The sequence below is a fragment of the Malania oleifera genome, chromosome 5, assembly GCF_029873635.1.
Source record: "Malania oleifera isolate guangnan ecotype guangnan chromosome 5, ASM2987363v1, whole genome shotgun sequence".
NCBI lineage: Eukaryota > Viridiplantae > Streptophyta > Magnoliopsida > Santalales > Ximeniaceae > Malania > Malania oleifera.
The window spans coordinates 66440648-66584826 of NC_080421.1; the positions used below are offsets into that span (position 1 = coordinate 66440648).

Below are 144179 nucleotides of genomic sequence, written 5' to 3' on the forward strand. Positions count from 1 at the left end.
CCCTAAAACTATAAATTCACTAAATTAAAAAAAAAAAAAGAAGTATGGAAATTCTAGTCTACTTAAGGAAATACCTAAACATGCATTATTAAATATGGCAACTACAAATAAGGAATTAAAACATACAATGGAAACTCAATCAAACACACACACGCGCAATAAAAACCAAACCTTTAACAAAACTACGAAATTGAAGCAAGGACCATAATTTGAATGCAAACACGAAATCAACAAGAATTTAAAATACGCAAACAATAATGGAACACGATAAAAACACAAACTTTAATGTTACTAAAATAAGACAAGGATGAATGCAATTTAAATTAAATAATAACAACCAAGAGAGGGAATTAAAAACTAATGCTTTAATTAAAATTCACAAAACAAAGTTTAACAATTATTCAATGCTAAAAAAAAACTGGAAAGAAAAGAAAACTAAACAAATAAAAGGAACAAAATAAGAGAGAGAGAGAGAGAGAGAGAGAGAGAGAGAGAGAGAGAGAGAGAGAGAGAGAGAGATAGATAGAAGCAGGGGCCTGTTCTGGTGTTCTTAGAGAAGCAGAGAGCCTCTCGGGTAGCCAAGTATTGCTGCTGAAGTTGCTGGCTACATATTGCAGCAGCTGGAGCTCTTCTCGGGTGTTCTGATGCTGGCAGCAATAAGGGGATGGCCTCGGGTTCTGCTCTGCCGGAGGGTTGCTGCTGTGTTTGCTGGAGTTGCAGCTAGAATAGCTGGTGTGCTGGTTTGCTGCCGTGCTGGAACAAGGAAGCCAAGGAGTTGGTGTTGTTGCAGCTGCCGGAAACAGAGGGAGTTGAGGGAAAGGGCTGAGACAAGAAGGAAGAGAAGGGAATAAGGGAAGGAGAAGGAGGGTTGCCAGAAGAAAACAAAGAGGAGAGGAAGGAGAAACAGAGTGAGAGAGGAAGAAAAAAATACAAAAGCCAAAAGAGAGAGAGATGAGATGCTAAGAGGAAGAGGGTATGGCTGGGGCAACGCCCAATAGGGGAAAAGAAGGAGAATGGGAAATTTAAATAAAGGAGAGGGGAGGCTTGCCCTAACCCACGAACCGAATGGCTCAACCTGGCCCAATTGGAGCTGACCTGGCAACTTGACCCAAGCCAAATTGTTATATTTTTTTTTTCATTTTTTTCATTCTCTGTTCATTGCAAATCAGACTCTTTTGGAGCCTGTTTATCACAAAACTCAAAACATTAAAGTTGTAGATAATCCTTTCTTATTTCTCTAGAAATTTGAATCGTCTCGATCAAAGCTCAGACGGAAAAGTTATGCATGAAATATGAATAGGTGTCGATTTTGGTTTCTGAGATTTTTCCTGCAAAAAAAAATTACCAAAACTTCATAAATAGTGCAATAAAATTCAAGAATGATGATTTTGGCACTTTATTAAAATATTGGACAATTTTGGACATTTAATTAAAAATATAAATTGTAAAACCCGGGTTAAGATGCCCAATTACGCAGTTTTGACACGTAATCAGCCGCCCCTAGCTGTTACGGCGTACGGTAGTTAGCCGCCCCTAGCCGATTTTCACAAAACCTGGAATCACTTTGGAACTCACGTCCCTATACATTTCAGCGTACGGTAATAAGCCACCACATAGCTATTTTTCTCAAGTACTTGGAACATTTATATACACATACACACCTACCACACTTATTTGGTTTACGGCAAATCATATCGTTTACAATTTCAAGTATACAGTTTATGAAAATATGGATTATGGTCACCTCAATAATACAGTTTAAATAACATAAACGATTTTCCAATCAAATTAGAGATGATACCTGAAATCCCCAATTTCCCCGAAAACTATAACCCAAAAATCCCGTGTTTTCACCCGATATATTTCCCCAAATAAGTAGTCAAAACATACATACGATCATAGCCTATAGGCTTACCGATCCTAATTTCAAAAATGAACTGATATACACAGAATCCCCTTACCTTAACTCGAAACCAAATCACGAACTCTACGGCCCTCAAAACTACGAACCGAGACTCTGAAATCTACAAACCACAATACTAAACATGTTTATAATCCATACTACTACACATATACTAAATCAAAAATGAAAACCGAGCCTTACCTCAATTTTGGCCCAAAACCCGAAAATGCTCGAATCGAGATTCCGATCCACAGAAGTTGTAGAGAATCCCTCCACAATCCTCGTGGTAACCTCAGATTTCCGATTCTATTAACGACCAGCGAGGAAATCTAGAGAGAGAGAGAGAGATTTAGAAAGAGAGAGTAGAGAGAGATGTAAGGAAACTTAATGAAGAAGAAATGAGAAAATCCCTTTTATACCCCTTTTGACCTGCCCGGTTTTCGTCGACGAAAAGTACCTTCGTCGATGAAAAGTCAAGGATTTCGTTACGGATGTCGGTAGCCTAGTCGACGAAGTCTGATATTTAAACTTTTCCAGACCTCTCGGCTTCTCTTCATCGATGAACCTCTAAATTTCATCAACGAAAAGTCTACTGCCTTCGTCGACGAAATCTGGCTTCGTCGACAAAATCTGCAGAAATTCCTTTTATATTTTCCGAGTTCTTACAATTTACCACCTAGACTTTGAGTTGGATTAGGACTAAATAAATCTAAGTGCAACATTTGAAGTGGCCTAGTGGTGGAGATAACTTTCTTCTTCTTAAAGCTAGATTTTACTTGTTTCCCTAGTTGATGAGCATCACATATTTTATCTTTCACAAATTTTGTCTTAAGTAATCCCTTAACTAATTCTCCTTTAACTAGTTTAGATAATAAGTCCATGTTTGCATGTCCTAATCTCCTATGCCAAAGTCAACTAGTTTCATTTAAAGCAGAAAAGCAAATTACATGTTGAGAAGCAAGACTATCAAAGTTAGTGGTGTAGACATTTTCATGACAATCAGCAATAACAATATTTTGTTTTCAGATTTATTCTCTACAGTACCTTTGTCATGTTCAAATGAAACTCTATAACCTTTATCACACAATTGACTTATACTGAATAGGTTATGTTTTAAATCATCTACTAATATCACATTATCAATCACAAGGGAAGGTTCCTTACCAACCTTACCAACTCCAATGATTCTACCTTTTGCGTTGTTGTTGAATGTGACAAATCCTCCATCCTTAGGTGTGATGAATGCGAATTTTGCTTTATCTCCTATCATATGTTAAGAACATTCACTATCATTATACCATCTATCCTTTGAAGAGGATGATCTCAAGTACACCTGCAATGGACATTCAATTGACTAATTTTGGTACCCATATTTTCTTGGGTCCATGGGGGTTAGTGCTAGACTCTCCTTTGACTTTTCAGACTTTCTTAATTTTAACATCTTTGTTCTTAACAGGACAGTCAAATTTTATGTAACCTAACCTCTTACATTTAAAACATGTAGTATATCTATAAGACTCTTTAGTTAGAACATAAGATTTTGATTCTCTCACAAAGTATCCCATGAAAAGATGTTTCTTTTTGAAGTTTTCTTTTCCATTGAAACCATGACATTCCTCATCTAGGGAATTTCTTTGAGTTACAAGAAGTTTTTCAAAATTATTTTGATCCTCTGTGAATTTATAAATAAGTTTAGATTTATCTTCCAAATTTCTTTCTAACTACTCAATTTTCAAATCATTGTCTTTTATTAAAGATGCATAAGATTAACTTTGTCTTTTCCAACAATTTTGAAAATTCCTTTAATTTTAATTTCAAATAAGAATTTTTCTTAGTCATTTTCTTAAGCATTTAAAGAGTATACAGACATTCCTGTTGCAATTCATCATATGAAATCATGCTATCATCATTATTAGAATCACTAGAATAATATGATGAAGCTAAACAAAAAGATTGTACCTTGTGTTCATGAGCCATTAGACACAGATTTACAATCTGGTCGTCACTAGATTCAAAGTCTGAACTACTGGTAGTGTGAGTGTCCTAGCCGGATGGGGTTACATTGATGTATGCCATTGTGATCTTTTACAAACAAAAAAAAAAGGAAAAAAAATGTATAAGTCTAGTACAACCTGGCTTTGATGCCAAATATTAATTTAGGTATAATCCCAAGAGGGGGGGTGAATTGGATATTTCAAAATCTAAGTCACTCAAGTCCTAATTTTGAAAACTTACAACCATACACGTACAACCTAGATGACAAACAATTCAGTATTTCTCAACTTATCAATTTAATGTGTGACTTAATTAAGCAAACTGAATTACCCAATTACTTAACATACACAAAAAATAGATAAATTAGTGTAGGCAGAAATTAAAAGAGCTAAGGGAAAGAGAGATGCAAACACCGGATTTTTACAAGGTTTGGCCTACCTCGGCCTACGTCCTCGCCTTGAGCAAAACGCTCAAGTATTCCACTAAACCTGCTCCTTTAACTAGGATGAAGCTTCCCATTACAGTCCGCTGCTTACAAGAGGTGTAGCTTTCTCCTCACCCCGGTTCACAACCCAAACCGTCAATACAATAATATGATTACAATGCTCTGCAAACTTAAATGCTCCTCAACAAGCTAATGAGTACAATAAATTTCTAAAACACACTCACAGGATATAGTATGAAACTCAATGAGTGTACGAGATGTTTTCAAAAATGTTTTGCAATAACAAATATATGACCTTCGTGTGAAATGAATATATGATAGGCTTGCTACAAATATATGATCTTTTTATATAAAAATTTATATGATAACCTTGCTCCAAAGATCTAAACTTTATTTTAAAAAAATTTCTCCACAAAAATATATCAAAATTATGTATTTTGGAGATTTTAGGATTCTGCTCTCAAACAATTTTTGCAATGATAAAATACGATGAAATCTATGAATAAATTATAAATGTGAATGCTTTCAAAGATTTGAGCTTTAGCAACAACTTTTTCAAAATAAACTTTTCAAGTAATAGATAAATGAAGAACAAGAGTTTTTTTCTTCTCAATGAAATATTAGATATAAGAATATGAGAGAAGAAAAACTTTTGATATAAAGATTGAATACGCAAAGAAACTACTTATGTATCAAACCTCAATATGCAAGGATTGCTTGCAAGATGTGTATATGGATGCCTTTTGAAAACTGATGTGATTGCGTTAGAATCCAGGCAAAAGTTTTAACAATTAGTTCAAAGCTCTCAAGAAGTATGCAAAAAGTGATGACCTAGGGTTTAGAGTTTGTATTTATAAGTGTTCTAACCATCTGGAGGATTTCTGGCTGTTGGATCATTTAAAATAAAGAATTTCCATCTGTGTCCATGCTAAAGTGTTGTTCTGCGCAACGTACTCATCGACGAGTGGATACATTCGTCGATGAGTGTCCAACACTCGTTCATCGATGAGAACATGGGTTCATTGCCTATTGGATTGTCTAAGATTTTTGAGTTCTCGGTATTTTCTCATCAACGAGAGCAAAGCATTCATCGCTGAGTGGCCTTCAGTCATTCGTCGACGAGACTAAGGGAATCGTTGAGGAGCTGCTTGTTGTTCAGCCTGATCCAACCTAGGTTAGTGCATATGAATATGTCATGAAAAACATGCATCCTAAGGTCAATGTATATGTCACTTTGAGCTTTCATCTATATCATATGAGATATGTAAATACAAGCAATATTAAATACCCATTACAATTTAAAACTTAAAGCTTCTTCATCCTTTTACTCTTCTAATTCCATGGAGTGTGCCAGGTTGTATATGCTTTAAGTTCCTTATGATTTCCGTGACATCCTTACCTCCTGTGCATGCTAAGTAATGATCCTATTCACAATCTCAATGCATAGGTAAGATACCAAGTGATTTGTTATTATCAAAACATGATTGGACTCATAGAGTCAACAAAACTTCAAATACATAACATGCCCATTGAACAAAACTAAACTTAAATTTTCTACTTGAAAATTTTCGAAGTCTTCATATTGATCATGTTTTAACTATATTGAATATCTTTTTGAAATTATGCACATTGTTAGGGGGAGCCTTGTAAGGCATACCTCATTTTGCTCTGTGTTTGTCATCATAAAAAATGAGGAGATTGTTGGCTTTTTGAGTCCAATTCCATTTTGATTATGACCAAGCACAACATCTCACTTGTGTGCTAAGTGTGTATACATGTTTATCTCTCTATTAGCATAAGTAACAAATGCAAAATGGAAGCCATGTAGCACCTAGACAAACACATCTTCTTTTCATATTCCATGGTCATCAGAAGAGCAAAAGTTTGAAGACTTACGATTGTTTTTCAGTTGTAATATTTATTAGGTTTCAAGTTGTGCATGCATGTCTCATGATTTAAATTTGAAGCTCTCTAAATCTCTCAAAATGACCATGACCTTAGAATGACCCTAAGAACTCCAACATTTCAAAGAAAATCTTTGATTTACAAAGTTAATCTTACCAAAAGGTTTTAAATTTGTTTTGAAATCAAAGCAAGGGCAAAAATCATTTTTGAAATGAAAAACTCCATATCAAAATTTTCAAAATCCCTCTCTTGTTTCTTCCATTGAATTGATGAACACTTTTCTCGATCAATCCGTTCTCATCTTAAACAATGTTCAACATAAAAGTTGTGGGATTTTCTCTTAACTTTCTTTTGATGCCAAGAAAGTCTCATTTTGAGGTTTCTATAAAAAGTAATGCACAAACTACTGAAAGATGTTTGCAGTAAAAAATTCCCTTCATGTTTCTTTCGTCTCATTGATGAGCTTTTTTCTCAATTCATAACTTCTTATCTTAAAAAATGTTCAACATGAAAGTTGTGAAATTTTCTCTTAGATTTCTGCTAATATCAAGAATGTCCAATTTTTAATTCTATATAAAAAGTTATGGTAAAAAAACTAATAGGTGTCTGCAGTAAAAATCCAAGTCCAGTCGACCAGAACTTGTGAATTTGAAGCCCCATTTGACCGGACCTCTCGGGAAAGCATACCAACAGCCGAAAAATAGGTAGTTTTTCAAAATAAACAATTTTTTCTTCCCCAACAACCATATAATGGCTAGTTTTGGGTTTTGACTATAAATACAAGCCTAAACAATTTGGAAAATGTTAGAAAAACTCCTGGGAGCATACTTACTTATATTTTGATTCTTGCTTTTATTTCCTACTCCATTTTTGAAAATTAAAGTTCTACTTCTCCTACTCTTTCATTTTGAAAAATCTTTTTGGAGAAAATCTTGGTTATACAAGTAAACTTTGAGCATATATTAAATTTATATATCTTACTTGAAGAGCTTCTTGTTCTCGAGATTTCTAAGGTCAATTTTATTTGAAAAAAATCATTTTCCATATTTCTCCTCCTCTCTCTTTTTGAAAATCTTCTTGGGAAAAATATTTTTAAGTTTGTTCTTGAAGAGGCTTGAGCTTATATCCACTAGCACATATATTGCTTGAGTTTTTCTTTTTGTAATATTTTTCAAAGATCAATTTCTCTCATATTCTTTATTTTGAAAAACCTTTTTGGAGAAATTCTTTGAGTTATTCAAGAGCTTTGAACATATATTTAATTGATATATACTTGCTTGAAAAGCTGCTTAAGAAATGCTTGAGTACATATACACTTTCATATATATATTTTCTTGAATGACCTATTGATTTTACAAAAAGGTCATATTTGAGGAAAATCATTTTCCAATCTCTCATTGTTTATTTGAAAAAATATTTTTGAGAGAAGACCTTTAGTCTACCGAACTTCAAGTTTCATATCTTGCGAGAGTGCATATAGGATTTAATTTGTTTATCTCTGCTTATTTAAGAAGCATTATCTTGTACGAAATTATTTTTTTTCATATCTTTGTATCCCTGCAGTTTGGGTGGTGAACCATGTTCCAAGTGTGGGGTATCACTTGATGAGGAGGACTCCATCATGTAAGAAGTGTGTCAGGCGTGTGGTATCGCCTGAAGAGGGGGACTCCACCTTGTAAGGAGATTTGTAAACGACTTTGCTCCGTTCGGTTAAGTGAGTAGGATAGTAGAATCCTCAAGTGGGTTGACTTGAGGCGAGAATGTAGGCAAGATTTGTCGAATCTCGTAAAAATACCGTGTTTGCGCTCTCTCTCCCTACTCTCTTAAATTTCCAGCACTCGTATGTTTTTATTTAATTTGTTGTGATTACTCTATGTGCTCTAAATATTTTTGTGCTCGAATATTTGTGGGATTTGAGATTGTATAAAAAAATCTTAGGTTGCGATATACTGACTGTGGTTTTGAAATTAGGGAAAAAACTACCTAAATTTTTAAATGTCAAATTCACCCCCTCCCTTTTGGAATTACACCTTAACTATCACCTTGGTTTGTCATTATCAAAATGAGATTAAACCTTGTTAGGCTAACAATAATTATTTTAAAATTTTACGAGAATATTTATTTCTTTTTATTACAATGTAATAAAAAGAAAATATATATAAAAAAGTAGTTATTTTCTCTACACTTAAATTTTTTATTATATTTTATTTTTTAACTTAAAAGTAAATATTTCACAAATCATCTTTAGTTATTTTTTAAAGAGCATACACAATGGACAATTCTTGCAAGGGTTAAAACTTAAAAAGAATAAAAAATATATAATAATTATGTTGACAATTTAAAAAATTAGAAAAAATTGCATGTTAAATCATCTAAAAATGTCACATTTTATACAACCAACTGCATTCTTAAATTTTGAATTTAAAATTATAGGTTTAAGTCAAATTATTTTAAAACAGCTCATCTTACGTTTGGTAGCATAAAATTGAGACCTTGAAATTGGATTTTAGTGTCTTTATAAGATAAAACACAATATAGATTTATATTAAATTTCTTTCAAATACACACGAAGCCAAATTAAAATCTTAAAATTTATATTTTCAAATACTATTAAAACTTGATATACATTATTGACCTACAACCTAAAAGTTTAAACTTTTAGGTAAAGTGTTAAACTAACATGGTATCAGAGCGGGTTATTAAGAGATCTCGAGTTCTAACCTTGTTGTCTGCGCTTATTATGGTAGTATTTTAAAACACAAAATTTATTGTATTACCTAGCATGGGTGCTAGACGATCTGTACATACGGGGAGTGTTAAAACTTGATATATATTAAAAAAATATCAATTAAAAATAAATTACCTTGGATTGTGTACTCAAAAATATTTTGGTAAATCCAGAAAAGTATATGGTTCATTGAAAATCATTGTGAGGAGAATGAAAATGGCCTTGATGATTGTAGGCAATATAAAATTTTAATTAAAAATAAAATCCATTTGAAGTAATTTAGAATGGCATGATGTTAGGTCATAATTTGCTGGACTTTTGGGTCTTGCTTGGTCCATTGAATAAATAGAGATGTTTATGGCTAATTATTATTTGGGTTGTGTAGTCAATGTTTATATTTAAATAATTAAATTGAAATTGGCAAGTCAGATGCTGATTTGACTCCAAATCAAATATGTATTTTAAAAATTAAAAAGATCAAAATCTAGTCAAACCTATAAAAAAAAAAAAAAACAGCCAATTTAATAAATTGGTTGGGAAAAAAATATTTTTATAATAAAAATTAGGGCATATTTAGTGATATTTTAAAAAATGTTATTTTTCTAATAATTACAAAAATTCAGTTTTTCATATATAAAAAAGTTAGCTATTTTTAATTTAAAATTTTTAAAAATAATACAAACATGTCAATTTTTTCCTATATTTTCCATTTTTTATTTGATTTCGTAAAATTTAAAATTACCGTGTGATTCTTAATTATTTTGGAAAAAAATACATAAATTATATATATTAAATTTGAACAAATCATTTACATTGAATTTATATTTTGGTAGATTTGGATAAAATTTAATATAATTCTATATTACCTTTTTCTTTTTCAAATCCATACAAATTTAAATCTGAAACGTAAATATAAGATAAGGATATTTTTCAAATTTATACAAATTAAAATCTAAAATTCAAAATTTATACTTTCAAAAATAAAGAAAAGAATGAGTTTTTTTATATAAGAATTTAAGTGTGCCAATTGACAAAATATTATATTAATTTAATTAAATTTATAATACATCATTCACGTCACATTTAGGCTTCGTTTAGATATATGAAAATTTAAATAACTCTAATTTTTCATATTTGATTATCAAAAAAATATAAAAGTAAAAAAATAAAAAATATATCACATTGATGAACACATGGTTTTATAAACCATCAACGTTTATTTTTAAAAAAAATTATTAATCAAATTAAATCAAGCTTTCATTTTTAGTAGTCTTTATAATAGGGAGAAAAATACAATGAAAATATTTATTTATTTATTTATTGCTAAAATTCTTCATCCAAACAAAAAGGTTAGTCATGGTTGAATTGGTGAGGTGTCATTTTCTAATTGGTGGATTTCAAACGGAAGTGTACAAATATAAATAATTTACTGTGGTTGGGCATAGCTGGCACATGTACATGGGATCTGAATTTAAATTCAAAAGGAGCTCGTGACTCCAGCTCACTTGATTACGCACCAACCGTCATGATATTTTTGCACCATGAGATCCAACGGTCCAAAATCAATCTGCCGACGATAACTTGCATAAACAAATGGCGCTGACTTATTATTAAAAACGCTGCACCAATGGCGCGTGACATGCACTCACTAATATTACCCAGACATGTGGCGGCAACACTCGCATGCAGCCCACAGGCGCGTGCGCAGTGTCGGCGGTCACGACCACGGCTAACCTCTTTTTATTTTTCTTTTTAAAAAAATTAAAATTTATATTATTAGGATTTGTGTTAAATTATATTTTTGATTGGTGAATTTAAAATGTTAGATATAAAATTAGTCCCTTTAAAATATTCTTTTATTTAGGTACAAATGATAAATTACATATTATTAATAGGTTAGGTTGGTTAGAAATGAAAGGTCTTTTTCTTTAATATTTAAAAAATTGGAATGGCAGAAACGTAAATTATGATGAACAGCGAGGGTATTCTGAGCAGCCTGCCATATATAAATATTGAAATGCGTGCCTTCACTCCAAAGCGGCTCGCGGCCTAGGCGAAAAAGGTGCTTCCTCTCTCCCTGTCTCTCGTCCCCAAATCTAGGGTTCGTTTAGTTGTTTTATCAGATCCAGCGCGAATTCTCGTCTTTTTTTACTGTAATTCTAGATTTTATATGTTTGTTTCACGTTCTATGTGGCGTTAATCCACTTGATTTTGCTGTTTTTCTTTTCCCTCCCACATCTTAATGTTGTGCTGCAAGTGTTCCAGAGGAAAATGTTGAAGATGCTTGAGAAAGGAAGCTGCTTTCTAGCATTTTCTCTTTCGCTGTTGTTTTTTGTATTGAGAATCTTAATTATATTTTAGACTAATTTGACAGGGGAGCTGTTTCTACAAGGGGTTTTGTTGGAGGATGAATTCAATCATTTCTTGAGTGAAAGAGTTCAAATTTTCATTTTTATTTGATTAATGAAATGCCCATGTTTCTTTAAATCTGGTTTTTTTTTTTTTTTTTTTTTTATGCACGAAAAAGTTGGGTAATGACTGAGTTGATACCTATTTACAGTAAGGCGAGACATGATCTTCTAACTCTTCGTGTTAAGTAGTTTAGAATCTATTTGGTTGTTAAAAACAAGTTTTATTTTCTACTAGGCCTTAAAAAAAAATTGGAAAAATACCAGTTTGTTTTCCAATTTTTCCAAATTGTAATTTTTTGGAAATTAAAAATAGAAAATAACAATCATTTTCACAACTAAACATGCTTTGTGTATTTTTTTTCAAGGTTTATTGAGGAGATTAGTTCATGCTGGCTTAATCTGAAGTAATGCTGACCTCTTATTAGTAAAGTGAGATTAAAGGAATACTAAATGATCTTCTTTAAACCATGACTTTGAGGTGCTTACCAATTATTGTTTTCCTCTCATGTGTGTTAACAATATATACAATATATTTCACATGCCATAAATATTTTTTTAAGCCTATCTGCTTGACTATAGCCATTTGGTTTCCCCCCCCCCCCCCCCACCCCAAGGTTTCTCTGTGCATGTTTATGTTCCACTCATGTAGCCATAAAACTCAATTCCATTTTATTTTTAGTTTTAACATTTTTTTTTTCAACTATAATTGTTGCATAACTACTACTTATTCAATGATCAAACCTTAAAGTGCTTTCTCTCATACATGCTCTTGGAATGATAACCAAACTTGTTGAAATGGTGAAATCCTTGTCTTGAATCTGAATAGTTAATGCTGTGTCATAGAAACAACAGCAAGAAGCCTTAAGTCCCACTAGGTGGGGTTAGCTACATAAATCATTTCCTGCCAATTCACCCAATCCAGAGCGTTTTCCTCTATTAGATTAAGGGCTATTAAATCCTTTCTCACTATCTTATTTTAAGTTAGTTTAGGCTTTCATGTAAAAAATAATAACTAACTCATTCCTCCTCATAGGTGCTTTACTAGGTATGCGTTTCAAATGCCGAAACCATCTTAGTCGCCCCTCTCTTATCTTGTTTTCAGCCGGTACTATACCTAAATTATTGCGTATATGCTCATTTATTACTTTATCTTTTACTGTTAAACCACTCATCCACGTTAACATACTCATCTCAGCAACTTTTATTTTTTGCACATGTTTTTTCAGTTGCTCAACATTCTGAATCATAAAGCATAGCTGGTCTTATAGCCATTTGATAAAACTTTCCCTTTAGTTTTAAGGGTCTTCTGCGATCATACAACACACTTTACGCACTCCTCCATTTTAATCAACCCATCCTAATTCTATGTACTAAATATTCTTTAATTTTCCGTTCAGCTTGCATAATAGATCAAAGATATTTAAATCTATCAATGCTATTAATCTCTTGATTATCCAATTTAATCTTCTCTCTATTACTGCTACTTACATTACTGAAATTACACATATTTTGTCTTATTCCTAATTATTTTAAACCCTTTAGACTTTAATGTGGCTCTCTAAAGTTCTTGCTTAGACTCCACTTTGCTTCTACTATCATCAATCGACACGATATCATCTACAAACAACATACAAGGGATCTCATTTTGGATATTCTTGGTTAGTTTATCAATTACTACAGTAAAAAGATTAGGACTCAAAGTAGAACCTTGATGTACACCTGTTGTGATTGGACACTCTCTAGAATCGTCTCCTACAGTCCTAACGCTAGTCGCTACTCTATCATACATATCCTTAATGGCCTCTGTATATATACTGCAAACTCCCTTCTTTTCTAATACTCACTTAAGAACTTCACTAGGTACTTTATCATAAGCTTTCTCTAGGTCATAGGTAAGTAAATATGTGCCAATAAACCATGTTAGCATTTCGATGATACTTCCCCAACATCAACCACCAAACCCCCTCCCCCTCTTCCTCTTGGCTGGGGTTAAAATTTGGCATGCTTTTTGCTGTGTAGCTGCATCCACCAAAATGACTTTTCTTATCCCTGTTTACCTTCCAGAAATAACTTTGTACTGTTTTCATTATACATTTTGTTGTGTTTGTCATCCCATTAGGTTTTCCAAGATGGAAAACATGCATAGCTTTTGGCAATTGGGCGATGAACTTCGAGGGCAAACCCAAGTCTTAGAGGATCACAAGTGGTTATTGGCTGCATCTAAACTGGCTGAGCAGACAAGGTCAAAGGGCGAACGGATGAATAATCTCGATCTTTCAAAGGGACAGGTTGAATCAAGGCCAAGGGACAAAACTGGATTTCAAGAAGATAACAAATTTGAAAGCCTCAACTTCAATTTTTTGAGCTTGGACTCTAAAATGAACGAGAATGTAAGCAAAAGTTCTTTCAAGAATGGAATGTACAATGTGAATGCAGTTTACCTAAAAAGCAATGGAAATGGCTTGGGAAATTTGGTTGGTAACAAGTATAGCGGCAATAATCACAACAACAACAAAGAGCCCAACAACAACAGCAATAACAACAACAATGAAAACTCCAATACCATCAATGCAGTTGACAAAAGGTTCAAGACTTTGCCTGCTGCAGAGACACTCCCAAGGAATGAGGTGCTGGGAGGCTACATCTTTGTGTGCAACAATGACACAATGCAGGAAGATCTGAAACGACAACTATTTGGTAATTTTTTCTGCTCTGATTTTGTCCCAAATAATACTTGAGGTGCTTGAGTGAGCATTTTCCATGTGTAATTCATTGTGGGTGCATGACAGTATAGGATCAGTTTAACATTCGATATTATTTTTCAGCCTAAAATTGATTAGGGATAGCGTACCTTTTCCAGAATGTGGAGTAACAGAGTCTATGATGTTTGTACTGCTTGTCAACATCACTATAGTTAGCATGTGTGTGTTTGTGCTGTGTCATTATCTTTCTATCTACTGTTTTCAGTGTTGGGCAAAAATTATTTTTATGGAATGTGTTATTTTAATATTATAATTATTTGGCAGGCCTGCCACCGAGGTATAGAGATTCTGTTCGGGCAATAACACCAGGATTACCTCTCTTTCTCTACAACTATACTACACACCAGTTGCATGGTATTTTTGAGGTTTGTTCGACTCCTTGTTTATTTTCTCAATCACTTGGTTTCCTTCTCATTTCTTGTAGTGCTATTATAAGTATTCCTACATCTTCTTGCTGTATCTTTTTTTGAGTTATAGGTTTAATAGGAGGGTATGTAGTTCTGCCAAATTAAGATCTTCTGATCATTGAATTGAGTGAATATATCCTTAAACAGGGTTTCTCTGAGATTATGTTTTACCCTATTATTTCTTATTGCAGATGAGACTAATTGCATGTTTGGTACATAGGAAAAGGATGGAATCAGAGGGAATGAAATCAAATTTATGACTTGATTTGGTCACTCCATTTAAATTTTCATTCCCTTCCTTTCCTATCCCATTCCATTCCACAAAACAAACACGTAAGGGGAGAGTTGTTTTCTTGAAAGTAATCAACTGATAGCCTATATTTGGAAATATGTGTTAAATTAAGAAATATATTTTTCTTTATATGCAGCTGTTATCATCAATTAGCAGTATTCATTTTTTCTAGTTTACTTTTTATCTTTAGTTGAATAAATGTGGTGCTTAATTCCCAAATGTGCTGTTTCATTTGAGATGGGGGTAAACTTGCTAGCATTTTGTTGGCATTTATCTAGTTACGCTAATATTTTTTTAATTTTAACAATATATATATATATATTTATATATTCAAATTGTTTTGTGCAGGCAGCCAGTTTTGGGGGTTCTAACATTGACCCAACTGCCTGGGAAGATAAAAAATGTAAAGGTGAATCAAGGTTTCCTGCACAGGTAAAATGGATTTGAACATTTTCTGTACCATTTTTGTTGTTCCTTTTTTATCCTTCTGGAAAAAATCCCAATTTATGAATTTCTTTCTTTTCTAATTTTATTCATGAATAGGTAAGGATCCGTGTGAGGAAACTCTGCAAGGCATTGGAAGAAGATGCTTTTAGGCCAGTGTTGCACCACTATGATGGTCCAAAATTTCGTCTTGAGCTCTCGGTCCCAGAGGTATGGCAAATTATTCTTCTTCCTAAGGCTACAAAAGAGCCAAGTTGTTTGCTAGGTACTTGGTGCCTGTATTGGGCTCACTTAGGCTCATTCTCTAAGATAATAAATCAGTCAAAAGCATGAGGTTATTTTTAAAACTTGAAAACTAAACGAGTCAAGCTCGAACTGGTTCATACTTGGATTGCTGAACTTGCAAGCTAGCTTATTTATTGAGCCTACAAATCAGTTCATTATAAGCTTAACATTAGATTTTCTTCTCAAGTAAGCTATCAGTTAACTTGTAAGTCGTAATTCAAATTTTGGTTTTTATATAGGCTCAAACTTGACTCATCTATTGGCTCATTAAGAGGTTCTTTTATAAACTTGTTTTAGAGTGTACTTTAGATTGATGTTATGTTGCATATACATATTTTGCCCGTATTCTATTTATTCAACTGTAATCACATCTTTTTTGTTAACTTTTAAAATTCTTCACAACATAAGACGGTAGAACACAAATTAAAAGCATTGGGCCTAGGGTTCATTCGTTTGTCTACAGTAATGGTCAATTTTTTACATTAATGACTTAGGTTTAAATTTAAAGCTCATGAATAAACGACTGAAATTTAAAATTAGACCTTCTCTTTTAGGCTTTTTTAATAAATGAGCGGAACATGAGCAAGACTAAGCTCAATTCTTTAATTAATGCAACCAGTTTGGAAATGTTAAAACTTGGCTTGATTCAGTTGCAGCCCTACTTTTTCTAGTGTATACCTATGTTTTGCTCCTGCTATTCTATTCTTTTCCATCTCTCCTTATTCTTAAGGCTGCTGTTTGGAACTTTGAAAACATGTTGAAAATAAATAATATGAAGGAATTGTCCTTTTTTATGTGTGGTTATTAAAGGAAAATGTAAAAGAAAAAATAGTAAAGTGACTAACGAAAATTTTAGATCTTAATTTTTAATCATATTTGTTCAAATTTTCATTCTTAAATCATGTATTTTGATATAAAGAGAGAATGCAACAAAAAATTGATATCTTCCATAATTACTTTTCCATTCCTTTCACAAAACTCTTAATCCTAAGCGTAAATTTATAATTTACCCTACATATCCATCATATATTTTTATTTTTGGCTTATTTTCGAAACCAATGGTTGTGAATTCAATTTGGTGGTTGTGCAGACCCTGGACCTGCTAGACCTGTGTGAGCAGGCAGGCGTATGAAGCCCAGTCACTGGAAGCATCAGCTAGCTGTTTCTATCCAAAGAAGTAAATGTTAGCAATGGTAAGCTGATGTGGTCCTGTGGTGCGTTATCAGCTGTGCGCTTTGAATAGATTCTCCGCTCAGAGGATGCAAGTCCTGGCTGGGCACGAAAAGTTTGAAATGTGCATGAGCCAAGCTGAATAAATATGTTGTTATCTTTCTTAAGATATATATATATATATACTTGTAATGTGTAATCTGCTTTTGAGCGTTATAATCTCTGTAGCCAAAGCCTGTGAGCCTTGGTGGAGAGAGAGGATGACAAAAATATAATGGTAAAAAGTCCTCACAGCTCGAGTCTTTGATGCGTTGCTCTGTTTGTGCATGTACTGTGTTACTCTCTGCATTTCTCTGTGTTGATTGAGATTGAAGCTGATCTCCAGACCTTGCCTCTTGTTTCATGCAAATTATGAACTAGCAGGTTGAATGAAAAATTAGTTTGATAAATTACTTTCATTCCCAGGTCTGGGCGTTGGCAGCATTTTAGTTGGTTTTCTGCGGCCACATTTTTTGGGCTTAGTATGTGGTTGGGTATGGTTAATTCAGTTAGAGAAATCAGTTCGACCGAATCCAACTAAACTGAATTGCGTTGCCATATTTTAACCAAATTGTAAATAACTGAATTGTTGGTTAATTCCGTTAATATTAACTGAACCTTTTTGTCTTGTTATACTTTTTGGAGTTCAAAATATATTAAGAAAAAGAAAGAAAATATAAAGTGATCCCTATTTTCATGTTTGTCATCAAGGAAAATGAGAAATAAAATAAAAAATATATATTTAATTTATAAATAAAAATTTAATTTTACATATTATTAATATGTTATTTTTTAAAAAAAGATTTTAGTTATGTGAAAATAAATTTTTATTTTTGATAGCATTTATTAAATGAGGAAGATATAAATGAAAATGAGTTTCATCCTTATTTTCTTTTTTCTTTTTTTTTTACCTAAAATTTTTGTGGATCCTTTAAAAATATAAAATTTGTAGTTTTTTTTTTTCTTACTTTTCAGTGGATTAGATTAATACATGTAAATTATTAATATTTATAACTGGTTAATTAGTTTAACCAAATATATAAATTTGGTGTACTAACTTGATCAATAAAATTGATATCTCATGAAAACAATACCAAACTAAGTTTGTAAATTGTATGTAGTTGGCTCTAAAAATTATGGAGGAGACTAGTTGCTTCTTGTGTTTCAATACCTATTTTTTAAATTATAAAAATGTTAAAAATGAGTATCTCTTTTTTATATGTTCGATATTAATGAATATAGAATCGATATCACATTTAAAATTTTAAATAGAAGCTTATGGTTACATGGAGAGAAATTTTTCGTATAATTTCTCCTAGTTTCTAGGTAAAATCTCAGTTGAAAAAGCGTGGTACTGATTGATATATTGTACTGGAGAAGCATTTCATCCCAATGAGATGAATTCAATATTAAAGTTATTTGAAATAATCACTGAAGCAGGTTTTGGGCTATATTTATTTTAATACACGTTGAGTCTATGTTTTGATCGAATATATAATGAATAGCTGAGAAAAGGTGGATCCATTTGTGTGTTGGAATAAGAATAACCTAAGATCATTATTCATATTGTTGACGTGGAATTAAAATTTTAAGGTTTTTAGAATGATACGTGAAATTATTCTAGGTCTTGGATTTGGATAAAATTTAATATGAAATTACATTGATTTAATTCACATATTTAAATTTAAGACTTGAAATTCATATATTTAAACACTATCTTGAGTTAATAATAAGCTTGTTTCATTATGATGGATTAGTCACATGTTCGAGTCCAAAAAAGAGCCTCTCTGCCTAAAAGCAAAAGTAAGACTGCATAAATTATAATGAGGCTCTTCTTACCCCCTAAATTAGGGAAGCCTGGATAAGCTAGAGAATAAATGAAGGGTGTCTATCCATTGCAAACAAACGCATATACCATAGGATTAGGTAGCATTTATATATATATATATATATATATTGCCACAAGGAACGACTAGCTACTATGGACCATCCATTTTTGCTCCAATCCAATTTTAATCAATTTAGTTAAGTCATGCAAGGCCCAATTTGCAAAATCACATTATACTTGAGCCTAATTGTTAAATATTGAGAAAATCAATACATGATATCACAATCTTGCATCAAACGATTTTGATCATATAAGGACACATTATCCCTCCATCTTGTAAGGTGGCGTCGTTCATAGAGTATACCATGAAGTGAAATGAAGCAAAACAAATAATATCACATCGGAGTTAAAACCTTCTTAGCATCTTATATATGCACTACGACAAAATGTTCAGAGTATACCATGAATATCATTGCCACAAAAGACAGTCTCAACCTATTGACATGCCTATGAATCAAAACGTTGACAATTAAGAAAATTTTCAAATATTAAAATGGTATGGTGGGTAGTAGAGGAATGAATATCCGTGCCATAGGTTAGACAAAGCACCTACAAAATATAATATATAGGAGGTCAAATAATGCACGAGAAGGATAGAACTAGTTATTATTAATGCCAAAATAAAAAAGATTTAATAGCCCTTCAAGTTGTTGAAAGGAATTACCAACATTGGGCAAATTGACTGAACAAAATTTATGTCACCAGTCCTGACTAGCAAGATATAAATTATAGTTTCTTCTTGTTAAGATCGGGGCAGAACATCTGCACAATGGGAGGTTTCAGCTCCTCGAAGGTTACAGTGCCTGATGGGAGGGAAAGAAACAAAAAAAATGAGAAGGAAAAAGCAGGTGAAGACACCTTTTTCCCTTTATTTGGAATGGAGAACTGAAGAAGGAAGCGGGATGGAACCAAATTCAATCGAGAGGGAGGCATTAGAGCAGGGAAGAAGGACATAGTGTGAAGTTCTTTAACCTTGTTGGAAGGGTAGAGTAATTCGGCGAAAGATTGGGCCAAAGGAGGACTTGACTTTCCATTCAAACCTAATTCATCCAAATTTAGAAGAAAACGGAATAAAAGAGGGTCCGCCCATCAAATTAACTTTTCATTTTCCTTCATTCAACCAAACAGTAGAAATAAAAATTAATAACGCTTTTTTCCTATCCTTTTTGCTCGTATCTTTTTCTTTTCCTCCATTTTCCTTCCTACCAAACATAGTGTCATCCATGATCCAAAATCTACATTTAAAATTGGAAGTACACATGAACTACACATGAATGACCAAAACATATTGAAATTAGCACTCACTCGTTCTACTTACTAAGCATACACCAGTACTGACCCATAATATTATGAAATGGGAAGAGATTAGAGATCCAAATAGGTACAGAGGATGAGTAACAGTAAAATGTTGAGCATACAATAGGGTCTTCAAACCTTTATACAGCTGCAAAAAAGAGCTGAAAGATTCTCAGCTTGTAACAAGCAACACACCATTCGTCAGGAAGATGTTGCTTTTCCAGTAATCAGAAGCTTTCAGCCTTCAAGAATCAATTGAAGTGAACTGATGGACAAGTCTTTCGAACAATTCTTCCAACAATGGATTACGATTCTTGTTAAATCCATACACAGGCAATAAGGTGCCAGTGTTTCAAAGAGCAGCTGAAACGAGAAAAGTTCGGATTCTTTGCAACAACTCAGCCTTTACAGAATCGGGAATGGATGCTGCATATACAAAATGTCTGGAAATTATGAACTAGGAAAAAAAAAACATTAGAAAGAACAGGAAGTTCATCAACTAAATTGAGTAGAACAGGAATTCATCGGAGATGCAAATGTTGGCATAGTCAAATAGCCCAAGAAATCCTATAAGATACCTCAAAACAAAGTACCTCTTACAAAGGGAGAAGAATTTTTTTTTAGTTTTTTAAACAAATTTTTATTTACCTAATTGTACAAACATCCTTGCTCCTTTTTCCTTTTATTGGATAATCTATGCCTTTTTTGGTGGTGTTGGGCCTATAGGCCATGTGTCCACACCATTTTCATCAACTTTATTTGTTCCTCTTCATTGATTTATGCTGCTATCCATGTTAACTGCATTGTCCATGCAATGAGAATAACTTCAAAAGTACATGCCAATTGTTTTACTATTAATGGAAAAAATTCCCTGACAATTGGTTTGGTAAAAGCCTGAATTTAGATTCACTTATTCTCTGTGTGGTCCTGTAAAATGCTGGTTTTAGATGCATTTATTATTTATAAAGTGTTTCCTTTCATAAAAGCTTACATTTTGAATAAGTGTAAGAAACTTTATTCGGACTGGCCCAAGAGGTGGAACGTGGTTATTCCTCCAAAAAGAATCCAGGCAATTGGTTAGCTTAAGTTCTAACCAAGAAAAAGAAAATGCCACAAGTACAAATATTCAACAAACTTGTTTTTTTTTTTTGTTTTTTTTTATTTTGGCCACATGGTTACTTATTAATATTACAATTATCCCAAAAGTAAAGTCAGATAAAGGGAAGCAAATGAGATGGAAAATTGATGAATCTACAACAGCCTTCCGCAAAATCATTTATTACCCAAAAATATCCTTAAAAGAAAGAATCACTGCTTGGAGTAAAGAGTGGACATTTGCAAATTTCATTGGGAAAACGTTAAGGTTAATAAAAGAATGGCACACACAAAAAGCCAATACCTGAGAAGAAGATATATTTTGACAATAACAGGAAAAGGGTGAACAGGGCAGATACTAGAAGCCAACCCCCCCCCCCCCCCCCCTGGCCCCCCTTTTAATGCTGTTCAGTGTATCCTAATCTTGACATGCTTATAATACTAATAAAACCTAATCCAGTTCACATTACTTATATTGCAATTGTAATAGAATCTAATCAATGCCAAGATATCCTCCACCATGCCACAACCACTATAAGCAGAGAAAAAATATCCACGCACCACCTGCAATAACTGTTCCCTACCAAGCCACTGCATTAAAACACCAGTTGCTAGTAATCCAAAGTGACATTATGGATAACTAGGTGGAAGATCTAATTCACTCACCTCTTCCTTTTGGGGTGATAACATGTACAAGGTCATCCACAGTGACATTATTCCTCCCTTTCTTCTTCACAAATGCCCTGACATGTAACGAAGTCATGATAGAAATGTACATTGAAAATACATGAAACTTAACCCAAGTAACCGAACTGTAATGAAGAAAAAAGGGATCCTTTACCAAAATTCATTCCCACCGCAAATATATGCACACACGTGCTCTCTGCCTCTCTCATGCACAAGCACACATACAGAGAGAGAGGGAAGAAGAAGAAGAAAAAGAAGAAGAAGAAGAAAATGATTTCAAAGATAGGGAAATAAAACAAAATAATCATTATGAGATAGTCACAAGCAATAATGTTCCAGTATCATAGATGACATATGCAGTCCTAAGTGCAAGAAAGGTTGCCTAATCTTAATCACTTTGAAACAGAGTCATAAAGGAGCAAGACAAAAATGCAGGGATGAATAAATGGAAGGATTACAACATAAAAGACCAGCATCTTGTGGAAGACTAAAATTAGAACCACTATGGTATATATTGAAGGTATGAGAGAGGGGCGGGGGATGTATCTCAAAAAATACATCAAACAAGATGGTGATTAGCTGGTAGCAGTTCAAAAACCTATGCTTCAACACCTGAAATCAGAGCCATAGCAGCAGAGACTTAATTTTGTCCTGTCAATTGTTCTCATCCATACAGACATCTTTGCACAATTATAGTACATGTCATTAACAACATTCTTTCAATGCAATTAATATACTTCTGAGTTCTAAGTACAAAATTATTAATAAGCACCTTACACAACACCTAAAATCAAAACCGTACACTGTGCTATGATGCTATCCCATATCTTTGCAGTATAGCCAGCAAAGATTGAATTTTGTCCTATCAATTTTTCTGATCCACACAAACTTCTCTGCGCAATTATAGTAAGTCAATATGTACTTAGGTAGTTATCAACATTCCTTCGATGCAACTAAGATAATTCTGAGTTTTAAGTACAACCATTAATAAGCACCATAGACAGCTTTATTAACAACTTGAGTTCAAGAAATTATGCCATGTCCTGTCAAGTAATATATGTGATTTTTGAGAAGATCTCTAGATTTTAGCTGAAGTTTGCGTTCGCATACAACTCGTGATTTATCTATATTTACATTACCCAACCTCGAAAATTAACTACAATGAGAAGTGCACTGATATGAGAGAGAAGAACAATGATGATGCATAGGCGACCACAGGAACACAGTATACAGATCATGCAGAACCAAAAATACCTGCAAAGTGCTTTCATGTCATCCTTCCAACCACACTCTATTAGCCTTTCCCTAAGAAGCTCCATCAGCCGTTCCTTCTCCCCACTCTCAATCAGCTGTACAAGAAACCAAGCAATAAAATAATGTTGCATTAGGGAGCATAGATTTCACACCTTGCATTTGGATTTGGTAGAAAAATCAATACAATTTTATAGTGTTTTGTCCAAATTCATATTGAAGGTTTAAACTCCAATTTCCCAAACACAACATGAGAAAGAATTTCTTAAAAAGAAATTATGTACAAGTTAAAACACGCTTTCAACAGAAGCCCTCAAAATCCCAAAGTACTTTCAAATACAATAGCCATCAAAACTTTTATCATCCAAAATATGTTTTTAATGTTCATACTAAATAAACATAATATTGTAGTCCACCAAGGGTGACCAGTGAGGAAAGAAATGGAGTTACAGAACGCGGATAACAAAAACTCGAGTCGAAGAAGTGCTAATAATTCCAAAAATTACATTTAGTGGAAATAAACCTGAATAGTGATAAATTCATGGAGCAATTGAAGAAAAAAACAAACCTTGACGTTAATAATTTCTTGAAGCGTGGGTTCTTTTTCTTGATCCTCCCGTGCATCGGGCGTCGGCGGACGATTCACGGAATGCCTCCTTCCCATTCAACACAATAAGTAAACATAAGAACTCCAAAAAGTAACGGAATCCATAACAGGGAATGAAAAACTTCTCTCGAGGAATTACTAAAAAAATTTCAATCAGAACAAACAGAATCGTTGCTTTAATTAGGTCAATAATAAAAGAGAGAACTTACATGTGCTAATCTCTGGAAAAAGCAAGAAACTTGCAGGAATCCGATGAGGCGTACAATCTCACCTCTCTCTCTCTCTCTCTCTCTCTCTCAGCAGAGGACACTGCAGACCGAACCGTATTTCCCGACCATCTACGAGTTTTCTGCGTGGAGGATTAGTTCGTCTTTCCGTATGTTACTCGTTTATTAAATTATTTTCTTCAAACGGCGTCGTTTTGAAGCTTTGCTAAGATATAGAGGTCTTGAAGAGTTTTTTTTTTTTTTTATTGGAACAATTGACTAGATTAGAAGATGACAACTATTCCGTTTGTTAATTATATGTGAAAAATTTATCTAATTTTTAAGTGATTGAGATTATGTACAATTTTTCAGATCACCTAATTTGATTTTAAGTGATTATTAAAATTAATATTTGTTAGAAAATCTATTTTTAAAAGTATAAATGATTGATTGTATATATTAAACCGTTCATAAAAGGCAAAACCATATTGTATGACAGTCCTTTGAAAAATTTTATAACAACAAAAATATCTTTGCATTTATATTCACTTAAAATTTATTTTTAATAATGTCCTAATAATATTGAAGTCTTTATTTATTTATTTATTTATTTGCCTATCACAGCACACTTTTTGTATTAGACTTCAACAACCATAAACTTTCATTTCCAGATTGCATTTTTTTTTTTTTTTGGCCTCTATTAACATTCATTTCATATTAGAATATTCATTTCCTATTTTAATTCAATTCCATTTCCTTTCATTTTCCTAATTGATTTTTTCTCTATAAATTACATTAATTTTCTATTAATTTCAACTACCATACCCCCTTCATTTTCCTAATAACATTTTTTTGCAAATAATAATATTTTTATAAGATTTTAGGGCGAAAGACATTGACTTTTCCTAAGATGTGGCAAATAGAAAAACTTTCACTGAAATTTCAAAAAATAACATAAACCTCCCCTGAGATTTATTAAAAAGATACAAACTTTCTCTTAAAAGACTTTTTTTTTTTTTTTTTTTGTAAAATATGAGAGAAGGTTTGTGTCTTTTTGAAAAACCTTAAGGGAGGTCCCTAAAATTTTTGAAACTTTAGGGGATGTGCCTGGGATTTTTGAAATATTAGAAAGATCCTTGTCTTTTTACCAAACCTCAGGGAAAGTCGGTGTCTTTTGCCTTGAATTTTAACCATAATATCCTTTCGTCTTTCTAATGACATTTTATTCCTCTCCTTAGTTGAGTCCTTAAGCTACTTTATGACTATCATTATCTTTTTATTTTCTTAGTGTTTCACTAAATCACTGGTTGAGATTTCACATAAAATCAAACCTAATCACTAATGCATTGGATAGTCATGCGCTATTCATTCCCCTCTTTCCTCTCGAGCTATACTTTGCTCTATCTTGTCATGATGATATGAACCTTAACACATTGTAATTGTCTCCATGCTCTAAGTGATTGTCTTACATGGTTAGCGCTTCTCATATTTTCTATTTTACCAAGGTGCTTAGTTAAACGTAATTAGGTTGCTCAAAAGGTTACCGGTTTTGGTACCTTTTGCCCATGACAAAGCAAGTTCAATATTAAGATATTGTAATGAATTGGGCCCAATAGCATTTATATGTACAATAATCAATGTACAAATCCTATTCTTGAACCGAATGTGTAAAAACCCTCAAAAAGAGATATAAATATTAGTGGATTGATTTTCCAAAAAAAAAAATTAATTAATTAATTAATCGGATTTAAAAAAAAAAGAAAAAAAAAGAAAAAAAATTTATTAATTATAATTTATTTTTATTTTTATTAATAAAATATATTATTATTAATATTAATTAAATATGTATTTATTTATTATTATTATTATTATTATTATAATAATATATATATATATATATATATATATATATATATATAGATATTAAATCACCTGAAGCTTCAAAGAAGCTTCAGGTGACTTTTGATATAAGTGATTCACGCCCCCTTTTATATTCTATCTTCTTCTTCTTCTTCTTCTTCTTCTTCTTCTTTATTCATTTATTTATTTATTGTTTACCTGCAACTCTCAGAACTCTCTCTCTCTCTCTCCTCACGTTCTCTCTCCCTCTCTCCTCGATTTCGTGATAGATTTTTGTCCGATCGAAAATCCGAAGATACCACTGGACTCCATTCGCCACTGCCATCATTTCTACTGGAGCGGATCGGTGGTAGGAGCGGCGTAGGCGTATTCCCTGGGGTAAGCCATTTTCTCCTTTTTCTTTAATTTCTTGCAAAATATAAGCCCAATTGACGAACGGACACCACCACGAGAATCTAGGGATGATTCTCTACAAGTCTAGTGGAACGGAATTCTCGTGGGGTGTCGGACCAAAATCCCAAATTTGAGGTGCAGCGATTATTAAGGGGCTTATTTTTAATTAATTAGCATTAATTTAGAAATGCTAAAATATTAAGTATCTGAGACTGAAGTAGGATTTCTGAAATTTAGGGCTCGGGTGAGCGCCGCGGGTATAATTTTGGGACCCGCAGGCAAAATTTAGAAAATTAAGTAGGGATATTAAATAATAGTTAAAATATTAATTTGAGATATTTGGAGCCTAAGGAAGGCTAGATGAGTATTATTTTGGAGAAATAGATTAATTAATCTGGGAAAAAAATGTAAAGTTCAGGAGTTGAATTTCGGGCGCTAAGGGCGTAGGATTTGGGTCCTAAGGAATTTATCAATAGTTAGGTAAGGGAATAAACTAAAGCAGTAATTTTCCATACAAATTATTATTGATTATGAGTAAGATTATTTTCAGAAAAGCATATGTTATATTGTGTATTACGAATGAAATGTACGATTGGAAAAATACTGCTATGATGATTAAAATGTATATGTATGTATGAGATGTAAGGAATTCACGATTTTAGAATATGAAGTATGACTTTTAACAGCATATGTGTGGCATGAATATTATTTTATGTGAAATGTATTATGATGTGAAAGATTTTACGAACCAAGCATGATTTCAGGTATTATGAAAATATGAGTTATGTTGTGATGGTTTTGACGATTATGTAATAAATGATGTATTTTCAGTATATATATACCTGAAACAATTTTGGCGCGAGGCCATATATTTATGTTATCGGCACGAGGCCGTATCTATGTTTTTGGCGCGAGGCCATATATTTATGTTATCGGCAGGAGGCCGTATTTATGTTATTGGCGCGAGGCCATATTTACTATGATTTTGGCGTGAGGCCATATGTATGATTTCGGCGCGAAGCCGTATCTATGTTTTCGGCACGAGGCCGTAATGATGTTACGTGTGATCATGTATTATATGTTTTCACAACTAGGATGTTAGTTTAGTTCAGACCAGGAGCTCGGTACCGTAGCTATGGGTTCATTTTGGCACGAGGCCTTATTAGTGCTACCGTCCCACGAGGGGATGAGAGATGGATAGTCGATGTGGCTTTCAGTAGAGTGTGGACGTCCACCTGGCAGTTCGGACTAGGGTGTGGCGGGCTCATCATACTTACAGACATATTTGATTCGGCAATGGTCGGCCAGCCATTGTCGGGTCCAGCCTTCGGGCTGCACAACCCGTCATGGGGGGTAATACATGACACCAACTAGTTATTCATCCTGGGTTTGTTTTCAGTACTACAGTTATAACAGATGATTTTATGTATGATATGATTTATTAACAGATGTGAAAATATATGTTTACCTAGTACGATATGATTATGTTTATAGAATTATGAAATGTACTGTATACGTACAAATGCATTAAATATTCATGTTGCCACACAGTTGTATTTAGTTTATTTTCCCTTACTGAGAAGTGTCTCACCCCCAAACTTAATTAATTTTTCAGGAGCCCCTGAGAGACCGGCAGGTCAGGGCCGCCGTTGAGCTAGTGAGGTTACCCTGTGAGAAGGGTAAGATTTTGTAATAGGGTCAGAATTATTTTGTGGTTGACCCTAGAGATATTTTGATGTATGTGAGGATGTATAGAATGCTCTGGTATTATGTTTTATGATTGGATGTTTGAGATTTTATGTTTACTGCTGCTAGGTTTTCTGCTGTGTTTGACAGGTGTCCCCGCTACCCACGGGTTCGGGTTGACCATTTTATTTATTATGTGATATTTTATGTTAAGAAATTGAGGAACGTTACAGAATGCTACAATTTTCATAAATCTATGAAATCCATAAAAATCATAAATTTTTACCTTGTCTAATGTATCCCTATTACATTGCATATATATATTTTTTGAAATCAACAAAATAAAAAAATAAACCGTTTTTGTGGAATGTAGGATTTCAAATGTTTGCTTTATTTTTAATTGCTTAATTGTCCACGTAATTGAATGAATCATTTGTATAAAAAAAGTGCAATAATGCTTAAATTATCTTATAGGTGCCAATCATTTTTATATTTGGGACATTTGCTATTTAATGGAATCTATCTAATGACCTTGATTATAAGAAATGTAATGTAAATCTCAAGATTGGCATTCAATAAATGATTATTAACGTATTATACCTAACTTTCGATTTAACAAAATTATGTCCACCACTAGTTAAGCCTATGATTTATATTTTTGTTTTTATTTATTTTTCATGTAATAGTTAGAGCATATAAGGTGTCTTCCTTTGCATGCACTTGACCATGTGGTGGCAACGTACGCATGTTCTAGGACATAATAGGTGTGCATGAACATCCTATGGCGTCATTATGCATTGCATGCTTTAAGCCAAGTGATAAGCATGAGGGTGAGCAACCTCTATTTTAGAAATCTAGCACTTTATGAAAAGCTAGAGGACAACATGCCATCCAGTGCAGCAGCTCACTCGTGCATCAGATCTACCCAGACAGGTCAGCCAAGCTTCAAGTAGAAATCCAGAGTAGCTGAAAATCTGTTGTAAAGATACAACATGTATTTTTAGTTAGTTTAATTAGTTCTTACCAGATTCATGTATGAGTTTTTTATGGTTGTTAAGTTGAGAGTGTATATATACAGTTGTATAGTCACTGAATTAAAAAAATGAAATCAGTTCTTTTATCAAGATTGATTTCTCATATGGTATCAGAGCTTTCTCGTATTCTCCATTATCATCTTCTTCTTCGAATTTTTCTCAAGTTTTTCTCATCCACCATTGTTGTGTTCTACAAACTTCTCAAGCTTCCTCAATGACAGAAACAGTAGCAGCTAATGCTTCCACCACAAAGGCTTCATCTTCTTTACAAGATTCGTATAATCTTAGTGATCCTCTGTTCTTACATCCTGGAGAAAATCCAAGAGCAATTCTCACTTTTCAACCATTGATTAGGGGAGAAAATTATCTTGCTTGAGTAAGATCAGTAAGGAGATCTCTAATTGCAAAAAACAAGTTAGGATTTATTAATGGATCTTTAACCATATCTTCACCATTGGTGAATTCTCCAAATGCTGTTCAAGCATGGGTTCTTGCTGACAATATGGTAGGTACCTGGATCATCAATTCTATATCACCAAAGCTCCTAGGAAGCATTATCTATAGAGATACTGCTTTAGAAATTTGGACTAATCTTTGAGACACTTTTAGTCAAGGAAATGGAACCAAGATCTTCAATATTTAGAAGTAAATTGCTGAGATTCATCAGGGAGAGTAATCACTCACTGATTATTTCACTCAGCTTAAGATTTTGTGGGATCAATTGCAAAATTTGACTTCATTTCCTGTACTTGTGGTCAGTGTGTGTGGGATTAATCAAAGGTTGCGGATCTTCAAGCCAAGGAGCCCACTGTCGCGGGCGAGGCACAGTCCCCCGTGAGTCCATGCGTACCCATGGATGGATGTGCCACCCTTTACAGAGCCACCCACTGTGTCAGCCAATACTCCAAGATCTCCTGTTGCAGCCCCAGTACCCCCGAAGGACACCCCTACCCAACCAGATCCCTCCATGACGACATCCCTCATTTTTCCGGTGGATGTCCCTTGGTCTTTAGTGCCTCTCCAAATGGTTACACCACCCACCCCTGTCTTCCTGTCCTGCGCTGCATAGTGGCGGAATGGACTCGTTCTATGGCTGCCAGCAGGGCAACCACCTCATCTGCTCCATAGCCACCTATTCCCCCGCGTGCATCAGCTACACTTGAGGCTCCTTCCTCATGCACCCCACCTCCTGCACCTGTGTCAGAACCATAGGCTTCAACTGCTCATGTGCCACCTCCCATTCCTGCTTCGCCTGAGTCGCCAACTGTGTTAGGCAGTTTTTTTAACGACGATGCTTTGAGCACGCCCTCTACTGCGGCTCTCCAGTTTGATGTGAGCACTCAATCCTATGCTTCCAGCGATCTGGTGGGGCAGAGACTGTGATTATAATGCCGATGGTTCTACTAAGGAGGATTAGGGCTAGCCATTTAGGATCGTGATGAGCGCTCTCCTTTGCATTTGTACAGTGCTTATGCACACAATTTTTTTTCTTTTCTTCTTTTATTTGTATTTCTTGTTTCTTTTGTATCACTATGCTTTTGGTTAACTGTACTTGTGCTTATAATGTCTCTATTTTCAGCTGTACTGCCTCTTTAATTAATGTTAATACGGTGATTTGGTTCCATCTTTCTTTTGTGCTTAGTGTACCTATAGAAACCCGAACCCATAAAAAATAAAGGAAATTTTAGAAAGGGATTTTCAGTGAGCTTCATTGATGAATCCCCTGTTTTCGTTGATGAAAGTTCTCCCGTGGTTCATCAACGAAGTTCAGAGCGTCATTGATGAAGAGATCTCGAATGACTGAAATTTCAGGTTTATGGTTCGTTGAAGAAACCCATCTTTCGACAACGAACGCCCTTCTGCAATTCGTTGATGAAGGAGCCAACTTGTCGACGAAGTTAGTTGGGTTAACAGCCTATAAATACATTTTTAAGCTGCTTAAGGGTTAAGAAAACTTATTTTCTCACTCTTTCTCTCTCTAGTCGGCGCCTCACTCTCTCTCTCTCTCTCTCTCTCTCTCTCTCTCTCTCTCTTCGGTTTCTTCGCCATTCATTGTCAGAATCGACGATCGAAAGTTACCGCAAGGATCAGGGGGAAATTCTCTACAAGTCTAGCGGAGTAGATTCTTAAACGGGGTCTTTTCAGGCGCCACTCCAAAACGAGGGTAAGTAGTTATTTTGGAGTTTCATGGTTGTTTTGGAGTATAAGAGGCCTAAGGAGTGTTTAATGTAAAGTATTATGTGGGTTGGGATGATTAATTTTGGGGAAAATGTGTTTCAAGGTTTTGAGCTTTAAACGCCATAAGGTGTAGATTAAGGGTGTTAGAAGGCTTTACTGTAAGTCAAGTAAGGAGATTAAGTTAAGTCAAAAGTTTATGTAAAGTAAAACCTAATAAATATTATATATGTATATTTATGTTTTCAGTTGTTATTTCGAAAACCTCCTATTCAAATGGTCTTTTCAAACCTAGGATATATGAAATGATATTTTCAGTAAATATGAACGGTGGGAAGTATAGTTTGACATTATATATAGGATATACTGTATAAGGAAAATTGTGTGGCAAATGGATAAATTGGTTGTGAAATTCTGATGTAATGACCCGAAGAATAATGGTATTTTAAATAATAAAGAAAAAAGAGGAAAATGGAAATCGAACAGAAGGAGGCAGTACAGCCTTCGTCGATGAACGCTTCGCATTCATCGACGACGTGGCAGTATAGGCTCGTCGACAAGAAGATACCGAGAGGTTGTTTTGGGTGACTTTGAATTTCGTTGATGAAGGGGAGAGTTCATCGACGAATTTTCTCTTAACCTCGTCGACGAGGTGACGTAGCTCGTCGACGAAGCCCCTCGTATAAATAGCCTAAAATACGCTAAAAAATCAGAAAAATCACTCCCTCTCTCTCTCTCTCTCTCTCTCTCTCTCTCTCCTTACAGTTTCTCTCTCCTCTCTCTTCAATTTCAGCTCCTTCGTTTGCCGGATCGACGATCTGAGGCCACCACAACGCTCCAGGGGAAGTTCTCTCTAAATCTGCTAAAGCGAATTGTTGGTGGAAGCGAGTTGAAATTCATCCCTGAGTTGAGGTAAGACTTTTCATGCGAAATTTGGTTTTATCGCAGTTATAGGAAATGATATTCACGGAAAAATATTGAAGTTTAGTTTTGAGAGTTATTATTTTCAGGGAGTTGAACGGGGAACCCTGCAAGTGTAGGACTAAAATTTGTAGGGGGTTTCTTTCCAGTACTAGGTAAGGGTATAAACTAAAGCAGATGTTTTTCCATGCAAATTAGTATTATTTATCAACAAATTAATTTTCAGGGAAGCATGTGTTATATTTGAATATTATTGGAAAAATGCATATTTGGGAAAATTCTGCTGTTATATAGGAAATGTAATTTTAAAATGAAATGTATGATTTTACTTAGCATTGTGTGGCATGAACATTATTTTACGTGACAAGTATTATGTTATAGCAATTTTACGAGTAAAGCATGTTTTTAGGAATTATGAAATAATACAGTACATTATGATTTTGAAAATACATGATAATTGATTTATTTATTCAGAATGGTATTTATGAAATGTTCGGCGCGTGGTCGTAGTTATGAAATGTTCAACCCGAGGCTAAATTTACAAAATGATCGACGCGAGGCCATATTTATGAAATGTTCAGCCCGAGGCCGTATTTATGATATTATAGAAAATGCTATCAAATCCTTTATGTTAAGCGCTATATTATCATGTATTATATGTTATTAGAACCCGGATGTTAGCTTAGTTCAGTTTCAGGAGCACGGTACCGTAGCTATATAGATCAGATATCTATGTTCAGATTGGTGCTAACCACCCCACGAGGGGGTGGGAGATGGATAGTCGATGTGACTTTTAGTTTGAGTTGTAGATGTCCACCTGGCAGTCTGGACTAGAGTGTGGCGGGCCCATTGTACTTGCAGACATTTTTGACTCGGTAGTGGTCGGCCAATCATTGTCTGGTCCCGTGTTCAGGCTACACAACCATCATGAGGGGTAATACATGACATCAGTTAGCTATTCATCCTGGGTATGTTTTCAGTATTATTAGCTATAGGAGACATTTTATGAACGGAATGATTTATTAGAAAACACGAAAGTATATGATTATTCAGTATGTTATGATGAATGTTTACAGATATGTGACATATACTGTATATGTAAAATTGCATTAAATGTTCATGTTGCCACACAACTGTATTTAGTTTATTTTTCCTTACTGAGAAGTGTCTCACCCTCAACCTTAAATAATTTTCAGGAAACCCAGGAGGACCGGCGGATCAAGGTTACCGTTGAGATAGTGTAGTTCTACCCTGCTAGGAGGGTAAGTTTTTTATCTATAAGCCATAGATTGGTGTGGTGGGTTCCTAGATATGAATATATTTTGTATTTTGGGAGATTGTATATAAACACAGATATTTAGGAATATAGTTAACTCTGTGTTGACCTGATAGGTCACACCCGGTTTTGATAATGACAAATACTTGTGGTATTTGATGGTTTTCAAGTGTTTGTACAGGCTTAGATGAACATCCCAAGGAAGGACACTTGAAGCAACTAGAAGACCTTGAAGACCTTTCATATTTGTAATCGTAAATTCAATATTTGTAATATGGGTCTGTAATAGTAACTTAGGATGTGGTCTTTATTTACCTTACCTGCACATCATGCATAATGGATATACGGTAAGCTCAAAATGACAGTAGAATGACCATAGGGGCTGAATGACCTTAGGGCAGTTGACCGACGCCAAATTTTTGGGACTATCTCAAAACGGCCCTCGAAAAGACCCTAGCAAGACTTTAGGTCCCAACACTCATGCACATATCGTATAATATATAGGAGTGTTTAATCTATGCGCAACCGAACCAGTAACATATTGACTTGGTCTTCGGGCACCCGAACCTATTTTGAATGTATCTTCCTTGGGCACCCGAAAGCTTGTTAGAGCACTTTTCAACTACTCGGGTGACTGAACGTTTATGTTCAAAAGTGGGGTTGGGCAACTGAATTGCCTAGTTTGGTTAACTGAATTGTTAACCGATCACCCAAAGTCACGAATAAAGGCTACTGACTTTGATTCGGGCTGCCAAAGTATGACACGGGCGACTGAACTATTTTTAATAACTTTTATTTACTGTGTCTGTTTGGGCGACCGAACTTAGGTTCAACCACCTGAACTCCAGCTGGTTAAAATTAATTTAACCACGGTAAAACAGGGTTACCTCGGACTAATTGAATTTTAATCATTTGGGACTTTTTTCATTATTTCCATTATATCCCAAACGGTTATATTTTTTCACCTGACTATAAATATGCCTTCATTTGCATGATTAGCCAAGAGATTAGCAAATTGATTAGCCAAAATATTCTCTTTTTTCAAAATACTCTTTTTGGCTAAATACTCTCAAAATCTCCACTTCCTTGATATATTCTGAGATTGTGAGAACATTTTTAAAGTGTTTGTGATTGCTATAGATTGCTAGAAACTCCCATTTAATTGATTGATTGTTATATTTTTATTGGGGAGTTTTAGGTTAGGCTTGTCCCATAGATTTGCTCATTATAAATCTTGTGTGGGGATAAACCAAGTAAGCTTAGGATATTTGCATCTTTGTTGCAAGTATCTAATAGTTAGATTTTTGTTGTGCAAAGATTTCTCAAACAAGCAAGTATTTTCAAACTAGTATTGTGCATTTTTCATTTATTGAACTATTTTGATTATCTGATTAGTATACTTGGAGTATTGTTGTGCTATTGAAATACCTTGTTTAGATTCCAAGATATTGCTTGTGTTGAACACTTTTGAGCATCATACTGATTATATTGTGATTGAGTGTTGTTTGCACAAAACTAGCATCACTGAACTTACACTATATCCATATCATTGATGTGTATGTGAATGTGCATATTTGGGTACATATCTGCTTTACGTGAAAGCACTATTTCTATACCATCTATTTGAGCGAATATTGTTGTATTTCCAAGCGTGGCCTGAGGGGGCGGTAATCCAGCCCGGTAAGGATTGTGTAGGTTGAGGCCAGCCCTATGTTAATTGACCTGGTTGTAAAGGTTGAGGCCAGCTCTATGCTAATTGACCTGATTTGTATAGGTGTCGCTCCACCTGTTTAAGTGAGCAAGTTATAGTGGTAATCCTTGTGCTTGTTAGCCAAGACGGGGATGTAGGCACAGTTGGCCAAACCCCGATAACATATCGTGCGTGTTCTTTACATTTCTGCAATTTATTTACTGCACGTGTATGTCATATTGTGAATGATTGAGTTTACATTTGTATAAACTGGCCCTAAGTTAAGTAATATTGTTAATCTGGTTCAACCTAGGCGATAACTTTTACATGCCCAATTCACCCCCCCTATTGGGATTGCACCAATGCTAACAATTGGTATTAGAGTCTCGTAACTTAGACTTAGATGTCATTTAGTTAAAAGATCATGATGGCTCGTATTAGTGCATCCCCTTCATGTGAGGGAAGATTGATCACACACCCACCTGTATTCTGTTGTAATGATTATGCTATATGAAAATTTAGAATGACTGTATATGTTAAAGCTTTAAATTGGAAAATTTGGAATATCATTGATCAAGGTGATAGTGTGCCTATTAAATTCATTGGTTGTACTAGTGTTCCTAATCTGAGTATGAATTGAATGATCATGATAGGAACTTAGTGCAAATAAATTTTGATGCCTTAAACACCTTGCTGCATGCTTTAGATTCTAATGTTCTTTTTGAGGTTATGACATATAACAATGCTAAGGAGATATGGAGCAACTACGCAGGAAAAGGCGATCACTCCTTGTGATTCAAGATTTACGGATCTTGAAGGAGGTAAATCATGCTTCATAGCTCTAACCGATGATGAGGTAAACCCGTCTCCTTCTTTGTTATTAGATAATACTAGAAATGATTCATGTGATGAATTGAATGATGCATCTGATTCTGAATCATGTGATAGTAGTGATAGTAAGAGAATGCCTACTTATGAAGAACTGCAAATTGAATATGTTAGAATTCACAAGTCACTTGTTAAAGCTAACAAAAGATATACCGCTTTAAAGAACAAGTATGAGACATGTGAGAAAGAATGTGAATCAAAAGTTCCCGTTGAAAGGGAAAATGATTTTTAAAATCAAAGAGTTAGTAAATAAGAATGCAAAATTAGAAAAAGAATTGAAAGCAGTAAGATCTCAAATTTCAAATGATAATAATAAAGATCTTCTTATTGCAGAACTTGAATGCAAAGAAAATAACATGTCTAAGGAAATTATTAAATTACAAAGTGTTTACAAAGACTTGAAAGATTCAAAAATGATAGATCTAGAAAAGAAAGTAGAAGATCAATCTAAGATCATCCATACATTCATTAGAGGTAATGAAAATTTTGACAAACTTTTAGGTTCACAAAGGATGACCTTAGATAAAGAAGGTATAGGTTTTAATGGAATTGAAAATAAGAAAAAGAAGAACCTATACATGGGGTACTTTGTAAAAGAATTGAAACACTATGCTAGTACCTCCTCTAGTCCATACACTCACACCACATGCATCCTATGTAAACAGAAGGTGCACATAAAACTTGATTGCCCATTTAAAAGAAAAGGTGTGAAACCCAAACGAGTATGGAGAGTCAAAGTACCACCTACTCCTAACCCATTGAGAATAAAAGATAGAAGAATGGTATGGGTGGTTAAGAAATCAAACCCCTTGAAATTCAAGGAAAAAATTATTCAAACAGGAATTACATGATCACATTATCCTCCTTAGTAGTTAGGATTAGCTATAGGGGGAAGTGTTGACTAAAGGCTTAGGAAGTGGCTCGGGTTGAAGAAAGTAAAATCTTAGTATATGTGCACTATTTAAAATTTTCCATACTAAGTATTTTGAAAAATCAAGCCAATTCTGAAATTCAAATAAAATAATCAATCTGAACTTAATGCACATATTCATTAGTTAAAATATAAAATCATTGGCTATAGCTTGATTAAAATCTACTTCCAAATGGACAAAAGCATCCTTGCTGAGTATAGAATTCTTAATGCTTAACCCATGCTAACATGAAAATCACAAAGTTAAGCAACCATTGTCCATTGCACAAAATTGAGTGTTAGGGTTCTATCTTATATCATATATCACTATACCCTAAACTCATTTTTGAATATAAAAAGTCCAAATCAAAATCAAGTCATCACTCTAGGCTTAAAGCACTATTGATCATAAATGACTAATATATATTGAGTACTTCTCACAGCTATAACCAAATTAGAGGTATCCACTAGGGATTTGGTCCCTTTGAGTTTAAATTGCAAAACCTCTAATTTTGGTTCATCTCATCTATAGGAAATCTTTACCACACCACGATCATATCAGGTAGAGATTTTGTTTATTCCTTGGTTCGTATCCTTGCTCCTCTATGTGATCATATCTATAGGATACTTTCCATTCTCTGAAGAGCATTGTTCAAGAAAATTCAAATACTCATAAATGTTCTTTGTCTAAGCGGGTGGACATATCCCTTTCCATGAAAATATCTTGAATCATGTCCACTTATATTGAATACTCTTCGAACATAACAAGAATTATAATCTTTAAGAGTATTTGATCTACGTCACACGCATAGCTCTCAAAACGTTAAGTCATATCCTTTAGAGCTTTATGTCCTTAGAAATAAGATAAATGGCTAATATGATGGCCATAGGTTTCAACATATATGGAAATGCAATAACTAAGAAACCTATGCATGAATGTCAAGAAAGAAAAGCCATTTGAACTTGGGCCTCTATCATATATTGAAATTCATAAGTAAAGAAGCATACATTGGCTTATGACCTTGAAGAAGTATTGCATGTGAATCTTTGGTCCTCTAAGCCTAAGCATGTTTAGGCATAAATTGAATAAGTACATAACTCAGGGGGAGCATTTTTCTTCATGAATATATTTATACATGAAATGCTCTCATGATTGTTATCTTTTATACCCATATGCCTTCATATGAAAAGCACTGAATTCCTACTATTCATTATGCGTTAAATGAGTATATCTTCTAATGGATAGTTTATCTTTTGTTGATTGCTACCTGATTGCATGCTTAGTTTAGAATGCCTCCTACATGGCGGATGCAATTGATGAGAATTGCATGCTGGTAGTAGATATAGGTTCTCATGTGCCTTGAAATGAATCATATATTGCTTATTTGAACCTATTAGATACAGGTTTTATGGGAAAATGTCCGATTTACAGACGACGTGCTGCTGAAATTTCAATAGGAATTTTCCCAAATAAAATTTTGTGCTAAAAGATGATTATGATAAAATTAATGTTAAAACATTTTTGAAAAATGAGTGAAACCAAATAGAAAATTAAAATTCATCCTTGCATAATCATTAAATAATTAGGGGAGCCCAGCTCCATCCCTATGGAAAGAACTTAAAGAATCCATATGCATCACTTTCATCCACTGAAATATCGAGGCTCTTGAGAATACCCTAAAACATTATATCTAGTACTTAAAGGTTTATGATTTGATATGGAATGTTCTTGAGTCATGAACATTATTTCATGACTTAAATATACACTCTTTTGATGCATCCACGGTCTATAGGGACAACTATACTAATCAAGTGATAATATGTAATTGACAAATACTCAGTATAGTTGATTTCAAAGTATCAAAATGAATGACTTGTACTACTAAGAAAAATGAAATTAATCTTTGGATGGTATAAGTAGTTAAAAGAATCTAAGCACATACTCAAACTGATAGGGGGAACATCTAAAATTAAAATGTCTATCATGTTATGCTCACCAACATTTTTTTGGCTTAGATGTGCTTTAATTTGTATTATGGCATATGCTTAAATGAAATAATATTATTGAAAATCTTAATTTAAAGCATGATGTTTATTGTTGCCACAATCATCTGTTTTGCTATATGATCCTTGTTTTGAATGTGCTATCTTCTTAGGATTTACATGGTTGTATTTTTCTGGTTATATTATGAATTGTACTTAAATGCTAAAACCAGAAAAATGTTGCTTGCTTGCATGATCTTAAAATTTTTTTTGTTTGGCAAGCAACCCCCAGTACTTTAAGCAAACATCATAAGGGGATATATATTTATATACATACGTATATATACTTATTGTAATACTATACATATATAGTTTTCAAGTAGCATAACTGGTTCAGTAAACTACACATAAAAATGCATGCGAACTAGTTAGACTGTTTTTATGCTCATACCTTCCATTTGGTATGATATGCCGTGTGCTTTTAACTTAAATCTTTCACGGGTCTTATGATCTGATTTAAACTGCTAGGTTTTTTTGATAATTCTAGTCTAATTACGTTTGTTATGTCATTTAAATCATTTAAATGACCAGTTATTTAGTTTGTGTACTTAATTGCTAAACCTGTCAATGCTTTATACTCCATGAATTCGTTTGTGCCATGAAATGCATAGCTATCATATCTCTTACATGTTGATAGTTATATTTATGTTTTGAGAATATTGAACTGTTTGAGTTGATTGTTGTGAATATATTGTAAATTTAAAACTCAATTAGGCCATTTCTATACAGGTATTTTTTAGAAAATACTCTATTTTCAAATGGCATTCTACTGATATTTCTAAAATTTTCCCAATCTTATTGTGTATTTGAATGATTCATGCTCAAATGTCTTGCTTACATGCTTTATATTTATATCCCTTTTTGCTGTTGCCAAAAGGGGGAGAAAAGACAAAACTGAGTACTTTACTAAAATCTAAATTTAATTACCCACTGATAAATCATTTAATTTGAGCTTAAATTGTCTTTATGCATAAAGTCAGGGGGAGCCTTTCTTGGCCTTACCCACTTTTGCATAAAGTATTTGTCATCATCAAAAAGGGAGAGATTGTTGGCCTGATAGGTCACACCTGGTTTTGATAATGACAAATACTTATGGTATTTGATGTTTTTCAAGTGTTTGTGCAGACTTAGATAAACATCCCAAGGAAGGACACTTGAAGCAACTAGAAGACCCTGAAGACCTTTCATATTTGTAATCATAAATTCAATATTTGTAACATGGGTCTGTAGTAGTAACTTAGGATGTGTCTTTATTTACCTTACCTGCACATCATGCATAATGGATATACGGTAAGCTCAAAATGATCGTAGAATGACCATAAGGGCTGAATGACCTTAGGGCAATTGATCGATGCCGGATTTTTGGGACTATCTCAAAAAGGCCCTCGAAAAGACCCTAGCAAGACTTTAGGTCCCAACACTCACACACATATAATATAATATATAGGAGTGTTTAATCTATGCTGAAACTGAACATTATTAAGAAAATTGAGAGGGTTTGGGCGACTGACCCTATGCCGTGTAAAGAGGCTCGGGCAACCGAACCAGTCAACATATTGACTTGGTCTTTGGGCACCCGAACCTATTTTGAATGTATCTTCCTCGGACACCCGAAAGCTTGTCAGAGCACTTTTCAACTACTTAGGCGACCGAACGTTTACGTTCAAAAGTGGGATTGGGCGACCGAATTGCCTAGTTCGGTTAACCGAATTGTGAACCGGGCACCCGAAGTCACAAACAAAAGCTACTGACTTTGATTTGGTCTGCCGAAGTATGACATATGTGACCAAACTGTTTTTAATAACTTTTATTTATTGTGTCTATTTGGGCGACCGAACCTAGGTTCAGCCACCCGAACCCCAACCGGTTAAAATTAATTTAACCATGGTAAAATAGGGTTAACTCGGACTAATTGAATTTTAATCATTTGGAAATTTTTTTAATTATTCCCATTGTATCCCAAACGGTTATATTTTTTCACCTGGCTATAAATATGTCTTCATTTGCATGATTGGCCAAGAGATTAGCAAATTGATTAGCCAAAATATTCTCTCTTTTCAAAATACTCTTTTTGGCTAAATACTCTCAAAATCTCCACTTCCTTGATATATTCTGAGATTGTGAGAACATTTTTAGAGTGTTTGTGATTGCTATAGATTGCTAGAAACTGTCATTTAATTGATTGATTATTATATTTTTATTGAGGAGTTTTAGCTTAGGCTTATCTCACAGATTTGCTCATTATAAATCTTGTGTGGGGATAAACCAAGTAAGCTTAGGATATTTGCATCTTTGTTGCAAGTGTCTAATAGTTAGATTTTTGTTGTGTAAAGATTTCTCAAACAAGCAAGTATTTTCAAACTAGTATTGTGCATCTTTCATTGACGAAAATCTTATTGAACTAGTTTGATTATTTGATTAGTATACTTGGAGTATTGTTGTGCTATTGAAATACCTTGTTAGATTCCAAGATATTGCTTGTGTTGAACACTTTTGAGCATTGTACTGATTATATTGTGATTAAGTGTTGTTTGCACAAAACTAGCATCACTGAGCTTACACTATATCCATATCATTGATGTGTATGTGAATGTGCATATTTGGGTACATATCTGATTTACGTGAAAGCACTATTTCTATATCATTTATTTGAGCGAATATTGTTGTATTTCTAGGCGTGGTCCGAGGGGGTGGTAATCCAGCCTGGTAAGGATTGTGTAGGTTGAGGTCAGTCCTGTGTTAATTGACCTAGTTGTAAAGGTTGAGGTTAACCCTATGCTAATTAACTTGATTTGTATAGGTGCCGCTCCACCTGTTTAAGTGAGCAAGTTATAGTGGTAATCCTTGTGCTTGTTAGCCAAGGCAGGGACGTAGGCATAGTTGGCCGAATCCCGATAACATATCATGCAAGTTCATTTCTGCAATTTATTTACTACACTTGTATGTCATATTATGAATGATTGAGTTTACATTTGTATAGACTGACCCTAGGTTAAGTAATACTGTTAATCTGGTTCAACCTAGGTGATAATTTTTAAATACCCAATTCACCCCCCCTCTTGGGATTGCACCAAAGCTAACACTCTGGTATTTGAATTTTATGGTTACGGAAATGTGATTTAAATTTACTGTTGCGTAGGTTTCCGTTGTGTATGACAAGTGTCCCCGATATCCACGGGTTCGGGTAGACTTTGTTATTAATTATGTTTTATTATATGAATTTTTAAGCAGGTCGTTACACTGGAATTGTTTGTGAAATATTGGAATTTTATTGAAAATGTAGGAAACTTTATATGATGGCCACGAGAGCCTAGTTTTATATGATGGCCACGAGGGCCTAGTTTTTATATGATGGCCGCGAGGGCCTAGTTTATATTATGACAGGTTTTATATGAGATGAATTGTAATACAATTTTATTACTTAAATTGCATGATATGCTTTAGGACCCCTAAGGACCAGTTATGTTATGTGCACAGTACCATTGCTAGAGTTTCAGTATTAGACCGTGTGCGCCCACACTGATCGCGAGGAGGTGTTGGGTGGTCTCAGGTGAATAGCCTCAGTAGGAGGTACCTTCCCTAGAAGTCTGGACTTTTAGGATGTGGTAGGGCAATCGGATTCCCGCAAGCAAGTTGCGGATGTCTTCATAGTCGGAGATTAGATGCGTCTATGTTTTGACTTGGTTTGGGTTGATATCCCCTAGGGCATAAGTCCAGCCTTCAGGGCTACACAGCCCATGCCATGGGGGAAGTAAATGGCGTTAGTCACAGGGAGTGTCTTTTATGCATATCTATAGATTTATGTAAATGATATTATATGATTACTAACTTGTTTATACCATGGAAACGAGATGATTATTTTTTGCAATATAGAGTGAATATAATGTTTATATATATATATATATATATATATATATATATATGCTATTTTCAGTTAAATGAAAGATGAATGTTTTCTATAAACACCGTAGCATGTTGACCACACACTAATGTTAACTTAATCTTCCTTACTGAGAGGTGTCTCACCCCATTATAAAAATTATCTTTTTAGGACCATCTCGAGGTTGAGGTTACTGAACTACGGGGTGGTTGATAGCCGGTTAGATTTTTGTGAGTGTTAGTAGGAATACTTTTGTAATTAAGTTGGGTTGAAGCCTGGAGTATGTATTATGAGTTAGAAGGACTTTGATGCATACTAATAGTATAGAACTCTGGTAAAAGATTGTGGAGACTATTTCATTTATTTCTGGTGCAGTTGTATAATGATTATGGTATTAGGTACACAGATGTCACTTAAGTGGCACCTCGAGCCCATGTGGCGGGTCGGGGCGATACAGGTGGTATAAAAGCCTAGGTTTGCTAAGTTCTATAGACTTTGATAGTCGTTAATTACCAAAGTATCAATTGAGATAAGTTAAGGATAAGAACTGGTAGGTTAGGTTGGATTTTAGTCTACAAGCTTAGAGAAGGTGATCTTTCGACGGTTTTCTGTATTTTTCTTGGAGTGATGATTTCAGGAAAACCATGGTAAATCCATCGATAGTTTCGTTTCTGGGTAGAGAGACTTGAGCTCAAAAATTTAGGTTGGGAGTGTTGGGTTGGAGGAGTATGTACATAGTGTTAGTGTTATGAGTAGGGGTCGGTGCTCTGCCAGTTTTGTAGCAGAAGTGTATAAATGTTCTTTTAACTGCAAACTTGAGTGCTTTAATTATTAGTTATTACATACTTGCATCAACCTTGATAAATGTGAAATTTATAAATAGGTTTCTATCCTATGTTTAGGATGGAACCCAGGGGAAAGGAAGTTATTATTGGAGGGGACAATCATGTGAATACCTCTAGCGAGGATGACGTCAATGCCTTGGCTGCGCTGTGCAGTATAGCATGTTAGGCTAGGAAGAAAGTCCGGAGGGAATCTTGAGAGCAGGATCAGCGAGTGGCTAATAGAAGCTGCACGTTCCAACAGTTTACTCGGGGCGAGTCTGCCGGCGTTTTCAGGATGAGCGGACCCAATTGCAGCTTAGAATTGGGTTTAGGAGATGGAAAAACTGTTAGGTGTGCTAGAGTGCACAGAGGAACAAAATGTTTGGTTCGCCACGTTTGAATTGGTGGGGGAAGCAAAGAGATGGTGGAGGTCGACCAAGTTGGTGGAAGAGTAGTGCCCAGGGTATACATCTATTACCTGGAGTCACTTTAGAGAGGTTTTTTTTCAGCAGATACTTTCCTATTGCCACCCTAGAGGCCAAGGTAGAGGAGTTTCTTTATCTGAACTAGGGGCCTATGACTGTGCAGCAGTATGCGGCTGGGTTTGTGGGGCTGTCCCATTTCGCTCCGCATATGGTCCTAGATGAGCCAAAGAAGGCTCGAATGTTTGAGAAGGGTTTGAGGCAGGGTATACGCGCTCAGGTAGTGGCGTTATTGACATAGAATTTTACTAAGCTGGTGGATAAAGCTATAGCAGTCGAAGCCAGTATTTAGGAGGGAGGGAGGGAGAGAGAGAGAGAGAGAGAGAGAGCAGTAAACTAGAAGAGGAGGCCCCTGCCTTAGGGTTTTCAGTTGGGCACCAGTTAGAGTTCATGGAGGCAGCCTAGTAATTTTATGGGTCAGCGACAAGAGATAGGGTTTCGAGGCTCTTAGGGGAGTTCCCAGTATCCTACCTGTCCCAGGTGCCATAAGAAACACCAGGGTAAGTGTAGGGTTGGATCGGTGGGCTGTTATCGGGGTGGTGGGGTAGGACATTAGATGAGGGACTGCCCAATGACATTAAACTACGCACCTCCACAACATTTGTATGGGAGAGGTACTTAGGCACCCTGAGGTGGTCACCAGAGGGGCACCGCCCAGGCACTGGTGTATTCTATGACTCCGAGTAATGCCGAGCACACAAGAGATATAGTTACAAGTAACATTTATGTGCTTTCATATAAAGCTATTGTGCTTTTTTATTCAAGTGTGACACACTCTTTTGTGTCTCGGGGGTTCATTAAATTGTGCAGGGTAGAAACACAGTCGTTAGATGCTGTGTTGGGTGTGGCCATGCCGACATGGTTAGTGGTAGTGTGTAACAAGGTATTAAAAGATTACCTAGTGGAAATTTAGGGAAAAAATCTACCTGCTAGTCTAATTGTATTTGATATGCATGGATTCGACATTATTATGGGGATGGATTGGCTAGCATCCAGCTACGCAAGCATTGACTGCCGCTGAAGGGAGGAAGTGTTCATACCTCCAAGGGAATAGGAATTTAAATTTGTTGGGTCGTGTGTGTGCTCTGCACCACAGATCCTTTCAGTGATTCAGACAAAGAGGTTGCTTCGAGATGGCTGCCAGGGGTATTTTGCCTTTGTGAAAGAAGCACCAAAGTAGGAGCTGAAACAAGAGGATATTCCGATGATAAGGGAGTTCTCCGACGTCTTTCCAAAGGACGTACTGGGATTGCCACCAGATCGTGAGGTAGAATTCACCATTGAATTAAGTCCAGGGACAACTCTAATTTCCAAGGCCCCATACCGAATGGCTCCGGAGAAATTGAAAGAACTAAAGGAGCAACTATAGGAACTTCTTGATAAGGGGTTCATCAGACCTGAGCGTATCACCCTGGGGAGCGCCGGTGTTGTTCGTAAATAAGAAGGATGGGTCGATGAGGATGTGCATCGACTATAGGGAAATTAATAAGATGATAATGAAACAATTCGACAACCACCATTTCGAAGCCTTTTTTCTAATTTAGGTGTAAAATTGATCTTCATACCAGTAGCACATCTGTAGAGCAATGAACAAGTGGAGAACATGAACCATATAATCCTGAACGGGTTGAAGACCCATTTAGATTCCCCATAGGGTTGGTGGGTAGAGGACCTCCCTTTAATACTTTGGGTGTATCACAACACTCGAAGAACAGCCACCGGGGAGACTCCTTTCCTACTCACTTTTAGGACATAATCGGTTATCCCGACAGAAGTTGGAGTTCCTTTATGGCAAAGATGGTACTTTGATGAAGAAGGGAACAATGAAGGTTTTGATGGCACAATTAGATTTAGTGGAAGAAAGATGAGACCAGGCTCAGATCAAGATGGTAGTATACTAGCATAAAGTGGCCAAATATTACAACGCTTGAGTAAAAGTTTGAGTATTCAAATGAGGTGATTTGGTACTAAGGAAGGTCTAAATTAACCCCAACGAACCAAGGCCAAAAAAACTCAAACCTAGTTGCAGTAGAAATCAAGCTAGGATATACAAATTAAAGGACTTAGTAGGAAAGGAAATTCAAAACACGTGGAACTCAGAAATTTTTTTTAAAAAAAAATACTATCAATGATTATATGTTTTATTTAATAAGAAATAAAAGTCCATCATACAGATGTAGTCACTTGATAGTTTAAAAAAAATGGTTCTACGGTTCAAAGTCTTGCTCCTCAGAGCTGCCCTCATCTCCTACCTCATATTCTTCATCTTCTTCCCCTTCAAGGCCCACATTGTTGTATCCACTAGAACTGATACTAGAGATATTGATACCAGGATACTTCATTTTAAATTGCTCCCGACATCTTTCAAATCCCCCTCGATAGGATTTGATTCCAAACTTCCTTTTTTTCCTTCTAGTGCGTTTTGAAATTTGAGTGTTCTTGGATAATAGAATCGACAGTAGCTAAGAGTTCAACATTACGGATCAGGGCAAACTCTTCTTGAAGGGCCTTCTCCCGAGCAAAACTGGCATTCAGTTGCATTTGTAAGTCCACCGTCTGCTTCCCAAACTCTAAAGTTTCCTGATACATCTCACGAACTTTGTCCTCCAAAGTAAGATTGATTACCACAAGCATATATATAAGAAAAGTATATGTACAAAACGTATACATATAAACATGACATATCCGATAAGCAGCATGGCGAGCGGCAGAGCTCATATTCTTGGGAAGCATCATCTTTAGCTCATAAGAATCTTCTAGGAGAATTGCACGTCGGAGAGTTGTGCCGAAAACAAATGAATCATGCAAGCCCGATCATTTGGACACAACAATAGAGGGTGAGGGTAGAGGAGCCTCCCCCTAAGCCTCAAAAGTATCATGCACATGGGATGATTCTCCTTGAGAAGAATTCTTTTTAAAACCACTCTTCCTTTTCTTTTTCTTTTTTTAACAATCATCTACACAAATTTCTCCCAATTCATACCTATATATATATATATATATATATATATGTAGGCATGAATTAGGAGTCAGATACATGAAAATATGTGTATATATATATATATACATAGGTATGAATTAGGAGTTAGATACATGAAAATATGTTATATCCCAATTTATGTAAATTAAAATGTAAGACTAGAGGGAATTTGGATTAATCCGTAGTAGATAAGAATTTGTTCCTTTTTTAGCTCAGTACAAGGAATAATTCTTTGGCGAGCCCAGTGACAGAGTTCCCTGATGATAGCCTACTCCATTGGTGACAAGCTGGAGAGCAGGTGAGTTGGCGGGCTACATAGGTTGGTGGATGGAACATTAACACAGAAGAACAAAATATAAGAAAAGTGAAGCATAGAAAAGAGGGAAGGGGAATATCACCATTGAGAGGTGTTGACCAGGTCCGAGGCCAACAAAAATTCAACTCCCCAAAAGCAAAAAAAAACTTGGACTTTCATTGATGAATGGAAGAAGCACAAGGGGTAAAGAATTTGTAGTCAAGAAGGCAATTGAAATTAAAAAAAAAAGCTTCCTTCTTTTAAGAATGGTTCCTTATTTGATAACACGATTAAAACAACTTGACTATGGGTTGGTAACCCCTCTAGATGAGCAAAGTAGCAAAACACACTAAGGTAAGGTAAAAGTTGGGAGTCAGCTGGCTAGGAGATAGGTTATAAAATCGAAGGGTATGGATATAAAAGGGTGCAAGGGAAGCCTTGAGTCTAGTGTCAAAGTAATTGACATATAAGCAAATCTCATTTGGACTGGCTAAAGAGCCAATTTCGAACTGGAGGGGAATGGTGCTTGGAATAAAATATAGGGTATGCAAACATTAAAGATCATCTGGAATCAAACAAGACTTGGCATTCCTCAGACTAATTATGGTTGAAGATTGAGCCTCAGAGGTTTCCATTACGAAAGGAAATAGGCTACTAGAGAGAGAGAGAGGGAGGAACAAAAGAATCAACATCTCCATCCATTAAGAAGATTAAATAGATGATTTTTTGAAAAATTTTGAAGAAAACATGAAGACCATTTAAGAATGTTCTAGAAAATTCGAAGGATAACCAAAAACATTGAGATAAATACTCAAAAACATGCAACCAATAAATCCAAGAACAATCAAATGAAGATTCAAACATATTACAAAGGAAAGAAGAAAACGAGGGAAGAGGAAAACAAACATACCTCCAAAGAAGCTTCTTTCTTCTAAATGTCAAGAGTGGGAGGGTGAAGGAAACTACTTATAGAGAAAATGGCACAAATTGCAATGCCTTTTGAAGACATCTGATGAGCAAAGCTTATGAGGCAGCCCAAAAGTGAGCACGACTTGCCAAGAATGGCTAATCTAATGAGCATCGCTCATGAGGCTCGAAGACATGCCCACTTGATGATCATAGCTCATGATACAAACCATGAGTGAGCACAACTCACCAAGAATGACCGATTTGATGAGCACTACTTATGAGGCCTAAAGTGTAACAACCCCAAAAATATAGATACAAGATTAGTGGAATGATAAAAAAAAATTAATTAATTAATTATGTAATTATTTAATTATTATTAAAGTGAATTAAATAAATAAACAATATATATATATAATATGAATATGTAAGTATATAAAGTAAATGGAAAATATATACAATAATATTATATCTTATCAAAAACTTAAGATTGAAGCTTTCTAAAATTTCTTTTCCAATCCAGAGAACCCCTTCCCCCTTACATTCACAACCTTCTCTCTCTCTCTCTCTCTCTCTCTCTCTCTCTCTCTCTCTCTCTCTCTCTCTCTCTCTCTTTAATTCCGTCGGCCAAATGGGCGCCGATCGAAAAATGGAAGATACCATTGGGTTCCATTATTCGCCACCGACATTTTAACTAGAGAGGATTTGTTGTAAAAGCGATGTAGGAACCACTCCTAGGATAAAGTAAACCCTTTTCCTTTCCTTAGTTTTTCCTTAACTCTTTAGCCAAATCAATGACCAGACACCACCATAGGGTCTTAGCCTCGATCGTCATCATTTTAATTAAAGTGGATTTTCAATTTGGGTTTCCTAGGCACCACTCCAAAGCTAGGGCAAGGTTTAGGGAATTAAACAAATTTGCTGTTTTTGGGAATTTAATTATTTATTTGGAGTTTATAGGCTTAGGAAATATTAAAATAATTATTGGGAATTTTGCGAGTTTAGGAATATTAAGGAAATTATAATATTGGGGTTGAGCTAATGGAACTAGGAAAATGTGATTTCAGGATTTTGAACTCCGTATCGCTGTAGGGTGGGCTTATGGAGCGTTGTAGGAACTCTCTCAGCAAACAGGTAAGGGGATTAAGTTAAGTCAGAATTTTTATTAAATATGAAATGATTAAACTGCTATATATTTATTTATTTATGAGTTTAAAGATTATTTTGAAAACCAACCGTTCAATAGGGATTTTACAAACCTAGGATATATGATAGGGTATTTTGAATAATATGAACGGTGGAAAATCTGATTTATCTTACAAACTAAAAATACAGTGTTTTCTTGGTTGTCTCCTGTATCGTATCTGAATATTGAAATTGTGTGGAAGGTGAATAAATTTATATGGTTTATTGTGTAACCAAATTTGGGAATGATTGTGAAATATACTGAAATTGTTGGTGAAACATACTGGAATTGCTTTTGAATAATACATGGATTTCAAATGACGATTGTGAGCCAGGTTTTATGTAATGACCCTAAAAAAATTTAAAATTAAAATTTAAAATAAAATTAAAAAATAATAATAAATAAATTAATTAAATATTCGGCCAATCAAGAAATCGAAGATACCACTAAGTTTTTTTCTCCGCCACCGACATTCCTACTGGAGCGGATTTGTCGTGGGAGCGACATAGGCATATCTCTTGTGGTAAGGTAAAATTCTCACTTTTACCTCATTTTTTCTTAAATCTTAAGCCCAATTGATGAAGGGAAACTGCCAGGAGATTTGTGAGGAGATTCTCTACAATCTAACCGGAGCAAGTTTTCGAGTGGGAGCTCTGGGGTATCAACCCTAAATCGAGGTAAGTTTAATAATTTAGGCTTTTATAGGCTATTTAGGGTATTCAGAACCTAGGGTGATTTTAGTGAAAGTTACTCTGGGGATTGTGATGAATAATATGATAAAGTTTGAATTTCAGGGTTTCAGGGGTTTTGAACACCGTGGGGCGTAGGTCGGGGTTTTATCAGGCTTTTCAAGATTCAAGTAAGGGGATAAAGTTAAGTCAATAATTTTATGGAATTTGAATCAATTTAATTGTTATGTTTATATATATAATTTGTTTTGTGAATTAGGAAGTTATTTTCGAAAACCCCCGTTCGGATTAATTCATTTTACAAAATTAGGATATATGATATGTAATTTTGTATAAAATGAACGGTGGATAGTTGAATATATATGAGTGCATTTAAATGTGAAATTGCGTGGTAGATGATTGGAATGGGTTGGAAATTATAAAATACTGAATTGTTTAAGAAATACTGGAAATGCTTGCGAAAATATTAGAACTGTTTATGAAATGCAGAAGTTTGAAATAACGGCCAGTGGTCGGGTGTTGTTTGATTGGCCATGGGCCAGGATTGTTATTTGACGATGTAGGGCTGAGTTTTAATTGACAGCTATACGTCAGGTTGTATTTTGTGGTCGGGGGCTAGATTTTTGGAATAAAAAGAAATATATGTGAATTGATGTTTTAAATAGTGATTTCTATGATCTAAATTACATGATATGCTTTAGGAACCATGGGGACCAGTGTATTGTGAGCATGGTACCGTTGCTAGGGATTTGTTATGTGGTTATGTGTGCCCACACCTGTGCTGAGAGTTGTAGGGTGACCTTGTACAATTTTCCTGTGTGAGGTGAATGTACCCCCTAGGTAAGAGCAATCGGACCAGCAGCTAGAGCTGCATATACCTATGGAGTATGTTAGCAGAGAGTACAAATGACTATTGTCTGGGTGGATCCCCTAGGACGATAGTCCAGCCTTCGTGCCACAGAACCCATGCCATGGGGGAAGTAAATGGCGTGCTTGTCACAAGAGTGTCTTATTTGCATATTTGTTAATTTATGTGAATATGGATAATTAATAAGACAACTTCGAGGGCTTGCTGAGAAATGTAAGTGCCCTAGTAGCAGTAATGGTATTAGAGCAAAAGGAAGCTACTTGTATAGGCGGGTGATCTTTCCTATCCTTAGCTAATTGTGTGTGTGAGTGTAAAATAAGAATGATTTCATAAATGTGTTTATTTACATAGTGAACTGATTATTTTCTCTACACTAAATGCATGCTAGTCACACACTGACATTAACTTAGTCTTTCCCTTACTGAGATGTACCCCACTCCTACTTTACAAGCTATCTTTTCACGAAATCCTAGGGATTGGGTCTAGCAAGCTATAGGAGCTGGGCTAGTGTTTTAAATTTATGTAGGTGGTATGTATGGACAGAGATTTTATTTTTATATAATTTTATGGGATGTAATTATGTGAAAATGGAGATATTTGTGTATAAAAATAGTTAGAACTTTAGTAATGTAATTTTTGTAATTTGAGGATTTTGTATTTTATTTTCGTTGTGTATATGTGTTTCATATATGATGAATAAGGTATCAGGTACACAGACATCACTAAAGTAGCACCCTGGGCCCATGTGGCAGGTCAGGTCATTACAGGTGGTATCATAGCCTAAGTTTGCTAGGTTTTGCAGACTTTGATGGTTGATAATTTCCAGAATATAGGTTGAGATAGGATAAGGATGAGAGTGGGTAGATTAGGTTGGGTTTTGGTTTGGCAGCTTGGAGGCAGAGATCCTTAATGATTTTTTGTGCTTTTCCTGTAATGACAATTTCAGGAAAACTATCGTGAATCCATCGATGGTTTCTTTTTTGGGTTGAGAGACTGGAGCACAAAAATTTAGGTTGGGACGTTAGGGCAATCGAGTACGTGTGTGGAGTTAGTGTTATGTTGGAGACTAATATCTTGTCGGTTTTGTGACAAAACTAGGGGAGTGAATCTTTAAACTGAGAATTCATACGTATTAGTAGTTTCTTCATTTCATACTTGCTTCAATTATGATAAATAAGGAGTTTCAAAATTGGTTTCTATCCTATCTTCAGGATGGATTCTAAGGGAAATGACATCCTAGCTAGAGGGGATAATCACGTGGATACTTCCAATGAGGATGATGTCGATGCTTCGGTAGTGCTGCGAAATATAGTGCGGAAGGCTAGGAAGGAGAACCAGAGGGACTCTATAGAGTAGGACCGGCCACCAATTGGTCAGGGCTGCACTTTTCAACAGTTTACCCAGACGAGTCCATCGATTTTGTAGGAGGAGCGAACCTAGTCGCAACCGAAGATTGGGTTTAGGAAATAGAGGAACTGTTGGGTGTGCTGGAGTGCACAGAGGAGCAAAAGGTGCGGTATGCCACCTTTAAATTGGTAAAGGAAGCGAAGAGGTGGTGGAAATCAACAGAGATGGTTGAGGAACAGCGTCCAGGGCATACATCTATCACCGGGAGCCATTTTAAGGAGGTTTTCTTTGACAGATACTTCTCTGCTGCCACTCGAGAGGTGAAGGCTTAAGAGTTCCTGCATTTGACCTATGGACCCATGACTGTACAATAGTGTTCGGCCAGGTTCATAGAACTATTCCGTTTCGCTCCTCATATGGTCCTAGATGAGCCGAGGAAAGCTCGGATGTTCGAGAGAGGTCTAAGGCAGGGAATACGCGCACAGGTGGTGGCGTTGTTGACTTAGAGTTTCTCTGAGTTGGTGGACAGGTCCATGGTTGTTGAGGCCAGTATTCAGGAGGAAGAGAGAGCAGCAAACCAGAATAATAAGCCCTTGTCTCAGGGGTTTCAGACCAACACTAGTCAGGGATCATGGAGGCAACCTGTTAATTTCTTAGACTAGAGACAGGATACGGGATCTCAACCCTGTTAAGGGAGTTTGCAATGTCCTATCTGTTTAAGATGCCATCAGAGGCATTGGGGCGAGTGCAGGGGATGACCAACTGTCTGCTATCGGTGCGGTGGGGCTAGATATATGGTGCGGGACTGCCGTGTGACATTGAACTATCCACGTCCACAACATTAGTACCAAGGAGGTAATCAGGCACCCTGAGGGGGTCACTAGAAGGGGAGTTGAGATTAGAGGATATCCTGGTAGTGAGGGATTTTCCTGATGTATTTCCCGAGGATTTGTCAGGACCATCTCTTGATCGTGAGGTAGAGGTTACTATTGATCTAGTCCTAGGGACAGCACCGATTTCTAAAGCGACAGTATTATTTGTGAAAAAGAAAGATGGGTCGATGAGAATGTGCATCGACTACATATTTTCATAAGTTGACCAAAATAGTGGGGACAGTTTAATCATAAAATTAAGATGGCCATAAGAATGTAAGATACTAAGAGGGCAACAACTGGACTCCTATGTTTTGGGAAAATTCTTTATTTCCTGTAAAGTGATGTAATCACCATAATCTGGAAACAAACATAAGAATAAGATGTCATGGGCATCACATTGCCAAGTATTCTGAAGGATCCTATGAACCAAATAACACCTAACAGAATCATCTTTAGTAACTTACCTAGAAGAAAAATCATAATGATACTCGGATCTTTAGCAAACTGCTATCCAGAAGGAAAACCATACATGCTAGGACCTGAAGCTTTATCTTTTTGCTCTATCTTGTGCGAATCCTACTTGGCAGTTGGACATTAATTTAACCGCTTAGGCATCAACTCGGTTGGGATTTGATTCGTATACAGCTTAATGTGAAATCTTTTGTGGTGATCTGCAATTGATTGTGGCTTTTGAAGCCATCTTCATAATCTAATCCTTCTACCATTAGCAACTTTCTAGAACAAGTGAATATCACCCTTTCCTTCTTGGTCCTTCTCACACATGATCTATGCTGACAGACAATGTCCAATCATTGATCACAACTGACTAAACAACTTCATTAGTATTTTATTCTATACCAAAAACCAACGCATGTGTTTATTGCATATTTTTCCAGTCAATGGAGCAAGATCAGGGTTGGCTTGAATCAGTATACCAGGACTTAGACTTACCATAATTGCAATCTATGTTTTTCATTGAGGATATTTTCTAACTATGTTTTGATATTCAACGTGTGCCACCATAGGTTAGAAGTTGAATCTTAAAAACTATTTGAAGCAAGAAAAAAAAAATAGAAACCAATTTGGTAAGAAAATGATAGTTTACCCTGATTTGAAAGTATAAGCTTGTACAGTAGTTTGGCATTGAAAAGGAATTGGGCAATTAGAATTCCAAGAAATGTTTAGAAGCTCATATAATTTTTACTCAAATGAATTACAGAGCTATGATAAGAGTTCTAAAGTGCCTTTTATACAATTGATTTAACATGAAAATGATTACACATTCTGGTATGAGATGTCCCAGCAGGTATGATGGTTGATGAGTATGAGTCATCATTGTAAGTTCTCTGTTTAAAGATGAGGCTAACTATTGGTGGTTATTTATTAATCATACACTTGGTTGTTTGTTTTCAAAAGAAAATAGTACTCAGAGATTCAAATGGAGTGATGGTTTCCTTCCAACTAACAAACTCTCATATTTGACTTCTTGAGTACTTGTGAAAGGATAGAATTTGGGCATAGGTCTGGGATTGTAACAATAATGAAATAAATATACGAGTTAATGAATCCCAAACTTATTCCCAGATAATTTATGGGGGCTACCTCCAAGAAAAGATTGAATTTAATATTGATTTGGTGCTAGGAACGGAGCCTATGTCAACTGCTTCATATAAAATGACATTAATTGAAATAAGGCAACCTAGGGTGCAACTAGAAGATTTTCTCGACAAGGAATTTGTTCGATCTAGTATATCATCATAGGTTGCACTTGTGTTATTCCTAAGAAACATAATGGGGCCTTGAGGTTATGCATTAATCATTGGAAGTTGATTTACATTACAGTAAGAATTGGTATCGACTGCCAGTGATTGGTGGATTATTAGATTAATTGGTAAATCCCAAAATTTTTGAAGACTGATTTGCAATTAAATTATCACTAATTAAGAATTGGAAATTACACACCCTAAAGATAGAATTGAGTACACCAATAAGGTCGCTATAAGTTTCTGGTGTTACCAATTGGGGTTACCAATGCACCTTACATTTGCATGGATATAGTGAATCAAGTTATTCAACCATACTTGGATCAATTCATTATAATTTTTATGGATGATTTTTGGGGTATTCAAAGACTTAAGAAGCATGAATAACACTTATGATTAATTTTACAAACATTATGAGAGCATCAGTTATATGCTAAACAAGAAATGTGGGTTCTGGACAACTAATGTGAAATTTTTGGATCATGTCATAATCCAAGGATAGTTATCTATTGATTCTTCTAAGGTTATGTTGGTGTTAAATCTTTGGAAGACTGGAGATGAAAATTTAAGTTGTTGAGTGTTAGTGCTGAAGTAAGGTGTGTTAGGGCAGGATGCATAATCCATCAATTTATGTTAGTTATCAGTTCTAATAGACTTGTTTAAAAGGTTAACTCAAAACTTGTTAGGTTAACAATGGATTTTACGTGGGTTATATTCAACAAATTTTGAGGACGAATTTTTTGTGAAAAGGGGAGAATATATTGACCCAAAATTTTTTTTTAAATTAAAATTAAAAAAAAAAAATAAATAAATTATTATTAATTAAATTATATAATATAATTTATTAATATAATATATTATATTATATTATAAGTAAAGGATATATACATATATACATTTCATCCTAAAGATTCTCTAACCTTTAGGAACTGAATTCACGCAGGCAAGCAGAACGCCCCTTGGCTTCTTAGCGTCTCTCCTTGTCTCCTCTCTCCCACTCTCCTCAATTTCTTCTCCAATATTTGGCCAATCGGGAAATTGAAGATATCGTCGGGTTCCTATCTCCGCCACCGACATTCCTATTGGAGCAGATTTATCATGGGAGCGACGTAGGTATATCTCCTAAGGTAAGGTAAATTATCACTTTTACCTCAATTTTTCTTAAATCTTAAACCCAATTGATGAATGAAAACTGCCAATAGATTCATGGGGAGATTCTCTACAATCTAGCCGGAGCGGGTTTTGGAGTGGGAGCTTTGGGGCATCAACCCTAAATCGAGGTAAGTTTAATAATTTAGGCTTTTATAGGCTATTTAGGGTATTCAGAACCTAGAGTGATTTTAGTGAAAGTTACTCTGGGGATTGTGATGAATAATATGGTAAAGTTTGAATTTCAAGGTTTCAGGGGTTTTAAACGCCGTGGGGCGTAGGTCGGGGTTTTATCGGGTTTTTAAAGAATCAAGTAAGGGGATTAAGTTAAGTCAGTAATTTTATGAAATTTGAATCAATTTAATTATTATGTTTATATATATAATTTGATTTGAGAATTAGGAAGTTCATTTTGAAAACCCCCGTTCGAATTAATTATATATATATATATATATATATAAGTGCATTTAAATGTGAAATTGTGTGGCAAATGATCTGAATGGGTTGAAAATTATAAAATACTGAATTGTTTGAGAAATACTGGATATGCTTGCTAAAATACTGGAATTGTTTATGAAATGTAGGAGTTTGAAATAATGGCTAGTGGCCGAGTATGGTTTGATTGGCCAAGGGCCAGGATTGTTATTTGACGACCGAGGATGGAGTTTTAATTGACGGCTATATGTTGGGTTATATTTTGTGGCCAAGGGCCAGGTTTTCGGAATAACAGCAAATATATGTGAATTGATGTTTTAAATGGTGATTTCTATGATATAAATTGCATGATATGCTTTAAGAACCCTGAGGACCAGTGTATTGTGAGCACGGTACCGTTGCCAGGGATTTGTTATGTGGCCGTGTGTGCCCACACCTGTGCTGAGAGGTGTAGGGTGGCCTTATCTGATTTGCCTATGTAAGGTGAATCCACTCCCTGAGTAAGGGCAATTGGACCAGCAGCTAGAGCTGCATATACTTGCAGAGTATGTTAGTAAAGAGTACAAATGACTATTGTCTGGGTGGATCCCCCAAGACAATAGTCCAGCCTTCGGGCTGCACAACTTGTGCAATAGGGGAAGTAAATGCGTGTTAGTCACAAGAAGTGTCTTATATGCATATCTGTTAATTTATGTGAATACGGATAATTAATAAGATAACTTTGAGGGTTTGCTGAGAAAGGTGAGTGCCCTGGTAGTAGTAATGGTATTAGAGTAAAGGGGAGCGACTTGTATGGGCGGGTAATCTTTCCTATCCTCAGTTAATTGTGTGTGTGAATGCAAAATAAGAATGATTTCATAAATGTGTTTATCTACTTGGTGAACTGGTTTTTTTTTGTATATTAAATGCATGCTAGTCACACACTGACATTAACTTAGTCTTTCCCTTATTAAGTTGTATCTCACCCCTACTTTACAAACTATCTTTTTAGGAAATCTTAGGGATCGGGTCTAGTAGGCTTGAGGAGTCGGGTTAGTGGTTTAAATTTATGTAGGTGGTACGTATGGACAAAGATTTTATTTTTGTATAGTTTTATGGGATGTAATTATGTGAAAATGGAGATATTTGTATATAAAGATAGTTAGAACTCTGGTAATGTAATTTGAGGATTTTGTATTTTATTTTCGCTGCGTATATGTGTTTCGTGTATGATGAATAAGGTATCAGGTACATAGATGTCACTAAAGTAGCACCCAGGGCCCACGTGATGGGTCGGGTCGTTAAATTTTATATGATGGCTGGGGCTAGGTTTTATTTGATGGTTGTGAGCCAGGTTTTATATGATGGTTGGGGGCCAAGTTTTATTTGACTGCTGTGAGTCGAGTTATCTCATGGCCAGGGGCCAAGTTTTTATTTAATAGCAGTTTGAAATGAAATGATTTAAACTACAACTTTTAATTACTTAAATTGCATGATATGCTTTAGGAACCCTGGGGACCAGTTGGTTTGTGAGCACGGTACCGTTGCTAGTGATTGATTATTAGACCATGTGCGCTCACACTGTTTTAGCTTTGCTGTGGATGCCTGCAGACAGACTTGTAGAGGGATATTTTGACTTTGTTTTGAGCTGATTACCCAGGCTTAGTTCAGCCTTCAGGCCGCACAACTCGTACCATGGGGGAAGTAAATGGTGTTAGTCACAGGGAGTGTCTTTTATGCATTTCTATTAACTTATGTAAATGGTGTTAAATATTTACTGAACTGGTTTATACTATAGGAGGGAAAAAGGGCATTTTTTTAACGGTGTATACTGAATATATATTTACATACTATTTTCGGTTAAATGGAAAACTGGTTATTTTCTGTATACACTAAAATTTTTGAGAGCCACACACTGATTTTAACTTAGTCTTCCTTACCAAGAAGTGTCTCAGCCTAATATACAAATTATCTTTTTAGGAAATACCAGGGATTGTGTTTAGCAGGGTTAGAGGGGCCGAACTAATCGTAAAGTCTATGAATGTAGTGTGCATGGATTGAGTTTTCTTTTTGTACAATATTATGGGTTGTAATATGGATATTTGGAGATTTTTATGTATAATAGTAATTAGAACTCTAGTAATGTGTTTGGAGAATGTATTACTTATTTTCGCTACATTTATATTGAATATAGTATCAGGAACACGGACGTCACTTAAGTAGCACCCTAGACCACATGTGGTGGGTTGGGGCGTTATAGTTGGTATCAGAACCTAGGTTTGCTAGGTTTTGTAGATTTTGATGGTTGATAATTACGAAAGTATAGGTTAAGATACGATAAGGATGAGAGTGGGTAGATTAGGTTGGGTTTTGGTCTAGAAGCTTAAGGTGGAGTTCCTTTGACCATTATCTGTGTTTTTCCTGGAATGACAATTTCAGAAAAACCATGGTAAATCTATCGATGGTTTGGTTTTAGGGTTGAGAGACTAGAGCTTGAAAATTTAGGTTGGGACATTAGGGCGGTCGAGTACGTGTGTAGAGTCAGTGTTATGTTGGAGACTAATACCTTGTCGATTTTGTGACAAAACTAGGGGAATGAATCTTTAAACTGAGAATTCATACGTATAGTAGTTTCTTCATTTCATACTTCAATTATGATAAATGAGGAGTTTCTAAGTCTGTTTCTATCCTATCTTCAGGATGGATCCTAGGGGAAAGGATTTCATGGCTGGAGGGGATAATCATGTGGATACCTCCAGTGAGGACAATGTTGATGCCTTGGCTGTGCTGTGACGTATAGCATGGCAGGTTAGGAAGGAAACTCAGAGGGACTCTAGGAAGTAGGATCAGCCACTGACTAATAGGGGTTGCACTTTTCATCAGTTTGCTCGGATGAATCCACCGGCATTTTCAAGAGGAACGAACCCGATTACAGCTGAAGATTGGGTTCAAGAGATAGAGGAGCTGTTGGGTGTGCTAGAGTACACAAAGGAGCAGAAGGTGCGGTTTGCCACTTTAAAACTGGTAGGGGAAGTGAAGAGGAGGTGGAAATCGAAAAAGATGGTAGAGGAACAGCATCCAAGGCATACATCTATTACTTGGACCCATTTTAAGGAGGTCTTCTTTGACAGATACTTCCCTATTGCCACCTGAGAGGCTAAGGTAGAGGAGTTCTTACATCTAACCCAGGGGCCCATGACTGTACAATAGTATGCGGCCAAATTTGTGTAGCTATCCTGTTTCACTCCGCATATGGTCCTGGATGAGCCGAAGAAGGCTCAGATGTTTAAGAGAGGTCTAAGGCAAGGAATATGCACTTAGGTGGTGGCGTTGTTGACTCAGAGTTTCTCTGAGCTGGTGGATAGGGTCATGGCAGTTGAGGCCAGTATTTAGGAGGGGGAGAAAGCAGCAAACCAGAAGAAGAGGCCCTTGCCTCAGGGGTTTCAGACCAGCACTAGCTAGGGCTCATGGAAGCAGCCTAGTAATTTCTCGAGCCAGCGATAGGAGATGGCGTACCGAGGCCATTAGGGGGGTTCGCAGCATCCTATCTATTCTAGATGCCATCAGAGGCATTGGGGCGAGTGTAGGGGAGGACCAGCTGTCTGCTATTGATGTGATAGGGCAAGACATCTGGCGTGGGGCTGCTGCGCGACATTGAACTACGCACCTCCATAGCCTCAGTATCAAGGAGGTAACCAGACACCATGCGGGAACTACCAAAGAAGTACGACCTAGGCGCGGGTGTATTCTATGACATCAGGTGACGCCGAGCACACAGGAGTTGTGGTTACAAGTAACATTTATATGCTTTCAAATAAAGCTATTGTGCTCATTGATTCAAGTGCGACACACTCTTTTGTGTATCGGGGATTTATTAAACTGTGTAAGGTAGAAACACAACTGTTAAATGATGAGTTAGTAGTGGTCACACCGATAAGGTCAATAGTAGTGTGTAACAAGGCAATCAGGGATCACCCAGTGGACATTCAGGGAAGAAGGCTGCCTACTAGTCTAATTATTTTTTACATGCGTAGGTTCGATATTATTTTGGGGATGGATTGGCTAGCATCCAGTTATGCGAGCATTGACTACCATAAGAAAGAGGTAGTGTTCAGACCTCCAGGGGAGCAAGAGTTCAAATTTTTTGGGTCATGTGTGCACTCTACACCACAGATCCTTTCAGCGATTTAGGCAAAGAGGTTGCTTCGAGATGGCTCCCAAGGGTATCTTGCATTTGTGAAAGAAACACCGAAGGAGGAACTTAAGCTAGAGGATATCACAGTGATAAGTGAGTTCTCAGACGTCTTTCCAAAGGACTTACCAGGATTGCCTCCTGATCGTGAGGTAGAGTTTTCCATCGAGTTGAATTCAGGGATAGCATCAATTTCTAAGGCTCCATACAGAATGACTCCTACTGAATTAAAGGAGTTAAAGGAGCAGTTACAGGAACATCTGGATAAGGGTTTTATCGAGCTGAGCATATCACCCTGGGGAGCATCGGTGTTGTTTGTAAAGAAGAAAGATGGGTCAATGAGAATGTGCATCGACTACAGGGAAATTAATAAGGTGACGGTGAAGAACAAGTACCTGTTACCCCATATAGATGATCTGTTTGACCAGCTAAAGGGCACACAAGTTTTCTCTAAGATCGATCTACGATCCGGGTATCATTAGTTGAAGGTGAAATCATAGGATGTACCAAAGATAGCTTTCCGTACCAGATATGGCCATTATGAATTCTTGGTTATGCCGTTCGGTTTGACAAATGCTCTGTTGGCGCTTCAGGTACTCAGAGAGAAGAAGTTATTCACTAAATTTAAAAAATGCGAGTTCAGGCTAAAACAAGTTGCATTTATAGGACATGTAGTGTCTAGGGAGGGAATTTTACTGGACCCAGGCAAAGTGGAGGTGGTAGTTGTTTGGGTGAGACCGAAGAATGTGCACGAGGTTAGGAGTTTCTTGGTTCTGGTTGGATACTATAGCCAGTTCATTGAGGGGTTTTCAAGGATATCAGGTCCTCTGACGCAGCTTACAAGAAAGAACAGGAAGTTTGAGTGGACTGGTGAATGCGAGCAGAGTTCTCAAGAATTAAAGCAACGACTAGTCACCGCCCGATGTTGACCATTCTGTAAGGAGAGGGTGCATTTGTGATCTATAGTGACTCATCTTAGAAAAGACTCGGGTGTGTTTTGATGCAGCAAGGGAAGGTGTATGCTTCTCGCCAACTCAAGGAGTACGAGAAGAATTGTCGACACATGACTTGGAGGTTGCAGTTGTAGTTTTTTGCATTAAAGATTGGGAGGCATTACCTATATGGTGAAAAGTGTGAGATCTTTACTGATCATAAGAGCTTTAAATACTTTTTCACCCAAAAGAAATTAAACATGAGGTAGAGAAGATGGCTTGAGTTGATAAAAGACTACGATTGTACCATTAGTTACCACTTAGGAAAGGCTAATGTGGTAGCTAATGTTTTGAGTTGGAAGTCGGTGTGTAACAACCTGCTTAAATTCCCATATAATTAATCACATATAATATATAGTCAAACCTGAACCCGTGGGTAACGGGAACGCACCTATCATACACAGCAGAAATCTAAGCAGCAGTAAATATAAATTACATTCTCCAAACCAAAAGGTACATAATACCAGAGTAAACTACAATACATCATAATAGTGTATTATATACAATCTCCAAAACATCCAAAAATATATCTAGGATCCCACAACAAAAATCTCCTGATCCTAGAACAAATCTTACCCTCCTAACGGGGTAGCACCAAACTAACTCAACGGTGGCCTCGATCCACCGGTCTTTCTGGGTTTCCTAAAAATTTATTTAATCTGGGGGTGAGACATCTCTTCGTAAGGAAATATAAACTAAATACAACTGTGTGGCAACATGAATATTTAATGCTATAATAGATATATAGTACATTTCACATGCTAGAAAATACTAAACATAACATGGTTGAGTAAACATATAATTTCATAATTCTAATAAATCATACTGTTCATAGAATGTCTAATATAACTAATAATATTGTAATTTACCCAAGATGAATAGTTAGCTGATGTCATGTATTACCCTCATGACGGGTTGTGCAGCCCGTAGACGGGACCCGACAATGGCTGGCCGACCACTATTGAGTCAAAAATGTTTGTAAATATGATGGGCCCGCCACACCCTGGTTCGGACTACTAGGTGGATGTCTACAACTCTACACTCAAAGTCACATCGACTATCCATCTCCCACCCCCTCTACTAGCAGGGGCGGTTAGCACAAGTTTGAATTGTAAAATCTGATTTGTATAGCTATGGTACCGTGCTCCTGAAACTGAACTGAACTATCATTCAGGTTCTGATAACATATAATACATGATAATATAGTGTTTAACATAAATGGATTGATAGCATTCTTTATAATATTATAAATACATACGACCTTGCGCCGTTTACTTTCATAACTGTGCCCTTACGCCGAAATCATACATATATATGGCCTTACACCGAAATCATACATCATACACGGCCTTGCGCTAGTTATCAATCACGGCCTTTCGCCGAACATTTCATACATATCAATCTGAATAAATAATTTATTTATCATGTATTTTAAAATCATAATGTACTACATTATTTCATAATCTCTGAAAATTACTAAAATATACTTTATTTGAAAAATTACCTTGACATCATAGAGTCTACGTAAAAATAATATTCATGCCACACAATGTTGAATAAAATCATACTTTCTATTCTAGAATCATCTTTTCTGGCATTTTATACTAAAAATATACATTTGAGTGTAACAGCAGTATTTTCCCAAATATACATTTTCTCAGTAATACTCACATATAATACATGCTTTTTGAATATAAATCTACTAATAATTTCATATTAATTTTCATGGAAAAATTACTGTTTTAGTTTATTCCCTTACCTGATTTCTCAAATGAAACTCCCAAAAATGTACTGGTCCTGCACCCGCAGGGTTCACTGTTCAATACCCTGAAATCAATATCTCTCAGAACTAAACTTCAGTATTTCTTCGTGTACAACACTTCCTAACTACGGAAAGACCAAATTTTGAGTAAAAAGCCTTACCTTGAATTTGGAATGAATTTCAAGGTAGCCCCACCGACGATCCACTCTAGTAGATTTGTAGAGAACTTTCCCAAGAGTGTCGTGGTGGCTTCAGATCGTCGAACGGGTGAGAATCAGGCCCGAAATCTTACAAAGAAAGGAGGAAAACCGAAGAGGAGTGAGAGAGGGAAGTTTTTTCGTGATTTTCTGCTGTAAAACCTAAGTTTAGGCTATTTATACACTGACCTTCATCGACGAGACACATCACTTCATCGTCAAGGTCATGAAGGAAATTCGTCGACGAAACTATTCCTTGTCGACGAAATTCAGAGCTGAAGAAAATAGCCTTTCGGTATCTTCTCATTGATGATACATATGTCCCCATCTACGAGCCCAATAAGCCACTTCCCTGCTGTGACCCCCTTTACAATTTCCTTTTCTCTCCTCCTCTTATTATTAAATTACGATAATTATTCGGGTCTCTACATGGTGGGTGTGTCAGTTTCAATGATTGTTGTACAGCATTAGATCAGGATGGACTTGGAGAGGTTGGGTGTAGAGTTAGTGGACAGGGATCCACAGGTGATCATGGCTAGTTTGATCATTCAGCCAACCTTACAGGAGAAGATTAAAGCCGCTCAGATGAAAGACACATAGTTAATATAAATCATGGAGAAAGTACGGAGTGAGCAACAGATGTACTTTAATGTCTCTGAGGAGGGAGTTCTCTGATTTCATACTAGGTTGTGTGTACCTAACGACGTGGAGGTTAAAAAGACGATTTTGGAGCAGGCTTATTGCTCTCTCTATCCTGTTCATCCGAGAAGCACAAAGATGTATAGAGATCTACGAGAATCCTTCTTATGGAGTAATATGAAGAAGGAGATTGCCAGATTTGTGAAACAGTGTCTGACATGTCAACAGGTAAAAGCAGAACACCAGAGGCCAGCGAGACCACTTCAGCCACTTGATATCCCTAAGTGGAAGTGGGAGTATATCTCGATGGACTTCGTATTGGGGTTGCCTTCAGCGGTGCATGGATAGAATGTTATCTAGGTTATAGTGGATCAGCTGACAAAGATTGCGCACTTTGTTTCAATCAGACACAGTTATTCTATGAATAGGCTAGTACAGCTTTATGTGCAAGAGATTGTACGATTTCATGGCGTTCCGATTTTTATTATTTCATATCGAGATTCATGATTCACCCCTCGATTCTGGAAGAGTTTGCAGGATGCCTTGGGATCTCAACTCACTTTTAGTACTGCGTTTCACCCGTAGATGGATGGGCAGTCCGAGAGGACCATTCAGATTCTAGAGGATATGCTATGGGCATGTGTATAGGATTTTGGGGATAGTTAGATTCGGTATCTACTGCTTGTTGAGTTTGCATACAATAATAGTTATTAGGCCAATATCGAAGATGGCACCAAATGAGGCTTTGTATGGTCGCCCATTCCGATCTCCGCTATACTGGGATAAGGTAGGCAAGCGGCAGATTTTGGGGCCATAACTAGTTTAGCAGACCTCTACAAAGGTCAAGCTTATTAGGGAGAAGATTAAAGCAGCACAGAGTCGGCATAAGAGCTATGCGGATACTCGCCAACAAAAGCTAGAGTTTGAGATTAGTGATATGGTATTTTTGAGAATTACTCTGATGAAAGGAATGATGAAGTTTGGGAAGCAAGGCAAGTGTAGTCCTGGGTACATTGGGCCCTTCGAGATTCTGGAAAGGATTGGTCTAGTTGCCTATCGAGTGGCGTTACCCCTAGCATTGTCTAGGGTTCATAATGTTTTCCACGTATTAGTGCTGAGGAAGTGCGTGCCAGATCCTTCCCACATGATAAGTTATGGGCCTTTAGAGATTTGGGATGCTCTGACATATGGGAGGTACCAGTTCAGATTCTGGATCGAAAAATACAGGAACTGCGTACTAAGGATATACTGTTAGTGAAGGTGCTGTGGTGTAATCATGCAGTTGAGGAGACTTCTTGGGAATTAGAGACTTCTATATGCTAGAAGTACCCACAGCTTTTCAGAGAAGTTTAGTGCTAGACAGATTAGTACGGTGGCATAGGTAAGTGTTGGTTTGGTTTGCAGGTTAGGTAAGGTAGATTTGGTTAGTTTTATCAGTTAGTTATGGTTTAGTATATGAATGTTCTTTGGGAGAGTTTTGTTTGATATTGTAATCTCCTAAGATATTATATGTAACCACAGTATTCTTCCTCCATAAGTAAGGGTATTTAATAAACTTGGGACGGGGCTGCTATATGGGTGGCTATCGACTCTTCTGTAGAGATGGATCGTGAGTTAAGGATGTGATCGGTAACAGTTTGCAAATTTCGAGGATGAAATTTCTATAAGCAAGGAAGAATGTAACAACCCCAAAAATATAGATACAAGATTAGTGGAATGATTGAAAAATAATAATTAATTAGTTAATTATTATTAAAGTGAATTAAATAAATAAATAATATTATATATATATATATATAATATGAATATGATATAATGATAGGTATATATGTACGTATATAAAGTAAATGGAAAATATATACAATAATATTATATTTTATCAAAGCTTAAGATTGAAGTTTTCTAAAATTTCTTTTCCAATCCAGAGAATCCCTTCCTCCCTGCATTCACAACCTTCTCTCTCTCTACTTTCTCTCTTCTTAACCACTCTCTCTCTCTCTTCGATTTTGTCAGCCAAACGGGCACCGATAAAAAAACCATAGATACTACTGGGTTCCATTCTCCATCAACGATATTCTAACTAGAGTGGATTTGTCGTAGGAGCGACGTAGGCACCACTCTTGGGGTAAGGTAAATCCTCTTCCTTTCCTTAGTTTTTCCTTAAATCTTTAGCCAAATTTACGATCGGATACCACCATAGGGTCCTAATCTCGATCGTCGTCATTTTAATCGGAGTGGATTTTCAATTTGGGTTTCCTAAGCACCACTCCAAAGCTAGGGTAAGGTTTAGGGAATTACACAAATTTGTTGTTTTGGGGAATTTAATCATTTATTTGGAGTTTATAGGCTTAGGAAATGTTAAAATAGTTATTGGGAATTTTGTGAGTTTAGGAATATTAAGGAAATTATAAATTTGGGTTTGAGCTGATGGAACTAGGAAAATGTGATTTTAGGATTTTGAGCTCCGTATCGCCATAGGGTGGGCTTTAGGAGCGTTGTAGGAACTCTCTGAGTAAACAGGTAAAGGGATTAAGTTAAGTCAAGATTTTTATTAAATATGAACTAATTAAACTTTTATATATTTATTTATTTATGAGTTCAAAGATTATTTTGAAAACCAACCGTTCAATAGGGATTTTACAAACTTAAGATATATGGTACGGTATTTTGAATAATATGAACGGTGGAAAATCTTATTTATCTTATGAACTAAAAATATAGTGTTTTCTTGGCTATCTCATGGATCGTGTTTGAATATTGAAATTGTGTGGCAGGTGAATAAATTTATATGGTTTATCATGTAACCGAATTTGGGAATGATTGTGAAATATACTGGAACTGTTGGTGAAACATACTGGAATTGCTTGTGAATAATACAGGGATTTGATATGACAGTTGTGAGCCGGGTTTTGTATGATGGTAATGGGCTAGGTTTTATTTGATGGCTGTGAACTAGGTTTTATATGATGGTCGGGGGCCAGATTTTATTTAACAACTGTGAGCCGGGTTTATTTGACGGTCGGGGGTCGGGTTTTTATTTAAAGGCAGTTTGAAACGAAATGATTTAAACTACAGTTTTTAATTACTTAAATTGCATAATATGCTTCAGGAACCCTAGGGACCAGTTGTTTTGTGAGCATGGTATTGTTGCTAGTGATTGATTATTAGACCATGTGCCCCCATACTGTTCTGGATGGAAGTGTAGGTGGTCTTAGCTGATAGCCTACGTGAGGATGAAGTAAAGGCATCGGGCCTGCAGCTTGGCTGTGGATGCCTGCAGACAGACTTGTAGAGGGATATTTTGACTTTGTTTTGGGATAATCACCCAGGCTTAGTCTAGCCTTTGAGCCGCATAACCAGTACCAAAGGGGAAGTAAATGGTGTTAGTCACATGGAGTGTCTTTTATGCATATCTGTTGGTTTATGTAAATGGTGTTAAATATTTACTGAACTGGTTTATACTGTGGGAGGGAAAAAGGGTATTTTTTTTAACGGTGTATAATGAATATATATTTACATACTATTTTTGGTTAAATGGAAAACTGGTTATTTTCTATATACACTAAAATTCATGCGGGTCACACACTAATTTTAACTTACTCTTCCTTATTGAGAAGTGTCTCACCCCATTATACAAATTATCTTTTCAGGAAATACTAGGGATCGTGTTTAGCAGGGCTCGAGGGGCCAAGCTAGTCGTAAAGTCTGTGTATGTAGTGTGTATGGACTGAGTTTTCTTTTTGTACAATATTATGGGTTGTAATATGGATATTTGGAGACTTTTATGTATAATAGCAATTAGAACTCTAGTAATGTGTTTGGAGAATGTATCACTTATTTTAACTGCATTTATATTGAATATGGTATCAGGAACACAGAAATCACTTAAGTAGCACCTCGGGCTCCATGTGGTGGGTCGGGGCATTATATAAAGACATGCCCATTTGATAAGCACAACTTATGAGACAACCCAAGAGTCAGAACAACTCACCAAGAATGGCCCATTTGATTAGCACTGTTCATCAGGCAAGAAGACATGTCCACTTGATGAGCACAACTCATAAGGCGACCCGGGAGTGAGCACAACTCACCAAGAATGGCTCATCTTATAAGCACCACTCATGAGGTCCAAAGATATGCCCACTTGATAAGCATAGCTCATAATACAACCCAGATGTGAGCACAACACACCAAAAATGGCCCATATGATGAGCACCGCTCATAAGACCTAAAGACATGTCCACTTGATGAGCGCATCTTATGAGGTAACATAGGAGTGAGCAAGACTCATCAAGAATGATTCATCTTATAAGCACTACTCATGAAGCCTAAAGATATTCCCATTTGATGAGCATACCTCATGAGGCAATCCAAGAGTGGGCATAGCTCGCCAAAACTAGCTTATCTAATGAGCAATACTCATTTGATTAAAAAAATACAAGTACCTGCTCAATAAAAGGCTTCTTTACAACCACTAAGGCTTTTTTCCAAAAAATGTTCAGCGGGTTGCTTGTCAAGAAAAATTAACGGCCAAACTGAAAAGATGGCTTGACTAAAAACTGATTGAAAAAAAAAAACAAGAGCTTTGGCCAAAGTTGAATACTTGAGAAATGACTTGAAGAGGCCAAAGGAAGAGGGCAGCTCAAGTTGGAGTCAAAATGTAGCAAAAACAACTTGAAAAAGCTTATTATTCTTGAAGTGAAAGGAAGGGCAGCTTGGAACTTTGTTGAAATAGCTAGGAGGTGCCGATCCATATTAATGGCTTGGGTGAGCCAGTCTCCCACTCAAGTAGCTCGGATTGAGCCAAAAATCTGCTTGATGACTCGGAAAATTAGAGGATGGCTTGGAGAAGCCGACGTCACCCTCACGCGGCTTGATTGAGCCAGATTTCGCTTGCAACTTTACGAATAAGTGAATGACTTGGATAAGTCAATGTCACCTTCACATGACTCAATTGAGCAGGAATTCGCCTATGGCTCGGAGAGTCATAGAACAACTCGGATGAGCTGGAGTCACACGACTTGAATTGATCCAGAACTCACCTAGCATTTTAGAGCATTGGAAAACGTCTCAGATGAGTTGACCTCCCCCTCACGCACCTCCTATTGAGTTGGAATTCCGCTCAACAGCTTCGAGCATTAGCAAACATCTCAAATGAGTCGATCTTCCCCTCATGCGGCTCAAATTAAGTTGGAGTTCCAAAAATTTAGCTCGAATAAGCTAATCAAACCCCAAAAAGTTTGAACTTAGCTGAAGCCCCTTTAATCAACTCGGATTGAGCCACGAACCCTTCAAAGTAGCATGAATTGAGCCCAACTTAGTAGCTCATATTTAGTTGGGGTCCTCAAGGTTCAAAGTAACACACATGGTTTGGGTAAAGATGACTAAGACTTGTTTTCTCAATAATACACAAAACACTTAGATTAAACCAAAACCATTGGCATAAAGCAGAATCTCATGTTTTCAAACTAACATTCTTTTACTCAAGAGTAAAGGTGGGGGACAACTGATATGACATAAAAACAAGATTGGTAAAACAAATTAATGAAATGCAAAAATCAATGTTTTGCAATTAACCTCCAATTATTACCATTAAACCAAGATGAAACCTCCTACTATCAAAATAATTAGAAAATAAATGCTAAATTTAATAGGGGCATGCCATCCCTAACTATAAAAGGGATATCTAGAGAGAAGGTAAGCATTTCATTCTCATCCACTCTTTCTCACTATTACAATTTTATCGTCCCACAATCCCTGACTTAGACATCGAAGCGATCCCTTGGAGTACACCTAGGTCCTCTAAGCCTCTTTTGTTCAATCTCTTGCATGTGGTTGCAGTCAAAGATTAGTTTACATCAACCAACCAGTTTTTGACACCAACACTTTCGTACATGTTATAATATGTAATCTATATAATGTTTATATATCTCACACCCAAAGATGCCATTGAAAATCATGAAAATAGTTGGAAAAAATAGAGCAATTATGGGATAAAGGGAAGAATGTACCTGCAAATCTAGTCAGTAGTTAAAGTGGTGAAGTTGTTGGGAAGAACCAACCGAACTCTTAGAATAACTAGGAAATAGATTATAAGAAGAAAGGAGTACCTAAAGGTAGATGAAGTGCACAAGTGAATTAATGAACTAAGTCCCAAATGAAATGGGACGATTAGAGAAGCAGCCTCAAGTGCACAATTAAGAAGTTAGGGCAACCAGGAATCCGATCGGAATAGTAAAGAAAAAAGTTCAATAAATGGGCAATGTTGGTTCTGCTTTTTCCTACGAAAAAAATAAGAAAAAAGAGATCATCGATGAGTCTGGAGTAGGAAAAATCAAAGGTATTCGCCCATTGACTGGATTATTTAAGTTGACATCAAGGTTATATAGCTTCGGAGTACTAGTAAAGTCATCTTCGAAGTACTAGTAAAGTCATCTCCTGCTAAGCAAGTGCAGAAATCATGCAAATAGATAGGTTTTAGAATTTCACCCTTATCCCTAATCAACATTCTTGAGACTAGCAAGTCAAGCTAAAAACTTGGGTGTAGCACGATCCCAAGTGGCTTGCACAGATTTAATACCAAGTTAAGATATAGTTGTAAAGGCCAAAGGCCAAAGGCAGTTAAATTAGACAAAGCTGGTAAAATCTTCTACCCAAGAGCCTAGTTTCCCTGAAATATGTTAATAGGGGCATCATTGACAAGGCATAAACCTTGCGCTCCATTGTTTGGAATTTAAGGACTGTTGAGGTGAAATTGAAATATATACAAAACTTGGTTCAGAATCTCACCAGAGAATTGATTTTATGAACATTTGATTCACAAGCATTCTTGAAGTGGAGATGTGTGCATCTTCATGCATAACATGCATGTCATCATTAGTGACAAGAAGCATTTCATGTTTATCCTATGTGAAGTTTTATCATTGCATGAGTAGAGGTAGGATGTGTCCTCATTTCATGCATCATAATGTTCATATCATACGAATTTATTTCATGCATTTTATGAGTAGTGTTCAGTGTGCTTCTCGCACCCTCAATTCATCTCTTTTTGTAGACTAGAATGGTTTGCATCCTATCTCAGAGGCATATGGAATTAGTTCCCAAATATAAGTATATTTTTACCGCGGTTAATAATTTTTTAAACAGGGTTAAATTATTTTAAGAGTCATTAGACTTTTCCAATAATCCCTAATAAGTCCCCAACGGTCAAAATTTTCAGTATGTCTATATATACTCCTTCATTTGATGGATTAAGCACTGATTAGCAAAAAGATTAAGAAAATCTCTCTCAAGCCAAAATACTTATTTTTGCTTCTCATTACTTATACTCCTTTTGAAACCTACTCAAGCTTACCTTCTTCATCTATCTAAATCATTTGTAAGTGCATTGAGTATTATTGCTTAGAGGTTTGCTCTCATTGTTTAGAGTGATTGAATCGATTTTTCTCTCAAGAGCATAACCTAAGTTTTCTTAGGAGGCTTTGCTAATAAACCTATTCTAAGAAGACTTGTGGTAAACTTCTGAGTGTTGCATTATCATTGCAATATCTTTGGAAGTTTGTATTTGTTTTGATTTGCAAAAACATATTTCAAGCTTACTCAAATATCTTGTGGAATTTATTGAACAATTTGTGAAAAGATATTTGTGCTTGTTACACTAATCTTTGTGGTATTATTTATACAAGTATATATATATATATATATATATATATATATATATATATATATCATTTGCCGAAAACAAAGATTATCTATTTTGCAATCCAAGCATATACACATTCGTATGATTGACACATTCTATTGATTGACAATGTTGAGGCTTGTTTGATACTCTGTGTGAACATGCTTGACTGAATATTTTGAAGTACACAGATTATTATTATTGACACGCTCACGTACTTGCTACACTGATAGAAAACATTGTTGAGAGTTGACATATTTAGACCACACAGAGCTTACATTATCAAATCATCTATGGTGTTTTGTGGTTGTGCGCATTTCTGGTACAAATCCGCTTTACATGAAAGCACTCTTGTATTGTACCTTTGATTGTATATCTGAGAGATTCCAAGCATGGCCTGAGGGGGCGATAATCCAGCCCGGTAAGGATTGGTGTAAAGGTTGAGGTCAGCCCTGTGGTAATTTGACCTGGTTTGTATAGGTGCTGCTCCACCCGTTTAAGTGAGCAAGGTATTGTGATAATCCTTGTGCTGGTTAGCCAAGGCGGGGACGTAGGCAGTTGGCTGAACCTCGATAACATATCTGCGTGTCATCTTCTTTTTACTGATTTCTAGTGCTTGTATGATTGTTTAAACTGCTTTATTTAATTTCTGGTATATTTACATTATGTGCACTAGATTGACCCTAGGCTTGTGAACATACTGCTGCTAAGAGGGATACCTAGGAGACAAAATTTAAAAATACCAATTCACCCCCCCTCTTGGGATCACGGTAAAGCTAATAGCCCCTATACCCTAAGTAGGACACATACCATACCAATCTATAGAAGGAAAAACTATTGAGGATTAGGAGAATCAGCCCTTATACCCTTAGCAAGAGGTCCGGTCGACTAGAATTGGTTCGGTCGACCAGGACTCAAATGGCTCGGTCAACCAGAGGTATTTTAAACTGAGTGGTCGGTCGACCGAGGAAAGGCGATTTTGCAAATTTCTGAGGTTCAGTCGACCGGGCCTTTTTGAACTGTGTGGTTCGGTCGACCAGACCGCTGGGAATTCTCCCGAGACCCTTCGGTCGACCAGGTTGTTGGAGTACAAAGTTGGTCGGTCGACTAGGAGGTCAAAATGTTGACTCCTTGGTGGTTCGGTCGACCGGGGTCAAATGAACCATAAGGTCTCAGTCAACCGGGCCTTGGTCAAACTGTTGACCCAGGGCTGGTTCGGTCGACTAGGGCCTTTTGAACTACAGGTTTCGGTTGACCGAAACCTGTAGTTCAAAAGGCCCTGGACCGAAAGTGCACCAAGTGTGCATTTCGGTCCCGTATTGAGCCAAACAAGTCCTATTCAAGTGCCTAACAAATTTATGTGAATATGTGTGTGTCCTACGGTCACTTGGGGTCCAATTTGGAAACACCGAAAAAGTCCGGTGTCGGTCGACTGAACCCTGAGGTCTTTCTAAGGTCCTGTCTCATTCATGGTTCGGTGTGAGCTTACAAAATAAATCATGCATATGATGTGTGTGCTTATTACAAACCGAATACCCTAATTACTATTATAGACAAATTTCACTTAGAGATATTACAATATGGAATATGAAATTGTCTTCAAGCTTTTGATTTGTGAAGTGCCGTTAATGATCTGCTAATATGGACCTGCACATGAACTAGATATTTATTAAATACAAGAGTATTTGTCATTATCAAAACCAGGGCGTGACCTATAAGGTCAACATTCTCCCCCTTTTTGATGGTGAGAAATACGATTGGCAAAACTATAGGGTTAAGCCTAAGAAGGCTCCCCCTCACAATATGCATCCAATGTATTTCCACCCCTCACAATATGCATCCAATGTATTTCCATTATTTTGCCTCTTTCCATCTCCCCCTTTTGGCAACAGCAAAAAGGGCCATTGGAATTAAAATGCTAGGCAATGGGTGTTTAATACATTTATGCAAGAATAATTTTGGAAAGAGATTTTGAAAAATTTCGGCAGAGTGCCGTTTGTAAATAGGACTTTCCAAAAGTAAACCTGTATAAATGTAACCTATTTTGAGTGTAAGTTTCCTAACAGTTTATCCACAACTACTCAAACAGTTCAGTATGGTCCATTACAATAAATAAACTCTCAAAGTGAATATGAATTGGACAAATGGTGCAATCATAGATGATAATTAATATGATCATACAATAGATGTACGTATAACATATGCACACAATCAACAACCAACTTTCACAATGTCTCAAGAAAGAAAATAAGTCAACAATTAGATCAGTTGCTAAGACTTGAAAAGTTTGCATAAGAGAGCTCCCCCTAAAATTATGCAAGTTATGAGGCATTTTAGTTTATGAAGCTTCTCTACCATGCATTAAGCCTAACTCACGTCTAATTTATATGAATCTATCCTCAGGTAGTGGCTTAGTGAATATATCGGCCCACTGTTCATTTGTGCATACAAAGTCAAGAGCCACATCTCCTTTTTGCACATGATCACGAAGAAAATGATGTCTAATCTCAATGTGTTTAGTTCGCGAATGTGAGATAGGATTTTTAGAGATTTTGATTGCACTAGTATTATCACATTTAATCAGTATTGTTTCATAGTGCAATCCAAAATCCACAAGTTGTTGTTTCATATAAAGAGTTTGGGCACAACAACTTCCAGCTGCAATATATTCAGTTTCGGCGGTGGATAAGGCAACTGAGTTTTGTTTCTTAGAGAACCAAGAAACAAGAGATTGTCCTAATTAATGACAAGTGCCGCTAGTGCTCTTTCTATCAACCTTACTACCGGCAAAGTCAGCATCAGTGTAACTAGCAATCTCAAAGGTAGTATGCTTAGGGTACCAGAGTCCTAACTCTATAGTTCCAACTAGATACTTAAGGATTCGTTTAACAGCTTTCAGATGAGATTCCTTAGGGTCAGCCTGAAATCTAGCACACATGCACACACTAAACATAATATCAGGCCTACTTGCAGTGAGATATAGGAGACTTCCAATCATGCCACGATATAATTTTACATCAATAGGGATCCCTTGCTCATCTTTATCAAGCTTTATGGAAGAATTTATAGGTGTGCCAAGAATTTTACAATCTTCCATATTAAATTTCTTTAGCAAGTCCCTAATGTATTTAGATTGGCATATGAAAGTTCCATGATTAGCTTGCTTAATTTGTAGACCTAAGAAGAAACTAAGTTCACCCATCATGCTCATTTCAAACTCACTTTGCATGCATTTGGCAAACTCATTGCACAACTCATCATTGGTTGCTCCAAAAATGATATCGTCCACATAAATTTGAACAAGGAGCATATCATCATTTTTGGACTTGATGAAGAGTGTAGTGTCAATTTTGCCACGGGTAAACCCATTTTCTAGTAGAAAGCCACTAAGCCTCTCATACCAAGCTCTAGGAGCTTGTTTCAATCCATACAAGGCTTTAGACAATCGGTAAACATGATCGGGATATTTATGACTCTCAAAACGGGGTGGTTGTTCTACATATACTTCTTCATTAATATAGCCATTTAGAAAAGCGCTTTTAACATCCATTTGAAACAATTTAAAATTTTTAAAAGCGGCAAAGGCAAGTAGCATACGTATGGCTTCTAATCTAGCAACAGAAGCATATGTTTTATCAAAGTCAATCCCTTCCTATTGGTTATACCCTTGGGCAACTAATCTAGCTTTATTCCTAGTTACTATCCCATTTTCATCTTTCTTATTTCTATATACCCATTTAGTTCCAATGATAGTGTGCTCATTTGGCCTAGGAACTAAGGTCCATACTTTGCTTTTTTCAAATTGATTGAGTTCTTCTTGCATGGACATTACCCAAGATTCATCTTCTATGGCTTCTTTAATATTTTTAGGTTCTTCTTGGGATAAGAAAGCGGAGTGATTTATTATATTTCTCAATGATGATCTTGTGGCTACTCCACGGGATGGTTCGCCTATGATTTGATCTTTAGGATGACTTCTAATGTATTTCCAATCTCTAGGCAACTCTTGATTTCCATTTTCATTATCTTCAAGTAATTTTTCGTTTGCTTCTTGATTTTCACTTGCATTATTTTCAATGGACATTTTATCTAAGCATTTTCTAATATCAATATCATCTTCATCATCTTTATTAGAAAATGGATTAGACTCATCAAACACAACATGAATGGATTCAATCACAGTTAAAGTTCTTTTATTGAAAACCCTATATGCTTTACTATTAAGTGCATAACCTAGGAAGATGCCTTCATCAGATTTAGAGTCAAATTTTCCTAGATGCTCATTATCTCTAAGCACAAAGCATTTACAACCAAACACATGAAAATAGGAAATATTAGGCTTATGATTGTTCCACAATTCATAAGGGGTTTTATTAATTGATGGTCTAATTAACACCCTATTCATAACATAACATGCAGTATTAATAGCCTCGGCCCAAAAATATTTAGGTAAATTATGCTCATTCAACATAGTTCTTCCCATTTCTTGTAGTGACCTATTCTTTCTTTCAACTACACCATTTTGTTGAGGTGTCCTATGTGCAGAAAAATTATGTGATATGCCCTCTAAGTCACAATATTTTTCTATGCTTTCATTTTTGAATTCTGTGCCTCTATCACTTCTTATGTGAGTGATTTTATATCCTTTTTCATTCTGAATTCTCCTGCAAAGTTTGGTGAAATGTTCACATGATTCATTTTTATGTGCAAGAAATAACACCCATGTGAATCTAGAAAAATCATCCACAATTACAAAAACATAAGATTTACCACCAAGACTTTGCACAGAATTAGGCCCAAATAAATCTAGGTGAAGCATCTCCAAGGGTCTAGTAGTAGATATGAATTTCTTTTTCTTAAAACTAGATTTTGTTTGCTTACCCATTTGACATGCATCACAAATTTTGTCCTTTACAAAAGACATTTTAGGAAAACCTTTAACTAATTCTTTTCTAACAAGTTTAGACAGTAAATCCATGCTAGCATGCCCCAAATGCCTATGCCACAACCAACTAGCTTCGTTTATGGTAGAAAAACATGTTACTTGTTGTGAAGCTAAATTATCAAGAGATGTAGTATAAACATTTTCATGTCTCTCAGCAGTAAAAAGCACTTTGTGGTCCGTTTTATTTTCTACTATACATTTGTCATTTTCAAATGATACTTTATATCCTATATCACACAATTGACTTATGCTAAGTAGATTATGTTTCAGTCCATCGGCCAAAAGAACATTGTCAATAGTAGGAGAGGAATCCTTACCAACCTTACCTACCCCGATGATGCGTCCTTTGGCATTGTCACCAAATGTCACATAGCCTCCATCCTTGGGAACAATTGAAGTGAATTTTCCCTTGTCGTCGTTCATGTGCCGTGAGCACCCACTATCTAAGTAGCACCGGTCCTTGGATGAGGATGATCTTAGGCATACCTGCAAAATAAGCTAAGTGACTGATGCTGGTCCCCAAATTTTATTGGGTCCATGGAGGTTAGTGGCAGGATCTCCCTTAACTACCCATACCTTCCTAATTTTAGCATGCTTATTCCTAAGTGGACAATCAAATTGAATGTGACCAATCTATTTGCATTTAAAACATTTCAATCTACACTTAGGTTCTTTAGGAGGGATATGAGATTTTGACTCACGTGTAAAATGTCCTAAGTAAAGATTAGGTCATCTAACATTTTCGATGCCATTAAAACCAAGACCCTCTTTACTTAAGGAATTTCTTTGAGCACCAAGTAATTTTTCAAAATTTTCTTTGCCCTTTGTGAATTTAAAAATGATTTTGGAGCTATCCTCCAATTTACTCTCAAGCTCAGCAATAGTGGTATCTTTTTCTTTTAAAATAGATGCATGAGAGGTTTTTGCCATGTTAAACAATTTTGACCAATTTCACATTTCTTTTTCAAATCATTTTTCTCTTTGGTCATTTTGCCTAGCAATTTTGAGACACGAATATATTCAAATTGCAATTCTCTAAATGTAGGCATGCTGTCAGAATCACAATTATCAGATGAATAATAAGAAGATGATGAACTAGAAGACGATACCTCATCCCCGTGTGCCATTAAGCACAGATTAGCGACCTCCGTGTCACTATGATTTGAATCCGAGTCGCTGCTGCTAAATTGGTCCCCTGAAGCTCCGGCTTTCATGGCTCTCTTCTTTTTCTTAGCCTCCTTTTTCAGTAGTGGGCAGTTAGGTTTGATGTGCCCCACTTTGTTGCAGTTGTAGCATGTAGGAGCATTTGATTTTTCCTTTCTTTTACTGGACTCTCCCTTTTCATTAGTGGAGTCTCTATATTTTTTAACGGCTTCCTGTTCTTCCTGAAAAATTTACTAAACCTTTTGGTTAGCATGGCCATTTCCTCATCAGTGTCAGATTCACTATACTCACTAGATGTGTCATTAGATGCTTTTAGTGCAGTCACCTTCTTAGCCCTGTTATGCTCATTAAGTCTTTCATTTATGGACAGTTCATAAGTAATCAAGGAGCCTATCAGTTCGTCTAAGCTCATGGCCTTAAGATCTCTACCCTCAGCAATGGCCGTAGCCTTAGCTTCCTAAACAGGAGGTAAGCCTCTAAGAATCTTCCTGATCATCTCATATGTAGGATAGGTCTTTCCTAATGCATGGAGTGAGTTTATGATGTGTGTGAATCTAGTGTACATGCTCTGAATGGACTCACCTACATTCATCCTAAAGGCCTCATACTCACCGGTCAACATATTTATCCTACTGTCTTTCACATCTCTAGTACCCTCATGTGTGACCTCTAACTTATCCCATATTTCTTTTGCAGTTAAACATGCCATAATCCTGTTAAATTCATTTATATCAAGACTACAATATAAAATATTCATGGCAGTGACATTAAGACTAACAGCTTTCATATCATCATCATCATATTCATCCTTAGTCTTAGGAACCCTAGCTGCACCCTCAATTCTCATAGGGACATAGTTTCCCTTGGAGACAATCCTCCACACCTTCCAATCAGTATTCTAAAGGTAGATGCGCATCCTCTGTTTCCAGAAGGTGTAATTAACACCGCTGAAAACAGGAGGTCGTGTGGAAGATGGTCCCTCAGGGAAAGGGGTCACGGAGCTATGAGCCATATGTGATCTTTGTGCAAAATAACAATTAGTCTATGCTACGTGGCTCTGATACCAATTGTTAGCTTTACCGTGATCCCAAGAGGGGGGGTGAATTGGTATTTTTAAATTTTATCTCCTAGGTATTCCTCCTAGCAGCAGTATGTTCACAAGCCTAGGGTCAATCTAGTGCACATAATGTAAATATACCAGAAATTAAATAAAGCAGTTTAAACAATCATACAAGCACCAGAAATCAGTAAAGAGAAGATGACACGCAGATATGTTATCGAGGTTCGGCCAACTGCCTACGTCCCCGCCTTGGCTAACCAACACAAGGATTATCACAATACCTTGCTCACTTAAACGGGTGGAGCGGCACCTATACAAACCAGGTCAAATTACCACAGGGCTGACCTCAACCTTTACACTAATCCTTACCGGGCTAGATTACTGCCCCCTCAGGCCACGCCTAGAATCTCTCAGATATACAATCAAAGGTACAATACAAGAGTGCTTTCACGTAAAGCGGATTTGTACCACAAATGCGCACAACCACAAAACACCATAGATGATTTGATAATGTAAGCTCTGTGTGGTCTAAATATGTCAACTCTCAACAATGTTTTCTATCAGTGTAGCAAGTACGTAAGAGTGTCAATAATAATAATCTGTGTACTTCAAAATATTCAGTCAAGCGTGTTCACACAGAGTATCAAACAAGCCTCAACATTGTCAATCAATAGAATGTGTCAATCATACGAATGTGTATATGCTTGGATTGCAAAATAGATAATCTTTGTTTTCAGCAAATGATATATATATATATATATATATATATATATATATATATACTTGTATAAATAATACCACAAAGATTAGTGTAACAAGAACAAATATCTTTTCACAAATTGTTTAATAAATTCCACAAGATATTTGAGTAAGCTTGAAATATGTTTTTGCAAATCAAAACAAATACAAACTTCCAAAGATATTGCAATGATAATGCAACACTCAGAAATTTACCACAAATCTTCTTAGAATAGGCTTATTAGCAAAGCCTCCTAAGAAAACTTAGGTTATGCTCTCGAGAGAAAAATCGATTCAATCACTCTAAACAATGAGAGCAAACCTCTAAGCAATAATACTCAATACACTTACAAATGATTTAGATAGATGAAGTAGGTAAGCTTGAGTAGGTTTCAAAAGGAGTATGAGTAATGAGAAGCAAAAATAAGTAATTTGACTTGAGAGAGATTTTCTTAATCTTTTTGCTAATCAGTGCTTAATCCATCAAATGAAGGAGTATATATAGACATACTGAAAATTTTGACCGTTGGGGACTTATTAGGGATTATTGGAAAAGTCTAATGACTCTTAAAACAATTTAACCTTGTTTAAAAAATTATTAACCGAGGTCAAAATGGGAGCAACCCGAGATGTCCGGTCGACCAAAATTGGTTCGGTCGACCAGGACTCAAATGGCTCGGTCAACTAGGGGTATTTTGAACTAAGTGGTCGGTCGACCAGGGAAAGGCGATTTGGCAAATTTTCGAGGTTCGGTCGATCGGGCCTTTTTGAACTGTGTGGTTTGGTCAACCAGACCGCTAGGAATTCTCCCGAGACCCTTTGGTCGACCAGGTTGTTGGAGTACAAAGTTGGTCGGTCGACCGGGAGGTCAAAATGTTGACTCCTTGGTGGTTCGGTCGACCGGGGTCAAATGAACTATAAGGTCTCGGTCAACCGGGCCTTGGTCAAATTATTGACCCAGGGCTGGTTCGGTCGACCAGGGCCTTTTGAACTACAGGTTTCGGTCAACCGAAAGTGCACCAAGTGTGCATTTCGGTCCCGTATTGAGCCAAACAAGTCCTATTCAAGTGCCTAACAAATTTATGTGAATATGTGTGTGTCCTACGGTCACTTAGGGTCCAATTTGGAAACACCAAAAAAGTCCGGTGTCGGTCGACCGAACCCTAAGGTCTTTCTAATGTCCTGTCTCATTCATGGTTCGGTGTGAGCTTGCAAAATAAATCATGCATGTGATGTGTGTGCTTATTACAAACCAAATACCCTAATTACTATTACAAACAAATTTCACTTAGAGATATTTTAATTTGGAATATGAAATTGTCTTCAAGCTTTTGATCTGTTAAGTGCCGTTAATGATCTGCTAATATAGACCTGCACATGAACTAGATATTTATTAAATACAAGAGTATTTGTCATTATCAAAACTAGGGCGTGACCTATAAGGTCAACACAGGCCAATTCTCCCCAATATGAGTAATATTCTTACAAACAGTGCTGGTTTGTCTATCTTAGGGCATAGGGGCTTATTCTCCCCAATCCTCGATAGTTTTTCTTTCCGTAAACTGATATAGTCTACATCCTACTTAGGGTATAGGGGTTGATTCTCCCTAATCAAAATAGTCTTCTTACAAACCGTGATGGTTTATCTATCTTAGGATATAAAGGTCGATTTTCCCCAATCTTTGATAGTTTTTCCTTCCATAGACTAGTATGGTCTGCATCCTACTTAAGGTATATGGGTCAATTCTTCCCAATCCAGGTAGTTTTCTTTACAAATCATGTGGATTTGCCTATCTTAAGGTATAGGGGTCGATTCTCCCCAATCCTTCATAGTTTTTCCTTCCATAGATTAGTATGGTCTGCATCCTACTTATGGTATAAGCGCCAATTCTCCCCAATCTAAGTAGTCTTCTTACAATTGTGTGGATTTATCTATCTTAGGGTTTAGGGGCCGATTCTCCCCAATCCTTGATAGTTTTTCCTTCTATAGACCAATACGGTATGGATCCTACTTTAAAGGCAAATGGCAAAATTTCCATGCCTAAGTAGTCATCCTCTCAAATCTTGTTGGTTCATTTACCTCTAAGGTATGTCGCATTAGTTCCCAATTTCAAGTAGTCATTTTCTCAAATCTTGTTGGTTCATCTATCTCAAAGGCATATGGCATTAGTTCCCAAATTCAAGTAGTCATCTTCTCAAATCTTATTAGTTCGTCTACATTGGAGGCATGTGGCAATAGTTCCTAAATCTGAGTTCTCGTCTTCTCATATCGTGTTGAATTGTCTACCCTAGGAGGCACGAGGCATAGTTCTCAAATCCTAGGTAGTGATCTCTTCATAAACTATTCAGTTTAAGCATTACTCTATAAGTTTGTTGAATGGACCTAGATTCCAGTTGAAAAAAACAAAGGAACAAAACAAAACAAAAAGTCACACATATGCATTTTCGTAAACCCACACATTCTCTCTTTCCAAGTATTGCTATATAATGCACAACCAAAAACACATATCTCTTGTCATTATAGATTTTTTACTATAGGATGCTAGGAGACATGTCTTCTCATCATCCTAGGTAACAAACCTATAAAGAATGCAGTTATAGGCACTTTATTTTGTCTGAGACCTTATATAGCAAAACCTTAGGGTTACTTTTTGTAATTTTTAGTTATTCTTAGTTTAATTTGGATGTCATTAAGGCCTTTTCCTAAGCACGATTTTCATTTCACCTATCCTTACCGTCTGGTTCAAGTCTGCATGCGTTAGAATATTTTACAATAATTCATTTTTTTGTTAACATAATAATATATATATATATATATATATATATATATATATATGCATTCTAAAAAAAGCTTCAATAGCCTTGGATTCATTGGGCCAGCCTCCCACAGTACTACACCTGTGCACACAAAAGAAAGAAAAGGTTAGTTAGTTACAACCCAATCTTGGGCCCAACGTTGTACTTGGGCCCATAGTGAGTTTGATTCCTTTTAAGGCCCAAATTGGGCATGTTTTTCATTTTGAGGTCCACTATGGGCCTATGCCAACATCAAGGCCATGTTGGGCTAGTTTTGTGAATAGAGGCCCATAGTGGACCTAGCTTGGTTTAAGGCCTAACTTAGTAGGAGGCCAGTTTAAAAATAATATATAATTATTCAATAAATAAATAAATAAATAAAGGAGATTCCTTTTTGGGAAAGCAAACCCTAGCATAGGCCCTTATTCTCCTCTTTTTCAAGTAAAACAATGAACCTTTCCCACCTCACTCCCCTCAGCAGTCGTAAAGGGAGTAGGCTTCCCAAAGCTTTCTTCCTTAATTGGCCATTACCCCTCTCCCTCAATAAATAAAGGGTCAATCAAGGACCTTCCCTAGTGTTTTCCTTGTCTATAAATAGGGGTCTCTAAAGAAAGAAAGAGGACTGGAGTTGGATTCTAGGAAAGAGAAACATGAGAGTGAGTTAGAGGGATTGAAAGAAAAAGGCAGAACTCTGCCAAGAAGAGAAAAAGAAAAAGCAAAAGCTTCTCAGAATGAAGAAGTAGCGAGGAGTTACTAAGAGATAGCAAAGAAAGAGTAGCTAAAGAAAGTTAAAAACAAAGAAGAGAAGAACAAAGCATAAGAGTTTAAGGGGGTTAGAAGGTAAGTACCTACCCTTTGTTTCTCTAAGTCCTAATGAGCACTTGATTCAATTAATTAGGGCATTGTTTTTTTTTTTTTTTGAAAATTCTTTAACATGCTACCCCGATTTCTAATTTAAGCCTAACTAGTATCCTAATAAAAAAAATTAGAACTCAAAAATACTCTTTAGACCCTCCCAAACAAAGCTCAATCAAAGTCCCATAAAGCATTCAATTAGAAACTTAAACCCCTATAAAGACCTCCTTATCAAAATCTAGCAAGTTTTTGAATCAAAAACCCTTAAAATCCCAAAATCTAAATCTAAAATCTCATGAAAAAACTTGCGTTTTTGACCCAGATAAAAAAAAATTAACTAAAAAACATGGGTCAAACTACCCAAACCTGCTTCAAAATACCTAGATCCAGTAACCCATACCCAGACTAGGGACTTGGGTCAACTTAAGCTGAGTCTAAGTCAATCAAGACCCGAGTCAATTAACTCATTTACCCCTGAGTTAAACCCACCTAGGACCCCAAATGCCCTAGCTCAATTGGCCTAGCCCAAAAATTAGCCTAATCTAAAGCCCAGATTGCCCCAAACCCAACTAGGCCTAGCCTAATTGGGCTAGCCCAACCTAACCTGAACCCAACTCGCCCAAACCTAAAGACTTGAACCCTAGCCCAACCTAAAACTTAACCTAACCTAACTTAACCTAACCTAAACCTTAAGCCCACACTTACCCAAGCCCAATCCCCTTGACCCAAGCCTAATTGGGCCTAAACCAAGCCTAACTCAGCCCAACTAACTAGACCCACCTCCTAGCCCAACCAACCTTAACTCAATTAGGCCTAACTCACCCCAGATCATCCTAAGACTAACCTAAAACTTAAGCCCAGACCTAGCTCAAACAAACCCAAACTCAAGTCCACTTAGGCCTAGGTAAACCCATATCTAAACTAGGACCCAGACACTATTTAGCTTGGCACAACCCTAATTAACCTTGACTTGATCTAGCCCCCATTGGTCCTACCAGCCTAGTCCCTAACTTAACCCATCCCAAAAACACCATGGATCAACTTAAGCTAAGCCCAACTAACCCATGATCCAATTAGGTTTGGCCTAACCTAACTAAACCCTAGGCCTAAACTAGACCCAACCTAAACCTAACCCTCACCCTAACTTGAGCATAAGCCTAACCTTAACCAGGGTTAGAATCGAGGTCAACTAGCCCCCCAACCCCTCATTTGGATCTTATGAAAATCAAAACACTGCCCAGAAAATTCAAGAAAATAAGGAAAAAAATGAAAAGAGGTGAGGGAGAAAGGTATACCTGAGAGGAGATCCTTTGGAACCGACCATGGATTTGGTGACAAGGAGGGTAGGTAGAGAGCTTGGAGCTTTCTACCTTCACTAGTTTTAGATCAAACTTACAAGACAAGGAAAGAAGAGAGGGTTAGAAAAAAAAGAACTAAGAGATAGAGATGAGGGGTCAAGAGATTGAGTAGAGAGATGAGATAGAAAGGAAAGAGAGATGGGAGATACATGGGATGAGGGTCGATGTGGGGGTGACCAAGGCAACCATGGAAAAGAGTGGCGGTGGCCTCGCAAGATGAGACAACAGAGAGGGCTAAGAGCTAGTAAGAGAAAGAGGGAGATCATATAGAGATCGAGAGATAGCTGAGAGAGAGAGAAAGGGCTAAGAGTCAAGGAAAGATCAAAAGAGGACTTAGAGTTGATAGATGAGAGAGAAATGAGAGTGAGAGAGAGAACACAGATGAGAGAGGCGATAAAGATAAGAGAGGGCTGAGAAAGAGAAGGACAGAAGAAAAGATAGAGATAGAGATAGATAGAGAGAGAGAGAGAGAGAGAGAGAGAGAGAGAGAGAGAGAGAGATAAATTATCAAACACAAATTATCAAATCTTTGGGTGTTACCAAAAACAGATGCATGGATTGGCCTTGCATCTATATCCTAATTTGATGAGTGCTCTAGAGATAAATCCATCTTTAATAGGAAGCGGCACCACTTCCGACTCATATAGGTAGGTTTATCAAAGGTACCCCTGTAATTAAAGTACTTCATAGAACTTGTTATAATGTTATTAAGAGTTTAAGCTCAACCTTCACCTTTTTCACATTACAAGTATAAAACACTATTTTCCTTAGGATGGATTATGTGACACATATACATTTTAGTGCTTCCAGCCACTACATATGATGTAATTTGCTCATTGAACTCAAGAGCTTGAAAATTTCAAGTGTTGAGTCGAGTTTCCATCATTGGTGACTATGTGTTATGAATTTAAGTCCCATTGTAACAACCAGCCTATTTTACCATAACATTTTTTTCCTCACATACATAAAATATTATTCTTAATAATAACCCTGATACCAATATAGTAAAATCAACCCGAATCCGTGGGTGTCGGGGATACACCTATCATACATAGTGGACACCTAAGCAGTGAAAAATATAAATTATATCCATAACAAATAGTACCAAAGTTTTATTACAATCTATAACATTTCTGTAAATATAAATATACAATCCTCCAAAAGACCAAAAGGAAAAACTAGGATCATAATCCAAAAACCATCTGACCTTAGCTTAGTAACTCACCCTCCTACCAAGGATAGTATGAACTGCCTCTACCGACACGGAGTTCGGTCTGCCTCTCTATTCGGATTCCCTGAAATGTTTTGTAAGCTGGGGTGAGACACCTCTTAGTAAGGGATATAAACTAATATCAGTTGTATGGCACTAAAAGTATATTCGTGCTATAATAGATAAACAATACATAACACATGTTTGGATAAAAACTAGTGATATAATACTGGATAAAACATACATAATCATGATCATGTTAAATCATACTGAATTTCAGTTATTATAAAATCATCTTCTATAACTAATAGTACTGAAACATTACCCAAGATGGATAGCTAGCTGATGTCATGTATTACCCTCCATAACTAGGTTGTGTAGCCCAAAAGCGGGACCTGACAATGGTTGGCCAACCACTACCAAGTCAAATGTGTCTGTAAGTACAATAGGCCTGCCTCACCCTGGTCTGGACTGCTAGGGGGATGTCTACAACACTATACTGAAGCCACATCGACTATCCATCTCCCACACTCTCTACGGGTAAGTGTGGTAGCACTAGTCTGAACTGAACTGAATAGCTACGGTACCAAGCCCTAAATACTGATCTAAACTAAACCATCCGGGTTCTGATAACATATAGTACATTTATATATACTAATTTATCATGAAACTATATTGATAGCATTTTTTTGAATTCTGACATATCATACATAATCACGGCCTTGCAATGAATAACATATATAATTGCGGCCTTGCGCCGGCTATCAATCACGACCTTGTGCCGAGCACACTACAACATACTGAACTGAAAATTTGTACTATTTATCATAAAATTCTGAAACCATAATTTCCTGTATTATTTATAGTTTTCCGGAAAAACTGTTCTAAACATGTTTTTACTGAAAATCTGACATAACATAATATTTGTAAAATGATACTCATGCCACACAGTTTTAAATAGTATTAAAATTGAATACCTATACTGAATATATCTCTGATTAAATATTTTAAAACCGTTTTCCTATTCAACAACAGTATTCCCAAATATTCAGATATAACATACATAATTACTGTAAATACATGCTATTTTAAAATAATAAATTTTCATAAAAATAAATTGACTTAATTTATTCCCTTACCTGACTACTAAGAAACCCATAAATTCAACTAAATTTACTCTTGTGGTGTTCCCAGCTCAATACCCTGAAATCAACATTTTCCCCAGCAAAACGTTTGTATTATTTCATCTACTACACCTCCTCGGTCCATAAATACCAAATACCTTATAAAATTTAAAATAATTAACTTACCCAAATTTTGGGATGGTGCTCAAATTGGCCCAACAAACGATCTACTCCAACAGATATGAAGAGAATCTTCCTAGGAGTAGCGTGGCGGTTTCGAATCATTAAATCAATGTGAAATGAAGTCAGATTTCTAGAGAGAAGGAGAGAGAAATGAAGTTAGAGAGAGAAAGATGATTTCTGCATGTTCCTCTCACCAAAAATAAGTTCTTGGCCTTTCATAGAAATGCTCATCCACGTGGCCTCGTTGACGAGCCACATCTCCTTGTCGACGAGTCCAAGAAAGAGTTTCATCGACGAAAGTTTATCCCTTGTTGACGAAATTCTGGTCCTAGAAAACAGTCTCTCGGTAAGTTCTCGTTGACAAGACGCATGTCCACGTCGATGAGCCCAAGAAGCCTATTCATCGACGAATGCACTGTGTTTGTCAACGGGACCTTGCTGAATTCCCCCTTTAAAATTTCCTTTCTTTCCTCTCCTTTTATTATTTAATTGATATAATTCACCATGTCTCTACACCCATCCCCTTTGAAGTTTTCCAAACCATGTCTCTTGCAAGTCCTTTTGTTAATGGATCGGCCAAATTTTGACTTGATCTTATAAAATCTTTGGTAATTACACCATCAGTAATTAACTGTCTCACATAACTATGTCTTAGGCTAATACGTCAGGATTTACTATTATATATATATTACTATATGCTTGATACAAAGTTGCCTCCTTGTCACAATGTAAATATATATGTGGCATAGACTTTGGCCCAATTGGAATTTCTAGTAGCAAATTCCTAAGTCATTCTGCCTCTTTACTACAAGAAGCTAAAGTCACAAATTTTGATGCCATAGTGGAATCTATTATAAGGCTTTGCTTCTTTGAACCCCAGGAGATAGCTCTTCCACCAAGGGTGAATATCCACCTACTTGTTGATGTATGATCATTATGATCAGTTATCCAACTAGCATTTGTGAATCCTTCTAAAACAATAGGATATCCTTCATAATCTATGGCATTGACCATTTCAACCAATGTTCAGTTTTTCCTTTCTACCACACCATTTTGTTGTGGAATATATGTTGCAGAAATTTCATGTATCACACCTATTGATTCATAATAGGCGAGAAAGTGATATTCACATCCTCTATCCAATCTAAGACATTTTATTTTAGTGTCTCATTGGTTTTCAACTTCTGCCTTATAAACCTAAAATTTATCAATTACTTCATCTTTAGTAAGCATAAGATAAATATAACAAAATCTAGAAAAATTATCTATAAATGTTACAAAATATTTTTTGCCTCCTATGGCATTTACATATCTAGGAATTAATTCCATATTAGCCATATCATGCAGTTTTGTAGTATTAATATGTCCTAAACGATTATGCCATAAAGGAAGTGAATCAACAATCTAAACAAAAACATTCACTTTATTAATATTAAGCTTAAACATACCCTCATACATATAGCCCTTTCCCACAAAGACTCCACCCTTGGAGAATACAAATTTGTCATATTCAAAGACTAAGTTAAAGCCAAACTTATTAAGTAGGCTTCCAAAAACTAGATTCTTCCTAATTTCCGATACATGGTATACATCAGTGAGAAAAAAACTTTTTCCAGAAGAAAATTCAAAAGTGACATCTCCATTGCCTTTGACTACAGCAGTGGACGAATTTCCCATATAGAGAACATTGTCATCTTCCACCGGTTCATACTTTGAGAATGAACTATTGTCTTTGCAAACATGCCTTGTTGCACTTGAGTCAATCCACCATGCATGAAGGAAGTGAATCAACAATCTAAACAGAAACATTCACTTTATTGATATTAAGCTTAAACATATCCTCATACATATAGCCCTTTCCCACAGACTCCATCCTTGGAGAAAACAAATTTTTCATATTCACAGACTAACTTAAAGCCAAACTTATTAAGTAGGCTTCCAAAAACTAGATTCTTCCTAATTTCTGGTACATGGTATACATTAGTGAGAATCAAAAGTTTTCTAGAAGTAAATTCAGAAGTGACATCTCCTTTGCCTTTGACTACAGCAGTGGACAAATTTTCCATGTAGAGAACATTGCCATCTTCCACCCATTCATACTTTGAGAATGAACTATTATCTTTGCAAACATGCCTTGTTGCACCTAAGTCAATCCACCATGCACAGTCATCTTCAATAGCATTGATTTCAGAAATCATAGCTACAAACTTGTTAGAATTTGTTTCATCGTACTTTTTCTTGAGAAGACAACACTCATTTTTGTAGTGTCCAAGTTTTCCACTTCTTTTTCTTATTTTGATTCTTGATAGAATTGAACTTCCTTTTCAGATTCCATTTCTTAGGATGTTGGGGTTGTTTAGAAATGCCTCCTTCTTCCATCATATGCACTTTGGAAGTATGCTCTTCTGCACTTTTCTGATTCTGCCTAAATACTTCCTTAATTTGGAAATGTTGGCTCAGTTGTTCAAGACACATATCATCCTTCCTATGTTTCAAAATTTTTTTAACATCTTTCCAGGATGGAGGTAACTTATCAATAATAGACAAAAAAAAAATGCATTCAACCATTTTCATATTATGTTGATTAAACTGATTAAGGAAATGCATAATTTCATGAAACTGCTCTACAACAGGCCTACTATCAATCATGGTATAATTGAAAAATTTTCCAGTCAAAAATTTCTTACTAGTTCCATCAGCTATGAAATACTTACTCAAGTGTATCCTACAATTCTTTTGTAGTAGCCATATTCTGATACAGATCGAACAGATTGTCTGACATTGAATTGCATATATGACCTTTGCATATATAGTTATCTTGTTCCCATTTTAGCCTTGCACCTCCTCAGCCAAAGTCTTATTCTCGTTCACAGCAGGATTGGGGGTGGTCAGAACATACACCACTTTGAGACCCACAAGAAGAAAGTGCATCTTTTTCTACCAGCATCTGAAATGCTTCTATCAAATCGTTCAAGTTTGACAAAGTCTACAACGAATTCCCTCAAGGTTGAAGAACTAGCCATTTCAAAATAACGTTTTAAGATTATAGGAATAAGATAGGAAAATACTACAGATTAGAAATTGCTTTAAGACACGTTACAATTTTGTTTTCCTTAAAAAGTTATTTGCCCCCACCAGATCGGTGTGTATTGAGTCAAAAAATACGTTCCTAGGATACAATGAAGCCTAGAATATAATCTTATATCAGTTTGCATTATACACAAAAGAAAACTGATCACAAACACCCTTAGAATAACTTGAACAAATTTTCTAGAATTCTATTTTTGCAGATAATAGAATCCAAATTCAAAAAGATATAATTTGTGGAAGGTTTGTGTAAGAAAGAGAAGGAGAGAATGATGAATTTTTGGCATATTTGGTGGAGTTAATTATGTCTATTTATAGACAAAATTATGCCTTTTCTGAAAGGTTGCATCTGTTCAAATCGCGAAACAGATTTGACCTGATCGCACCCAACGTCAGCCTAGTGGAGCCTGGTTGCGCCCCTGGTCGAGACTCTCAGAAATTTATGTTCAGTAGATGGTAGCGTCGACCAGGTCACACCTGGTCTCCTTGTCACGCCACTTGATCTTTAAAAATATAAGATTAATTTTAAGTCGTTCGATCATAATCAACGGCCACAATCTTGCAACGATGCAAGCATGCAAAGTGCTAAGTGTTTGTGTGCCAACTAAATGTGCCACTAGCTCCCTACAGCCCATGCCACGTGTGAGCACGCGCGGGTGCGTATACGTGTGCGGACGGTGTGAAGCACTGTCCTTGGGTGCACTAGAGTACACGCTAGCACTTTCTCCTAACTAATTTTAAGAGATTATTCCACCTTGCCATTTATTAATGACCTTTCCTTTTCCACTTTTTCCAATGTGGGACAAACCCACATTACATTAAATACTCCTCATGGATGCTTTAGAAAATTAATAAATGGAAGACTTTGAAAACCCACAAAATCGTATATTTTAGAAAATATTTCAACATTCCCCCACCATTTTCAAAATATAGATTAAAAACAATTTATTCATATAACACATAATTTATGCATAAATGAAAGTGTTTTTAGAACTTGAACCTTCACTTAGTGAATATATAGCAAAGTTAATCAGGATTACATAGTAAACGAACTTTGAACTAGCAATCCTCTTTTGATTAACCGGATACATATCACACACAAATTATCAGATCTCTGGGTGTTACCAAAAATCGACATGTGGATTGGCCTTGCGTAGTGCTCTAGAGATAAATCCATTTCTCATAGGAAATGACACCACTTCCGACACTCATATAGGTAAGTTTATCAAATTAAGGTACCCTATAATTAAAGTACCTCACATAACTTGTTATAATCCTATTAAGAGCTTAAGCTCAACCTTCCCCTTTTTCACATTACACATACAAAGCTCTATTTTCCTTGGGATGGATTATGTGACACATATACATTTTAGTGCTTCCAGTCACTACATATGATGTATTTTACTCATTGAACTCAAGAACTTGAAAATTTCAAGTGTTGAGTCGAGTTTCCATCATTGGTGACTATGGGTTATGGATTTAAGTCTCATTCCATTTGATGTTGTCCAGACCATGTCTCTTGCAAGTCCTTTTGTTGATGGATCAACCAAATTTTGACCTGATCTTACAAAGTCTATGGTAATTACACCATCAGTAATTAACTACCTCACATAGCTATGTCTTAGGCCAATATTTCTGGATTTACTATTATATATATTACTATATGACCGTGACAAAGTTGGCTCATTGTCACAATGTAAAGGTATAAGTGGCATAGGCTTTGGCTGAATTGGAATTTCTAATAGCAAATTCCTAAGTCATTCTACATCTTTGCTACAAGAAGCTAAAGCCACAAATTTTGATGCCATAGTGGAATTTGTTATAAGGCTTTGCTTCTTTGAACCCCAGGAGATAGCTCCTTCACCAAGGGTGAATATCCACCCATTGGTTGATGTATGATCATTACGATCAGTTATACAACTAGCATCTGTGAATCCTTCTAAAACAATAGGATATCCTTCATAATCCATGGCATTGACCATTTCAACCAATGTTCAGTTTTTCCTTTCTGCAACTCCATTTTGTTGTGGAGTATATGCTACAGATATTTCATGTATCGCACCTATTGATTCACAATAGACGAGGAAGTGATATTCACCTCATTTATTCGATCTAAGACACTTTATTTTAGTGTCACATTGGCTTTCAACTTCTACCTTATAAACCTTAAATTTATTAATTACTTCATTTTTAGTATGCAAAAGTTAAACATAACAAAATATAGAAAAATGATCTATAAATGTTGCAAAATATTTTTTGCCTCCTATGGTAGGTGTACCATGCAAGTCACATACATCACTATGCACTAATTGAAATAAAGAAGAAATTCTAGCAGTTTTGTTAGGAAAAGGTTTTCTAGTTATTTGTGTTTTAATACATACACTACACTTATCATCCATGTCATTAACATATCTAGGAATTAATTTCATATTAGCCATATCATGCAATTTTGTAGTATTAATATGTCCTAAACGATTATGCCATAAAGAAATTGAATCAACAATATAGACAGAAACATTCACTTTAAGCTTAAACATACCCTCATACATATAGCCTTTTCCTACAAAGACTCCACCCTTGGAGAGTACAAATTTGTCAGATTCAAACACTAACTTAAAGCCAAACTTATTAAGTAGACTTCCATAAACTAGATTCTTCCTAATTTCCGGTACATGGTATACATCAGTAGGGTCAAACTTTTTCCATAAGTAAATTCAAAAGTGACATCTCCCTTGCCTTTGACTACAGCAGTGGACAAATTTCCCATGTAGAGAACATTGCCATCTTCCACTGGTTCATACTTTGAGAATGAACTCTTGTCTTTGCAAACATGCGTTGTTGCACCTGAGTCAATCCACCATGCATAGGCATCTTCAATAACATTGATTTCAGAAATCATAGCTACAAACTTGTTAGAGTTTGTTTCATCTTACTTTTTCTTGAGAAGACGATACTCATTTTTGTAGTATCCAGGTTTTCCACCTCTCTTTCTTATTTTGATTCTTGATAGAATTGAACTTCCTTTTCCGATATCATTTCTTGGGATGTTGAAGTTGTTTAGAACTGCCTTCTTCTTCCATCATATGCACTTTGAAAGTATGCTCTTCTACACTTTTTTGTTTCTACCTAAACACTTCCTCAATTTGGAAATGTTGGCCCTGTTGTTCAAGAGACATATCATCCTTCCTGCGCTTCAAATATTTTCTAACACATTTCCAGGATGGAGGTCACTTATCAATAATAGACGAAACATAAATGCATTCATCCATTTTCATATTATGTTGATTAAATTGATTAAGGATATGCATTATTTCATGAAACTACTTTACAATAGGCCTACTATCAATCATGGTATAATTGAAAAATTTTCCAGCTAGAATTTTCTTACTAATTGCATCATCTATGAAATACTTAGCTGCAAGTGCATCCCACAACTCTTTTACAGTAGCCATATTCTGATACAGACCTAGCAGATTGTCTAACATTAAAATGCAAATGTGGCCTTCGCATATATAATCATCTAGTTCCTGTTTTAGCCTTGCACGTCCTTTAGCCAAAGTCTCATTCTCGTTCATAGCAGGTTTGGGGTAGTTAGAACATACACCACTTTGAGACCCGCAAAAAGAAAGTGCATATTTTTCTGCCAGCGCCTAAAATTGCTTCCATCAAATCATTCAACTTTGACAAAATCCACAGCAAATTCCCTTATGGTTGAAGATCTAGCCATTTCAAAATAATGTTTTAAGATTGTAGAAATAAGATAGAATAATACTGCAGATTAGAAATTGCTTCAAGGCACATTACAATGTCGTTTTTTTAAAAACATTATTTGCCTTCACTAGATCAGTGTGTATTGAGTCAGCAAATACGTTTCCAGGATACAATGAAACCCAGAATATAATCTTATATTAGTTTGCGTTATACTCAAACGAAAACTGATCACAAACACCTTTAGAATAATCTAAACAAATTTTTTGGAATTCTATTTCTGTAGATAATAGAATCTAGATTTGCAAAAGATATAATTTGTGGAGGGTTTTTATAAGAAAGAGAAGAAGAGAATGGTGAATTTTCTATATATTTCGTGGAGTTAATTATGTCTATTTATACACAAAATTATGTCTTTTTCGAAAGTTTGCATATGTTCAAATCGCGAAGCAGATTCGACCTGGTCACACTAGGCATCCACCTGGTTGAGCCTGGTTGCGCCCCTGATCAAGACTCTCAGGAATTCATGTTCAGTCAATGGTACCGTCAACCAGGCCACACTTGATCTCCTAGTCATGCCACTTGATCTTAAAAAGTATAAGATTAATTTTAAGTCATCTGATCATTATCAACGGTCACGATCTCGCAATTGTGCAAAGTGTTAAGTGCTTTTACAAAGCACCGTCCTAGGGTGCATTAGAGTATACACTAGCACTTTCTCTTAACTAATTTTAAGAGATTATTTCACCTTGTCATTTATTGATGACCTTTCCTTTTCCACTTTCCAATGTGGGACAAACCCACATTACATTAAATACTCCTCATGAATGCTTTAGAAAATTCATAAATGGAACTTTGAAAACCCACAAAATCGTATATTTTAGAACATATTTCAACAGACTTGCCAATTGTTGTGGTGGTTGCAATGAACCTTTTTGTGGTTAAAACCATCGCCACTAAAGCTTCACTCTCTCTTTCCCTCCCCTAGCTTTCATCCCTTCTCTCTCCTCAAGTGATCCTAGCCCTGTCTCTATTATAATTTTTTTTTTACTTTGGAAAATATATAGCTCTCACTTCCTGAAATGGGTCTGCTTAATCTCTGTGTTTTTGCTGCAATGATGCTTCTGGGTAGCTCTAGCTCTGCTGAATCTGTTGTTATTCGTTTTTGGCGTGCCCCTACAACTAAAACTAGGCTCTCCACTACTTTTTTCCAGTATGCAGTGGAAACACCAGATGGCTCCAATGCTTGTAGCCACAATCACTGTTGTCTACTGCAAGGTATTTCAATATGTTCTTATTTTCTGGTTTCTTCTTCTTCTTCCTCTCTGTTTTTTTTCCGAGTGGCAACTGGTAATGTGAGTTTCAGTGTGTGTGCGTGTGTGTGTGTGTGTTTGTTCTCATTTTTATTTATTGGTGGGGGCTTGTACCTGTAAATGCAGTTCGTGGGTTTATAAAATCTGACATCCCTTTCATTTGAAGGTGTAGTGAATAAGTGATGATCTTGTTGTGGATATATAAATAAATAAATAAAATTAAGTCTTCCCAAATGACGAGCGTGGTCCTCCTGTCAATCTCTCCAACTAATGAAATCACTCCAAAGAATAGGTCCTACGAACATGCAGTACCATGGGATTTCATTAGACAAAGAGGCCTAACTAGGGACTTACCTAATTTTTTCTCATTGTTTAGGCTGTTTTTGTTCAGACAAACAGGCCATTTAGGCACATGTGATGCGTGTGCAATATGTCCTTATTTAATTCGTTATAAAATCAATTAATTTTTATATTTTTTCCATGTTTATAATTTGATTATGCTCCTTTTGATGTCAGACATTTTCTTTCTAGTCCCTTATGAGTTATTGTAAGTTGACATGCAAATATGGTTAAATATTGGTAAGCTTTTTCTAATTGAAGCTAAAAATTTGTACAGGAATATTTTAGTACAATAAAAAGCAGACAAAGAAATTGTACCCAGTCACAGTAACTATTTTGAGTTGAAGGAACCTTTAGGAGAAACAATTGCACCAATTTAGAAAATGTGATTTGAACTTATCATTCTTAATTCAACATAGATCCGCGGTTGGTTAGTCATTCCAACAATCAGATAACTATTTTGTTTTTTAATTGTTCACTGAGGTTTTGTAGATTTTCATTGAATAATTTTCTTGAGGGCACGATGTAGTTGCTTCTAGTACCATATTAGATATCGATTTTAAAATGGCACATTGGATGAACTTAAATCAAATGATTTTCTGTTCTTTCTGTTGTCATCTTATTGAGGTTATAATATGCATTTCAACAGCTTGATGGAGAAAGTTGAGACTATGCCCTAATGATACCACAATATTGAAAAATTTAACCGTGTACGGTGAACATAAACTTTTTCTTCATGTTACAACTCAAGATGGAGAGAAGAACTCGTCGGTTTATTCATGGTTGATAGGTAAGCACTTCTGCTCCCTTCTATGTATATAAAAATTTTCATCTGTACAGATAAGCAAGCATTTTCCCTTTTAGTTGGCCATTGGTTCATATACTCATATCACAGAAATCAGGTAAGGTCTGACCTAGCTGATGTACAAACCTAAGATTGTAGAAATCAGGTAAGGTCTGACCTAGCTGATGTACAAACCTAAGATTGTAGTTCAAATATTTTGCTTCAAATCATCTAAATGCCAGTTTATTGCTTGTCTGATAAATACAGTACCACCAACAGCAACAATTTTTAGCCAACAGAAATATACAAATGCTGAAAAAATAGCCACTGATGTTACATTCAGCAAGGCTTGCACTGGGCAAGGTGGTTTCAAGTGTTTCAACTCTTCAAACTGTGATGTAAGTAGGCCTCTAGCCGAGTAACATCTTACTTTTCTTCTTCTTGGTAGAACTACCCCAACTAAACCAACCAAATGCTAGCCAGTGTTGCTCAGTAGTATTGTGCAGTGGTTAGAATTTTTTAAGCTGTTTAAGGTATTTACTAGCAGGATGATTCACATTAGGTTGATTTTCATCCATTGATTGAGATCCAGTTCCCTTGTTTAGGTCTTGGTAAATGGTCCTGCCCATGTTCAGGCATCTTCACTACTCATCATCAAACCCAACATCAAATAAAGCACTCAGATTAGTCTTTCCTTGAGAAGTATATATGGGCATATGGTAATCAAAATGGCAGATAGCTTTTGCACTGATGAAGCAGGCAATCGTTTTACAAGAACAAATGGTTCCATTATGATCATTCACTTCGGTGAGACATTGATACTCATTATTTTGCTGACATTATCAGATCAACTTTCTTCAAGTCTTTTGTGACTTGTTCTGATGATTTCATTAGATAGAAGACCACTGCAGTTGGACTTGTGGGCATTGGTTCCGTCATTTGGTTGCTGAATGGTGTCCCGTGAACTGTTCTTGCAACCAACAAAATGGAGAACTTGGAAGTTTTCTTGGACTTTAGCAACCAAATGGCAAATACAACAGAACAAGTCTTAAAAGCATTGCATGTCAATTCCGGTAACTTAATGCCCATTCATGGGAAAAGTCACGCAAACCGTCGATTTGTTTTCAAAGTAATCATCAAGCTTTGATATTGTTATTTCTATTTGTCTCTCTTATACTTTCTTCCTTCGATACCACTGATTTCTGAGGATAAATTCAAAATTTTTGTAGCTTAAGAACATCTCAGAAACTAAAATCATCACAGTTAGACTACAAGCTGCATCTCTAATTAGCATAACAGGGACTCCTCTCCCAGCTGCCCCAATCATATTCCTCTATGGTAGGTATTGCCCTGCTTTCCATGCATTCTTTTCTGCATGTCTTTGAAAGTAACTACAGGCATGCTAATTGAAAGATTTGTTTTCACAGATTACACAAAGCTTGGTGTACCGGTTCACCAAAAGTCACAAAGGAGTTCAACATCAATGTGGTAGTTGAGTTCACAAAGCCAGTATTTGGCTTTGAGGCCTCTATGGTAGAAGTTGAAGGTGGCAGATTTATAAGGCAGGAGCATACGGCAACTCTCAGAACTACTGGAAATAAACCAAACTGGTTTACTGGATAAACAAGACTAATAATCAGGGTGTGATTTTTCCTTACGTAGAATTTAAGAACTTTCAAGAGTTCTATGTTCTCTTACAATCAGGGCAGCATCCCAGAAAGTGGTGTTCGTCATTGTTCCCACTGGAAAAGTAATTGATGTTTCAGGAAATCTTAATTCGGCTTCTAACCTACTTGAAGTAAAGCAATGTACAGACAACCTCTTTCTCTCTATCATCAGTTTGTTAAGTTAAATTTTTCCTATATATATATATATATTGCTTCCAAGATAAAAAAAAAAAACTTCATTTTTCAGAATTTTATATGATCACTGACTGCAAAGATGTAGTCGCCAACAATAAGACGTGCATCTGGTTGTTTACTGACTTTTACACCCAATGTAGACTCCGCTCCTGCAAAATCAATTGCACTCCACTTATTTGTGACTATGGGAGTTTTCTCAACGTCACTGGCAGCTGCTCTTCTTTCACTTTCATCAGCAAATCTAGGAGCAATAGGCATTGTAGCTGCTAGGGACACCAACACTACTATTTCTGACCTGCCATCCGCCAATGAATCTACATGTAAGTATTTGCAAGCTAGGTTGGGCCTGAAAGATCAAGTTTGGTTCATCTATTTGCTTATGAACATTGCCTAGATTTTCCTCCTGTATGAAGATTTTTCAGTGCACCAGCACTACGTGTTCTACTACTCCTATCACTGCCACCACAGCCACCAATATTCATTTTTACCTGTATTGCATTGCATTGCAGAATTAATTTTCCTGATAATCATTGTGGTTCACTTCCAATATCTAAAGAAATTTCATCACAGGGAATGGTGGGACATCTACAAGCATTTGTCCTATCAGACTGGTTCTCAGTAAGTCACCCAGTAGAATATTCCGAGACAACAAAAGGCCTAAGATGGCTTATACCACGTGAAAATCTTCCATGGGAGAAAGAAAGCACATCAGTCTGGCCTAATCATTTTCATTTGGACAAAAATAAGTTTGCAATTAAATTTAGTGGCATGCCCATTGCATACTTGAATCCAAAAAGGGCGTATCATGTTGGGCTTTTGTGAAGCCTAGTTGTGTTTTAATTTGGATAACGACCCGACCTTTATTTAATTAGAGATTTCTATCTTAAGGCTTACGGCTCAAGCCTTCGCTCCATGGACTAAGTGGCACAAGTTGTACTCGTGGGGGTCCGGGGGCAACGCCCCTAGGAAATTTTTTGGAGCCCATTCGGAACGGAACCCTAGGTGCAACATATAAAAAGGATTGCTTTCGGGTGATTAGGGTTGGGCGTGGTTGTACCTGCGAGAGAGCGAGAGGGAGAGCATTGTATCGCTACACCCTCTGTGTTTTCTTCCTGATAATATTGAAATCCCTGCAACTCCGTGGACGTAGGCAAAATTACCGAATCACGTAAATATTGTCTTGTGCGTGTGATTGATTTTTCTTTGGCATTATTTTTCCTTCTATTTTGTTTGTCACAGGTTTCAGGAATTTGTTCTTTATTCCCAACATATCATTCAATTGGCTTGAATTCAACAATTTTTTCTTCTTTTTTGTCATGTCGACAACTATGTTTGGCAGAGATTTTCCCCAAGGCCGGTTGGCTCCACAGGAAGCACAATGTGAGCATGTAAAACAGCCCTTATGATCTACCTCTCAATTCCAATGAATCCTTCACTTATTTTTTGGTGAGTATTTTCCTAATATGATTCTATACAAATGAGTTATAACAACTGCACTTCAGTTCGATAATTTTTTTCTTGCAGAGAGGAGAGCCCTTGTCTGCTAGTAATGTCGTCAAGAGAATGGAGAACTACACAAAGTAGTTTATTTTCTTCTTTTTCTATTTTCAGACATGATTGCAGGAAAGAAATCCTATTGACTAAAATTGGAAAAAGAAAAACATAGGTCAGCTGTAGATATGATTGACAAGAAATACCAGCTCATGTTCTTCAATTGAATAATTCAGTCAATTGAAAGAGTGATAACATGATATAAATATTGCTGAGTTTGTTTTCACAACAGGTGGGAAGATTTGAAGATGAAATTATTCTGGCTTAGTGTTGGGGGAGGGAGTTCACCAACAATCCATTTTCTTAATTTAATTTTTCTGAGATGGAGGACTGGAACATCAGCTTGTGCGATTCTTTCAGTACCAAGGTTTGAACTCTTTCTTCTAATTCTCATGCTACCATGTATCTCTCAGTCATCAGCATTTGTCATCAGCGGTAAGATATCATTTCTGTGCTTTTCTAATTTGATTTATTTGTCCCTTGAGGAATTTTTCCTTAAATTTAGATTGTCATGTTTCACAGGTGGTACGTCAGGGGGAATCATGGCTGGGGTTGAATTGCTAGTCATCCCTGGAGCCTTTATTTTTTCAGTCTTCCTTTTTCTTATGGTTGCAATTTACCCTGGTACCTTTGCTCGGTACAAAGAAGTCAAGCACACAACTGCAGAGGAACAATGGTATGCGAAGTCATGAGCCTTCTTCACTGGGAAACCTACCAACGGAAAATGGTTCTATAGGGAAGGGGTGCCTTCGTCTTTCCTCCCTAGATTTGGAATTATATTTGAGAACTGTAAAGGTCGTTCGTTGTTTGTCTTAGTTGATCAAACTGACCCGAACAGTGTATCAACCTGGATCGAAAGCAGCCAAAGTTGGATTGGAAGAATGAAAGCTATCAGCTCAAATGACAGCAATGAAGAAACCAAGGTCCCCATGTCCAAGTGGTTCCTTGGATTTGCTAAATCTTCCTATATTATCATTGATCTTCTGCGTAGGGCCGGTTTAGGGATATTATCAGGAGCCTATTCATCTCAAGGATCAAGGCAAAGCATTTTCGCGCTGACCATCACTGTAGTACAATTCCCCTATCTGTTTACTCTCAAACCATACATCATGAGGAGAGTCTACGTGGTGGAGAGTGTCTCCCTCTTGTGTGAAGCAGGAATATTTGGACTGTCAACTGGCATAACTGGTTAAATCCAATTCAAGAGCAGACTCTGGGCTTCATAATGCTCACTCTACTCTTCCTTAGCTTCATTTTCCTGATAACAAATGAGTGGTACAATCTGATAAAATGACTTCTAAGAATGTATCAGCCTCAGAAGAATTCATTCTCTCCCAAGGCAGCAGTGGTCAAGTTTCATACATGTATACTCCCAACCCAAAACAGGCCTAGCCCCACCCTAGGTCTAGAGAGGGGATCTGGAAACATAGTAGCACCACATATCAACCCTCCGAGTGTCATCACGGCAACAGTATTCCCAATGCTCAGCCCAGGGCCACCCAGCCTTAATGCTATGCAGAGGACTGTTCCCACAACAATGGATACAGAGGTCAATGGATAGAGAACAGGAGGAGGGAAGCAACCAAAAGGACTCAAAATGGGACCGAATAGTGAGCTTAAGAAGCTGAGGGAGTTGGCGATGGCTAGTTTTCCCGGGAGTTCAATGGGTGATGAAGCTAGCACCAGCTATGGTCAGAGAAGGCAATTTTTGTCCATTGAAGCCCCATTAGATGATTTTCAGCCCTCCTCTTCAAAGAACATGAAGTGACCTGCAAAATTATTGGGCCTAAATTTTGCACAAAACTTCAAGTTCTTCCTCATCTAATATGCTCAACATATTTTTGCTTTGCTATGACATATTTCAAGGTTCCTACTAATCTTGCTAACTTCTCATAATGATTTTTCTGTGCACCCAGCTATGATCTAACCTTTTAGCTTTCAAGGTCAACTCAGAATTCTATAGAAAATAAACCAAAGAAACATGTTAAGAAGCATGAAAAGGAATATAAATATAAATAAATAAATATATATATATATATATATATATATTTATGAAGATGCTGAGAAAAATAGTCTCTTCCACAGTTCCACCCTGCCAACAGGAAAAAATATAAGAGCTGATGTTGTTCATCTGAAGTGGTAAAAAAATTTGGAAACTATACATTTACTGTTATATTGATTGAACTTCCATCGAACTAGTGAATCACAAATAAAATGGTATGTTCAAGCGTTGCAGAATCTCTAAATTCCCCATCAATTGCAAGATAAAAGCCTTTGATTCAACACATAAAGGCAGATAACATGAAACCAAAATGCCTGAATCGAAGAACTTACATTACAATAGCAGATTCAAAGGATTCATGATCTTCAATACTCACCATAATCAGGAGGATCTGGATCATCATCCCAATCGAACTGGAAGAATGAATCTCCCGTCAACTCCTGTTTTTCAGTAAGTAACCGATTAATCCCGTGAACAACAAGCGCATCACGGTAGTACATGTCCGGAAAGATCACCGGAAGTCCGTTTAGCTCAAGAACATCTCCAGACCTGGTAACGTTAATCACAAACCCCTCTGAGAATGTCTGCAATATAGTTCCACTGTCAAGCTCAGCCAATTCCAACCATGTCAAACAATTAGGCACCACATGCCGCCGAAAAAATACCGAAAAATCACCAAAATTCTTCACGGCTTCGTCGATTGCTTCATCGACCGGCGCAAAAATCGTGAGCCCTGTATAATTCACAAAACCCACTAGCTGCATATCAAGAAACGTGGCCATTCTTGAGTAGCCTCTGGACCTCAGCAAATCCGAAACCAAATCAAAAAAACCAGCACCAGACCCAGATGGGTCACTCCACAGCAGATCGCTAACCATGGAACCAGGGGTCGAAGCCGGGGCCAAATTCTGATGCATCACGAAAGAAGAATTAAAGAATTCTTCAATTCCGTATATAACCATTGACGATCCATCGTCGTAAACCGGAGAATCTTCGATCTTAACATTGTTTATGGTGAAATCGACGCCGTCAGACGGAGCAGTGACGATCAATGAGTGGTTTAACAACAAGGTGGGGATGGTTGCGCCGGGGGGAAGAGCAGAGAGGTTTTGGGGGTGAAGTCTCAGAGGGGAAATGTGAAATTGAAGCAGAAGAAGAGACGGTTGGCCGGAAAGGAGGAAGGCTGCGTCGGAAGGGGCGAATATGGTGGCCGCCGGCGACGAATTGAGGAGCAGGGTAGGGGAGGCGAGCTGGAGGGTCAGCGCCATAGATAGGAAGCCGGAGTCTGAGAGGGTTTGTGTGGCGTTTCGAAAGGTTTCCGGCAGCAAAACGGCGGAGGAGGAGAGGAGGGAGAGGAGGAAGAGGGAGAAAAGAAAAGAGGTTAAAGTTGCCATGGTCTGAAGCAGCTTCTTCATGCAGTGGCAGAGGACCAAGAAAGCGGAAGCTCTGCGAATGTATGGGCGGGAAAAAAATAATATGCAGTTGGAAAAGTTTTCCGGCAGCAAAACGGCGGAGGAGGAGAGGAGGGAGAGGAGGAAGAGGGAGAAAAGAAAAGAGGTTAAAGTTGCCATGGTCTGAAGCAACTTCTTCATGCAGTGGCAGAGGACCAAGAAAGCGGAAGCTCTGCGAATGTATGGGCGGGAAAAAAATAATATGCAGTTGGAAAAGTTTTTTAAGTGAAAATGGAAAACTTGTATGTAAAAATAAAAGGGAGACAAATTTATCATATCATTTCGTCATATTTTTTTATTAAAATTTTTTTTTTCATTTTTCTCATTTTATTCTCAAACTAAACACGACTTTAAATGATCGTTTGGTATCATTGTTAAAAATGACAGAAACGAAACTAATTGAATTTATTATTATTTTTTGAGAGTTATGCATATTTTTTTATTTATATTTAAATTTATATATCATTTTATTTTTTTTTATTTTAAAATTCATAATGAATTATTTAATCGAAAAAATTGCATATTAAATTTTCTAACATTGTCAAAATAACTGAAAATCATAAAATTTAATTTTCAATTATTTTACAAAAAAATAATAAAAAAAATTAATAATATAAATAAATGCACTTTATAATATATTTTTTCACAGGGTAGAAATAGAAATAGAAAAAAAAATCTACATACCAAACAAACCCTAAGATTTTTCAATTGTGTATGCCTTGTAATAGGCTTTGGGGGCATTAATTATGTTTTGTTAGAGGGCTACTACATCTTATAGTGAGACTTATAACTTTCAAAAGTAATACATACGGGCTTTGTTGTCTATAAGCCCAATAAAATTAATTTTATATTCATAATAGCAAAGCAAATTAGATTGTGTTTAATTCACGAAATATTTATTCTTATAAGTAGAATGAAATGTAATTAGATGCTATGGAAATTATATAGGAATGAAATAGAAAGAAGTCTTTCATTCAAGAATTTGTATTGTTCTATCTAATGCAAAATAGGAAAGAAGTGTTTATTTTCCATTGTGAGGTTTTAGAATAATCATTTATTTTATATTTATGCAATGAAATCATAAGAAAAATCTGCATTATTATTGATTTTGTGACAACAATAATTTTTTTGTGTAAACTATCAATATATTTTGTTATACTGACTTTATAACTAAAAACAAACACTACACAAATCAAACTATCTAGTAAAACATTTAACATGGTACTCAAAATAATTTCAACATTTTAGCACATTTGCATACATGTGGATAGCAAACCTTGCAGGAAAAAAGGGGATAATGTGATCTATTTGTATTACGGATAATTAGATCTTTTTTATATTTATATGTAACATGATGTAAAACTCCGCCACCACAGTCAGTCCCAAGCTCAGGTAAAGAAGGAGGATTGCGTTAAGTAGCTGACAGCCAACGTAAAATTTGTCAGATTACTATGATATAAATCTTTACCGAATATTTGTTGGAACGTCCCATATAAGCCATACGTTGCACTTGTACCACTCGAGAGTAGCGAAAAGTGGGCGAGGGTGGGCTAGGTCGTCGCCCCGAAATGAAGCACAATGTCGACGCCCGGGTATGATGTCAAATATGCGAGGGTTCCTACATCATTCTATATGTGGGTAGGTAAATTAGTTAGTTCAAGAAACTAAGATTAGATTAACAACTTGGAAAATAGGGACATTTATGGGTAAAACATTGAAATTGTGGACACAATAATTAGAAGAAAAATTAATATAATTTGCCTTCAAGAAGTTAAGTGGATGGGGGAGAAAGTTATAAAAGTTGATAAATCAGAATTTAAACTTTGATACACTAGAAAAGAAAAACATAAGAATAGAGTAGGAATTATTGTAAACAAAAACTTAAAAGATAGCAAGCATTGTTAATGTAAACATAGTAGGAGATATAATTATAAAAATCAAGATGATATTAGGCTAAGAGATAATAAATATCATTAGTGCTTATGCTCCTCAAGTAGACTTAGAAGAAAATTTTAAGAGATATTTTAGGAAGATATGGATAGTATAATACAAGGCATACTAGAGATTGAGAAATATTCATAGGAGGAGATATGAATGGACACGTTGGAAGGGATAATAAAAGTTTTGAGATGATACATACAAGATATGGATATGGAGACAAAAATGAGTATGGGGAGATGATCTTAGACTTCGTGTTGGAGATGTGGCTCATATTTGAGTGGAACGCATGTACCAAGGAAAGTTTAGTGATGCAAAGAACAAGGAGGCTGGTTGCAGGATCAATTCGTCAACGAATTGGTCAACAGTGTTAGAGACGATTTGCTCACGGTATCAAACTGTCGACGGTTCAGCCTACAGGATTTAGCTCTCAGCATAAAATTGTTGATGGTTTCGTTCAATGCATGTCATGGAATTTGAATCGTGGGATCAGCAGGTTAGGGAGATTGGAGGATTTTCCTCTAAGGTTGCTATAGGAGTGATTTAGATAGGTTCTAATACTTATGTGTGCATAAGGATTCATTTATAATCATATTTTGTAACCCTTGATGTAAGCTTGACATTGTGATAGTGAAAATTCAGTTGCTGCTCCTGTGGACGTAGGCATATTGCCAAACCACGTAAATTTTGTGTCTTTGATTATTGCTTTCGTTGATTCTCTTTGTGAGTGATTGTTTGTTTTGTATTATTCATCATTGAGTGCTTGCATTACTTGTTTCAAATTCGAGTTTGCGAGGTTTCTGCTACGCATTCGCTTCAACAAATTGGTATCTGAGCTATTGGTTGCAATGACTAGGATCTTTTTAGTGAAATTCGATGTTAATAAGTTCGATGGAATGAGAAATTTCAAACTTTGGCAAAGGAGGGTTAAGGACTTGCTAGTGCAGTAAGGTATAGTGAAGGCACTATACGGAAATAAACCGAAAGGTATGGATGACACGAGTTGGAAGGAGTTGGAAGTGAAAGTTGTGTCCACTATCCAACATTATATGGCCAATGACGTGATGTATCATGTCATGGATGAGGAATCGCCGACAGTGGTTTGGCTGAAATTGGAAAATCGTTATATGTCCAAGTTATTGATGAACAAGTTGTATCTTATGCAAAAACTATATTGGCTTAAGATGGCAGAGGGTTTAAACCTGACTCAGCACCTACATCAACACATTCAATCAGATCATTAGTGATATGAAGCTAGTTGATATGAAGTTCAAGGAAGAAGACAAAGCGTTGATGTTGCTAAATTCCCTACCGACGTCTCCTACATACGAGAATCTAATTGAATATAGAAAATGGTAAAATGTGCAAAGCAGAGAGAAGAAATACGAAATGGTAGATAAACTACCTTAATCGTATAGCCCAAACTTAATATATTCTTTCAATTGATATAAAAAAAAAAATTAGCTGACCCAATTAACAAGAACATCACTATTCATTGGGGGCATGAAACTGCCATGTGCCAAATTATCACATTTGATCTCTCCACGTAGATTGAGCGGGCTCTCGCGAGCCTAACAACACCCAATTGTGGGCTGGGCCATGCCCATCATATTGGTCCATTATTCTCATGTGTGGACCCTCAAACCCATTTCAAGGCCCATATTCACGATAAAGACCCCCTTCAGCCCAGGCCTCTATTTTCCTATTGACTAAAGCCCCCTTAAATCCAAATCTCTAAAGATTATTTTGCACTCCCAAATTTAATTTCTAGAAATTACCCTTCAATTCATTGACAAATCGTTGAATTTTCCTTCTCAAGAAGGCTATTTGTGTAATTTGAATATTTTTTGGAATGACCATTTTGCCCTCCATCAATGCGACCAGTCAGGCAAGTAAGAAAGATCATCACAACGAAATGTCGAAACTGCCCTCATGCTGTCCCTTGTTCGGTAGCTCATTTCAGAATGAGTTTTTTTTTTTTACTAAATTGGGGTTATAAAAAAAACTAAACACAAAAATGGGATTGATGAAAAACAAGTTACAGTAGTGTGTAGGGACCCGAACCCATAAAAGAAAAGAAAATAAATAAAAGAAAAGAGAAATAAGGGAAAGGAAAAGAAAAGAAGGAAATAAGGTTTGGCAGGACCAAATCGTCGAAGGTTTTCTAGAGCCCAGAAAAACCGTCGACGGTTTTCCTCTGGCCAAGCTTACTTAAGTAGTAAGCAAGGTGTTTTATTTCATAACCTACATCTCTCTCTCTCTCTCTCTAAATTAGGTTTTGAGACTCTCTCTCTCTCTCTTCTCTCACTCTCTCATGATTCTCTCTCTCTCATAAGGTCACCCGGAGCCCGTCATCGATTCCCAATTGTCTTTCTCTTATCTCTCGGCTTGTCGGCTCACCTTTGACGGCGAGTTTGAAAGCTAGGGTTTTTGTTTCGCAGAACGTAATCGGCTTATTTTCAAGAACAAGTAAGGGGATTAGGTTATGTCCAGTTTTTTTGTAATTGAACCGATTAAACTGTTCGTATGTACATATTTTCATAATATTAGGGGTTGTTTCGAAATCCAACCGTTTGAAAATTAGGTTTTTAATTATGGGAATCTCTTATGGTAATTTGAGAATGATTTGAATGGTTGAATTTGTGAGTGTTATTATACACGTAATTTGAAAAAAAAAAAAAAAAGAGGTGATGGGTGATCATTTATATGTAGAGACCCAAAATATTAAATTAATAAAAGAAATGAAAGGGAAGGAAAAAGGGAAAGGAGAATAGCAAGGATTCGTCAACGAACTCAGAGTCCTCGTCGACGAACTCAGAGTCCTCGTCAATGAACTCAGAGTCCTCATCGACGAATGTACCTATAGTTCTCGTCGACGAAGTACACATGTCCCATCGACGAGAAGATATCGAGAGTTTTGGGAGTTTTAAGGAAATTTCATGTTCGTCGACGAAATAGCCTCCTCGTCAACGAAGTGCCTTCATGGGTTTGTCGACGAATTACTTGAACTCGTCAACGAACGTGGCCTATAAATAGTGGAAACCCTCATTTCATAGTCGTTTTATCTCTCCTCTAACTCTCTATCTCTTGAAACTCAAAACCCTCACCTTCTCTCTTTGTTTCCAGCTTTGTTACAGCCCGGTTTGACAATCGAGAACCGCCACAAGGTTCCTGAGAAGATTCTCAGCAACCTAGGTGGAGTAGATTTTCATATTGGAGTTTCAGGGCACCATCCCAAAACTAGGGTAAACAAGATACTTTAAGGGTTTTAAAGTTAATTTGGAGTATATAGAGGTTAGGGATTTCTGAATGATAAATGTTCTGGGAGTTGAGTTGTTTAACTTGAGAAAAATGTGATTTTTAGGATTTTGGGCTATGAACGCCGAGGAGTGTATGATTTGGGGTCTTAGAGGACCTCTCAGTAAGTAAAGTAAAGGGAATAAATTATAACCGTATTTTTCTGAAAATTTTGGATTGAGAAATATGAGAAATGGAATTATGATATTTTACCTGAAATTTATTATGATATGAATATTAGATGAAATTTGTGTGGCATATGATTTATACTTAAATATGTTTGAAACTGGGTTAAATGATTTACCTTGAGAATTGTGGGATCGTGAAATGTATACTGAAATATGGGATTTGAAATGTGGAAAAATGATGAAAGTGATATGTACTGAAAAATATATCTTCTAAGAAATGATGAAACATTAAATATGGAAATGTTTTATTGAGAAATGTGAATAATGTGAAATGAGATATGTAGTATTTATGAGATGAAATGAGTATTGAATTGATGAAATACCATTGAAATGATTAAATGAGTTGTAATTAATGAAAATGTGAACATTGCAAGGTTAATACAGCAATGAGAATAATGATATGTGAATACTGGTATGTGAATATGAAAATGAGAATATGAGAATGGGAAATATTGCAATGTAAAATTCTGCTATATGAATATTGAATTGTGAGAATTGAAATGTGGAATTCTGAAATGTGTATATTGAAATATAACTGATAAAATGCCAATATTGCATAATGATTGCAGGTATGTAGTAATGATAACCCTGATGGATGGATATGGAGACCCTAATGATGGGTTGTCATATTGAGCACAGTACCGTTTTCTAGTGGTATTAGTGCAACCACACAGACTCGTGGAGCGTGTGGCTAGGAAGTTGACTGAGCTTTAGTAGAGTTGTTGTGCCCTATGAGTCCTAATCAGGGCTATAGGATGGCCAGTCATACTACAGTCATGGGATATATGATATGATATTTTGATATAACCGGGTCGCCAATCGCGGTTAGATCCAGCCTTCGAGTCGCACAACCTCGACCATGAGGGGAAGCTCGGCATAGAATGTGGAGTGAGACCTTGACCATGGGGTGAAGCATGGCATGAAAAATATCCTCAGGGCAGCCATGAGTTACAGACACAAATGTAATAGAGGACACTCATGAGCTAGATATGAAATGGAAACGAAAATTGAAATGGAAATGGAAATGGAAATGGGAAATGGAATAATGTGAGTTATTATATAATTAATTAAAGTGAAGTAAGACACTCCACCTGAGGGCTTACTGAGTAAGGTGAGCGCTCTGATAAGTATCAGTTGTAGTTGAACCCGAGTTAATCAAGTTAGGATACAAACAATACCAGGGCAGAGGGAAACTACTTGTATGGGCGAGTAGGCTTCCCTATTCTCGAGAACTTTGCTGGTAATTATGAGTTGCATGTGTATGGCTTTGAAAATGAAAGTAAAAGCTTATGAAAGCTTGTGTTTCATATCTATATGATTATGAATGTGGGAATGATATATTTTCTTAAAATATATTATCACTGAAATGAATATATGTTATGCTATGAACCTCATACTGCCACGCACTATAGATAATTTATTTCGTCTTACTGAGATGTGTCTCACCCAATCATTTAAAAATTTCAAGAAATCGAGATAGACCTGGTGATAGAGCTCCAAGATAGAGGGGAGCTGATACCTTGGGTAGACAGGGTGAGTATTATTGAGCTAGGGATGGAGGATTCCCCTAAAGTATTTTGTGTTTCTTTTGGGAATGGGTTAGTCATGTATATATGGATGATTAGTACTCTGGTATGTGTATTCACTATGGTATGTATATATATATATATATATATATATATATATATATATATGAAATGACTTCCGCTGTTAGGTTTGTGTATATGACTATGATTGTGTACTCAGTACCCACTTTCGGGTCGGGTTATGTATTGTGGTATCAAAGATTGACGTGAATGATATGTGATTATATGTGTTATTTATATGAAAAAAAAAATGGTATGAAAAATCGGGGCGTCACAGTTTGGTATCATAGCCTAGGTTACTAGGTTTTGTACACTTTAGTAAACAGCGGAATACAATACCAGAGTATAGGAATGAATATTGAAGAGATATGGGTCAGTTGTCTAGGTAGTGTAACACCCTGACTTTAGAGCCATTTTTTTTTTTACATACAATATTATTACTCTAATAATACTCCGATACCATAATACACAGTCAAAGTCAACCTAGACCCATAAATACTGGGGATTTACCTATTTATAGATACATACATATTACCTAAGCAGCGGAACCGTAATACACTTTACATATATACATTACTAGAGTTTCACTATTTTGACATCTACACATATATACCCCAAAAATCCATCATAAGTCTAATATGACTACTTACCCTGCAACTGGGTAGTACCTACAAACTCCTCTATCACGGAGCTCGCTCTACTTGTCTTTCGTGATTCCCTAGAATATTTGTAATGCTGAGGTGAGAGACCTCTTAGTAAGGGAAATATACTAATATCAATTTGTGGTAATGTGGGTATTATCATATTATAAACATATACTGCAAATAATGTAATTGTAATATATACATATCTTAAGTTGTATATGATATCATATGAAAATCTCCAATTTTAAACATATTATATTATAATGAATTTTCATATCTTAAAAATCATCTGTTAAATCTGTATTTTATTGAAATTATACCCTAGATGTAAATATGTGTATCATGACTCCACCACTCATGATCCGGGTTGTGCAACCCGTAGGCTAGACTTAATGCTGGCTGGCCTACTAGGTTAAGTCAAACATAACATAACTATGCACGATTGCCCACCCAAACTGGCCTGCTCAACCTACTACACTAACAACCTCTAGGGGTCAGTAACATAGTGGGTATCCTACTACACCGCCTACACTTCCGAGCTAATCGGCCACCAACCCACACTTCTTGAATAGTGTGGTTATATTGTCGGCTATACCCAATTTGGTCCGCCCAGCCTACTCACAAACAACCTCTAGGGATCGGCACTCAATGGGTATCCTACTACACCGATCTGATTAGCTAGCCATGCTACCATGCTCTTAACGTACGTAACCATCTAGGTTCTATTACTAGATAATACATTTCACATAATATATTTATGTTCGTAAATAACATTTTCATATTTCTGTGATAAAATCTGGCTTTTACATATTTTCTGAATAAAAACTGTCATTTCATAATTTCTTAATAAATCATCATAATAAAATGGATCACAACATCTGTGCCAACTATCATATCTTTGCATCTGCGTTGGCTATCATATCGCGGCATTTGCGCCAGCTATCATATCTCTGCATCTGCATCGGCTATCATATCTCTGCATCTGCACCAGCCATCATATCATAATATATTGAAAATATCTTTAACATCTGTACTATCTATAATCTTCTAAAAATTACTGAAAAACCATACATATTCTTTGAAATAATAACTTTTCTAACATAATGATATTACATTAAATTTATACTCATGCCACACGAGCGAGTTCTATTCTGTATTATACTATAACATGCTATAAAATCCATTTTCTCTGTTCAACACCAATATTCCCAAAAATTAAATTAATTCATAAAAAATTTCTGAAACATATACTATATAATAAACATTAATTTTTTTTTCCTGAAAATCCCGACTTAATATATTCCCTTACCTGATTCCTGCGAAGCCTATTAAAAGCCCTAAATCATGCTTATGGCGTTCCAAACTCCAAACCCTGAAATCAAATTCACCCCAGATCAGTCAACTCAAACCCCAGTATATTAACATCTAACACATTTTCTGGGTTCCGAAATTCTAAATAAGCATATAAACCCTAAAATTACTTACTTACCTTGATTTTGGGATGGTGCCCAAGATACTCAAATCAACATTTTGCTCCAGCTAAGTTGTAGAGAATCTCCCTAGGATCATCGTGGCAACTTTTGATTGTCAAAACGAGGATGAACGGACCCGAATCTGAAGAGAGAAGGAGGGAGGTCTGATTTCTAGAGAGAGAAACGGGTAAGAAGACTGAAACCCTCGCTGAAATGTTATTTTTGCGTATTTATTGACGAATGGCCACGTGGCTTCGTTGACGAGACACATGGACTCATCAACAAACCAAAGAAGGGAGTTTGTTGATGAATCCATGAACCTCATCGCCGAACCTGAAAATTCCAAAACCTTGCTCTTCGTATCTCTTTGTCGACGAGACATGTGTCCTTGTTGACGGGTCAAAGAAGGCAGTTCGTCAACGAGCTCAGGGGACTTGTCGATGAAACCTTGTAGGTCCCCCTTAAAAATTTCTTTTTCTTTATTAATTTCATAATTTAAATTTTCTAGGTCTCTATAGGCTTCCCCTCTTATAAAAATTTTGTCCTTGAAATTTGCTATCTATACTATACACCATCCTCTGAGGAAAAATTTGCTACTTATTTCATTAATTACCCTCACTTATGGCGAAGGAATACCGTGGTTACAATTATGGTTCTAAAAGATTACAAATATACATATAAAAGAAAATTCTTCCAAAACCAAAACACTACCTAACCTATACTCTAAAATACACTTATAAATTATTTACCCTACATTGTATAAACGATACTAATTTTATTAAACAATACTAACTTTATCTGAACTATTACTTTCCTTTTCTTAACTAATACTGATCCCCACCGAACAGATGTGGGTACTTCTATCGTATTTCCTCCTCAAGCTCCCACGAGGCCTCCTCCACTACATGATTCCTCCATAATACTTTCACTAGTGGAATTTTCTTGGTGTGCAACTCTTATTCCTTTCTTTCCAGAATCTGCAATGGTATTTCTTCATATACTAAAGTATCTTAAGTCTTGAACTCCTCATAGCTGATTACATAAGAGGGATCTGGGACGTATTTCCTCAGTATGAATATATGGAATACGTCATGAATCCTTGATAGAGCTGGTGGTAAAGTTAGCCTATAGGCGACTGAACCCACTCTTTCAAGTATCTCGAATGGGCCAAAAAACCTAGGACTCAGCTTACCCTTCTTCCCAAATCTCATAACTCCTCTCAGCGGTGCTAATCTAAAAAAATACTTGATCTCTCACATTAAACTCCAATTTCCAACGACGAGTATCTACGTAGCTTTTTTGTCAACTCCAAGCTGCATTGATTTGGTCTTTAATAAGTCAAACTTTACTATACGCCTGTTGTACCAACTCAGGCCCCAAAACTCGCCTTTCACCCACTTTATCCTAGTATAGCGTAGAACGACATCTCCTACCATATAATACCTCGCAAGGTGCCATTCCAATGCTAGCCTGGTAACTGTTATTATATGCAAACTCAACCAACGACATATACTAGGTCCAACTACCCCTGAAGTCTAGCACACATGCTCGGAGCATATCTTCTAGTATTTAGATTGTCCTTTCTGTCTGTCCATCCATTTGAGGATGAAATGTTTTGCTAAAAGATAACTGAGACCCCAAAGCTTCCTGTAAACTCCTCCAAAATCTTGACGTAAATCGTGGGTTTCGATCTAAAACTATAGATACCGGCACACGATGCGGTTGAACTATCTTCGGAATATATAATTCTTCCAGCCTACTTATGGAATAATTGACTTTAATCAAGAGAAAATGAGCAGTCTTTATTAGTCGGTCTACAATCACCCAAATGGCATTCTACCCATGCAATGCCGGCGGTAACCCTGTAACAAAATCCATGGAGATATGATCCCACTTCCACTCAGGAATGTGGAGTGGCTGCAACTATCCCATTGGTCTCTGGCGCTCAGCCGTCACCTGGTGGCATGTCAAACACTGCTCTATAAACTTAGCTATCTCCCTTTTCATATCGCTCCACCAAAATGACCCCCAGAGGTCCCAGTACATCTTAGTGCTTACATGATGTATTGTGTAAAGAGATCTGTGTGCCTCCTTTAGGATGGTTCTCTTAATTTCAGTATCTGCAAGTATGCACAACCTGGTTTGAAACCTCAAGCTCCATCATTTGAAATATTAAACTCCTCCCCCTGTCCGCTCTGCACTTTATCCATCAGTTCTTCCAATTCTGGATCATTCCTTTGAGCAGCCTTAGTCCTCTCCTATAGGGTAAGTTGTATTAAATTAGCAATAAATGCCTTGTGCTCACCCTCTACCAACTCCACCTTGAGCCTCTCCAAATCCATCTGAATCGGATGCTGAATCATCCCTCTTGATAGTGCTGCTCCCACTAATTTTTGGCTTAAAGCATCAATACCACGTTTGCTTTCCCCGAGTGGTAACTGATGGTGCTATCGTACTCCTTAATAAGTTCCAACCATCTCCTCTGCCTCATATTCAATTCTTTCTAGATGAAGAAATACTTCAAACTTTTATGGCCAATAAAAATCTCACATCTCCCATAATAAAGATAATGCCTCCAGATTGTTAAATAATACACCACTGCAGCTAACTCTAAATCATGTACTGAGTAGTTCTTTTCATACTCCTTAAGCTACCGAGAAGCGTAAGCAATAACCCTCCCGTGCTGCGTCAACACACACTCAAGTCCCTTCTAAGACACACCACTATATATAACAAATCCATCCTCTCCTAATGGAATAGATAATACCAATGTAGTGACCAACTACTGCTTCAACTCCTGGAAGCTCTGCTCACACTCATCGGTCCATTCAAACTTCACATTTTTCCTGGTGAGCCATGTTAATGGACCCGATATTCTGGAAAAACTATCCACAAAACGTCGGTAGTACCCTAGCAGACCAAGAAAACTCCTGACTTCTTGAACATTTTCTGATCTCACCCAATTCACCACTGCTTCTATTTTTCTTAGATCTACTGATATACCATCCCTAGAGATCACATGACCGAGGAAAGTGACCCACCTCAGCCAAAATTCACATTTCTTGAATTTAGCGTATAACTTCTTTTTTCTTAATACCTGCAGTACTAATCTCAGATGATCTTCATGCTCTTCAAAACTCTTTGAGTAGACTAGTATATCATCAATAAATACTACCAAAAACTGGTCCAAGTACTGGTGGAACACCCAATTCATCAAATCCATAAACGTTGCGGGTGCATTAGTCAGACCAAATGGAAAAACTAGAATTTCATAATGGCCATAGTCCTGAATGCCGTCTTCGGAATATCCTCTGCTTTAACTTTCACCTAGTGATATCCCGATCGAAGGTCAATCTTGGAGTAAACCTAGGTCCCCTGGAGCTGATCAAATAAATCACCAATTCTGGGAAAAAGGATATTTATTCTTGATTGTTACTTTATTTATATCTCTATAATCAATGCACATTCTCATAGCCCCGTCTTTTTTCTTCACAAACAAAACTGATGCTCCCCAAGGCGACATGCTAGGCCTAATAAATTATTTATCCAACAATTCCTACAACTGGTTTTTCAATTCTTCCAGTTCTTCTGGAGCCATTCTGTAGGGTGCTTTAAATATCGGTGCTGACCCTAGTAGTAAATCTACAACAAATTCAATCTCTCGATCTGGTGGTAAATCAGGTAATTCTTCTGGAAAAATATTTGGAAATTCTCTTACTATTGGAATATAAACTTGTTTCAATTCTCTCTCTGGAATTTCCTTTATATAAGAAACATACCCATGACAACCACCTTGAAGTAGCCTTTTGGCCTGAATAGCTGACACTAACTATGGTGAGGCATGCACATGCGATCCCATAAACCTGAATTCCTACTTTTTCGGGGGTTTAAAAATCACCTCTTTTTTATGGCAATCAATGCTGGCATGGTTAGCTGTCAGCCCGTCCATACCCAATATTATATTGAATCCTTGCATGTCCAACACTATAAGATCAGCTGGTAATATTTTCTCTTGAATGGCCCACTGGATAGTTTTTAAGTACCCTTCCACATCTCACTACTGATCCAATTGGCGTGGCTACTGACAAATCTATATCTAACAACTGTGTTTGAACTCCAGTCAATTTGACATTCCCGAATGACACGAATGAATGGGTGGCACATGTGTCAAATAAAACAACAACTTTATATAATGAAGCAATAATCATACCTTTCACAACGTCACCTGCAGCCTCAGCATCTCCCAGCATCAACGCATAGACTCTCGTCGGAGTTGTGTTCCTCTGTTGGCCGCCACCCCTAGGTGCCTGGATATTCCTTCCAAATGGTCTAGGAGCAGGAGCGATACTATACTGCATACAATAGTCTCGTGCTACATGACTAGGTCCACCACATCGGTAGCAGACATTCCTCACTGCTCAACATTCTCCTTTATGTCTCTTTCCACATATAAGACAAACTGGATATGTTTGCTCGCTCTGAACCTCCCATCTCCCTATCTCCTACCTCGGAGCTCTGCCGAATCTGTCTCCCCTCCAAGGACCTCGGCTCAATAAACTTTGTTGTATATTGCTGAACCGTCAGTTACCCCTGTCTCATATTCAAAATTTTTTCTATTTTAGCTTCTCTAATAGTAGGAGGAAAAGAACGGTCAAAGAACATCTCCTTGAATCAGTTCCATGACATGACCACTTGTATAGGTCTCTATTCCTCAAGAAATTTCACGGTTGTCCACCATCTCTCTACCGCACCTGACAACTTATACATGGCATATAGGACCCTCTGTTCATCAGTGCAATGCAGCACTGCCTGTAATGCCCCAACCCTCTACATGGGGCCGAAGTACTACTAATCCATTTATTTACCTGATAATCTACATTCTAATATCATGTACGCAGTGAAAAACATAAATATAATCTCCACAAATATAATACCAGAGTTTACTATTTCTATCTATAATCCAAAATAACTATTCATCACCTGTATTCTCATACATACACATCCAGTATTCACAATCATCAATATCTTAAAAAACTTAAAACATAAAACATAAAGCACAACTTAATATATATCCCAAAGATATTATCAAAATTATACCATTTTCCCTTCTATAACCCAAAAAAAATGTTGTAATAACCTCGAGTTCTCTAAGCTCAATCTTGTAGAGGTTCTTGAAAAAGATAAATTCATATTTGAATGAGACACATCTCAGTAAGGGAAGAAACAATATATATTAAAATAATGTGTGGTCAACATAAGCTTCATAAATAATATTTTAATATCATTTGCAAACCATTAACATGAATTCTGAAATCATCTCCTATTCCTAATCATACATATGTAAAATATTTACCCATGAGACTATCCAAGGATAGGGGTGATTACCCACCCATACAAGTAGCACCCCTCTGCTTTGGTACATTAGGCAACCCAAAGGTCACAACTGAAGCATACTAGGGCACTCACCTTACTCAGTAAGCCCTCAAGTGATAAATTAATCTTATACTCACATAGTTCATACAAAATTTTACCAATGAAGGCTCCCGAGAATAGGGAAATCTACCCGCCCATACAAATAGTTTTCCTCTGCCCTAACATGTTATGCAGCCTAGTGCCGCATCCGATACAACCAGGGCACTCTCCTTTCTCAGCAAGCCCTCGAGCGAAGAGTTTGCCTCATCCAAACGAAACATGTTCTACTAACATAAATACTGATAATACCATAGTACATTATTTCATCTGTTATTTCAATAATTCACATTCGTTCATGTTCTCAGCTTTAACATTGCATAGCATTTCACTTTACGTAACCTTTCACATTTTATATCGTTCATATTTCACATTTCATATCCATTTCATTCACATTTCCATTCATTTCATTTATTCGCACTACAGCTCCTTTTAGCTGTACATCAGTTCGTCCACATAGAAATGCGCTAAAATATGCTAACACGACTTCTTTAACCTATTATCAATTAGTCTACAGCTTCTTTTAGCAGTCATTATATTCATGGTTTCATTAACACCACAAGCAGCATAATTCATATCACATTTTTATCCTTAGTGTATTCCTTACATAACATGCATCTCATACATATAACATATGTTTGCATAGAATTTATATTTACTCATGCCACACAATTTAATAATAAAGTTCATACATTCCCTGTAAAATAGGCTAATCAACTTTTAATGTTCATATACTGAAAATATACATTTCATTTCTTACATAATTATCCTGAAAATATTATTCACTTTCATTGGTTCATTTTCACATAAACATAGCTAAATAAGCAGCCCTAAGCTTAGAAAACATAATTTACATGATTGACATTTCATACCCACATGAAAACTCATATACATATATAACATAGTCCATTTTTATTTAATACATGAAAACCTGATTTAATATATATTTTCTCCCTTACCTAATTTCTCTAACTACACCAATAGAGACCCCGAAAAGATACCTACGGCGCTTACCCAAGCCCTGAATAAAAAATCCTAATTCTTTCCTAGGCCCATAAATTCAAAATAAATAATTATACTCTCAAATATAACCAATTTACTTATTTCCCCAAATCTCACCCTCGCTTGGGAGTGGGGCCTAGAATACCCAAATTCAAAATTTACTCATGCCAAAATGACGACGATCGCGACTACGACCCTGTGGTGGTGCTCGATCGTCGATTTAACATCAGATTTAAAGAGAAATTAAGAAAATAGGAAAAATTTGCCTTACCCCAAGAGTAGTGCTTACGCCGCTCCTACGACAAATCCGCTCTGATAGGAATGTCGGTGGCGGAGATAGGAACCCAACAGTACCTTCCATTTCCCAATCGATCGAATATCCGCTGAGAAATTGAGGAGAGAGAGAAGGAGGGACGGAGGAAAATGGAGGAGGCGTCTCTGCTTCTATTGATTTCCTAAGGAAGAAATCTTCCACAGGAAGTTTTCACTTCCTATATAATATATATATTATTATATTATTATTAAATCTTATATATATATACTTTAACCATTATATATATATCATATTATTTATTTAATAAATTAAATTTATTAATACTTAATTAATTAATTAATTCATAACAATTATTATTTTTAACCATTATAACATTATATTAATATTATATATATATATATATATATAAATACCCACATTACTTTATCTTATATATATATATATATGTGTGTGTGTGTACTTATATATTTATTTTATTATTTATTTCATTAATTCAATTTAATAACAATAATTAATTAGTTAATAATATTATTATTTATATTTTTTTTTTCGGTTCTTTACACCGCTAGTATTTTCTCAATCTCCTGCATCCAGTTTTCTGCAACTACAAGATTGGCTCCTCCTGAAAATGCCGGAGGATTCATTTTAGCGAACTTCTCCATAGTGCAGCCTTGGTTTGCAGTTGGTCCTCCCTGATCCCTAGAGCTTTGTACAATTTCAGTCATAATTTGCTGAGCGACACTACGCAGAACTGCATCTAAATCACCATCACCCGCACTAGAGGAGCCTGCACCATCATAACAACTTGCATAAGCGTTGCTATCCCCAGGGTCCATCCTGAAAAGAAGATAAACATAGTCTGAGGACCCTGTCTGCACAATATAACTAACATATTTATTTAACTGAAATCTCATATCATCAATTTAATCTAACGTCCTTATTCTTCAATTTAAGATTCAATCCAACAATTGAGAAACACAACCAAAAAATAGTTTACTATGGCTTTCCTAAAATCGTCACCCCAGGAAAAAAACATAAACCACTACAAAAATCCTACTTCCCGATTACAGAACAAAACCCTAAATACTCATCTTAATTTCCCCAGCATTGACTCTCTAAATTCCTAATCTATTCCTATACTCTGGTATTGTTTCCATTGCACACTAAAGTCTACAGAACCTAGCAACCTTGGCTCTGATACCAAAATATAATGCCCTGACTTTAAAACCATTTTTTTTACATACAATATTATTACTCTAAAAATACTTTGATACCATAATACACAGTCAAAGTCAACCTGGACCCATAAGTACGGGGGATTTACCTTTTTATACATTCATACATATTACCTAAGCAGCGAAAATGAAATACACTTTACATATATACAATACTCGAGTTTCACTGTTTCTACATATACACATATATACCCCAAAAATCCATCATGAGTCTGACCTAACTACTTACCCTACAACTGGGTAGTACCTACGAACTCCTCTATCACGGACCTCGCTCCACTTATCTGTCGGGATTCCTTGAAATATTTGTAATGCTGGGGTGAGACACCTCTCAGTAAGGGAAATAGACTAATATCAGCGTGTGACAATAAAAGTATTATCATACTATAAACATATACTGCAAATAATGTAATTGTAATATATGCATATCTTAAGCTATATCTGATATCATATGAAAATCTCTACTTTTAAACATATGAAATCATAATGAATTTTCATATCTTAAAAATCATTTATTAAATCTATATTTTACTAAAATTATACCCTGGATGTAAATCTGTGTATCATGACTCCACCCCTCATGATCCGAGTTGTGCAACCCATAGGCTGGACTTAACATTGGTTGGCCTACCAGGTTAAGTGAAACATAACATAACTATCCATGATTGCCCACCCAAACTGGCCTGCCCAGCCTACTACACCGACAACCTCTAGGGTTCAGTAACACAGTGGGTATCCTACTACACTGCCTACACTTTCGAGCTAATCGGCCACCAACCCACACTTCCTGAATAGTGTGGCTGCACTGTTGGCTATACCAAATTTGGTCCGCCCAACCTACTCACTGACAACCTTTGGGTGTCAGCACTCAGTGGGTATCCTACTACATCAATCTGATTAGCTAGCTACAAAACCGTGCTTTTAACATACGCAACCATCCGAGTTCTGTTACTAGATAATATATTTCACATAATATATTCTTGTTCGTAAATAACATTTTCATATTTCTATAATAAAATCTGGCTTTTACATATTTTCTGAATAAAAACAGTCATTTCATAATTTCTAAATAAATCATCATAATAAAACTGATCATGGCATCTGCATTGGTTATCATATCTCGGCATCTGCGTCGGCTATCATATCATAATATACTAGAAATATCTTTAACATCTGTACTATCTATGATCTTCTTAAAATTACTAAAAAACGATACATATTCTTTGAAATAATAACTTTTCTAACATACTGATATTACATTAAATCTATATGTATGCCACACGAGTGAGTTCTACTCTGTATTATACTATAACATGCTATAAAATCTGTTTTCTCTATTCAACGCCAGTATTCCCAAAAATTACATTAATTCATAAATAAATTTCTGAAACATATACTGTATAATAAACATTAATTTTTTCTAAAAATCTTGACTTCCCTTACCTGATTCCTACGAAGCCTGTTAAAAGCCCTAAATCACACCTATGGCATCCCAAACTCCAAACCCTGAAATCACATTCACCCTAGTTCACTCAAATCAAACCCCATTATATTAACATCTAACACATTTTCTAGGTTCCGAAATTCCAAATAAGCACATAAATCCTAAAATTACTTACTTACCCTGATTTTGGGATGGGACCCAAGATACTCGAATCAACATTTGGCTCTGGCTAAGTTGTAAAGAATCTCCCCAGGATCATCGTGACAACTTTTGATTGTCAAAATGGGGAAGAACGGAGCCGAATCTGAAGAGAGAACGAGGGAGGGCCGAATTTTAGAGAGAGAAATAGGTAAGAAGACTGAAACCCTCGTTGAAATGTGATTTTTTCGTATTTATAGATAGATGGCCACGTGGCTTTGTCAACAAACCCATGAACCTCGTTGCTGAACCTAAAAGTTTTGAAACCCTGCTCTCTGTATCTCTTCATCGATGAGACGCGTGTCCTCGTCGACAGGTCAAAGAAGGCAGTTCGTCAATAAGCTCAGGGCGCTCGTTGACGAAGCCCTATAGTGTAGTGACCCAAAGAATAATGTTATTTAAATAATAAAGAGGGAGAGGAATGAAAGCAGTAACAGAAGGAGGTAGCAGACTTCGTCGACGACATTACATTTTGGATATAATAACCCCAGAAATTTTCCGAGCACTCGTCGACGAACACAGGGGTTTCGTCGACGAGGGTTCTTCAGGATCTCGTCGATGAGCTCCTATCTCGTCGACGAGAAGATGCCGAGAGAGGATTATTGGGAAGTCTGAAATTCATCGACGAGGGGGTAGGTTCGTCGACGAACTTTCTATAGGACTTGTCGATGAGGTTTCTATGGGACTCGTCGACGAGGTGACGTGGCTCATCGACGAATCCCACAATATAAATAGCCCTAAGCTCAGTTAATCGCAGAAATATCGACGAAAAAACTTCTCCTCTCTCTCTCTCTCTCTCCTACGACCTCTCCTCCATCTCTCTTCAATTTCGGCCCCGTCAGTCACCGAATCGATGATTTGAGGCGACAACGACGCTCCTGGCGGAGTTCTCTTCAAATCTGTTGGGGCGGATTGTCGGTGGGATTGAGTTAAATTTCTCCCCAGAATCAGGGTAAGGTCTTTTATTCAGTTTTTGGTCTTCTGACAGTTGTAGGAAATAATGTAGGCCAAGAAATATTGATATTCTGTTCTAGAAAATGTGGTTTTCAGGGTGTGGAATAGGATGCCCTACGGGTGTAGGACCAGCATACGATAGGGGCTTTTCGACAGTTAGGTAAGAGAAACATGCTATGCTAAGAAAACATAGTATGAATTCATTATAAAGTTTATGTTTTTACCATATTATTATTCAGAGCAGAAATTTATGCAATTTATTATTGAGGTTAAAATATTTTAAATTATTGTGTGGCATGAAAGTATGAATACAGTATAGAAACATGTTCATACAGTATTTTTAGGAATATATTTTACAGAATATACAGACAATGAAATGCATTTACAGTATCTTTCAGAATACCATGATTTTACATTTTTAAAACATTATAACAGGTAAATTTACAGTTTATCTCAAAAAGATACAGTTATTACAAAATCATGGTCAAATAGTTAGTTGTATATAGAAACGTATTATGTAGTATCAGACCTTGATGGATCAGATAGCAGAGTACGGTACCGTAGCCACAGATATACAGATATTCAGTTTAGAGTGCAACCACTTAACTCAGATACTAAGTGGTATGAGGTCGATCGTGCCTAGTCGTGGACAGGCTCCTTATTAGATATGGGTTGAGGAGGGCCGATCTGACTGAGGAGTAGAGCGGTTTATCTTGGTAGGCCAACCAGGATAAATCTAGCTTCCAGGCCACACAACCCTGGCCTGAGGGGTTAAATCATGACATACAGCCGTCTAGGGAAATATTCTTAGATATTATAGTATTATCAGATTTTCCAAAATAGTAGTATTATTATGAAAAGAAATTTCATATAGTTTGATATGTTAAATTATGTAGTGAAAGGTTTTATAATATGTTATTTAGTATCAACATTTTCAGTTTTAGTTATTTGTACTACTCTTAACTCGGATTAATTTTTACAGATCTACATCTTAGTAGCCACGCACTAGTGATAGCATGTTTCATCTTACTGAGCTTTGGCTCATCCCAGTGTTGAATTATTTTTCAGGTGAGCTAGTTGGGCAAGCGGAGCAGGCTCGGAGATAGAGGAGCTTTTAGTCTGCGCTTTTTGAGGGTGAGTGTTTTGGGGTTCAATTTTATTAACCCTAGTAATAGTATGAGCAGTTCTTGATAGTACAATATAATATGTAATATTTGTGGAATATTTAGACACTCTAGTATTGTATATATATATAAGGTTGTGTTTCATATTACTTGCTTTCCGCTGTGTAGGAAATTGTTTTAATTTAAAATAGTATAGAATTTATCTTTATAAGGAGGTTGTTACATGTAGTTTCCCCTTAAAATTTTATTTTCCTTTGTTAATTTCATAATTTAAAATTTTCAGGTCTCTACAGGTAGGCTTTCCTATTCTTGGGAACTTCCTTAGTAATTATGGGTTGCGTGTGTATGGTTTTGGAAATAAAAGTAAAAGCTTTTGAAAACTTGTGTTTTATATCTATATGATTATAAATGTGGGAATGGTATATTTTCTCAGAAGATATTATCACTGAAATGAATATATGTTATGATATAATGAACCTCATACTGCCACACACTGTAGATAATTTATTCCGTCTTACTAAGATGTGTCTCACCCAATCATTTAAATATTTCAGGAAGCCAAGATAGACTTGGTCATAGAGATCCAAGATAATGGGGAGCTAACACCTTGGGTAGATAGGGTGAGTATCACTGAGTTAGGGATGGAGGATTCCCCTAGAGTATTTTGTGTTTCTTTTGGGAATGGGTTAGTTATGTATATATGGATGGTTAGTACTCTAGTATGTGTATTCGTTGTGGTATGTATGTCTATGAAATGACTTCCGCTGTTAGGTTTTTGTAGATGAGTATGATTGTGTACTCGGTACCCACTTTCGGGTCGGGTTATGTATTGTGGTATCAGAGATTGACGTGGCTGATATGTGATTATATGTGTTATTTATATGAAAAAAAATGGTATGAAAAATCGGGGTGTCACACTATATGGTTTTATATATATATATATATATGTATGTATGTATGTATGTATGTATGTATGTATAAGTATGTTTTGAGTAACTTAGAAGGGTTGGACAATCATGCCCTGGTTTTTCATCATACGAATTGAATATACTATGAGATATTTTTTTTGGTGGCTTATTTAATTATGGATCAATACTCAAAATCGTGTGACAAGAGAATAATCTATATAGTTTTATGGCATAGTTGAACTTGAGTAATGGTTATGAAATATACGGTGAAATTGTGAACTATATTGGTTTATGGATGATAATGGATATTTAAAATGACAGCTGAGAGCTGGGTTTGACATGACGGCCATGTGTTGGGTTGTGAGATGGTAGGTTTTATAAGAAATGACAAAAGTGATAAAATATTACAATTTCTATTATACTTAAAAAATCGATCTTCGATTTAGGTACCATCAGGTGAGAATTAAATTAGAGGATGTACCGAAGAATACTTTCCGAAGCTAGTATGGTCATTATGAATTTTTTGTTATGCCATTCAGACTGACGAATGCGCCTGCTACATTCATGGGCCTGATGAATAGGGTTTTCCATCAGCATCTAGATCAGTTCATAGTGGTTTTTATTGACAAAATATTGGTGTATTCTAGGAGTCCTGAAGAACATGAGGATTATATAAGGATCGTGCTTCAGGTGTTGAGGGAAAAGAGGTTGTATGCCAAATTCAAGAAGTGTGAGTTCTGGCTGAAACGGGTTGCATTCCTAGGGCACGTGATATCCAGGGATTGCATCTTAGTGGATTCGAACAAGATAGAGGCTGTAGTAGAATGGGCAAGACTGAAGATTGTCTATGAAGTCAGGAGTTTCTTATAGGACTGGTAGGATATTATCGCCAGTTCGTGGAAGGATTTTCTAAGTTATCAGGCCCTTTCACGAAGTTGACCAATAAGGGTATAAGGTATGAATGGACCGAAGAATATGAATAGAGCTTCCGGGGGTTAAAGTAGCGATTGATCACTGCGTCGGTGCTGATGATCCCTTCAGCGGAAGGGAGTTTTGTAATTTATAGCGATGCATCTCAGAAAGGGTTCAGGTGCATACTAATGCAACGGGGAAAGGTTATTGCATATGCTTCTCGGCAAACCAAGGAGTACGAAATGAATTACCCTACGCATGACTTGGAGTTAGAAGTAGTGGTTTTTGCATTGAAAATCTAAAGGCACTACCTTTATGGTAAAAGGTATGAGATCTTCACCGATCATAAAAGTCTTAAATACATTTTCACACAGAAGGAGCTGAATATGAGGCAGAGAAGGTGGCTAGAGCTAATTAAGGACTATGACTGCACCATCAGTTATCACCCGGGGAAAGCCAATGTGGTTGCTGATGCCTTGAGTCGGAAGTCAGTGAATGCGTCAGTTTTGGTAGTGGTGGCCCAACATCATATAAGGATGGACTGGAGAGGGTTGGTGTGGAATTGATAGTAGGGAATCAACATGTGTTTATTTCGAGTCTGGTAGTCTAGCCAACCTTGCAGGGAAGGATTAAGGCCACTCATATGAAAGATGCAGAGTTGGTGGAAATTATGGAGAAAGTATGGTGTGGGCAACAAATAGAGTTTTATATTTCTGATGAAGGAGTCCTAAGATTTCGCGCCAGACTGTGTGTACCTAATGACGTAGAGATAAAAAGGGCAAATCTAGAGGAGGCTCAATGCTCCCTTTATACCGTACATCCAGGGAGCACAAAGATGTATAGGGATCTACAAAAGTCCTTCTGGTGGAGCAACATGAAGAGAGAGATTGCTCAATTTGTGAAACAGTGTCTGGTATGTTAGCAAGTGAAAGCAAAGCATCAGAGACCAATAGGATCATTGCAACCACTTCACATTCCTAAGTGGAAGTGGGAGCATATCTCTATGGACTTTGTAATAGGGTTACTGTCGGCATTGCATGGACAAAATGCCATCTAGGTAGCTGTGGATTGTCGAACAAAGACTGTGCATTTTTTTTCGATCAGAGTTAGTTATTCCATGAATAAGCTGGCATAAATTTATGTGCAGGAGATAGTTCGACTTCATAGCATACTTGTGTCCATTGTTTCAAATCGAGATCCACGATTCACCTCTTGGTTCTAGAAGAGTTTACAGGAAGCTTTGAGATCTCAACTTAATTTCAGTACCACTTTCCATCCACAGACTAATGGACAGTCAGAGTGAATGATTCAGATATTAGAGAATATGTTGCGGGCTTGTGTGCTGGATTTCAGAGGTAGTTGGATCCTATTTTTGCCACTAGTGAAATTCGCCTACAATAACAGCTATCAGGCTAGTATAGAGATGACACCATATAAAGCATTGTATGGTCACAGGTGCCAATCTCTGCTATATTGGGACGAGATTGGTGAACAGTAGGTTTTGGGGCCAAAACTCATATAACAGACTTCCAATAATATCAAACTCATCAGAGAAAGGATTAGGACAGCTCAAAGTCGTTATAAGAGTTATACTGATACTTGACGACGGGAGCTAGAGTTTGAGGAAGGGGATAGGATATTTCTGAGGATTGCTCCGATGAAGGTAGTTATGAGGTTTGGGAAGAAGGGTAAGCTGAGCCCGAGGTACATTAGATCATTCAAGATTCTAGAGAGAATTGGTTCAGTTGCCTACAGAGTGGCGTTACCCCCAACTTTGTCTAGGATTCATGATGTCTTTCACGTGTTGATGTTGAGAAAGTACATTCTAGATCCTTCGCACATGATAAGCTATGGATTCTTGAAAGTTAGAGATACCTTATCATATGAGGAAGTGCCAATGCAAGTACTAGATCGGAAAGTACAGGATCTGCATACTAAGAAAATACTATTAGTGAAAGTGCTATGGCAGAATCCTGTAGTTGAGGAGGCTTTTTGGGAACTGGAAAAGGAAATACACCAGAAGTATCCACAATTATTCGATGAGGTTATTCATTAAACAGGTAAATAAACTGTCAGGTAAGGGTTCAGTTGTGAATATAATGTGTTTTGTGCGGGTGGTTTAGGTAAGTATTAGTAGAGGTAATTTTATGTTTCGAGTTCTGTGTTTCAAGTGCCTTGGGAAGATTTTGCTTGACTACTTGTACTCTCCCAAGGACTGTTATTGTAACCATGGTATTCCTCCACCATATGTGCGGGTAGTTAATAAATTTGGGATAGAGCTGCTATATGGGTGGTTATCGACTCTTCAGTAGAGCCAGGTTTTTATCTAAACGAAGATCAAGGGGATGAGATCAATAATAGTTAGCAAATTTCAAGGACGAAATTTTTATAAGGGGAGAGATTGTAGGGACTTGAACCCAGAAAATAAAAGAAAATAAATAAAAGAAAAAAGAAATAAAGGAAAGGAAAAGAAAAAGAAGGAAAGACGGTTTGGCAGGACCAAACCATCGATGGTTTTCTAGAGCCTAGGAAAACCGTCGATAGTTTTCCTCTGGCCAAGCTTACTTAAGTAGTAAGTAAGGCGTTTTATTTCATAACTTACATTTCTCTCTCTCTCTCTCTCTCTCTCTCTCTCTCTCTCTCTCATAAGGTCACCCAGAGTCCGTCATTGATTCCCGATCGTCTTTCTCTTCTCTTTCAACTTGCTGGCTCACTTTCGGCGACGAGTTCGAAAGCTAAGGTTTTTGTTTCCTGAAACGTAATCGGCTTATTTTCAAGAACATGTAAGGGGATTAGGTTATATCTAATTTTTATTGTAATTGAACCGATTAAACTGTTCGTATGTACATATTTTCATGATATCAGGGGTTGTTTCGAAATCCAATCGTTTAAAAACTGGATTTTTAATTATGGGAATCTTTTACGGTAATTTGGGAATGATTTGAATGGTTGGATTTGTGAATGTTGTTATTATACATCTAATTTGTGAAACAAAAGGGGTGATGGGTGATCATCTATATGTTTTTAATATATATATATATATATATATATGTATGTATGTATGTATGTATGTATGCATGTATAGGTATGTTTTGAGTAACTTGGAAGGGTTGGATGATCATGCCCTGGTTTTTCATCATACAAACTGAATATACTATGAGATATTTTCCCTGGTGGCTTATTTAATTATGGTTTAATACTCAAAATTGTGTGGTAGGAGAATATTCTATATGGTTTTACGGCATAGCTGAACCTGAGTAATGGTTATGAAATATACATTGAAATTGTGAACTATACTGGTTTATGGATGATAATGGATATTTGAAATGATGGCTGAGAGCCGAGTTTGACATGACAGTCGTGTGTCGGGTTGTGAAATGGCAAGTTTTATAAGAAATGACAAAAGTGAGAAAATATTATAGTTTCTATTATACTTAAATTGCATGATATAGTTTAAGAACCCAGAGGACCGGTTGTATTGAGAGCACAGTACCGTTGCTAATGAATGAGTAGTGCAGCCACACGACACTGAGACGTGTAGGCCTTCAGATAGTTGATTTGGCCGTGAAGTATTGTTGTACCCCTCTAGAGTCTAGACTAGACTGGGTAGGCAAATCAGACTGACAGACGAGATTCCACCAACTTAGCCTGGTGGTAGGCTAGCCATGACTAAGTCCCACCTTTGGGCCCCACAACCCGATCCTGGGGGTCTATACATTATGATGCGTTTTGTCACAACCCAAAAATTTTAATATATTTTTATTTTACATATTACTAAAAATATAAAATTACTCAGATACCAATAATAACATTCACAATGTCATCTCAGACCTAAAGTGGGTACCGGGGATACTTGTGCATAAATACATACTATCTATGCAGTAGAAAACATAATATAACTGAATCTCATATAAAATACCAGAGTTCTACTATCTCCTTAAATATACATGTACATCCCCAAAAATCCATAAAACATCCTAGTAATAATACAATACATATCTCCCGTCACAACCACTTACCCTTAAACTAGAACTGTACTAACTCCTCCTCTACCTCGAACCTCACTCCACTCGTCTATCCGAATTTCCTGAAATGTTTGAATGCTGGGGGTGAAAAAACCTCTCGATAAGTGGGAATAGGTTATCATCAGTGTGTGGCAATATGAGTTTTAGTGTTCCAAATATACAACTATTATTTACCTTTTCGTTCACTGTGAAATCATGTAAAACTGTAAACATGTGTATACAAATATATTTCCAAAATACACACTTTCCTTTCTCATCATATTCTGTATAAAACAATAACTCTGTATAAGTAAATGCGCATATACGCATAGAAGAACTGCCTTGAATGGATAAACAAGAATGTCATGTATTAACCCCGCATGATCCGGGTTGTGCGGCCCGTAAGTTAGACCTAGCCATGGTTGGCCTAACCAGGCTAAGTCAACTGTATCTATAACTATGAGTACGATTGGCCTACCCAGCTGGTCCTGACTCTACGGGGTAATCTTTACACTTTTATGGCACAATTGACTATATACCACCAACACTCTATCTAAGATATGTGGCTACACTGATATCTGTGAAGTTACGATACTGTGCTTAGCTATGGTCCATTGGGGGTTCTTAAACCATATAATGCAATTTCTAAAACAATAAAGTACATGATTTCATTTCACAAATTAGTATAAACTGTCATCCTATAATACTGTATAAAAGTTGTACTATATAAAATCATATCTCCATATATTTATACTTTTCCATAAAAAACTGACAAATTTATTTATACATACATTCAAACTTATGCCACATAGATTGAGTGATACTTCATATTATACTTTTCTGCTGAAAATATTGATATAACTATCTTTAGGGTTTTACTCAACTAAATAACCCAATTTTCTCAAAACATGCATACATAATTTCCAGAGTTCGCATTTTCACAAATCTGTATACCCAGGAAAACATATATATATATATATATATATATATATATATATCAGAAATCACATATCATAATTAATCAGTAATAGTTTCTAAAAACGCCTGACATAACCTATTCCCTTTACCTGCTTCCTGGAAATGTGCCTGCAGGGATCCCAAAACTATGCCTGTGGCGCTCGCACAAACCCTGTATCCATATATCCTAACTCAATCAGCTCAACCCTAAAATATTTGTCATTTTAATACTCTTAAGCTCATATTCTTCCAATAACCAATCAAACTTGAAAATCATCTTTCTTACCTCAGTTTTGGAGTGGTGCTTGGAATGCCTAACCAACAAAACCACTCTAGTTAAACTGTGGAGAATCATTGCCGAGATCCTAAAATGTCATTTATCCTTCAATTCAGGCTGAAACCAGGCGAAAAATCGAAGAGAGAAGGAGGAGATACCACCACTTGGAGAGAGAGAGAGAGAGAGAGAGAGAGAGAGAGAGAGAGATAGAGAGAGAGAGACGGTTTTAATTTTTCCCAAAGAAAATGACTTGATTCTTCTTTTATAGGCCACAGACCCAGAACAAAACAGTCAACGATTTCCTAAAACCGTCAATAGTTTGGTTTTTACCCAAACCTATTTTCACTGTTTTTGTAACGACTTGATTATTTTACCATTTTTTTCCATGATAATAAAACCGATATAATAAATCTAGCATATCATAATCAAGCTGAACCTGTGGGTACCAGGGATACATCAGGAATACAACACGGAAGCCTAAGCAGCGAGAAACATAAAATCATATACATACCATAATACCAAATCAGGACAATACCAGAGTTTACTACATATATCATAAAATAAACATAACCCAAAAGTGTCCAAAAGTGGCATAGGGTCTCCGCCCACAAATCCGTCAGACTCTATCAATAGGCTTACCCTTCAGACAGGGTAAAGCGACATAACTCTAATGCTGGGGAGCTTTATCCGCTCTCTTACCTGGGACTCCTGAAATGTTTGTATAATTTTGGGGTGAGACACCTCTTAGTAAGGGGAAATAAACTAATACTAGTGTGTGGCAATATGAGTATTTCCGTGTTATACATAAAAGCATACATAAGCATATTTAGTGGAACTATCAGTATCATATTTTGGAAAACATATATAATTATATCATTATAGAACATACTACATTTCCATAAACATAATTCATCTCATATGATAATAATACAGAAACAACCCTGGAAGGTTAGCTGGCTAGTGTCATGTCTTACCCCCATATGACTGGGTTATGTAACTCGAAGGCGGGACTTGACAATGGTTGGCCGACCACTGCCAAGTCAAAGTATATGTATGTAAGTATGATGGGTCTGCCAGACCTGGTCCGTACACCAGGGGTGCCAACACTACCATAAACCACTTCGACTATCCATCCTCCTGCTGCTCTGTACGACAACGATAACACTAACATCATGATGATCATGATCACATAGCTGCAGTACCGTGCTCGTGCAAGCCTAAACCAAGCCAACCAGGTTCTGATAACATATAACATATTTTCAAATTGTGATACATTGTTATTCCATAATATTAATTGTCATTTCAACATCATCATATCACATTTCATATATAACGTGAAAATCATCGGCCCTTATGCCGGCATTTCGTATTTTATCTATCACGGTCCGTATGCCGTTTCACATATCAAATAGAAGGCTCGGCCCATACGCCGACATATCATATCAAAGGCTCAGCCTGTACGCCGACAAATCATGTAAAAAGCTTGGCCTGTACGCTGGTATATCATATAAAACTCTCGACCCGTACGCCGGTATATCATAATAAAACTCTCAGTCCGTACGCCGGTATGTCATTATAAAACTCTTAGCCCATACGCCGGTATAACGTTATAAAACTTTGTATCATTTAACATTTTCCTAGAAAATAGTAAATCATAATAAATTCTACTCATGCCACACAAAATGGGTATTATGCATATTTAAAACATATCATCATTTGCAGTAATATTTTCCCAACATAATTCATATATATATATATATATATATATTTATTTCCCTGAAATTAAATGCTATAAAGCTATACATATATTTTCATAAAACAACTAGCTTTGTTTATTCCTTTACCCGATTCCTGAAAAGCCGCTAAAATAATCAGTCTTGCACCCACAGGGTTCCTCATTCAACACCCTGAAATCAACATCTCTCAGAATAGAAATTCAGTATTTCTACGCATACTACGTTTTTTACAACTATAGGGAAGGCAAAATACTGAATACAAGCCTTACCCTAAATTTGGGATGGATTCCAACTTAGCTTCACCAACAATCCACTCCGACAAAGTTGAAGAGAACTTTTCCACGAGTGTTGTGGTGGCCTTGGATTGTCGAACTAGCAAAAGATCGGCCCAAAATCCTAGAGAGAAAGAGGGAAAACCAGAGAGAGAGAGAGAGAGAGAGAGAAGGTTTATTGCATAAAAATCTGCTGAAAAATCGAGTTTAGGGCTATTTATACACTGGCTTTCGTCGATGAGCCACGTCACCTTGTCGACGATGTCACGAAGGAAGTTCGTCGGCAAACGCTTGATCTTCGTCGACGAAATTTAGAGCTGTGAAATAGCCTTTCGGTATCTTCTCGTCGACGAAATTCACCCTCGTCGACGAGCCTAATATGCCACTTCATCGATGAATGCAGTCCTCCTTTTTAATTTGCCATTTTCCTCCCTCTTCTATTATTTAAATATCATAATTCCTTCGGGTCGCTACATTCTCCTATCTTTAAAAAAATTTCGTCCTCGAAATTTGCTATTCATATGATTCATCATCCCTTAAAGGCAAAACGGTCTACTTATTTTATTACTTACCCTCACTTATGGAGGAGGAATACCATGGTTACATTCGAAGTCTTGGGAGATTACAAATACCAAAATAAAATTTTCCCAAAACTAAAATACTACTCACTAACTAAACCACTACATATACCTGCAAAAGAAACTTTACCTACTACTTACATTTTCCTAAATAATTGTGGATACCTCTGCCTTATCTATTCTTTGAGCTACCAAGAAGCTTCTTTTATTGCATGATTTCTCCACAAGACTTTCACCAGAGGAATCTTCTTATTACGTAATTCTTGTTTTTTCCTATCCAAAATTTGTACTGGCACCTCCTCATAAACTAGTGAATCACTAAGCTCTAATTCACTATAACTGATTACGTGAGAAGGGTTTGGGATGTATTTCCTCAACATGGAAATATGGGATACATCGTGAATCCTGGACATCATAGGTGGCAAAACTAGCCTATAGGAAATCGGCCCCACTTTCTCAAGAATCGAATGGGCCAATGAACCTAGGGCTAAGTTTACCTTTCTTCCCAAATTGCATAACCCCTTTTAATGGAGTTATTTTCAAAAGTACATGGTTACCGACCTCAAATTTCAATTTCCTATGGCGGTTATTAGCGTAACTCTTCTGTCGACTCTCAGCTGCACTGATTCTATCTCTAATAAACCAAACCTTATCTGTAACGACATGCTATTTAACTTTTTTTTTTTTTACTATAACATTTATAATGATCTGATACCAAACTGTCAACCTAAGCAATAAGAAGCGGAATTCATATAACCATATCCAAATTATACAATACCAAAGTGCTAAAATGTTCCCAAGATATACATGTACGATTGTTTCCCAAAATACCCTCAACTGGGTTAGGGCTATACAGAAATACTCCAAAAACATACTCACTCTCTACTGACAGGGCAGTACTGAGGCCCCTCTATCTGCGAGCCTGGCCTGCTCGCCTACCTGGGTCACCTGAAAAATGTTAAAGTAATGCGATGATCCAACGCTCAGTAAGATGAAATAGGCTATTACTAGTGTGTGGCAAATGAGTTACAATACTATGAAAATTTGTTGCTATATAATCATGTATAACTAAATTTGTAATTATAATACAAGTAATATAAACCACCATCCTTTCCAGGTTGCTTAACATATCTATACTTTATGTTTCTACTCAAAATACTTCTAATGTATATAGTATATTCTCTATCTCTGTAATACATGATAATAACTGAAAACTTTCCTGTGGATAACTGTATGTCATGATTTAACCCCTCATGACAGGGTTGTGAGGCCCATAGGCGAGATCTATCCTGGCTGGCCGACCAGGATAAACCACTATACTCCCTCAGTCTGATTTTCCCTCCTCAACCCATATCTGATGGGGAGCCTGTCTACTCACGGGCACTATATGATCGATCTACTACCACGTATTATCTAAATAGGTGGTTGCACTCTAAACTGAATATTTGTGGCTACGGTATCGTGCTCTGTAAACTGTATGGTCCAACAGGGTCTGATACTATATAATACATCTCTATATACAACTATATAATTTATCATGATTTTGAAATAACTGTATTAACCATGACACTGAAATAAACTGTAACTGTATCAACTGTATTTTTGGACTGAACTGTAATCTGTAAGTCATGGTACTGAATCTGTATAATCATGGTACTAAAAACTGTATAATCATGGTATTCTGTAATTACTATAAACATATCCACTAGCTGTATATTCTATAAAACATACCCTGAAAATATTGTAAAACATGCTTCTGTACCATATTTATATTCTCAAGCCACACAATAATTTAATACATAATATTCATAATTAATATACTGTATAAATTCCTGCTGTGAATAATAACCTGGTAAAAATATGCATCTCATACTGGAAATCATTTTAGAATTACCTAACATAGCATATTTCCCTTACCTGTTTTCTGCTAAAAACCCCCTACTGAGATGGGTCCTACACCCGCAGGATATTCCACTCAACACCCTGAAAACCATATATCCCAGAGCAAAATGTTACTATTTCTATGTCTATAGCATTTCCTACAACTGCTAGAAAGCCAAATTTCAACAAAAAGGCCTTACCCTGTTTCTGGGGAGAAATTCAACTTGATTCTACTGACAATCCGTCCCAGCAGACTTGAAGAGAACTCTTCTAGGAACGTCGTGGTGGCCTCAGATCGTCAATTCGATAACTTAGGGCCGAAATTGAAGAAAATTGGAAGGGAAATCGTAGGGGAGGAAAATAGTGTTTCTCGGCTGAAATTTTCTACGTAAAATCCAAGTTTAGCACTATTTGTACTTTGGGATTCGTTGATGAGCCACCTAACCTCGTCAACGAGTCCTATAGAAAGTTCATAGACGAACCTGCACCCTCGTCGATGAATTTTAAACATCCCAAAAATCCTCTCTCGGTATCTTCTCATAGATGAGACAAGACCTCGTCGATGAGATCCTGAAGAACCCTCATCGAGGAAACCCCTGTGTTCGTTGACGAGGCTTGAGGGATTTTCTTAAATTATCACCTCCAAAATGCAATGTCGTCGACACACGCAAAGCATTCGTCAACAAAGTCGGCAGTCTCCTTCTGTTTTTTCTATTTCCATTTTCCTCTCTCTTTATTATTTAAATATCATTATTCTTCGGGTTGTTACATTATTACACGCTTGTTGAACAAGCTCTAGTCCCACAACTCACCGCTCACCCATTTTATCCCAAAATAAAGGAGAACAACATCTCCTATCGTAAAGCGCCTCAAACGGTGTCACGCCAATGCTGGCCTGACAACTGTTATTGGACGCTAATTCCACCAGCGGCATAAACTGAGTCCAACTACCCCCAAAATCTAGCACCACACTTGAAGCATATCTTCTAATATTGGAATCATCCTCTCAGTCTGCCCATTCGACTAAGGATGGAACATTGTGCTAAAAGATAACTGAGACCCTAGAGCCTCTTGCAAGCTCCTCTAATATTGTGACATGAAATGTGGGTCTCTGTCTAACACTATAGACACTGGCACACCATAAGAACGGACTATCTCTTGAATATATATCTCTATCAGGCTGTCCATGGAGTAGCCGATCTTGATGGGAAGAAAATGAGCGGTCTTGGTCAAACGATCCACAATCACCCAAATTGCATTCTGGTCATGCAATGCCGACGATAGTCTTGAAATAAAATCCATAGATATATGATCTCATTTCCACTCTGGGATAAAAAGTGGTTGCAACTGGCCTGCCGGTCTTTGATGCTTAGCTTTTATATGCTGACACATTAGACACTGCGCTACATACTCAGCAATTTCTTTCTTCGTACCACTCCACCAATAAGACTCTTATAGAAACTCCTCTCCCTGACCACTCTGTACTTTGATCATTACCTCTGCTAATTCAGGATCATCTTTCTAAGCCACTTTAATCCTTTCCTGCAGAGTAGACCGCACCACTAGACTGGCAATACAAGCCTGAGAACCACTCTCGACCAACTCTATGTCGAATCTTTCCAGATCATGATCGGATAATGGATCTCCATAGCTGTCAATGCTGGTCCCACCGACTTCCTGCTCAAAGCATAAGCTACCACGTTCGCCTTCCTTGGGTGGTAACTAATAGTGCAATCAAAATCTTTAATGAGTTCTAACCACCTTCTCTGTCTCATGTTCAATTCCTTCTAGGTGAAAAAGTACTTTAAACTCTTGTGGTCAGAGAAGATTTCACATTGCTCACCATATAGATAATGCCTCCAAATCTTCAATGCGTGTACTACTGCATCTAATTCAAGATCATGGGTAGGGTAGTTCCTTTCATACTCTTTCAATTTCCTGGAAGCATACGCTACTATTCTACCATGCTGCATCAATACACAGCCAAGCCTCTTCAAGGATGCATCACTATAGTAATATAACCTTCATCCCCTGATGGAATAACCAGTATTGGTGTCTTGACAAGCCTCTACTTCAATTCCTAAAAACTCTACTCACAGTTGTCGTCCCACTCAAATCTAACATTCTTCCTAGTTAGTCGTGTTATAGGTCCTAATAGCGCTGAGAATTCTCAACGAAACAACGGTAATAACGAGCTAACCCCAAGAAACTACTAATCTCCTGAACATTCCTCAGTCTAGCTTAATTATCTACCACCTTAATCTTACTAGGATCCACAGATATACCATCTCCTGAAATGACATGCCCAAAAAACACAACCCTCTCAAGCCAAAATTCACATTTACTGAACTTAGCATACAACTTCTTTTCTCTGAGCGTCTGTAGAATCTGCCTCAAATGCGTCTCATGCTCCTAATAGCTCCTCGAATAGACTAGCATACAATAAAAATAACAACAAATTGGTCTAAATATTGGTGAAAAACTCTATTCATCAAGTCCATAAATACCGCAGGAGTATTCGTCAAACCAAACAGCATAATGAGGAATTCATAATGCTTGTATCTAGTCCTGAAGGCTATCTTTGATACATCCTCTACTTTCACTTTCACTTGATGATAGCCTGATCTGAGGTCAATCTTAGAATACACTCATGTATCCTGGAGCTGGTCAAACAAATCATCTATACGGCGTAGAGGATACTTGTTCTTGATTGTCACCTTATTAATTTCCCTATAATCTATACACATCCTCAGAGACCCGTCTTTCTTCTTCACAAATAATACTAGAGCTCCCCATGGAGATACACTAGGTCGTATAAAGCCCTTATCAAGAAAATCTTGCAACTGATTCTTCAATTCTGCCAACTTTGTTGGCGCCATTCGGTAAAGTACTTTAGAAATTGGCGCTGTATCTAGAAGTAGATCAATAGAAAAATCTACCTCACGATCAGGTGGCAAACCTCGTAACTTATCTATAAAAACATCCATAAATTCCTTTACTACTGGCGTACTAATGAGTTTCAATTCATTCCCTAACATTTCCTTCACAAAGGCCACGAATCCCTGACAACCATTCAGTAGTACTCTCCTCACCTGAATAGTTGAAACTAATTGAGGCAGAGATTGCACTCGTGACCCTACAAACCTGAATTCTGCTCTTCCTGGAGGTCTAAATATCACTTCTCGTGCATAACAATCTATATTGGAAAAATTAGCTGCTAGCCAATCCATACCAAATATAACATCGAACCCATGCATATCTAGTACTATCAAATCGGCAAACAAGATTTTCTCCTGAATATCAACTGAACAACCTCGGAGCACCCTACTATACCTCATTGCTGACCCAATCGGTGTAAATACCAAAAGTTCAGTGTCTAACAACTATGTTTCTACCCCACATATTCTAATGCACTCTAGAGACACAAACGAGTGTGTGGCTCCTGAATAAAATAATACAATAACTTTAAAGGTAAGCATGCTAACCATACCTGTCATCACATCACCAGCTGTCTCAGCATCACCCGATGTCAAAGTAAAAACTCTGGCTAAAGCCATATTCCTCTATTAGCCTCCACGTGGAGCCTGATAGCCTCCTCGATATGGTCTAGGAGTAGGAGCGATATCTGGTGGTAAAGGGCAGTTTCGCACCAGATGTCCCTATCTACCGCAGCAATAGCAGATAGCTCATCCCGCTCGACACTCTCCCCAGTGCCTTCTCCCACAAGTCTAACAGGTAGAAGGATTCTACACTATCTAAACCTTACGATCCCCGATTTCCTATCTCTGCCCTCTGCCACAGTTTCCTTTCATCCGCTAACCCTGCCTATGACCTTGTTGGTAGCCTGAAGATTCAGATCTCTTCTTCTATCCCTGCTCCTCTGCATCCATACATTCACCAACCTCTACCAAGGCTGCTCTGTCGACTAACTCAGCAAAATCCTGAATCTTTAATACCACCACCTGCTTGAATATGCCTCACCTCAATCTTCTTTCAAACTGTCTCGCATTCCTTATCTCATTAGGAACAATATACAGAGTGAAGCAAGAGAGCTCTATAAATCGTGCCGCATACTACTAGATCGATAAATGTCCCTACTTCAGACTCAGGAACTCTTCTACTTTAGCCTCCCTGATAGTAGCTGGAAAATACCTGTTAAAGAATAATTCTTTAAATCGGTCCCATGTCATGGCTATCAGTGTCGTCCTCTATTGCTCTAGAAGTCTCACAGTAGTCCACCACCTCTCGGCCTCTCCTATCAATTTATAGGTGGCGAAGAGGACCCTTTGTTCCTTCGTACACTGTAGCACCACCAAGACTTTCTCAATCTCCTGCATCCAATTCTCGGCAGCTGCAAGATCAACCCCTCCTAAAAACGCCGCAGGATTCATCTTAGTAAACTTTTCTATAGTGTGCCCATGGCTTGTAGATGGACCTCCTTGCTCTTTGGAGCTTCTAGCAATCTCAGCCATAACCTGCTGAGCCACGCTACGTAGTACTGCGTCGGAATAAGTTCTGCTTGCACTTGAGGGCCCTGCTCCATCATTGCCACTCGCATGGGCACTACCTCCTCTTGGATCCATCCTGAAAAACAATAATCATAACTTAGGAACCCTATACTTATAGTTTACACACCTAACATAGTTACTTATTTTAACCTCCTCAACTCATTCCTAACTCCAGTTCTACATTCTAGGAACACAACCCGATAATAGTTTACTATAGTTTTCCTAAAATTATCACCCTAGGAAAAACATAGAAACCACCACGGAAGTCCTGCCTCTAGACTTTAGAACAAAACCTTAAATCATTTTCCTATACTCTAGTATCGTTTCCACTGCACTCTAAAGTCTACAGAACCTAGCAACCTAGGCTCTGATACCAAACTGTAATGACCTGCTTAGTTTACCATTTTTCTTCCATGATAATAAAATCGATATAATAAATCTAGCAGATTATAATCAACCTAAACTCGTGGGTACTAGGGATACATCAGGAACACAACACGAAAGCCTAAGCAACAAGAAACGCAAAATCATATACATATCACAATACCAAATCAGGACAATACCAGAGTTTACTACATATATCATAAAATACACATAACCCAAAAGTGTCCAAAAGTGGCATAGGGTCGCTGCCCACAAATCTGTCAAACCCTATCAATAGGCTTATCCTTCAGAGAGGGTAAAGCGGCAGAACTCTAATGCTAGGGAGTTTTAGCCGCTCTTCTACTTGGGGCTCTAGAAATGTTTGTATAATTTTGGGGTGAGACACCTCTCAGTAAGGGAAAATAAACTAATACCAGTGTGTGGCAACATGAGTATTTTCGTGTTATACATAAAAGCATATATAAGCATATTTAGTGGAATTGTCAGTATCATATATGGGAAAACATATATAATCATATCATGATAGAACATACTAGATTTCCATAAACATAATTCATCTCATATGATAATAATACAAAAGCAACCCTAGAAGGTTAGCTGGCTGGTGTCATGTCTTACCCCTATATGACTAGGTTGTGTGGCTCGAAGGCGGGACCTGACAATGGTTGGCCGACCATTGCCAAGTCAAAGTAAATGTCTGTAAGTACGATGGGTCTACCAGACCTGGTCCGTACACAAAGGCGCCAACACTATCTATCCTCACGCTGCCCCATACGACAATGATAACACTAACATCATGATGATCATGGTCACATAGCTACGATACCGTGCTCGTGCAAGCCTAAACCAAGCCAACCAGGTTCTGATGACATATAACATATTTTCAAATTGTGATACATTGCTATTCCATAATATTAATTTTCATTTCAACATCATTATATCACATTTAATATATAAAGTGAAAATCATCGGTCCTTACGCCGGCATTTCGTATTTTATCGATCACGGCCCGTACGCCATTTCACATATCAAATAGAAGGCTCTACCTGTATGCTGGCATATCATATCAAAGCTCAGCTCGTACGCCGACATATCATGTAAAAATTTTGGCCTGTACGCCAACATATCATCTGAGAACATCCTCGGCTCGTACGCCAGTATATCATATAAAACTCTCGGCCCATACGCCGGTATATCATTATAAAACTCTCAGCCCGTATGCCGGTATAACATTATAAAACTTTGTATCATTGAACATTTTCCAAAAAAACAGTAATTCATAATAAATTCTACTCATGCCACACAAAATGGGTATTACACATATTTAAAACACATCATCTTTTATAGCAATATTTTCCCAACATAATTCATATATATATATTTATTTATTTATTTCCCTGAAATTAAATGCTATAAAGTTATACATATATTTTCATAAAACAACTAGCTTAGTTACCCTTACCTGATTCCTGAAAAGTCCCTAAAATAATCAGTCTTGCACCTGCAAGGTTCCCCGTTCAACACCCTGAAATCAACATCTCTCAGAACAAAAATTCAGTAATTCTATGCGTACTACATTTTCTACAGCTGTAGGGAAGGCCAAATACTAAATAAAAGTCTTACCCTGAATTTGGGATGGATTCCAACTTAGCCCCACTAACAATCCACTCCAGCAGAGTTGAAGAGAACTTTCCCAGGAGTGTCGTGGTGGCCTCGGATATATGTATAACTTTATAGCATTTAATTTAAGGGAATATATATTTATTTATTTCCCTGAAATTAAATGCTATAAAGTTATACATATATTTTCATAAAACAACTAGCTTAGTTACACTTACCTAATTCCTAAAAAGTCCCTAAAATAATCAATCTTGCACTTGGAGGGTTCCCCGTTCAACACCCTGAAATCAACATCTCTCAGAATAGAAATTCAGTATTTCTACGCGTACTACATTTTCTACAGCTGTAGAGAAGGCCAAATACTAAATAAAAGTCTTACCCTAAATTTGGGATGGATTCCAACTTAGCCCCACCAACAATCCACTCCAGCAGAGTTGAGGAGAACTTTCCCAGGAGTGTCGTGGTGGCCTCGGATCATCGAACTGGAAAAAGATCGGCCTGAAATCCTACAGAGAAAGAGGGAAAATTAGAAAGAGAGAGAGAGAAGGTTATTTTGTGTAAAAATTTGCTAAAAAATCGAGTTTAGAGCTATTTATACACTGGTCTTCATCGACGAGCCACGTCACCTCATCGATGAGCCACGTCACCTCGTCGACGAGGTCACGAAGGAAGTTCATCGATGAACACTTGATCCTCATTGATGAAATTCAGAACTGTGAAATAGTCTTTCGGTATCTTCTCGTCGACGAAATTCACCCTCGTTGACAAGCCCAATATGCCACTTCGTTGATGAACACGTTGCATTCGTCGACGAGGCCTACTATTCCTCCTTTTAAAATTCCCATTCTCCTCCCTCTTCTATTATTTAAGTATCATAATTCCTCTGGGTCATTGTAGTTTTACCATTACCTGGCCACGGTAACTCAAAATTGTCGACAGTTTTCTGAGTTCCACCAAAACCGTTGACAATTTAGCCTTTGCCAAACCAAATTTCCTCATTTTCTTTATTATTTCATTAATTACTATTTTTTTAGTCTCTACATCCTCCCCTCCTTATAAAAATTTCTTCCTCGAAATTTGTTATCCATCACTTGTACCAACATTTAGGGAAAAATCGGTAAAATTTTATTAATTACCCTCACTTATGGCGGAGGAATACCGTGGTTATATAAATGGCTTTGGGAGATTACAATATGCAAAACAAACTCTCCTAAAACCCACTAAAACATAAAAACCATTACATATAAATCTACAATTAAATACACCTAAACTACTTAACCTACACAAAACCTATTTACTTACATATCACTGAATTCTTACCTGGACTATTATGTTATTTGTTTAACACTGAGTCCCACTCAACAAGTGTGGATACCTCCGATGCATTTCTTCCTCTAGTTCCCATAAGGCTTCCTCGACTGTGTGATTACGCCAGAGTACTTTTACTAGTGGGATTTTCTTAGTGCGTAACTCTTGTAATGTAAATACTGCAATATGAATAATTGAAACATGAATATTGAAATGAGTATACTGAAATGTAAATATGGCATTGTGAATATTAAGTTGAGAATAAGAAAACGAGAATATTGCAACGTGAATATAGCAATATGGGAATTGAAATGTGATTGATGAAACACCAATACCGCATAATGATTGTGGGTATGTGGTAATGATAACCCTGATGGATGGTTATGGAAACCCAAATGATGGGTTGTGATATTGAGCACGGTACCGTTGCTAGTGGTGTAGTGTAACCATACAGACTCTTGGAGCATGCGGCGTGACACTCGACTGAGCTGTTTGGTAGAGTTGTTGTGCCCCATGAGTCTGGATCAGGGCTATAGTCCGACCAGTCATACTACAGACGCGAGATATGTGATATGATATTTTGATCTAACCAGGTCGGCCAACCGCGGTTAGATCCAGCCTTGGGGCACACAACCTTGACCATGGGGGGAAGCATGGCGTGGAAAG

General features: G+C 36.6%; 3 protein-coding genes and 1 long non-coding RNA gene across 7 annotated transcripts; 2 read left to right on the plus strand and 2 right to left on the minus strand.

Annotated features, from left to right (window-relative positions):
• The first annotated feature begins 10928 nt into the window (after positions 1-10928).
• Positions 10929-17074, plus strand: LOC131155724 (B2 protein-like). Of its 4 annotated transcripts, none has more exons than XM_058109083.1 (6): positions 10929-11038; positions 13507-14084; positions 14414-14514; positions 15197-15280; positions 15392-15502; positions 16668-17074. In XM_058109083.1, exons 2-6 carry the CDS (start codon positions 13517-13519, stop codon positions 16707-16709), a joined length of 906 nt encoding a protein of 301 aa, XP_057965066.1. In that variant the 5' UTR covers positions 10929-11038; positions 13507-13516; the 3' UTR covers positions 16710-17074. The 4 variants fall into 4 exon arrangements, with proteins under 4 accessions (XP_057965066.1, XP_057965064.1, XP_057965067.1 ...); XM_058109084.1 differs by having other exon boundaries at positions 11018-11077; XM_058109081.1 differs by having other exon boundaries at positions 15392-17074.
• Positions 17075-19949: 2875 nt separating this feature from the next.
• LOC131155725 (transcription and mRNA export factor ENY2-like) lies at positions 19950-76916 on the minus strand. Its single transcript, XM_058109085.1, has 6 exons — positions 76906-76916; positions 23820-23908; positions 23572-23659; positions 23007-23101; positions 21732-21808; positions 19950-20396 (listed from the first exon to the last, which is right to left on the minus strand). Coding segments are annotated over exons 2-6 (336 nt in total). The 5' UTR covers positions 23822-23908; positions 76906-76916; the 3' UTR covers positions 19950-20322.
• LOC131155727 (uncharacterized) lies at positions 25944-27864 on the plus strand. Its single transcript, XR_009136887.1, has 2 exons — positions 25944-26054; positions 27685-27864. It is a non-coding gene; the product is annotated as an uncharacterized LOC131155727 (long non-coding RNA).
• An 8984-nt stretch (positions 76917-85900) lies between the features above and the next one.
• On the minus strand, positions 85901-103467 carry LOC131155728 (putative fasciclin-like arabinogalactan protein 20). Its single transcript, XM_058109086.1, has 2 exons — positions 102269-103467; positions 85901-86024 (listed from the first exon to the last, which is right to left on the minus strand). The coding sequence occupies exons 1-2, from the start codon at positions 103461-103463 to the stop codon at positions 85984-85986; spliced, it is 1236 nt and encodes a 411-aa protein (XP_057965069.1). The 5' UTR covers positions 103464-103467; the 3' UTR covers positions 85901-85983.
• Between the last annotated feature and the right edge of the window lie 40712 nt (positions 103468-144179).

Excerpts from the sequence above, each read along its gene's own strand:
- LOC131155724 (XM_058109081.1), top strand. The coding sequence starts at position 13,517 with ATGGAAAACATGCATAGCTTTTGGCAATTGGGCGATGAACTTCGAGGG. Across the intron at positions 14,515-15,196 it reads AGTTGCATGGTATTTTTGAG|GCAGCCAGTTTTGGGGGTTC; the intron begins GTTTGTTCGACT and ends TGTTTTGTGCAG. Across the intron at positions 15,281-15,391 it reads AATCAAGGTTTCCTGCACAG|GTAAGGATCCGTGTGAGGAA; the intron begins GTAAAATGGATT and ends ATTCATGAATAG.
- LOC131155728 (XM_058109086.1), bottom strand. The coding sequence starts at position 103,463 with ATGGCAACTTTAACCTCTTTTCTTTTCTCCCTCTTCCTCCTCTCCCTC. Across the intron at positions 86,025-102,268 it reads TCCAGATCCTCCTGATTATG|GGAATCCGAATAGAGAGGCA; the intron begins GTGAGTATTGAA and ends AAAACATTTCAG.
- LOC131155725 (XM_058109085.1), bottom strand. Across the intron at positions 21,809-23,006 it reads GACATGAAAGCACTTTGCAG|GGCATTTGTGAAGAAGAAAG; the intron begins GTATTTTTGGTT and ends GTTACATGTCAG. Across the intron at positions 20,397-21,731 it reads TATCACCCCAAAAGGAAGAG|CATCCATTCCCGATTCTGTA; the intron begins GTGAGTGAATTA and ends TTGTATATGCAG.